Here is a 144179-nt window from a genome sequence, read left to right on the forward strand (position 1 = left end):
GGTGTGCTATGGTGTGTGGTGTGGTGTGCTATGGTGGGGATGGACAGTGGGAGCATGGTATTAGGGGAGGAGTGTTATAGGCCCGCTGGCACCGTGCTGTAATCCTCACTCCGTCATTGCAGAGGACCTCCTTACACTCCTGTATCCATTTCCTTATCTGAAATAAGGAGGAAACTCTCCGTTACTCTCTTTGCCTCATAAGATTGATGTAAGAGCAAATGACATTATAATTGTAGCATTCTGGAAAAATATGTGTTACTGTAGGGCATTTATGGCAGCGTCCTTTGGAGAGGCTGAATCTTAGAACCAGTAAATGGCACCGTCACATATAATTTATGTTTTCAGTCTAGGGTTCACTTCTTGGTTGGTTGATTTCTCCCTCCCTTCCATTTCGAGCCACTGAAATGAAGACTAGAATCATATTTTGAGCTTGACTCGGTCCTAGAATAGCAGCAGTCTTTCCCCGGGACTAACCAAAGCTAGAAATGAGGGTCCTCAGATCAGGTACAGAAAAGTAGTTCTTGTCTGGGCGCAGTGGCTCACACCTGTAATCCCAGCACTTTGGGAGGCTGAGGTAGGTGGATCACTTGAGGTCGGGAGTTTGAGACCAGCCTGGCCAACATGGTGAAACCCCGTCTCTACTAAAAATACAAAAATTAGCCAGGCATGATGATGCTCCCCTGTAGACCCAGCTGCTCAGGAAGCTGAGGCAGGAGAATAGCCTGAACCAGGGAGGCGGAGGTTGCAGTGAGCAGAAATCGCACCACCACACTCCAGCCTGAGCGACGAATAAGACTCTGTCTCAAAAAAGAAAAAGAAAAAAAAAGAAAGAAAAAAGAGAAAAGAGAAATAGTTCTCCCTCAGTAGTCCTCCCTCAAACTGAGCTGGAATGATAATAACATGTAGTATGACTTGTTGAATGGTAAACATGGTTGGAGAACTCCCAAAAAGGTAGTATTTCTTTCAATATTCATATTAGTCATTCCAGCATTCAACTGAGGAATATCTAAGGTGGTTTCAGGGCCCTCTTTTCCCCTGAATTGTTTTAAAAAAAAAAAAGAACTGGGGAGAGCTCAGCCCAAAATGGCTAAAATGCCTCTTACCTAAAGAACTGGAAAACGTGGTCAGTTCACCGGGAGTCCCCAGTTCCCCACGGTGGTTGTTTCTAACATTGCCACTTAGAGCGCCTGCTGAAACACAGACAGTTACATCCCTACCAGCAATTGCAGAGACTCCCTTCCCACCCTTCCAGAAGCTGCAGCCGTACCGGGGAGCCCATGGCTACAGCTGTTAATTTATACATGGGTGCAATGACAGCCACTGTTTCCTGAACAAGCCCCAGCCCCAGCACTATCTCCCCAAACTCAGTCCTTCTTCCTTCATAGTGAGCTCCTGTCTGGGATCCTCACCTGTCAACAGACCTTACAGCCAATCCATCCACACCAGAGACGATGGGCAAGGCTGCCTTTGTCAGGCTACCATATTTCCTGCCCCCTTAGGGGACTAGGTGCTTGACAACCTTCATTTATAAAACTAAGAGGGGCCACTAGAAGTCAGCCTTCCTGAAACTAAGAATGTCTATTCCCAGGTGACTTGTCACTAATGATGAAGGTAAGATGCTGCTCCAAGTGCTTTACATATATTAATTCATTTAACCCACACAACAGTTGCAGCAAAGTAGGTGATGTTATGGCCATACTTTCCAGATGTGAAAACTGAGCTACAGAGATGCAAAGTCCTCTCTCCAGCATCACATAGTAAGTGGGAGTGGAGGATAAGCTAGGATTTGAACCCATTGGTTCTTTCATGAGTGGCTAAGTTTTAACCACTGGACCAACTACCTCTTAGTTGTCCCCAAACATAGAAATGGTTGGCACCTGTTTAAAGGCCCTTTTTATTTTGTTTTGTTTCTGTTTTTGTTTTTGGAGACAAGAGTCTTGCTCTATCCCCCTGGCTGGAGTGCAGTGGCGCAGTCTCAGCTCACTGCAACCTCCTGGGTTCAAGCGATTCTCCTGCCTCAGCCTCCCCCAAGCAGCTGGGATTATAGGCGCCTGCCACTACGCCCGGCCAATTTTTGTATTTTTAGTAGAGATGGGGTTTCACCATGTTGGCCAGGCTGGTCTTGAACTCCTTACCTCAGGTGATCAGCCCGCCTCGGCCTCCTAAAGTGCTGGGATTACAGGTGTGAACCACCACACCCAGCCTAAAGGCTCTTCTTATCAGACACCCTGGTATAAAAAGCACAACAAATTGTTTATTGAGTGGTTATCATGTGCTGGGCTCTCTGCAAACATCATATTGCTTTGTTTTATTTAATACTCACCACAACACTCTCTGAGACTTAAATACTCTTACTGGCTCCATTTTTCAGGTGAGGAAAACACAACTTAGGAAAGTTACCTAACTGTTCAGGATCAACCAGCTATCTTGATAGAGATCGGATTCAAACACATCAAACACATGTCCTAGTAACTTCAAGCCCACAGTCCTAACCATCAGGCCAGGGACCGTGAATTTTAATATCCAATAAGCCTGCTTTAAGGCATAATTGGAGCTGGCATAATTTAGGCAAATACAACCTGGCTCACCAAAAGCATCTTTTTTTTTTTCTTGAGACTGAGTTTCACTCTTGTCAGCCAGGCTGGAGTGCCATGGTGAGATCTTGGCTCACTGCAACCTCTGCCTCCCAGGTTCAAGCAGTTCTCCTGCCTCAGCTTCCCAAGTAACTGGTATTACAAACGTGTGCCACCACACCCAGCTAATTTTTGTACTTTTAGTAGAGATGGGGTTTCACCATGTTGGCCAGGCTGGTCTCAAACTCCTGACCTCAGGTGATCTGCCTGCCTCGGTCTCCCAAAGTGCTGGGATTACAGGTGTGAACCATCACGCCTGGCTCAAAAGCATCTTTTCCTTCATTCATTTATTTGTTTTTAAATCCAATCAAATTTAGCAGTGGAGAGTTGTCTTAAGTGTCTTCCTTTCCACTGAACACATTATTTTCCTCAGTTTATCATCTCTGATGACTTACACACTGTGTTCTACACCAGTCCATCCTTTCAGCTCATGCAGACATTTTGTATACATTTTCATTTTAATTACCACCCCCTCACTCTGCCTCATTTTCATATGGAAATAGAGGAGCCAGGTGTTGGATACGTGAGCCAGTAAGTAAGGCAGGATGCATACCTGGACTTAGTAGAGTCCCCCAGGGAGCATGGACTCAATATGAAATGCAGGTCACTAGACCCCAAGTTACAAACACCCATCAATATGACATGGTGTGAGAAAGAGAGAACCAAGTCCAGAGAGAAACAAGACAGTCACGACCAGGGGAGGCAGAGAGGCCTCACAGTTCTCATCACATGCACTGCTATAAAAAGTAAGATGGGATACCTACAGCCAATTGGGTGACATGAGCAGAGATTGGATTTATTTGTATTTTTCATTGCCTTTCTTTGCAAGGTTGTCAGATTCTGAATATTAATACCTTAATGTAGATTTGGTGGTTAAGTAAGATATATTTTATGGATTTTTTTATACTTTTTCCCCTTTGTAGTTTATAGTACATTGTGAAGTTTGAAAGTAAAATTCTTTTCCTTGACTTCTACACTTGGAAAATATTTATTCCTCCCTGTGTCTCAATAGTATGCATCATAAACTAATCCAGTTCAGCTTATTTACTTCCCTCTTGTTGCAGAGCCATGATCAATTGTAGCAACATGGGCATATAATGGCAGAGGTTTTTGCTTCACAGCAGTACGAGCATGAGCTACTGCATATTCCTTTCGGAGTGATAAGGAAGGAAGCTTCCATTTTCAGAATCTCCCATTCAGAAGGGGTGGGGGGGGGCACTGAGCAGAGGAATCGGGGGCCACCTGACGTTGACTAGCCCCGAATCGCTAAGGAAGATAACCCGATCCATAGTTTAAAATGAATCAGCCTACACAGGAGAAATCCCTAGGAACCAGAAAAGAGTTTTAATCTCCTGGGCTGAACAGCTTGGAAGGCAGAATATTAGGAATTAGCAGAGGTGACAAGTAGGACAACCTCGGCCTGCCTCCCAGTGGCAAGCGACCTGTTGACTCCAGTTCTCCATCCTAGGACCCTTGCTTGACTGCCATGAGTAAGAGCAGTGGGCACCTGAGTCAAAATGCAGATCCCTCCAGGCTTCTCAGTAGCTGTTGTCTGCCCTGAATGTTCTCCCAACCTTATCAGTTACCCAGACACTTGTTGGGAGCCCTCAGACTAACTAGCATGCTGGGACAATTTCCACCGTGTCTTCATTCTCTCTCATCATGGGTTTGTTGAGCAAGGCCTCCTAACTCTGTGCTAGGTACAAATTCCAAGATGTGGACAAATTCTAAGATGTGAATTCTATCCACAAGAAACCACGTGAGTTCAGAAGGCATGGCTCAGGGCATACAGGAGGATTTATCATCACAAACAGATAATAAAGTGTTGTCTCCAGACACACATCTGTTATTTATATCGCTGCTGTGGCATGGACAAAGACAAGCAAGACACAGTCCTTATATAGTCAAATTTAAAGCCAAATTGAGGTGGTGGGTCCTCCATACAGCGAAAATAAACAAAAAAACAAACCATGGCCAGGTGCAGTGGCTCATGCCTCTATTCCCAGCACTTTGGAAGGCCAAGGTGGGAGGATTGCTTGAGGCCAGGAGTCTGAGATCAGCCTGAGCAAAATAACAAGACCCTGTCTCTACAAAATTAAAAATTAGCCCAGCGCGGTGACGCATGCCTGTGGTCATAGCTACTCAGGAGGCTGTGGCAAGATGATCCCATGAGCCTGGTAGTTGGAGGCTGCAGTGAGCTCTGATTGCGCCACTGCACTCTAGCCTGGGCAACAGAGCAAGACAGCATCTCAACAAAACAGAAATGCTTCTGCACCAGTAAGACATCATTTTTATAGCCATAGGCAAAACAGTAGTACTCTTAAAACTGGAAATTACAATTTAACGTGTCAAAATGACATAATTGGGATGCCTGCTATTTTATATTTTAAGAAATTGAAGCCCTCACTGTTAAGAGTTTGATCACATCTTAAGGCCTGGCAAGCTCTTACAACGTTTTGCTGGATTCAGGGTTGACTTTATAATCTACCAAGAAGATCCATGTGGCTGGGTGCAGTGGCTCACGCCTATAATCCCAGCACTTTGAGAGACAGAGACAGGAGGATCACTTGAGGCCAGGAGTTCAAGACCAGCCTGGAAAACATGGCACAACACCATCTCTAGAAAAAAAAATTTTTTAATTAGCCAGACGTGGTGGTGCACACCTGTGGTCCCAACTACTCCCAGCTACTCCCAACTACTGGAGGGGCTGAGGTAGGAGGATCACTTGAGCCCAGCAGCTGTAGTGAGCTGTGACGTCACCACTGCACTCCAGCCTGGGTGATAGAGCAAGACCCTATCTCAGGGAAAAGAAACACCCTTATTAGGAGACCCAAGCTATCCACTGTCCAGGTTCTGACCCTATCTGGAGAGATTCTTTGCAGCAGGTCCTCTGTAAAGATGTCGCTCCATATTAGAGATGGTACAAACCACTGTCCCCATCTTATGGGACTGGTGTCATTTTGCTGTTCATGTGGTTATTTTCATTATTGTGGTGATCCCCACTGGGAGAACCCAGTAGTAGGCAAGGCTATGGCCATTGTGGCCCTAACAAAATACACTTCTATTTTGTTGGTCTCCACGGTAATCAAACGAAGTGTGCCATCTGTAATCATAATAGACAACAAATATATCCTCCTTACTAAGTGCCAGGCGCGGTTACTGAGAGGTGTGGCTCCTGTTAGCTTGCTTTATAGATAAGGAAACTGAGGCAGAGAGAGTGAAGACATTTATCCAAGTTGTCCTGGCTCAGAAATGGCAGAGCCATGATTATAAACCTGATGCTGGCTCTGGGGCCCAGCTCCAAACCTCTACCCTGAAGAACAAGTAGAAACTGGGATTTTCAAAGCTTACAGAACCTTTAGAACTTGAAAAGAATGGAGCCTTCCATAGTTGCAGAAATAAACCAGGCATGGTGACATCCTTCCCAAGGCTGGTTGGAGTTATCACCCTCCTTCAGTGATCTTTTCAAACGACATCATCCATAACGAAAGGCTCGAGGAAATTCTTGTAAATACTTCCTCTTCCTTTAAACCACCTCAAGAAGCACACAGCACATGCTCTGTTAGAGGATGCCTGAACTTCTTTATATTTAGTAGGGGGAGCACAATGAAATTAATGAACTTTCTCTGTGTAAAATGCTTAACAGAAGACTAGAATTTGTAAGAAATATTTTGCTAAAATATATTTAGCTTAAATCTGATAATTTGTGATATAAATTGAATCCCATCTCAGATTATAATCTTTAAGGATTTGCAAGTATAGGCCAGAGAGAGTGGTTCATGCCTATAATCCCAGTACTTTGGGAGACCAAGGTAGGAGAATCACTTGAGGCCAGGAGTTTAGGACCAGCCTGGTCAGTATAACGAGACCTTGTCTGTACAAAAAAATAAAAATTAGTTGGGCGTGGTAGCACTCACCTGTAGTCCCAGCTACTTGCAAGGCTGAGGCGGAACTTTAGCCCAGGAGTTCCAGGTTATAGTGAGCTATGATTATGCCACTGCACTCCAGCTTGGGTGACAAAGTGAGACCTTGTCTCTTAAGTAAATTAATAAATTAATAAGAAATTGAAAGTATAGATTGACTTACAAGAATTTTCCTTTGTTTTTAAACCTAGTTTAAATCTTTAGATGTATTTTTGAGATTTGAGGAAGAAGGCTCCATATTTTAATTTAGCTTTACAATTTTTTTTAACTGATTAATCATAAACTTGGCTAAGATCTTTGGGCATATATTAAAAATTATTTCTGAAATCATTAATCTAACACCAGAGTGGAAATTGAGTCCACATTCTTGCTCTCTGCTTTCTAATAGGAAGGGTTGCCACTTTCTAAGACTTGTTCTCCTTAGATTGGGTTCAGAGGCTAAAAGTGATGGTAAGAAGCCATTAGCATTTAGTATGTTAATTCACCTCCATGTAAGAGAAAGGATGGCTTCCAGCCTTTCACTTGGAATCTTTATATTACAATTCCAATAAAAGGAAGTTAAATTTCTCAAGGAAAAAAACAAAACAAAACAAAACCATTTTCCTGATTGTTGAAAGTCAGCCCTCTGACCTGGATTCAGTCACCTAATACATGGATTCTCGAATTTCGTTTTCTTTCTTCTTTCTGCCTACTTCTGATGCTGTTGTGTACCTGTTCCTCTCCAATTTTGACATTCATTCCCATCCCCGCTTCCAGAAAGCATGGGGAATAGAGCAGTTTGGAAACCAGTCAGAATGGGCTCATGCATGGGTCTGGAGAGAGGTTGAGAAATGAAGCAGGGTCCCAGTGGGTAGTGCTCTGCAACTGGGCCAGCCAGGGGACCCTGGGGAGCAGGATGGAGGTGGTCACGGTGTCAGAGGCTTGGCTTTTGGCATTCCCAGGTTCCTCTTGATGAGAGATCATCAGAAGATCAGGACACATGCAGATCTGGTTGAGTCCGTCATCTGAGGCCTAATCCCTGATAACTATTGATGATTCTTTTTTTTATTTCTTTCCTTTTTTTTTTTTTTTTTTTGAGACAGAGTCTTACTCTGTTGCTCAGGTTGAAGTGCAGTAGCGTGGTGTGATCTTGGCTCAGTGAAACCCCCACCTCCCAGGTACAAGCGATTCTCCTGCCTCAGCCTCCCAAGTAGCTGGGGTTACAGGTGTGTACCACTACACATTTTATTAGTAGAGACAGGGTTTCGCCATGTTGGCCAGGCTGGTCTCGAACTCCTGACCTCAAGTGATCCACCTGCCTTGGCCTTCCAAAGTGCCGGGATTACAGGCATGAGCCACTGCGCCCAGACTGATGACAATCTAATGCAAAGCATGATAAGAGTCATAAGTGCCACGTGATGAAGGCACCCCTGAGGGCCAAGTGGTTTCAGCTGGTCAGCTAAGCTGCCATGCCATCGTGCTCTCAGTTTACCCTGTACGGGATTGAGCAGGAGCACAGGCAGGACCTCATGCAGTTTCTTCCCTGTAACACTGATTTTGCTAGAACAAGATAAGAAAACTTCCATTTTGATTGTTCCAAAAGAAACAACCATTTAATGTCTTCTCTTGAACATTTCATGTCCACCTTTGACCTATCCTGATACTGTATAAACAGCTTCAGAATGAATGTCACGTCACTGGAGGACCACAGCTGGTTTTCGTGACATCTTGTAAGCAACTGGAAAAATCCATCTCCAGACCTATACCTTCTGAGATGCCTTTTCTTCTGACTTCTCAGGAGGTAGTGATAGAGAAAAATCACTGTTACCTGTCTTTTTAAAAAGATTTGTATAACAGCACATCGTGCTACCGGTTTGGGGGAGGGGGTGATGAAGCTAGAGAGAGAGGGCTTCTTATTTCCAAACTTAGAGGGTAGAGGAGGGGGAAGTATGCCATACAGCAAGCACCCCCCCCTTTTTTTTTTTAACTTGAGAGGCTTTTCAAGAGTGCCATGAAATCAAATAGTGATAGATATGCAGCTTCAAAGAGGCAAGGAATGGCCATCATTATCTTTAAACCACTCTGCTTGTCGTTCGTATGTGGTGTGCATCTCTCCCAACCCCAGTTCCCTTCCTCTCTTCCTCAACCACACTCCAGGTAACGGTGGCACTGGGAGGGGACTCGGAACTGGAGTTTTCCTCTCACCCCACCCTGGTGTGCCCACTGCACCCCACAACCCTACCAGATGCAACCTAGGCCTTGCTTGCCCTTTTTCTCATACTGGGAAAATTGCAGCAGCTTTTCCTCTGCACCAAGGGGGGACCTTGTCAAGCTGCAGGTGTGGAATTAAAACTCCAGATGTTTTCAGAGGGTTTCCTCGCCCCGAGTGTGTTCTGGTGGGAGTGGGTTGCTCGGGAATCTGCTCAGTGCTTCATTTCTGGCCATTCAGTCCCCCACACCCTCTAGGGGCACTGCACTGTGCTCTAGGGGATACAGACGGGATACATGTTAGGATGATAGGCATAGCTGCTGCCTATGTAGCGAGGCTTTGCCATTGCTTTGATTCTTTCCCTACATTCGGTGAATGCCAGGGAAAGCAACAGGCTCCACTGTTGTGGATGCAGTGTGCACGTGTCAGAGGGTATGAGGAGTTGGGAGGAGAGGATTTGTAAGTGGCCAGTTCATGCTCTCAGTTATTCATCAAACCGAACACACTGCGATCAGTTGGCTGTGGTGGGGAAGGAGGTCAGGTGAAGACCTTTGTGTTCTGAGACCCAGACCGTGATCCCCGTCTCCATTATCCCCAATGCAATGATTATTTTGCATTGAGCGCCTACTATGTGCCAGGCCTTTTACATACATGACTTTCCCACTGATCCCTCACAACCGCCCAGACAGCCTGCTTTTTGCAGATGTGACTGGCCTGGTGGCAATTCAACCCCAGACTGCGGGCCTAGTGGCCTTTCCCTGCCATGGCGCAATCGTGGAAGCGGCAACTGCGGGGAGGGTGAGGAGCGGTGCAGTTTCCGCCGCGCCTGCCCGCGGGGAAGGCAGCCGGGGGTACCCGAGGGCTCGAGCCGCGGGGGGAGCAACAGCTGTCGATGTCGCGCCCGGGGACCGCACCTCCGCTGGGCCGACCCGGCGCCGGGGCCGAGAGGAGGGGCGGCGAGGGGCGGGGCGCGCGGGGCGGGACGGAGGAGGGGCGGTGGCACCGGCGGCTCGGGCTCGGCGCGCCGAGGAAGTCCCGCTCCGAGAGCTGCGAGCGTCTGGAGGAGGCGCGCTCGGCGCAGTCGGGGAGTGAAGTCCGGAGAAAGGGACCCCCGTGCTGCCGCCGCCCCCTCCTGCCACCGTCCAGCTAGGGAGCCCGCGGCGGCCGCCGATGGAGTTCACTTGAGCTGTGATCCGGCGGGAGAGGCAGGCGCCCGCGAGCCGAGCGCGGGCCGGAGCCCAGCCAGCCCTGGGCGCTCACCCGCCAGCCCGCAAGCTCCGGCCAGAGGCGCCGCCGCCCCGCGCTCCGCCGTTGTTGCGCCTCCCGGGCCGCGCGCCGGCGAGATCCGCACAAAATCGACTCCTGGAGCGGCTCCCTCCAGCACCGCGGCGGGCCCAGGACCAGGCAGCCCGCGGCGCGGCTGGAGAGGCGGGACCGGCTGTCGGGGAGCCCCGGGCGGCCGCCGGGGAGAAGCCGCCGCGCGCCCTCCTCCTCCCTCTCCCTCCTCCCTCCCTCCGCACATGGTCTCCTTTGTCCTGTCGCCGCCGCCGCCGCCTCGCTCTTAGCTCCGCGCGCCGCGGCGGCGGCTCGGGCCGCTCCTGTCTGCCTCACCCACCCGCCGGCCGGCCCGGGACGCGCCTCGCTAGCCCCCGCCGCGCCAGCCCGGCCCCGCGCGCCGCAGGAGCGGCCGCGAGACAGTGGCGAGCGCGGGCCGGGAGATCTCGGCGGGCGCGCTCCTCCAGCCGCCCGGGGCCTCGGCCGCGCTGGATGTGTGCGCGCGGCGCCGGCTCTCCGCCGCGCCGAAGCTGTTGCCCGGTTCGGATCTGGTTCGGCGCCTCCGCTCTCGGACTTTGGCGAAGAAGGAGCCCAGAGACTTGTGGACGGAGCCCGGTCGGGAGTTGGGCGTTTTCTCTTCGTGTGTTTTGGTGGTTTCCCCCCTGGTCCTTGACGATCGCCCTTCGGGAGCCCTGCTAAGGAACCAAACCATGAACTTGGGGCTGACTGGACCGCTTAACCCTTTGCGACCAGGTAATGCAGCCCCCGGGGCGCGGCTCACTCGCCTACCGCCTGCGGTCGGAAGGGAGGCGGCCGGGTCGGGGGTCTTTTGTTGCGGCGGCCGGGCCGGCGGGCAGGGGTAGCAGGGGCGGGCTTCTCGCATCTGGCGCGCCCAAGCGCCCCTTCGCCACCCCTCCTCCCTCCTTTCCTCCCCCCTCTGTGGCCCTGTCGCCCGCCTTTGTACTTTCCTCCTTTGGCCGGCCGAGCTCGGCCGGAGCTGCGCGGTCGTGCCCGGGAGGGCCTGGCGTTCGCCGCCGAGCTCCGATGTGGGGAGGGTGCCGGGGCCTGCGTCCGCTTGAGCAGGGGGCCCTAGCGTGGCTCTGCCCGCTCCTGGGGTCGCGCTTCCCCCGCGCGGAGGTCGGGATCCCGGCCCACACGCCGGGATCCCTCTCCAAAGGAAGCGAAAGGAGAGCTGGGCTCGGGTTCGGCAGCAGGAGAAATAACTCGCGCTTAAGTTTTCAGGAGGTTTCTGTTCTCTTGTTCGAAAGCCCCCCTTCCCGCCTGTGCGGGTGCGGAGGGCGGCCCCCGGGGTCTGCGTCCGAAGGGGGTGAGGGTGGACCTGGAGCAGGAACCGCTGCGTCCCACCCTGTCTGCACGCACAGCTTTTATAAGTTTTCCTCATTCTCCGCGTTCCCGCCTCCAATCTGTTTCACTTACTTAACTTTCCTTTAAACGCCAACAACGGCTTCTAGCAATATTTTTTTACATTCAAAAAAAAAAAAACAAAAACGAAAACGTATTCCCCCTCCCCTTAAATAAAAAGCAGCCAAAAGAGAGCTTTGGTTTTCTGTCAGTTTTAGATTCAACCACTTCATGCCTCTACCCTCCAAAACCGAGCGAGGGGATGAAAGGAAGTGAGTAAAATCTTCAAGTCTGTAGTGGGTGGAGGTGCCCCCTGTTAGAGAGAAGGAAGAGCTCAATTCGTCGGTTCATTCTGGGCTCTCCGCTTTTCCATTTGAATAATAATTAAAGAAAACAAAAGCCAGGAAAATGGTCCAGGTAATAGAAGGAAATGCAGACTATTTTCTGAAAGCAAGGAAAATAATGAACATCCCCAAGATTAAGACCCAAGGAACGAAATCATTTGTACAAATGCTCTAAAACCCTAAGTAAAAAGAAAGTTCATTGAGGAAAAGGAAAGGGTACTCGTGTCGTTTCCCCTGAAGATTTTGGCTAAGAAGCTCTTTTCTGACTTATTAGGACAGTGGTCGGCCATAGTTGTAACCACCTGGATAGGAGAGAGAAGGGATCCAGAATGTTTTCACGATCAACCAGAGCCCCTTTGCAGTGGTCATCTTTCGGGTGTTTTTCTGTGGAGGCCTTTCTGAAGCACCCCGTTTCCCAGTTGCAAGAGGCATGGTGGTCCAGCCTTGTGACTTGTATCAGCCAAGTAAGGGCTCAGAAAGCTTTTAGTCGAAGATACACTCCTAAGCCTCTCTGAATATCCGGTCAGACTTACTTCCTTAATAACTTACTGGTCGGCGTCATAATAATGACATCCTTAAGTTTGGTTCAGACATTAGGATCACGTAAGTGTCTCTTTGTGAATCCCATGTGGAGCTGACAAAGGTGGCAGAAGCAAAAGGCCTGTTCACCCACAGCTTCTGTCCTTTTCACTCGAACATACACGCACACACACACCAAGTGCAAATAAAAACTTGGTCAGGAACCATTTCCTTTCCCTGTTTATGCTTTTTGCATTCAGACAGTAATTTGTTTTTATATTTCTTGGGGCCAATTAGACTCACTTTAATAGGTAATCCCAGAATTTTCAAAGGTTATGTCAGTTTGGTAAAACACTTTAATACACAGACTTGTTTTTTCCCTTATATCAATTCATTAATTTTGTAAGCCATGAATTTAACGTGAATTTACATTCAAAAGGAATTCCAACCCGTTCTAAGAAACACTTTTTCATGAAAGGATGGTAAAATACACATATCTTGAGTTTTTAGCTGGGAAACTCACATTGCTAGAAATCTCACTTAATATTTCAGTATAGCATCATCATGTAATTTTTGTCTTTATAACTCGTTATTCTTGATCTAGGTATAACTTGTTTCTCCCCCATTAACTTTTTTTTTTTTTTTTGACAGTTTGTTTTTATGTAAAGGTACTGTTATGTGTAGTTTAAGATATCAGGAAGGCCCTCTGTATTTTTCATTATTCCTGCAAAATAGGAAAAAATCTATCTAGGGTTTATGGTAAACTGCATGTATAAATGTGTGCACTTCAATATTTGTTTTGCACATACATTCATTTGTGTCTGGATTTGTTAATCATATGAACACCCCCATAAAAGAAATGTTAGAATTAAAGCGAAAAACAGTCTTAATAAAAATATTTTATCTTTCTGTATCACTTGCATTGAGAACTAGAACATGTCCCCCAGATGTACACAGGAATATTTCATCTTTGTCAGTATTACATGGAAGGACTAAATTGAATATCCTCTTTGTCCGTAAAAGCTAGCCCCAGAGTCCAAATATGCTGTGCTTCAGAATTCCCACTCCCCCTATTTCCTATATTTCCTTTTCCATAGTTATTCAACATTCTAGGCTTTTGCTTTCTCAGAATATGCATCTCTGTTTATCAAGTGTGAAAGATGAGTGATTTCTCACAAGGGTTATGTAGCAAAAACCACAAATATAGCTTGGCCATTATAACTTTAAATGCAGATATATCCTCACATTATGTAGTGGAGATGCTTAATTTTTAATTTTCAAGTTCTAGAAATACTCAGTGCTTCTGAAACATTACAGCATTTTCCTTCAAAGCGACTTCCATGTTTATTTTCCAGAACATTAGTGTATGATTTAAATTGGCTTTAGTTTTACTGTTTAAACAGGCTTATTTCACCTTCCTCGAGCCACTGTAATAATTAGCAGACATGTTCTCTAGAAACTGGAAAGGAAATAATGCTGGTGGCACGCATAGTGGTCGGGTTTTTGGGCAGGACGGCTTGCGTCTTTTTGAACACCAAGGTCGTTTGGTTACTGGAAGGGACAGGGATCTTGGAGTCATCAGATGAATCTTTTAAAAAAATTAATTTCTGGCAGTGTTGGCTTACACTTTTTAGTGAGGAAAAGCTTAGTGTTAAATAATAGGCATTTCTGATTTGTGAAAGAAAATTGAAAAATAGGCATGTCTGCAAATACCATGAAAAGCATACCATTTCCAAAATAATGATCTGTCAACGAAATTGCAAAATCATGTGAATGAGCTGAATTGCTTTGTGTACCATCTCATAGAAATATGTTTTGCACAGATAATGTGTCTAATAAGGACACATTTTTAAAATCTGATTTTTTCCCCCCAGCAAGTAGCTGCACTGCAGGTCTCTCTCAGGCAGTCAACTAGCACCACCTTATGGATGATTTGGGGACATTGCTGCTTCCCTGCTAGGCTTTTGTAAAATGTAGTAAATTGATTTAAAATAATGGGAATGTTGATGGTGATGACAATATTAATGACAATAATAATGCGTTTTTTCCCCTTCTTGTTTTTCAGGCATCGGATGCCAGCTCTGAAAAACTCTTCAACACTGTTATTGTAAACAAAGGTAAGACCCATTCGTTCTCCTGAGTAATGGTTTATTTTTATGTTACTTTCATTGTCATTGCCTAGGAAGAAAGAAGAGCCAGAGTGATCTTTCTCTTTTAATTCTGAAGCTACTGTTGATGTTTTGTGTTTTTGCTTGAGATGAAAGTCTGCATACTTTGTGATGCATTAACAACCAGTTTATTTTAAAAGAATACATTGAGTCCCTATTTAAATAGATTTGACTAATCACTACTACTGTGTGACTTTAATATAGAAAGCTGTACTAGAGAAGAATAGTTCTCAAAATGCCTGAACTTTATTGTTACTTATCAACTACCCAGCAGTAGGAGAAATATAAATAGCTGATGTGCGATGCAGACTCTAGTAATCAGTGGATGTTTAGAATTCACAGTATTATGGTCATAAACCAAGCCTTACTCTGCTGTGGGCTTTCTGTAAAGTTAATAAACGAGCAAGAGGGCAGAACTGAAATATGCACTATCCCATTAATTTCTTCCAAACCACAATCTAGAGTAAGAGAGGCTAATGATACAGCAGTACATTAAGGGAAAACTAACCTTAAATCATTGCCAATAGGTTTCTGCGCAGTTTTCATTTGTTAGCAGTATTGTTGGAAATAATGAAATTTAGGGGAGTCTCTAATCACGGGCTCTGAAAGGTGTATAATTTGAAAGGTACAAACCATATAAAGTATTTAATCTTCCCCTTTCCACTATCGAGCCTGATTTAGGGGCTGGCATGATAATTGCTCAGTAAAGATGTGCTTTCTATGATAATCTCTTTCTGTGTTACATAGACGACACTTGGTAACACTTGAACAGACTTGGGCCTTCACAAAGTGAAATTTGAGACCATTTCAGCCTTCTGTAGTTGCCTTGGCTAGCATTTTTGCTAGCTGGTTAGTAAGACATTTCCAAGTGCAGTTATTTTGAGCTCCCAGATTATTTTAGAATTTGAACCAATTGCAATTTTAAATAGTACATTATGTTTAGAGTTCCCTTGAGGTGTATGTGATTGCTGTTACTCCCAGAATTACTGTCATATTGAATTTTATCTTTTTTTATTGCCTAATGGGGTATTCCAGTTTTATATTTCATCATATTTTTTGATGGACTGAAAGTTTGTGTAAATGTGTTATCCATAATGCTAAAAGCCCAATAAAAGAAGATGTGCCATTCATAGCATACAGTGCTCGTGGGTAAAAATGCACCATTGTCTACCACTTGGTGTTTCCTTGTGAGAAAGGAGGGTGATGGGAGAGGGAGATTGGGGTAGAGGGCAGGTCACCAAAGGCAGGGCTTCTTCGTTTCTGCGGCCCCCCAGGACCTCTGCCACTCCCCAGGACCTCTGCCACTCCCCAGGACCTCTGCCACATGTGACTGTGTCTGTCTTCTGCTGATTCGCTACTAAAAGCTTTGGAATGTATTTCCCCTTTCTGGGATCTGGCCCTAAAATAAGAGTCGGCTCCAGGACCTGCACTTTGGCCACCATTGCCCTGAAAGACTCTCTTCAGGGCGGATGAACAGCTCGCCTTTGCCTCTTCCCTCTGGTTCTTTCCCCCCTTTCTTTCCTTTTCCAATCAAACGTTTCCCACATTCTTATTTTTGTTTACTTACAGAGTGTGATTTGTGGCATCTATTTGGTTGTGAATAGCCCTCCCCCAACAGGGTGCCTTTCTTCTGAGCTGCTTTTCTGGGGGTGATTTAGTTGCCTTGAAAGGATTAAGGTTTCTTTGTGTACACTAAAATCAACATAGGCTTTTTCTAAGCTTTGCTTGGGAAACCATACACAAATAAGCATTTTAGTTGATGGCAGATTATTCCTTTGCCCCTTATTTCCATCAGAATGGCCTTTCTTTTCTCCTCCAGAGTTTCCCCTTAATGCCTTATGCTATTCCTGTTGGTAACATGAATGACAAGAGACAGAATCAGTGTGAATCCAGGTGGTGCAAAGTAGACTTACTGGTATCCAGCACCCCCTTCCTCCCTGGGGAGAAAGAGATTAAGGGGGGTGCGGAGGGGGAAAGCATCGGGGACAGTTTTGTTAAGGGGATTAGTATTCAGACTGCTAAATATCAGGAAAACAACTTCAAAAAGGGATTCATTGTGTAGTGATAATGTCAATAATTGCTTCAGGACAGGTGCAGAGTCTTGTTATAGGCTTGTGGTTTTGGGTCTGTTTTTACTCCGGGTAGTCGCAGTGTTTACAGGATGGATGGCTGACAAGGCCTTCAAGGAACTGTCAGCTTCATGCACATCAAGTTCAAGTTTTCCTGTAAGGCGGCTTGCGTGCCTGAAAGTCAGGTCTCCTGTCTTTGTCCAGTAACTTTAGCCAAGAGCAATAAAAAGCATCGTAAGAAAGGGCAAATTTACACCAGGTAACAAACACAACTGGGGAAGTCTTCAAAGCCCCAGCTTATGGGACAATCTAACCGGAGTACTGGGGAGCTGACATGTGTATCCCTCCACCTCCAGATGTTTAAAGTTACACATCACCTCTCCCTCTCAAGAGGCTGGCAGTATTCTGGCCTCACAGGAGCGTGGCTTTAAGCTGCTGGTAAGATTATGCTGCTGAGCCTGGTGGCAGGCAGATTTGGTCCATAAAATTTCACTGTGGGAGGGCAGTGCTAATCTCACAAGCTGATTGTGGTGGGGATTGGGGGGGCACAGCCTTGATGTTGGGCTGCACAGTGTGGAGATGAAGCTCAGGCAGAGGCAACAGGGGCCATGGCTGGAGGCCCATCAGTCAGCTCGTGAGCTTGAATAAGTCATTTACTATCTTTAGGTCAAGATTTTCAATCATAACGAAACCTGTTCCTGGGCCAGCATCTCTGGTGGGGATAAAACAATTAATTGGGAAGGGGCAGGAGTTGAAACAGAGTGGGTACAGTGAGTATATTTTGTATCACTTTTGTTCATTGATTTTATTTTGACTTTCCCTATGTTGTAGACGCCATCCAGTTTAATAGAGATATTTGTGTTTAGGTGTTCCAAATGGTCGCTTTCTTCTGATGCCTTTTATTCCCTGCTTTAAAACAAGTTAATCAAACAGCACGTGCTTGCATGTACACACAACTTGCCCAATGAGGCCTGAGCATTTCGAAAGGGGTGTGGCATTCAGCAGGGCTTAGCATTGTAGACACAAAAAACAGTTTAACTTTAATCAAGGTCATGGTTGCTGTATTTAATCTTTATGTGTTTAAATGTTTACAGGATGTTCATGTGAATTTTATGAATCCTTCTGTCCTTGTGACTCAACCATCTGCCAAAGAAAAAATTAATTTTCCCAGTGAGACAGAGGCACAGAGAGAGACTTAGTGTCCCTGTTTAGTTGATTGAAATGCTGTAGGAGCAACAGGACCGGTACCCCAAAATCTGGGGTATTTATTCTAAAAAGGAACGTTCAGTCTATTCAACATGGCCAGTATTTATTATCCTCTCTTGCCTACTATAGATCCTTGGTGGTGTCACCAGTTTGGTCTGTAGACAAAAGTGCAGAAAATGAGTTCTTCTTTGCTGCACACAATTATCCTGCCAACATAATGAATCTTTCCTAAAACTCTTGGATTGCTCCAGAGCAGAGCTGCTTGAGGAGGAAAGAAAAAAAGGGAAGCCTGTCTGGGAGGAAAGAGAACACTAGTAGGGTGTCAGGAGTTCTGTGCAGCCCTCTGTTTCTAGGATGCCAGTCCTGGCGTGTGGCCATGGGCTAGGTTAGGGGAAGAGAAAAATCCCTGAATCGCTGCCTCCTTGGTTCAGAGCCCTCCTTCCCAGGATTTAGCCGGTAACCAAGATAAGTCATAGATAGACGATGACGAGTCAAGTCATGGATAGACAGTGAGAGGGGCACCATGGTGTATTTTACCCCGTGACTTTCTCACCCCTTCTTCTTCCTTCAACTTTGTCTCAAGTTGAAGAACTGGGTCCTCCTGGGGAAAAGCCCCCTGAGTTAGCCATCAGGGAGCTGTGCCCAGCTAAATGGGCATTTCTGAATGACTTGAGGGCATGGATTTCCTCCAGCGGGGAATGAGGCCCCTCATTCTGCTTCTTTCTACTGTGAGCACCCAGTGTCTCCTGAAATGTGAACAGCAGCAGAGCAGCTGCTCACCCTCATAGGCAGGACCCCACCTCACCTCCATCAGCCTGGGAGATTCTAGTGGACACTCACCAAGAAGAGCACCAGATGCAACAGTCTGGCCACCTGGAGCCCTCTCTGACCAGGACTGCTTTTCCTCTCCCAGTCTCTCCCAGGCCTGTTAGTGGAACACACCCGGCCTCTTCTTGGGGTTGGTTTTGCACTGAGAATTTCCAGTGGAATACAGATGAGATTGGAGCCTTTAGGTTAGTGGAGCCTTTGGATATTTTTGGCGGTACGGTTCTATCAGCATTGTAGAAAGAAGACCTAGCTTAAAAATTGCCTGAAATCTGAGGAGATGAGGTAAGAAACAAGTTACCCAGCGACACTGCTGGCTTAGTAACCAGGTACCTAATTCTTCAATGGCAACCATAGGACCTTATTCTTTAGGTTTAGACACAAGGGATTTTCTTGGTTTGGTGACAGGTAAAAGTCATATTGCCATCAAGGTCACCGTTGACTTTTAAGAAAAACGCATTCCCGCTGAGCATGGTCGCTCACACATGTAATCCCACAACTTTTGGGAGGCTGAGGCAGGAGGATTGCTTCAGCTCAGGAGTTCAAAACCAGCCTGGGCAATATAGCAAGACCTCATCTCTACTGAAATTCCAAAAATCCAGCTGGGGTTGGTAGCATGTATTTGTAGTCTCAGCTACTTGGGAGGGTGAGGTGAGAGGATCACTTGAGCCCAGGAGCTGCAGTGAGCCCTGATTGTGCCACTATAGCCGGGGTGATGGTGTGAGACACCATTTCAAAAAAAAAGAAAGAAAGGAAAGAAAGCCCTTTCCATGAAATAATTCTGAGCATGAAAATAATGCAGTTGACTGTGGAATAGCTTTCTTAAGAAAAAAATTTCGTTTAGAGTTTAAAATCCCTTCATAATGAACATATGGAGACCATTTTACAATTCCTCCTAGGGTCTCGGGTTTAGTCGTAGGGAGGACATGATGTAAAGTGCATTCCGGATGTGCACAAGAGCAAACTGTGCCAGTTTCAGCCTCTGTAAATTAGTTTTGTTTTTATCATGCCTTAAATTCCACATAAGGGAAAGTTAGACCATCACTCATTTAGTTTTCTCCCTCTGGACCTTCTTTGTACTATTTCAGAGCTTTTTCTTGAGTTTTTAGGAGATAGAGATGTCTGGAGAGTTAAGTAGTATTTAAGGGTAATTGGTGCTTGATGCAAGAGACAAAGGAGTTGTGAGTAGTTCAGTCCCTCCTCCTACTCCATACTGCAAATAGCATGCAATCAGCTCCTTTTGTTATGGAAATTGACCTTCCTATAGAAGCAGAGAATTTGTTGTATAGAATCATCCCTTGAGCCTTCTTGGAAACAGATGCCTTGTACTGTTAGTGTGAAACCACCAGTAAAGTCAAAAAATATTCCATGTTGCAGGAAAGTGTCTCCCACCATTTTTCCAATAGTTGCTTTTGCCGAACTGATCTTTTGCCGAGAATGCATGTGGTGGTGTATCCTGGGATACTGGATCCCATCACTGGAATTGTGAACTGGGTGAAAAATCCCAGGCATTCAAAGTGATCTTGATGATGCCTTTTGGGTAGAACTTTGACAGCTGCCACTTTTCCGTCCTGAGTGCCCCTGTGATGGAGGAGGCATAGATTACAGTGTAACCCATTCCATTCTTTTAGTCAGATGTTCAAACATCACTCTGGTTACTTTTGAGCTCAGTGGAAAGCCCTTGACTTATACTGGGCGATTACTGCTGTCCTTTGAAAGAGTTTTCTCTATCCTTGGCAATATTGACCAAAAAGCTTGAATGTTCATCAGCCTCTCTTCAATCCATTCATAGTTAGTGTTTTGTGTAGTTAATGATGTAGTTAGTATTTGGTTGTCTCAGAAAGTAATACGCATTCATGATAGACAATTGGAAGTGAAAAATATCAGATCGGTTCTGTAGAGTCTAATGACAGTTGAGTGACAAAGGGCTCAGTCACGTGGGCCAACCCCAGACAGGAGGGTTCCTGAATGGAGGAAGCCCGTGGCTAGCCCGTGGCCTCTGGATTATTTCTAGTTTCTGACAACTGCAGAAAAATGTTGTTTTCTCTGAAAATGTATGTTTATTTAACTAGGTTTCTTTTTGCTTCACAATCTGGATTCCATTCAGTCAGTTACCACTCCAATTAACTAACAATTATTTAACATTAACAGTAATTACAGACGCCAGTTAAGCGCCTACAGATGTCAACTGTTAGCTTTGTACCTAATCACTCAATGAAATGGAGAAAGTTCAACAAACATCAATTAGCCAAGCAATTAGTATGAGTTAGGAAAGAGCATGTTATCATGTGTGAGCTGATTCAATTTATTTTATTTTGGCAGTAAAATACACACAGGCAAGCAGCAATACGTTCCTCAGATAAGATAAAACTCTATTGTTTTGCAGCTTACATAAGAATTCTTTTCCTTTCCTGTGCATAAGTCAAATACACTCTCGTCTGGAATTTATTTAACAGAATTTGTCTCAATTACTCCGAAAGCTCAGTCTCAGGAAGCACCTTTGGTGAATTATGAATCCAGTGACTGTACCGTATAAGGAAATGCCAGAATACTTCAGTGGAGAAAATGATTGGTTTCCACTCGAGTAATCCACTCCGTGCATTGCGGATTTTTACCACTTTCTTCCCGAACCTCTGGTGGAACGAGTGCAACAGTGATTTTATTAATTTCATGGTGCCTGAACTTTTACTCAGCTGTCTTTTATTTAGCCTGGAGCTAACATCAAAGTATTTTACCTACTTGCCTAGTCTGTGCTTTTAAAAAGTAGAAACAGCTGTCTATTGAAGATCCATGTCGTGAATTCACCAAGGAGATTCCAGACTCTCCTGAACTCAGAAGTGCTGTTCCACTTTCTTTTTCCCCCCCTCCGCCTCCTCCACCCACAGAACTTGACTCCTGCCATGAGCTGAGCTTGCCTGGACTTACTGGGAGAGTGCATTCTGAGGCCTGCTGTGATTCTGTGAAGTGGCCCAGAAAGTGGAGATTCATTTTACCTCCAAGAGGAAAGTTGGGCATAGGAGCTGGGCCTCTGGTTCTCCTCCTACAAATGATTTCTCATCAACCCTTAAAGCCCTTGGTTGGGAGTGGAAGAAGCCAATCCCTCATGGGGTGCTCTGCCAATCCCTCATGGGGTGCTCTGTCAGGTCTGTGTGCATCTTATGTGCAGAATTTTCCATCCGAACGAGCCTCTCAGCATGAACTGAATGCGAGAGTTGGGAAAAAGTATTCTGCCACTGGTATGGCTTGGGGTGAAGGGCCACCTTGTCCCATGTGCAGTTTCTGTTATAAAGCATTTCCTGGTATACACTACCACACCAGTACATGCTGGATCCTGACAGATGTCTTTGCTCTTCTGCATCAAGTCATCAGGTCTCTGTGAGTCTGCTTTGTCACATTTTGCTGCAGTAACAAAATAGCTCAGAGTCCTACAATAACTAAAGTCTCATGTTAGGTGTCATCTGCCAATCAGCCGCAGCTTTCCTTGTCTTTGTTCTAGGATCCAGGCCAAAGGAGCAGTCCCCATCGTGGTTATTCTTCGAGTAAAGGGGAAAAGAGCAAAGACAGAAGCAGGGAATGCCTCCACTTGGATGTGGGTGTGGCATTTCTAACAATCTCATTGGCCAGAACAAGTCACATGACCGAGCCTGCCATCAGTGGAGTAGAAAGTAAACTCCCACAGGGAGGAGCACAAGAGAAGAGGAATCCACAGGGGTGGGCCTTGGAAGGAAGAGAAAGCAAACACTGCACTGGTGATGCTATCTGCTACAGGCCCATTCCAGAAATCTGACAAATCAGGAGCTGTTGTCTCTTACTGTGTTAATGCAGACGGAATGGAGGGTGGCTTACATAGCTCTGATGATGATCTCAGTAGGCTTTTCTGTTAGAGACCTGGTAGCCTAATAGCCATTTGGTAGGAGTTTATATTAAGTTAGATCTGATACGTTGTCAAGAAATTAATTGCTTTCTTATTGTTTACTTGGTTAACTTATTGCTGGCTTTGAGTGACTTATGGAGAAGTTGCCCCAGAGTGCAGAAATGACTTCAATGATTTGCAAAGAATAATTGTTGGACCGGCCAGCTGTTTAGACTCTGCATAATTAACCCGAGGAAGCATGATGGCTATACAACTTTACTGCAAAATAGTATGCATTGTCATGGTTACTTTGAACATGGGCTTTGGATTTAATATTCTCACAGACACTGCTTTGAATCCCACTGCTTTGAAGACACTAGCTGTGGAACTTTGGGCTACTTAAAACACCTTAGAACCAATTTTTCCTTCTGTAAAGTGGGAATAACCAAACCCATCTCATGGAGCTCTTGTGAGGATGAAGTGAGGCAATGTATAGAAAGTGCTTAGCCTACCTTGTACCATATTTTGATCTAATTATACAGTGGGCTAAGTATTTTACATACGTTCTATCCCCTAATCTTCATAGCAGCTCTTATTTAGAAGAGAATTTTAGAAATAGCATCTCCATTTTATAGGCAGGGAAACTGAAGTTAGTTATGAATAGCTAGCATTTATTGAGGACTTTTCTTTTTGCTAGGTATTGTTCACTTTATATGTAATTCACTCATTTTTTAAATGAGTAAACTGAGGCTCAGAAATTAGGCAACTTGTCCAAGGTCATGCAGCTAGTAAGTGGTGGAGCTCGGTCCAGCTGACTCCCAGACATGTGCTCATAGCAGTCATACTGTGCTGGGCTCTGGGGATATGGCAGAGAATAGAAAGGAAGAGGATCTCTGTCCTTCCTGAGGGAGATACACAACAGGATGGTAAAAATTCGGATTGGGGGAAACTGGGTTCTATGGGAAGACACTGGCAGGAACCCCCAACAAGGACTTCCCTAGGGCTTTTCCTCCCATACCTTCCCAAAGTATTTCATCGTCTCATAAAACATAAGGTCCTGGAGGTTCTCATTCAGGACTTCTCCAGGATGTCAACCATTATCCCATCACCTGTGGCCAAAGGCGCCATAGTTACTGCAGCGCAGCGGGGCTCAGCTTAAGGCATCTCCAGTTTCCTCACTCTTCCATGCCCATTCTTGTGCCTTTGTGTGAACTGATCTTTAGTTTTCAGCTAGATTTTATTAGAAATGATTTAGGAATTTCAAGCAGGGGCATTTCCCTAGCAACCGATGACATAAGCACAAAGCCCAAATCTGTGCTGGGGAGGATGCTGTTAACAGGGAATGGCGTTCTGTGGGCTCCGATCTGCGTCTCTGACCCTCGTAAACCTTGTCTTCTAAAGAAGGAGGCTGAGAGCACATCATTGCTTTTCTAAGAGTCCTTTTGAAGAGGGAAATGTCTCAAGTGTGCCCGTTAATAGACTGATGTGGGAGGCAGTTATATTTGGATGCCTTTAAAAGCCACTTGGAAAACATTTTCCCCCTCTTATCTATCACCTTTCACATCTCTCAGCAGAGTAACACTAAAACCTAATTTTAGCCAAGATTACATCATTTTCTCATTCTCTCTTTATAGCAGGGAAAGGAGTTTCCGTAGTAAAGCTCCTCTCCCCGAAAACCCAGCTCCTCCGCAGGACCTCTTGGGCTTCTGTGAAGGCTGCTTTATCCATAAAGTTTAGTTTGACAAGGAGTCTTCTTCTGAAAGCAGATTGGTCAGCTGGTAAATAAATGACATCAGCGGTGATTCCATTTATATTCCTTCAATTGGCTTAAGGTAGAAGCCATATTGAAACTAATTCTTTTCCTTCACATGTTACTGAGCCCCAACCATGGAACAGGCTCTGGAGGTAACAACACTGAATAATAGATGACACGCATCTGACTGGAAGAGTAAAATAGTTTAAATGTATTTTGAAATGTAAAAGTAGACTTTTCAAGTGCTATAATAGCAAAGTCACTAATTTAAAAAAAAAAAAAAAATAGCCTTAAGACTTTCTTAGGTGGAAAAGCTGATCTGAGGTGAGCCCTGAAGGGTCAGCAGACCAAAAATAGACCAACCCTCAAACTGCAGAATTATGTCTCCCATTTAGAGAGCCCCAGAATCTGCCAGCTTATGCTCGTCATTAGACTAAAACCTGCCCCTTCGAGTTTTCCATTTTAAAAATTGATGCTATTGTCAAATGTGTTAATTAAGCTATTGCAAAGGTTTTTGGCAGTGCCATAAAGATCTGTACGTCACCTATCAATAGAGTCCACTTTTTAAATGTTTCTTCAGTTAGATTTTGTTTAAACCCTTTTTTTGAGACCCAGTCTCTCCTTGTTGCCCAGGCTGGAGTGCAGTGGCACCGTCTTGGCTCACTGCAACCTCCGCCTCCCAGGTTCAAGCGATTCTCCTGCCTCAGCCTCCCGAGTAGCTGGGATTACAGGTGCCCGCCACCACGCCTGGCTAATTTTTTGTATTTTTAGTAGAGATGGGGTTTCACCACGTTGACCAGGCTGGTCTTGAACGCCTGACCTCGTGATCTGCTCGCCTCGGCCTCCCAAAGCGCTGGGATTACAGGCGTGAGCCACCGCGCCTGGCCTTGTTGTTTAAATTCTTACCAGGTTGGCCTGCCGCAAGGAGGTGGCAGGAGGGAAGCCCCATAACTCAAGCCTGAGCAAGACTATTTGTAAAGTTGAGATCACTCCATTTGACTTGCTTTTCTCATGGGTATCATGAGAAACTAGGGAGTGGCCTCCAAGACTCCTTGTGAATCTAAAGACCAAAGTTTGTGTTAGAAGTATTCTAGGGCCAGCCAGCACGGTGGCTCACGCCTGTAATCCCAGCACTTTGGGAGGCCGAGGCGGGCAAATCACTTGAGGTCAGGAGTTGGAGACCAGCCTGGCCAACATGGCAAAACCCTGTCTCTACTAAAAATACAAAAGTGAGGTGGGCATGGTGGCACACGCCTGTAATCCCAGCTGCTCGGGAGACTGAGGCACGAGAATGGCTTGAGCCCAGGAGGTGGAGGTTGCAGTGAGTGGAGATAGCGCTACCACACTCCAGCCTGGGCAACAGAGCAAGATTCTGTCTGGAAAAATATTTACATATATCTTTTAGGGCCTCTGAGAACCTGACGCTTCTGCAGAGGGCACACATTTTCCCTGCTAACTGTGAATGAGATTCTGAACACTTAGCATTCGAAAGCAGTAGTGCCTTGTAGCCGATACCAGGACTTCAGTCCTGAACTTGTGAACAGAAATATAAGCCTCTCTCTTCAAGAGATTGCACCTGTGTAAGCAAGCTCTTAAAGGTAAGAGGGGATTGAGTCCCGGTGCCAGAGAGGAGTAGAAAAGACAGTGGCCACAATTTGAATACCAGCTGTTAAGGTATTATGGTATTAACCTCCAGAATAAGAGTAACAATACAGAGTTCTCCTTCTCCGCTTGCCTGCATCTTGGGTGCTGTTAAAAGAGATGATTTATCTGCTCAGTAAATGTTTATAAAACCCCACTGTATATATAAGTACTTAGGGTTCCTTTGTACTTGACTTCTCAAGTGGAATGACTGTCATTTGGACCACTTCCTAGGCAGGGATTGCTGCAGGTTAGATGAGGGTGGGGGCAGGGGTGAGATACCAGAGAAAGTGCTCAGGAGCACCCCAGGGGCAACTGCCAGGCAGCTTCTTTTTCTGTGAGATGACTCATTTTACCACCGCGAATTGAAACGAGGCTTGCATGGGCCATTGTAGATAATCGAAAGAATGTCACCACCCTCCCATCTGTCTTCAGCTGTCACAGACTCACACGCCAGGCATTTCATCAGAGTTCTGGTACTTCAAGTTCATCTAGGTCTTTTTGACCGAAGCAATCTGACTTCCTACGTTTCTTTTGCTAGAAGGTGATAATAATGGCAGCTTCATTCACTCAGTGCTTCATTTGCTGTTTGTTGGTTTGTGACTTGATTCGCAGTCTTTTTGTGTCTTTGGGGGGAAGTTGGGTTTTAGAGGTGGCACACACCAAAATCATGAATGGATTTAAGGAGGGAGGGGCTGAGCTAATTTAATTGTTACCAAGTCCATAATGTGTTCCTTGGGAGAATTCCACTTGTCTGGACTGTGCTCCTCACTCTCTGAGATTGAGAACTGGAGAAAGGAGGAACGTCACAGACGAGACGGCAAGAAGCTTAGAAAAACAAATTCCTGGATTTGGAGCAGTGTGCTCTGGTGGAATATTAGATGACAAACTACATTTTGTGGTTTTGTTTTGTGCAGTTGGCTGTAGGGGCCACATGGCCCTATGTAATGACCTCTTCCCAAGATGTTAGACATCAAATCAGTTTGGTTTCTACCCCCACGGGAAGAGGAACTCCGGTCGCAAAGAGGCAGCTTGAGAATAACTGGTAAAGGATGACTTGCCATTTCCTCACTGGTCTCGCCTGCCAGGAATAACTGATATTTGACCACATGACCCCGTTACAACCTGTTACCCCTGTTTGGCCACGGCCTCACCCCCCTAGAGCACACCTTCAGGTCAGGCTCATGCCTGATTTGTGCCTTTTTTCCTTCTCAGGACCCTCCAGGTTGAGGGAAGACAGCTTTACACCTCCACCTTCTGTATTAGCTCCAGGATAAACTTGAAAACTGCCTACTGCGAATGTTCTTTTTTTTTTTTTTTTTTTTTTTTTTTTTTTTTTTTTGGCATTTTAAAAGTTAAGGCCGACTTTGCGATCCCTCTCAGCATCCCGCCAGGTATCTTATCTTATTCAAATATCCTAATTGCTTCTAGGGCTGCACATCATCCTAGCACCTAACTGACAAAATAGACCTTCACCTGAGGGCCTCATTATGCTTTCTGCTTCTGCCAAAAATACCTCCACAATACCTGCTCGACATCCTGGGCTTCCAAGTGACAAACAAATAATTGGGTGAAACAAACCCTGGGCGCCAAGCAGCTGCCATCGGTGTCGAAGCACAGAAGAGTCCACGGCAATAACAGTCACGGCGCTGCCTGGTTCATGTCAGAGCAAATCTTTGAACAGTGAGTTGTGCTGACACCAGAGAATGACAGCTTTGGAAATGGCATGCTAGTTACTGCTGCAAGTGAGGCCTCTCATGTAGACCATGACAAGCGGCTGTCATTTCCATACAGGTGAACAACTGACATCCTACAGGGGGGAGGACAGGAGCCATGCAGGAGGCTGTGTTTGGCAGTAGGTGGGGCCAGATTTCAGAGAGGAGTCCCAAGTACCGGCGACCCTCGCAAAAACTGGCCTAAGAACACACTCTCTTGGCGTGCCCCTTTACTCACTCCCCACTCATCTTCTCTGTTACCTCTTTAGGGTTCATCTGAGAGAGGGCTACAGAAATACAACCCAACATGCTTAAAGGATGTTTGCGTTTTCACTCTGTTCCCTCCACATCTTTTCTTTTTCTTTTTCTTTCCTTTTTTTTGAGACAGGGTCTCACTCTGTCGCCCAGGCTGGAGTGCAGTGGTGCAATCTCCGCTCACTGCAACCCATCCTCCAGCCTCAGCCTGCCAAGTAAGCTAGGACTACAGGCACAAGTCACCATGCCTGGCTCACTTTTGTATTTTTTTGCAGAGACAGGGTTTCACCATGTTGCCCAGGCTGGGCTTGAACTCCTGAGCTCAAAATGACCTGCCCACCTCGGCCTCCCAAAGTACTAGGATCACAGGCGTGAGCCACCATGCCCAGCCTCCTCCACATCTTGATATGTCAGGGATTGGGTTTCTGGGCACAATGCTTATTATAGAGTATGGAAAAGGCAAGGTTTCTGCCGATAAGGAACTCACCGTGAAATGGAATGGGTTAGATGAAATTCAGTGCAGAACTGGGTCTAGACCAGTGGTTCTCAAAGTCTGCATCAGCAATATCTGCATCCTCCGAGTGGTTGTTAGCCATGCAGGATCCCTGCCCCACCCCAAACCTACAGAAATGGAAACTCTGGGGGTAGAGTCAGAACTCTGTTTTTACAAGCCTTCCAGTTAGTTCTAATGCAGACAACTCTGGTCTAGAAACAAGGAAGAACATTTTGGCAGTGAGGTTTTGTAAATGCTCAGATGATTCACAGAATCGCTGGGTGAAATCATGCTCTATCACAGGGTCTGTTCTTAGTTGGGCGGTCTTTTTTTTTTTTTTTTTTTTTTTTTTTTTTGAGGCAGAGTCTCACTCTGTCGGCCAGACTGGAGTGCAGTGGCAGGATCTCGGTTCACTGCAACCTCTGTCTCCCGGGCTCAGGCACTTCTCCTGCTTCAGCCTCCTGGGTTTTTTGTTTTGTTTTGTTTTGTGTGTTTGTTTTTAAATATAAACTTCACCTGATCTGTTCAAAGTGACCCTGCACCTACCATTTCCAATCCTTCCACTCTCTATAGCCTTGTGAACAGGCCTCCTGGTGTTTAGCGTGGTTGTGACAGATGCTAGGCCTGTGCTTAGGGCTCTGCTCATCTGACTAGAGTTTGAAACCGTGACCTTGGGCCAATGTTATGCTGTAACCAGCTGAGCTAACTTGCTCAACCGCTTCTCAAAGACAAACTGTTCCATCGAGTTCCTTCTTGGCAGGTGCTGCATCACCAGTGCTGGCCTGCCATCTGTGTGAAGGGCTATCACAGCACAGAACATACACACGTACTGGGCAAATGTGCCGTGATTCCCACTAACTCTTTTGTAAACAAAGTACTGTGTGAATTCTGTTTTAAACTGCATCATCCAGGATTGTAGAACATTGGGCAGCAGGGTTTTGAAATCTTTTTTTCTTCCGTATTGAATATTACAGTTTTAAGGCCATAAAACTAACACGTAAATTGAGGTTTCCCCAAAAATGTAAAACTGTAAGAAGTTTCAGTAAGTTACCTAAATAGTAAAGCTTTTTCAGTTGTTCTTCAGGAATAGGCATCTTCCAAAACTAGTTGTGTTAAAGTAGTGGTTCTCAAACTTTAGCCTGCAGCAAAATTAGCTAGAGGACTTGTTAAGGTACAGCTTGCCGGCTGGGCGCGGGGGCTCACGCCTGTAATCCCAGCACTTTGGGAGGCCGAGGCAGGCGGATCACGAGGTCAGGAGATGGAGACCATCCTGGCTAACATGGTGAAACCACGTCTCTACTAAAAATACAAAAAAATTAGCCGGGCGTGGTGGCGGGCGCCTGTAGTCCCAGCTACTCGGGAGGCTGAGGCAGGAGAATGGCGTGAACTCGGGAGGGAGAGCTTGCAGTGAGCCAAGACTGTGTCACTGCACTCCAGCCTGGGCAACAGAGCAAGACTCTGTCTCAAAAAAAAAAAAAGATACAGCTTGCCGGGGCCCCACCTCCAGTGATTTATGATTCAGTGTGTCTGGGCTAGGGCTCCAGAACTTACATTTCAAGTAAGCAGGTGATACTGATGTTTCCAGTCCCTTAAGAGCACTGTGTGATTTACATGGGTTAAATTTAAATGCCTTTTTCAATAGGGAATATCATACCACTCAAAGGTGTGAAATGTATCTTTACATGTTAGATGAAATTGACACATGAAAGTGAATTCAGTTTTATCATCAATCAGGAGCTTTTTACAAAATGAAAATTTTCAACCCAAATTTAATATAGAAAATGTAGAAATGAACCCCCAGATATACCCATTACCTAGATTCATATTTATCAAGACTTTTCCACAATTATTTTTAGGTGATAGACTGGATAGGATGATGTCCACCTTTTTTTTTTCTTTATTGCTGAAATATTTTAAAGCATGTCTCCGACAACATACCATTTTACCACTACGTACTTTAGTGCACAGCTATAAAAAAGAACATTTCCAGGCCGGGCGTGGTGGCTCAAGCCTGTAATCCCAGGACTTTGGGAGGCCGAGGTGGGCAGATCACGAGGTCAGGAGATCAAGACCATCCTGGCTAACACGGTGAAACCCGGTCTCTACTAAAAATACAAAAAATTAGCTGGGCGTGGTGGCGGGCGCCTGTAGTCCCAGCTACTTGGGAGGCTGAGGCAGGAGAATGGCGTGAACCCAGGAGACGGAGGTTGTAGTGAGCCAAGATCATGCTGCTGCACTCCAGCCTGGGTGACAGAGCAAGACTCCATCTCCAAAAAAAAAAAAAATAGAACATTTCTTTAAAAATAACATGCTGTTATCACAGTAACTAAATATGCAATAATTCCTCAGTGTCATCTGAGGAATATACCTATCCATGATCTCATCTCCATGATTGTCCCACAAGGGGTCATTTTACATGATCTGTTCACATCAGGATACAAGCAGGCACACATACTGTGTTTCTTAAATCTAGAGTGCTCCACCCTCCCCAGCTTCCCATTCTTTTCAAGTCATTGACTTGTTGCAGAAACCAGGTCAGCTGTCCTGAAGACTGCCCCACATTCTGGAGTCCTTGCGGTGTCATTTAGCTTGTTCCTCTGTTCCTTGTATTTCCTGTAAATAGAAGTTGGCCCTAGAGCTTTGATTAGATTCAGGTTAGACTTTTTGGAAAGAAAACTTCATAGGCATTTTAATGAACCTCATGTTGCCTCACATCTGGGAACACACAGTGTCTGGGTGTCCCAGTTGTAGTGATGTCAAAATTATTCAGTAAGTTTAGATTGTGGCAACCTGATACTTACATTGGCATGTTCCCCATCAAGCTTTTATCTGATGGTCTCATCTGTTGATGATGCTTGCCTGATGCAGTAATTCATTAGAGATGGCAGAGGGTGACTCTTGCAACATTATTCCACATTTATTGGCTGAAATTATTCGGTACAATGGCTCTTTTCCTCATCAACTAGAGCTCTTTGGTTACACTCAAATATAATACAAGGAAAAGAAAATTCTCAATTCTCTCCTTTTAATTGCACATTTTCAGAGCAAAAAGTTGGTGCTCTACCAGGAGTTTATTAATAAGTCTGAACATTTCTCTGCATTTTTCTTACAATAAATCTAACCTATGCTTGCAGTGTGTTGAGCTTTTCTTACATGCATTGTGTTTATCAATTGGAGGGACAAAATATCTTAAAATTAGAAAGCTACTGCAAGAACAACATCGTCAAATGAGCTCATACAAGCTTAAGTGTGTGTGAATTTAGTCATGCCTGCCCTTCATAGCTCTGTTCAAATGCCACATCCTCCAGGAAGCCCTCCTAGCTTCCCAAGGTTTGAACCTTTCCTGTGGTACTTCCTGCATTATGGCTTTTTTTTTTTTTTTTTTTAAAGATGGTATCTCCCTCTGTCACCCAGGCTGTAGCACTGGCATGATCTCAGCTCACTGCAACCTTCGCCGCCTGGGCTCAAGCGATTCTTCTGCTTCGGCCTCCCAAGTAGCTGGGATTACAGGCGCACACCACCACACCCAGCTAATTTTTGTATTTTTAGTAGAGATGAGGTTTCACCATGTCAGCCAGGCTGGTCTCTAACCCCTGACCTCAAGCGATCCACCTGCCCTGCCCTCCCAAAGTGCTGCGATTACAGGCATGACCACCATGCCCACTGCCTGCCTGTCTTTTATTGAAGTTGTAGATGTCCTCTTCCCCTTTTCTCTGAACTCAACCCCTACCCTACCCATGGTGACCCACAGGGTGCTTTGTAATGTCTGTTGAACCTAAATGAATTAAAACATAACATCCTAAAAGTGATTCCAAGCTTTGGAATTTAGGTTATCACCTGAGAATCTAAGTGACTTGATTCAAGAAAGTAGGCAAAAGCCTGAATCATGCTTGGTCTGATAAACCCATTTGGCATTATTCGAAAATCTGATGATCTCAACTGGGTATTTTTCAAGGAAGGAGTGGGAGGCTGCCCACATATATTGAGTGCCTACAGCGTGCCACGGATTTTCACCTGCTGATTTATTTGATTCATAAAGCAGCCTAGCCAGGTTGGTCAGTCACCTGTGAGAACACTGGTGACTGGTAAGTGACAGTGAGTTCTTGTCATCTCCTGTCATTTGCCCTTTCTCTTACACCAGCCCAGCATAAAGAGGATCGGGGGCTTCGGTTTGGTGAATTTAAAAATGTCTCTTGTTAAAGGCCGGGCGCGGGTGGCTCACGCCTCTAATCCCAGCACTTTGGGAGGCCGAGGCTGGTGGATCACGAGGTCAGGAGATTGAGACCATCCTGACTAATATGGTGAAACCCCGTCCCTACTAAAAAGAAGCTGAGGCAGGAGAATGGTATGAACCCAGGAGGCGGAGCTTACAGTGAGCAGAGATTGTGCCGCTGCACTCCAGTCTGGGCGACAGAGCGAGACTTCGTCTCAAAAAAAAAAAAAAAAAACTCTCTTATTGACAACACAGCTTCTCATTCAGCCTGACCTGTTTGAAGTATATCTGGGGTGGAAGATCCTGGCGATGCAGTTCCAGCCTGGGAAAACTCGAGGAGCGGTTCGGTACAGCACCATGGGTAGCAGGCTGACAGTGTGTGCTACATGTATTCAGTTACTTCGTTTTATGGGAGATTTCATGTGATACTGAGATGTAACCTCCCACCAAATGAGATTTATAGAATTGGAAAGGTATATTTCTAATCAATAAACATCAAACTGGAAAATCTGTAAAGGCATTTTAAGTGATAGTAGTTATGGCTGGAAATCTCCGTGGAGTTCATTTTTTTTTTTTTTTTTTTTTTGGACTGTTTAAGTCTTGACACTTGTATTTATTTAGAAACTGGGTTTCGCTCTGTCACCCAGACTGGAGTACAGTGGCACAATCATAGCTTACTGCAGTCTTGAACTCCTGGGCTCCAGTGATCCTCCTGCCCTAGCCTTGTGAGTAGCTAGGACTATAAGGTACGTGCCATCACACCTGGCAAATGTTTTAATTTTTTGTGGAGACACAGTCTTGCTGTGTTGCCCAGGCTAGTCTGGAACTCCTGGCCTCAAGTGATCCTCCTATCTCAGCCTCTGAAGTAGCTGGAACTACAGCCCTGTACCACCATACCTGGCTAACTTTCTTAAATATTTTTGTAAAGATGGGGTCTTGCTGTGTTGCCCAGGCTGGTCTGGAACTCCTGGCCTCAGGCAATCCTCTTGCCCCTGCCTCTCAGAGCATCAAGCTCCTGGTGCACTTTGTAAAGTACCCTTTGAGGATGTGTATATTTGTATGTGTCAGTGAGAGGAAATTGATCTCCAGAGGGGTGGGTGGAAGAGCACTTGTCCCTAGTTAATCCTTTTTTGCCTGTTCTTTAAAAAGAGTGATAGATAGGCCAAGCCACTTAGAGTTTTCTGGTGGCAAAAGTACAAGAAATTCCTTCTATTTATGCACTATCTGTGTAGCTTCCTCTTTGAAGTGCCTCAAGCCCTCACCAGCCTCTTCTTGTCCGTTGCTGGTCTTTGGCTCTGGGTGCCAGTCAGCCTCAAGGGCGGTGCTGCCTTTTTTGGCAGAGTATCACTGTTAAGCCACTTTTCGTCTTTAAAAAATGCTACACAGAGGTTTTTGAACCTGAAGTGCAATTATTTTAAAGGCATCCTCACCACTCACTTCCCGAGTGCTCTGTTATACCCAGTGCCACCTGCCAACCGCAGTGAACATCCAGCCATGTTATTTCTTCCATTCCTGCCCTGGAGTAAAGTAGATTCACTGAGGTGATGACTCGTGTGCATTTGTACATTGCAGCCTTAGCTTCCCTCTTGAAGCATATACAGCATTCATCACCCACCATTCATTCATTCACTGCCCACTCCCACCACAGCTGTTTTGTGGTCTGTCTGCTGTCTGTGCCACCCCCAGCCCATCAGGTGGGCCTTTTGGTAGTGATGAGGTCACCTGTGGGGGAAGAGCTTTAGTTTCCTCTCCTCAACTCGGAAAGGCCTCTTCCTCTTGCTCAAGAGGGTGCTGCTGCTTCTGCCTCCTTCCCCAGCCAACCTCCATAGTTAGTCCAGCATTTCCATCCCAGCTCACCTTTTCAGACATGGACCCTCAGTCAACTATTCCCTTTTCTCCTGGCTTTCTGTTTCTCCCCGTCTCCTTAGCTGGGAGACTCCTTAAAAGAGTATCCTTAGCTTTAAAAACAGTGACACAGGCTGGGCGCAGTGGCTCACGTCTGTAATCCCAGCACTTTGAGAGCCTGGGGCGGGTGGATCACTTGAGGTAAGGAGTTCGAGACCAGCCTGGCCAACATGGCAAAACACCGTCTCTACGAAAATACAAAATATTAGCCAGGTGTGGTTGCACACACCTGTGATCACAGCTACTCAGGTGGCTGAGGCACAAGAATCACTTGAAACTGGGAGGCCGTGGTTGCGTGAACTGAGATTGTGCCCATGCACTCCAGCCTGGGCGACAGGGTAAGATTCCGTCAAAAACAAAACAAGACAAAAAAGCAAGAACACAGAGATGCAAACAATAGATCTAGCCCTGTTGCTTCTTCTTGTACTTCAAATAAACAAGCCTTTTTTGATATCTTTTTCTCATTCCCCCTTTGTATAAAATACCTTGCATTGGTGTATCTTTTTGGTGATAATTAAGGTGACTATATAACTTACTCTCCAGGCCTGTACACTTTTGAGAGTGAAATTGACTGTTTCTTAATCATTGTCCTGGGACAACATGCCTCACCCTGGACTGTCCATTTAAACCAGGGCGTGTAATCACCCAAGTGATCATCCAAGGTTTTTCAGTTTCTCAGAGTGGTTCAGTCCACTCGTGATGATACTGCCATTTGTTGAGTACTTACTATGAGACAAGCTTTGCTCTGATCACTTGGATTAACCCATGGAACCCTCACAATGCCCTTGTGAGGTAGATGGTATGAACACCATTTTGACTGTGAGGAAACTAAGGCTGAACAAGTTGCCCAAGGTTACACACTTAGTTTCGTCCTCCATACTCACCCGATGCTACATCAGCCCCCAAGGTCAACATCTGTATCTCCCCCGAGCTGTTAGCAGAGATTTCTAAATGTCTCCTCAATTAAAAGGAGTATACACTGTAAACAAGAGTGTCGCCTTCCAAAGTAAGTGTTTAGGGTTGCCTGACTGTCAAGGGCTCACTAACAGGAGTGAAGTACTTAATTCTTCTCTCAAATAGCACGTGGAGCTGGCTTGGAACAAGCAGGGCTTCCCCATCACTAATATTCTCTAAAACACACTTTTGTTTCTCCCCCGAGATGGAGTCTCACTCTGTCGCTCAGGCTGGAGTGCAGTGGCTCAATCTCCACTCATTGCAACCTCTGCTGCCCTGATTCAAGTGATTCTCCTGCCTCAGCCTCCCGAGTAGCTGGGATTACAGGCTCCTGCCACCATGCCCGGTTAATTTTTGTATTTTTAGTAGAGACGGGGTTTCACCATATTGGCCAAGCTGGTCCTGAACTCCTGACCTCGTGATCTATTTGGAGGCCTCAGCCTCCAAAGTGCTAGGATTACAGGCGTGAACCACCACGCCTTGCCAAGACACACATTTTTAAAACAAAGAAATGGAAAAAGTCTAGACTCTAAGCTGGTTACACCCAACACAGTGAAATTCTGGTTATTTGTTTCTGCTGATTTTTCTCGTCTCACCAGTTTCTCATTCCCGAAGATAATTGAGGATTATTTTACTTAAGAACTGGAGTTAACTTAGTGACCAGATATTAAGCCATGAATTGTTTGGTCTTCCTAGGAATGGGAATTTTATACAAGTACAAGCATCTCTTTTGAGAGCTTAGGCCTCTCGCAGATCTCTAGCCTGATGTCTCATTTCTCTTTTCTTTCCCTTGCTGTTGCTATTCTTCTTCCCCTACTTAAAAAGCCTTTCCTGCCCAAATCTGAATCATTACTCCATGGAGTTTATTATTTAGGCAGATCCGAAGATCAACATGAAGTTTTTTGTTTGTTTTGTTTTGTTTTTTAATGCCACCAGAGTGACAGGAAGATTTATTGAAAGCTGAACTTACTTTGTTTGCTCTAATATTCACACGTCTCAAGAGTTTAAGGAAGTGGTAAGTATACCTGCTGCCTCAGGGAATACTGTTAGGGTATGAGCATAAAGTCATCCACACTGGTCTCCAAATCACAGGCATCAATCTGTAGGGATTATGCAGCGGGAGGGAAGAAGGTGGCTATTACCCAGAAGAGAGCTGCTTGAGAGCTTTTCAGCATGCTTCCCTATGGGCAGAGTATCTTCTCCTCATGTTCCTACGAAGTGTTATGGAGAGGAAAGTAGTTGGTAGGGATCTTTTTATTGTATATATTTTTTAACACACACACCCCTTTCTTTCAGCTCTGTTTCCCTCTAAAAAGGTCCTGTTCTCATCCTGGCCACCAAACTTCTTCCACGAGGGGTCCCTTCTCTTTTTCTTTGTCACCAGACCAAGTTTGTTAACCATCTTCAGAATTACAGGACTTTAGTACCTGAAGAATTCCCTTTAAAGTGGTTCCAAACTCAGCACCTTTAGGCAACACAGCTCATTGTTTGCTTTGTTGAGAGAAGCTTGTTTTGAAGAGCTAGGAAAATGAGTTCAAGCTCAGATTTCTCTGGGTAGAAAGGGTATCCCATATCAGATGATGATGTGAAGAAACAGTTTGTGAGCCGTAAAGTGAAAAGGTCTTAAACATGAGAGAGAAGCCAAGGGGTGTATATTTCAGGTAACATACATACACAAGGGAAACAGATCTCTGGCATCTCACCACATCTGTAAATCTGGAAGATTTCAGGTGAAAATGAAAAACATTTGCTTTTTTCAATCTTGGGGATTTCTAAAACATTCAGTTCTTTAATAATAACAGTAATAGCACCATTTGCTGAGCCCCAAATATACTCAATCTCCACTCATTGCAACCTCTGCTGCCCTGATTCAAGTGATTCTCCTGCCTCAGCCTCCCGAGTAGCTGGGATTACAGGCTCCTACCACCATGCCCGGCTAATTTTTGTATTTTTAATAGAGACGGGGTCTGCTGCTCTGCTGGGCTCCTGATATGCGTTCTCTCTAGTGGGCCCAGGACCTGCACAGCTGGTATTGTTACTGCTTTATAGAGGTTCAAGGAGATGGCATGCCAAAGGCCATAAGAGTGATGTGTGTGAGAGCCAGAATTTCATTTTTGTGTCAACTTTTTTTTTTTTTTTTTGAGTTCTAGTTTCACTCTTGTTGCCCAGGCTGGAGTGCAGTGGCGCAATCTCAGCACACTGCAACCTCTGCCTCCTGGGTTCAAGCTGTTCTCCTGCCTCAGCCTCCTGAGTAGCTGGGATTACAGGCGCCCGCCACAATGCCTGGCTACTTTTTTGTATTTTTGGTAGAAACCAGGTTTCACTATGTTGGCCAGGCTGGTCTCAAACTCCTGACCTCATGTGATCCACCCACCTTCTTGTGTGAATTTATCCTGTGATCAGGTATTTGAGTGCCTACCTGACATTGTCTGAGAGACAGTGAACACTGAGATGTTGTACACAGCTTTGCTTGTAGCAGTTCATGATCTACTACTAGGCTAGTCAGATATTGACCCCGAGTCTATTGGACCGTAGCTCACTTTCTTTTTATGTTGCACAATTGCAAACCTGGAGAAATGTTGGAAGAACAGTATGACAAACACCCATATACCCTTCACCTACATCCACCATTCTTAACATTTTTCTACATTTGCTTTAGTTCTGTTTTCAGCTAAGTCATTTCAACGTTAAAAGTATCATGATGCTTCAGTATTCGTCTGCTGCACTTTCTGCATAATCTCAATACCATTATCAACCTCCAAAAGTTAGCTGTGATTCTGTAATGTTATCTAGTATATAATTCATATTGAACTTTCCTTGCTTGTTTCCAAAGTGTGCTTTTGAACAAAATAGTGAGCTTTTTTTTTATCCTTTCATTTTTGAATCCAGGATCCAATCAAGACCACACGTTTTTGGTTGATATGTCTCTTTGACCTCTTGAAATTAAATATAGCCCTCAATCCCACCCCCCAACCCCTTTTAAAATCTTGAAATGGCATCAGAAGTTAAAAGAGCCCAGGCTGGTTGTCTTTTAGGAAATCCTACTTTGTGAATTTCCTCATGGTGGCATTTGTTACCCGATTATTTTTTAATTAAAAAAAAAATCCATTTTCAGTCTGTGTTCACACTGCTTTATGAGTCCAGTTTACTTAGATTTTTTGTGGGTGTACTTAGATGTAGCTGCTTTGGGAAGAGGGACACATGGAAAATAACTATAAGGGGAGACAAGGGAGACAGGGAATGTTTTGTACAGCATTTTATATGCTATAAATAATTATGGCTCTATAGTCAAATGAGCTTTTAGAGCTCTGGATTCCATTGGAATTTAAGGATTCTTCTCTTCCCCTCTTTTCTTGCAGAGATTAGTTTGTAGTTGTCAACAACCGTGGAACTGGTGAACTGCTTAAATCATGATCTTTTCATTAAAAAAGGATTTAATTAATTAGACTTGACTAGCAAGCTGACATGTTAATCGATAAGGGAAGTGGGGCTCAGCGCCCCTTAAGTTGGGAGTCCCCATTAAGTCATCATGATGTCTGCTGAAACATTCTTCTTCACAATGATTCTTAAGAATTTTTACATAAATCCCTCTAATGTTAGAAAATCCTGTCCCTTTCAAATTCCAGAAAGATCTGAATTGTGTTCATGTATTTCAGATTCAAACTGTTGAGGATTTTAGGGAGCCTCACAGTGTCGGACAGGCCCTTAAATACTGTCTTATTTTTACTTTTGAAGACCCAGTGGGCCTGGGCATCCTTTGTCATGTAACTTCAGCTTTTACAAACGAACTTCATTGCAGTTTATGAATTAAATTTAATTTGTTCCCAGATAAACCTGAATGTTGATTAAAAGCAGTAATTTGGTTAAGTGTCAGAATTAGAAGAAGGATGTGGAAAGTGAGGAGTCAGGGCTAGCAGGAGAGAACTCAGCTTTGTGAATCACCTGCAATGGGTGGTGCTTTATAAGGCTTTTTTCCCTAATCCTGTTAATCAGGAGATTTTCCTTTTGGAACTCTTGACTGAAAGCTTCTTAGTTTACCCACATGTTTCTCCGGGATGAATGTTGAAAAGAACTTTTTTTTAATTTATTTTTTTATTTTTTTATTTTTTCCTCTATACAACCCCTTTGCAATTGCTTTGGTTTCTAAGTTTCGTGGTTGCTCTGGGAGACATCACATTCACCCTCTCAACCCATGATCTTGAAGATGGGAGGTTTTTGGGACCTCATCATAGACCTCCAAGGGCACTAGGAAGCTCAGAGAGGCCAAACTGCCCCAGGACCAGTGGGCTGGCAAATGGCACACCTGGGTTTGGCAGAAAGCCCCTAGAGCCTGCACTCTTAGCCACTCTGTTAAAGGAGCTCTTCTTTTTGAGTCAGACAGCAAGAAGCGCCCGCTGTATAGATCGTCAAGTGCATAATGCTTGGAGGCATTTGAAGGTAGTAAAAGGCTCTATTTTTTTTTCCCCAGAGAAACTGTTTTAATTTACCTTTCTGAGTTGTAGAGAAAAATACTCACGTAGTTCTGCTCTTATTTATGTATTTTCAATAAAACAAACTTGTGCATTTGGGTTTTAGTGTACAGGTCATCGGCCATATGTAAAACTGATTTGTTAGGAGTCATTACCTAGAAAATAAAATTCCGAAATAAAGATCAAGTATTCCTGAAAGTAACGTTTTATTTATAGACCTTTGCAAGTATACATGTAGAAGACTTTTTGAGAATTTGAGAAGGGTTTTTGAGACGGAGTCTAGGTCTGTCACCCAGGCTGGAGTGCAGTGGTGTGATCTCTGCTCACTGCAACCTCTACCTCCCAGGGTCAAGCAATTCTCCTGCCTCAGCCTCCCGAGTAGCTGGGATTACAGGCGCCTGCCACCACGCCTGGCTAATTTTTGTATTTTTAGTAGAGATGGGGTTTCACCATGTTGGCTAGGCTGGTCTGAAACTCCTGGCCTTAGATGATCCGCCCGCCTCGGCCTCTCAAAGTGTTGGGATTACAGGCATGAGCCACCACATTTGGCCGAGGACTTCTTTTATAAATGAAAATGTGGCTGCCATTTTGCAGGAGCATATATACCTTTAGGTGTTTTCAGTTACTTTCATATTTGATTCCATATTTGATTTACGATTTATTTATTTTCTACCCTGCAGGGGTAGAAAATTAATATTATAACTGGATTCTCTGTTTTATAGTAAGCTTATCAAAAATCAAGGCATAGTGAGAATTAAAACATCAGTTTATTTTTGGAAGAATGATTTTATTTTTCATCCTGATATTCTTTTTTTTTTTTTTGAGACGGAGTCTCGCTCTGTCACCCAGGCTGGAGTGCTGTGGCGCGATTTCGGCTCACTGCAAGCTCTGCCTTCCGGGTTCACGCCATTCTCCTGCCTCAGCCTCCCAAGTAGCTGAGACTACAGGGCCCGCCACCACGCCCGGCTAATTTTTTGTATTTTTTAGTACAGACAGGGTTTCACCATGTTAGCTAGGATAGTTTCGATCTCCTGACCTCATGAACCACCCTTCTCAGCCTCCCAAAGTGCTGGGATTACAGGCGTGAGCCACTGCGCCTGGCCTCATCCTGACATTTTTTATCTGGTAGGTGCTAAGGTGATAGCATGCTGCTAAAACTAGATTAGTAGTACTTAATCTAGATGGATCATTTTCAATAATTCCATGCATTAAACAATTTACTGCCTCCATTATAAGGTGTACCATTGACTTAATACTGGTTTTTTGGGGAGGGAGTGAGTTTGAGAAATACTAGGACGTTAAAAACTGCTATGTTGATTGCAGGGACATCTGGATTTCAGGAACATTAGCACGTACTTGTACAGGGGTGTGTCTTAGAAATGAAGAACTATGGTACATGTATGTAGCATATGATGTCACATTTTATAATTTGTCTACTTAAATAATGATTTACAGATCTTTTGAGAAAGAGAGCAAGGAGGTTGGGCCTTTTAGTAAGACAGAAAAATTACCTTCCCTTCAAGACTTGGACAAATTAAATTGGACTTTGAAAGTGGTTTAGACTTTTCCTCTCGGGTAAATCTCAGAAGTGAGTGCCCTGGCTGAACATGAGGGAACGTCTGTTGTCAGCACCCTGAAAGCCTATTTGAAATGTCATCAACTTGGAGCATTCATTGGCAGCGACTATCAACAGTCCGTTTTAAAAGGATGCCTTGGGTAGAATGTAAATTACAGTGGCAGGCCATTAGTCCTTTCTAATAAGGGCAACTGTTTAGAAGAATTACGTTGTAAGAATGAATGAAATTTGGAAACAACTCTAGTCCCCATGTTCTGTCGTGACTGTCAACACCAAATGTATTTTCATTTTTGCAACTGCCTAAGGATTTTCCGTTTAACAAACTTACATGGCAAATGGGAACGCAGTGGCATTCCCTGAGAGTCCGAAATCTGGTTCGGCTCTGCTGTTAGCACATTTGCCTGCAGGGATTGATGTATCTGATTGAAAAATGTTGAGTTCAGCCAAGACTTGAGGTTAAGGTCCTTCTATTTGTTTTGAGTCAGTTCCTACAGGTAGAGAAATTGAAAGCCCAGAAGTGGTTTCATTGCCCCCAGTAGAGATAAATGGCCAAATGTAATAAAAAACAGACAGTGCTGTCCTTAATTGTCCTCCCCTTTATCTAAAGGACCTGGGAGGTGGATCACCTGAGGTCAGGAGTTTGAGACTAGCGTGGGTGGCAGGCGCCTGTAGTCCCAGCTACTCGGGAGGCTGAGGCAGGAGAATTGCTTGAACCTGGGACACAGAGGTTGCAGTGAGCAGAGATCGTGCCACGGCACTCCAGCCTGGGGCACAGAGTGAGACTCCATTTAAAAAAAAAAAGGACCTAGGAGAGAGGAAGGCTAGAGGGTCTAGAGCCAGGTTGTATTTTATTAAGGGTCAGGATTTACTATGTTAAGTTTTAAGATGTGAATTTAGAATTTGTTTTCATATTTTTAAGAAGAGAATAGAAAGATAATGGAATATATTTGACACCTGAAATGCCAACTCTCAACACATTAGAAGTTTTTATATAGAGACAATGGATGTGTTTATTAGAAACCTTTATTTACTCATAAAGAAAATCTCCCAGGGAATATTTTGCTATCATACCATACATATATTTGAATGAGACATGTCATTTCTGTAAAAAAAAAAATTACCTCATTGAGTCATTCCCACCACATATTTGAGCTAATGAATTGCTGTATGGAAATATAGTAAACAACTCATGGAGATCCTATCGTCGTATATGTGATATAAATGTCCACATTTCCTATCAAAATGGCATCTGATGTTGGCCCTTTAAAAGTTCTGTGGCTTAAAATACTAACAGTAGGAGGAAAATAAAGAGACCAAAATGCAAACTCAACAATGAGTAAAAATACCACAGTACAAGTGGACCCTTCTATAATTCTGTATCCCAGAATTTTTGAGAAGAGAAGATAACATCTTAAGCATTAAGAAATCCTGAGGCCCTGTCCAGCTTATTGCTGTTGGAGCACCCAAGACCCTTTAATCCTCCAGTTTAGAGGATCATATTGTCAAGTCAGAGAAGCTTAAACACAATAGCATCTTCTGGAACCTGAATGACCTGTATTGAGAGTGGATCTCGTGTTTTTGTTCTTTTGAGAGGCAGGTGTAAAGGATAACACGTGGGATTATCTTATTTTAAAGCATGTAAAAGCCAATCCCCACCTTCCTCATTGTCTTTCCTCTCAGCTTTTGATCAGGTAAATTCTAAAGGCAGATGCTAGTGAAGAGTAGGTAGTTTGGCTTGTGTTTTCACTTCTCCGTGCCAGCTTTCTGTCCTCACCCTCCTCGTCAGTTAGCACTGATGAATGTGTAGAATTCGTGAAGGCTGGGTATTAACATCGGTAATGTAACTTTCAGAACCTCCACAGTGTCTAAGGGGAGGAAGCTTATTTCCACCCCACCTCGTGGGAATTCAAAGGTAGCTTTCCAATTGTGATCAGATTAAACGATTCCCTCCAGGCCAGCGTGTGGGAACCTGCACATTCCTACCAAAGCAACGGTAATTGTACCCAAGTGTGTTTTCAGATTTATGTCATAGCAAGCAAAAGGGACCACAGCCGTGTTTGTTAGAGCCTCAAATGCCTGTTTGCCACAGGGCTGTTTGTTGTTTGTTTGTTTTCTGCTTGTTTGTTTTGAGATGGAGTTTCGCTCTTGTTGCCCAGGCTGGAGTGCAATGGTGCAGTCTTGGCTCACTGCAACCTCTACCTCCCGGGTTCAAGCAATTCTCCTGTCTTAGCCTCTCAAATAGCTAGGATTACAGGCATGTGTCACCACACCCAGCTAATTTTTGTATTTAGTAGACTATTTAGTAGGTCAGGCTGGTCTCGAACTCCTAATCTCAGGCGATCTGCACGCCTTGGCCTCCCAAAGTGCTACAGGCATGAGCCACCGTGCCAGGTCGGGCAGTTTTTAAAAGTTATGTTTCAGAGGTTAAAAATTTATGTCTTAAGATAAAAAGACTTTCTTAACTACATAATGTATCCCAGGATCTATGTCTTGGTTTTATAAGACAGGCTGGCAGTAAATTTCAGACCTGACCTAACAAGTTAAAATCCTACTCCTGGGCAGAAGTCTTCTGTGTTAGTGACAATACGGAATTGAAGGAAGGCTTCCATTTGTGGATAAGTGTGATTGGATGAAGGCCAGGATCTACAGGTAATACAGTGGAGGAAACTTAGCAGGTCAGGACCTGATTGTTCAGATTCTTCTATGTTCCCCTCCTCCGGGAATAGGGAGGGCACCTCTCGAATGATGGTTTTACGGTGTATTTCAGGGGAAGGTTAGAAAATCCTTTCTAAATTTTATGACCTGCTTTGGGGAAAGAAGGGTGGGAAGGTGAGAGTGACCTTCCTGCTACTGCTGTTTTCTCAAATCCCAACAGACCGTGTTTTGGGGTGGTATGTCCTGAAGCACATCGTTTATAGAAACAAATAAAAAATTGTTTGCTTTGTGATGCTGTCCTGATCTGTGGATCTTAACTGCTATTACTCTGAGATTTTCTTAAAGCAGATAATTCTTTTTAAATGCTTTATGCCAGCCAAAGTTAGAAGAGAATCCTAAACGTATCCTTATTTTAAAGTGCAGGATTATCATGGTTTTTGTGGTGCAGCATTATCTGTTTGGAAAACTAGGTCTGAAAGACCTTTATCAGGTGGAGTTCCTCTAGGCAATTTCAAAGTCCATCTGGAGGCTGGCTATGGTGACTCACGCCTGTAATCCCAGCATTTTGGGAGGCCGACATGGGTGGATCCCTTGAGATCAGGAGTTCAAGACCAACGTGGCAAAACCCCTCACTTCTAAAAATACAAAAATTAGCTGGGCATGGTGGCGGGTACCTGTAGTCCCAGCTACTTGGGAGGCTGAGGCAGGAGAATCACTTGAACCTGGGAGGGTAGAGGCTGCAGTGAGCCGTGATTGTGCCACTGCACTCCAGCCTGGGAGACAGAGCAAGACTCTGTCTCAAAAAAAAAAAAAAAAAAAAAAAAAAAAAAAAAAAAAAAAAAAAAAAAGTTCATCTGGAAGCAGCACCGTGCAAGTTGTGCCTTTGACCATTTTCCCAACTGGTGATTGTACCAGTGAGAGAGAAATTCACATCTTGTATTTTTGTGTGTGTAGCCTGAGTAAGAGTGCCAGGGCAGTCTACATTCTTAACTGATCCATTAACTTTCTTCCTCCACAGATCGTTTCCTTAACAATGCTCCTTGATTAGAAGAAATGTCTCCTCTCCTCCCAGTTACTCAGTGAACAGCCCTCTCTCCCAAGGGGCCACATGAAAGGGAAACCCAAGCACAACCTCCGGGCAGGACTAGCAGCCTGGGAGGAGTCACTTACTGTTCTTTGGGAAAGCTGGGGCTGCTCTGCACTGGAGAACAGCGATTTATAAAATGGGGTGAAAACGACGGCCCCACCCTCCATCACTCTTTGTCTCTTGGTGCTTTCTGGAGACTTTGGAGACCTGCGCCAGGGGTGGGGCTTGGAGCTCCTGTGCCGATGGTTAAGGATACCATGGCTGGGCCAGTGCGGACCCCAGTGCTGTTCCCCACTCCTCCTCTGCCTCTCTCTACTTCTCAGTTCCGTCCTGGTCAGGAGCCCAGCGGCCCCAAAGACTGGTAATAGCCTGGCCTGTACCAGATGCCCCGTTACTCCCCCAGGGGCCTCCTTCTTCCCACACTTCATGATGCCCAGTTTCTGTTCTGTTTTCTTTCCGGGAAACGTGTCCTACCAAGTAGCTGGGATTACAGGCACCTTCAGGGTAGGACCCAGCTCTTACTCTTCAGTAAACCCCTAGTTTCAGGTGTTGAAATTTGGCAGTCAGTCAGGTGTTGTTGAAATGACCAGTAATTGTTTCTGTACTGTAGATAATAAAGCTGCGGAAATTATTCTCTTCCTGAAACCCTGAAGACTTCAGAAATGTGAGGAAGCCAGGCCTCAAGTGCCCTCCGCTTTCAGATGTTAGGATAAAAGGTTGAGAAGTTGTTATAATTGAATGAACTGTGTAAGCACAATGCCATGAACTTCTAATTTCCTCTTGCAGAAGATCATGACACTATTTGCCCATTGTATGTATGTATGTATTTATTTAGAGACAGAGTCTGGCCCTGTCACCCAGGCTGGAATGCAATGGCGCGATCTCAGCTCACTGCAACCTCCGCCTCCTGGGTTCAAGTGATTCTCTTGCCTCAGCCTACCAAGTAGCTGGGATTACAGGCACCTGCCACCATGCCCGGCTAATTTTTTGTATCTTTAGTAGACACGGAGTTTCACCATGTTCACTGGGCTGGTCTCGAACTCCTGACCTCATGATCCGCCCACCTCGGCCTCCCAAAGTGCTGGGATTACAGGTGTGAGCCACTGTACCCAGCCTATTTGCCCATTATTAAGCAGTAAAAGGACAACCATTTTTTTTTAATTGAGTTAGACTTCACAGACCATGAAATTCACTCTTTTAAGGGGTACATTTCAGTGACTTTTAGTATGTTCCAAGAGTTATGCAGCTATCAGTACAATTAATTTTAGAACATTTTCATTCCCCCAAAGGAAACTCTGTACCCTTAACTTCCGTACCCCTCATCCTCCCAACCCCTCAGCCCAGGCAGCCAGTAATCTGCTTTCTGTCTCTGGCTTTGCCTGTTCCTGGGCACTTCATATACATGGTGTCGTACAACATGTGGTCTTTTGTGTCTGGCTTTTTTCACTTAGCATAATGTTTTCAAAGTTCATGTTGTGGAATATATCAGCATTTCATGTTTAATTGCCAAATAATATTCCATTGTATGGATATGCCACATTTTGTTTATTGATTCATCAGTTGATGGACATTCAGGTTGCTTCTATTTTTTGGCTACTCTGAATAATGCTGCTGTGAACATTGACGCACAGGTTTTTGTGTGGATGTAAGTTTTCATTTCAGGTATGTACCTAAGAGTGGAATTGCTGGGTCATGTGTTAGCTCTATGGTTAGCCTTTTGAGGAACTGCCAGACAGTTCTCCAAAGTGACTACACAGTTTTTCATTCCCACCAACAGTGTATGAGGGTTCCAGTTTCTCCATATACTTGCCAACACTTGCTATTGTCTGCCTTTCTGTTTATAGTGGGTGTGAACTAATATTTCATTGTGGGTTGGATTGGATTTGCATTTCCCTAAATGACTAATGATGTTGAGCATCTTTTCATGTGCTTATGGCCATTTGTATATCTTCCTTGGAGAAATGTCTGCTCCAACCATTTGCCCATTGTTAATTGGGCTATTTGGTTTTTTTATTGTTGAGTTGTAATAGTTCTTTATATATTCTGGATCCTCAGCCTTTACTATATAAATGATATGCAAATATTTTCTCGCATTTTGTGAGTTGTTTTTTCACTTTCTTGATAGTGTCTTTTGAAAGACTTCTTTTTAAAATAAAACTAAAGACTGATCATTCATTTTGTTTAACTTTTTAGTGAGTATTCATTCCAAATGACTGTCAAGAAGACACTCTTCTTTTTTTTTTTGAAATAATTTTAAACTTATAGGAAGGTTGCAAGAATAAGAATAGCACAAAGCTCGTATATCCCCTTTACCCAGATCTAACTCTTAATTTCTTGCTCCATTTGGTTTCTATTTCTATTTCTCCCTCCCTTTCCACTCCCCCAGCCCCCACACACAAATAGACAATTTTTTTCTGAAACACTTGAGGGTAAGATACATATATCACAACCTTTTATGTCTAAGTAATTCACTGAGTATTTCCAAGGAATAAGGGTAATGTCTTACATAACCACAGTACAGCTACCAGTTGCAATAAATTTAACACTGATGTGATACCTTTATCTAATCAGCTCATCAGATTCCAGTTGACAAAATGTCCTTTATGGCAATACTTTCCCCTCCAGTATAGGATCTAGTCTAGTGTTGGGTGTTGCATCTGAGTGAAAAAAATTAATGTCTATAAGAGTATTTCCTAAACATGTGATTAATAATCGTACTAAAGTGTATTATGCATTATAGTTTTCAAGGTATTTTCTTGTTTCTTTATTATTAAATATATTTATTTTTCTTCATAGCAGATACTTAGAATAGTGCTTAGATTAGCGTGGTAACTACTACTTAGATTGGTTCGTGCCTCAGAATTTCTAGCAGGTCTCATCTGACCCATCTGCCCTTTAGGACTCCTCACATGGAGAGGAGGCTTCCATGTCCTGAGCACTTCCCTAGAGAAGAGGGGGTGAAGGAGATAGGGATGGACCAGTCTACCTGTTGAGAAAGAGAGAAGTAGGTGTCTAGGTTGACCTACAGACATCACAGGGCCAGGTCCCTTCCTTCCTAGCAGTGCTGTTTGTCAAGACCCCTGTCTGTCTCCCCTGACAGAAACCTTGCGGCGGTGCGGGTTGGCGGGGGGTGCATCCAGCGTGCATTCTCCTTATCGTTTGGACTCTTGCTGTTCCTGCCTGGCTCTCATTGAATCCACTTAGTCTTCTTCCTGATGAGTTGGCACAGGCAGGCCCAGCTTTCCCTTCAACATTTTGTCATCTTACACATAACCAGATTCCAAACCCTCTCAATTCTAGCAATTCTGCTTTAGGATAAGAAAAAAGTATGTATTATTTTTGCAAACAGGTGCAAAGTAAATTGGTAATTGTACTGAAGTACATTATGCATTGCAGTTTTTCAAAGCGTCTTCTTGTTTCTTTATTATAGTTATCTGGCCTCATAACACACACTTGAGGTAGACGTGGCACATGTGATCTCCATTTTGTCCACAGAGGAACTGTGGTTTAGGAGGCAGCCCCTCACCAAAGCTCACACCTGTCTTCTCTGATTTTGCATCTTACGCTATTTCCGCAGGGCTGTGCTTCCTAATCAGTTTGTTAATAGAACTCAGTATTGTGCCTTTGGTAGGAATTGGTTTATACACCATTCAAGAATAATAAACATTTACACTCTCGATTTTTAATGATCTGAGACAGCACCGAAGTATATAAAAAGGTTAGGCTCCTGAGCATTTAATTCTTCAAGGAAGGGGATGGAGGAAAATCTCTATCTGCAGAGATAATAGCAGCTTAAGGGTATCTTAAATAGGATGTTTCTCAGGACTCTTGGAGACTTAGAGCTAGTGGTGTTTAATAACCACAGTTTACATCACTCAGAGTCATGGAATAGTTCTGTTGCATAAACAGAGCATTTTATAGAAACTTGGAAATCCTCACCGCTGCAGGACAAATGCTCTACAAAATCGAAGATGCCAGTTGTCTAGTTTTCCCCTAACAATTTTGTATGAAAAATTTCAAATATATAGAAAAGTGAAGATCGTTGTACAGTGAACACCTTTATTCCGACTTCTTCCACTCCCACCTCTACTCTAACCGCCCCCCCATCTAGATTATGCAGTTGTAACATTTTTCTACATTAGTTTTTTGGGTTTTTCTGAGATGGAATCTCACTCTGTCATCCAGGCTGGAGTGCAGTGGTGTGATCTCAATGCACTGCAACCTCCGCCTCCAGGGTTCAAGTGATTCTCCTGCCTCAGCCTCCCAAGTAGCTGGGAGTACAGGTGCCCACCGCCATGCCTTGATAATTTTTGCATTTTTAGTAGAGACAAGGTTTCACCATTTTCACCAGGCTGGTCTCAAACTCCTGACCTCAAGTGATCCTCCTGCCTTGGCCTCCCAAAGTGCTGGGATTACAGGCGTGAGCCACCACACCTGGCCTCTACATTAGTTTTATCACAGAAATCCAGGCTATTTTTGATATACTTTGTTAATATAATCATTAAGCATCTTTGATGTTTTGGATGGAAGAGACCCTACAGTCTCTTGGTGGGTGAGTTTCCTTTTATTTTTCAGAATCCCTTTGAACTGCGGCAACGTGAGACAGAGCTGAGAGCAAGGGCCTTGATCCTCATACTCAAGGCTCCCCACAGCCCGCTGCATGCTCCAAGCTTCATGTTGGACCCCTTTGTCCAGATACCATGAAAACCCTGGCCGGGCGCGGTGGCTCACGCCTGTAATCCCAGCAGTTTGGGAGGCCGAGGCAGGCAGATCACGAGGTCAGGAGATCGAGACCATCCTGGCTAACACAGTGAAACCCCGTCTCTACTAAAAATACAGAAAAAGCAGCCGGACGCGGTGGCGGGTGCCTGTAGTCCCAGCTCCTCCGGGCGCTGAGGCAGGAGAATGGCGGGAACCCGGGAGGCGGAGCTTGCAGTGAGTCGAGATCGCGCCACTGCACCCCAGCCTGGGCGACAGAGCGAGACTCCGTCTCAGAGAAAAAAAAAGAAAAATTAAAAAAAAAGAAAACCTTGATAAATATCAGTATGGAGATACATTGTCCCCCTTCCCCCTTTTTCACTCAGTTAAAACTCTGTCCCAGAATGAGGTGTGGCGAGACATATGGTTTGACATGCTTGTGGGGGCTGGCAGGGTGAGGTAGGAATGGTGGTGTAGTTACCTGGCATCTTATCTGCTCACTGGAAATGTTGGGCACTCAATAGATTAGTCAGAGTTTCCAGAAATAGAATATAAAGCCATATAATAAATGCAGAAGTCCCTTAGTTAATGTCAGCTGTTGTATGATATCTGCCCTAAGTCGTTTTATTGCCTTTGTAAGATTTTTAAACTGTTGATATCATTATCCCTGCCTCTTTTAAAAATGGAAGCAGCGACTTCCTAAAGAGGTTGTTATAAGACATTAGAAGACCTGCTTTCATGCCTAATAGTTATCTAAACTGAAATTCAGTATAGCAGTGTTGAAGGTGAAAGAAGTTTTGGGTACTTTTAGGTAGCAGAAGAGATAATTATAAGCTTTCAACCCAAGGTCAAGATAAATATAAATCTGGAGGAGGAAAAAAACGAAGTCTAGCTTCTCATTAGTAGGACAGCGTTCTCATTTTATAAGACCTTAATACCCAATAGGAAATGGCTGTCAATTCTGTTCATTTTATATTCTCACAGCCTGTCTCTCAGGTGGGAGAGCACAGCTAATTCTTAGGGTAAGTGTTCTCTTCTTTTAGAATAAAACCTTACCAAAGGAGAGCTGAAATGGGTTGTCCCCGAGATGAGAAGGCTGGGAGATGTGTTTGGTTCCCTCTGCCTCCCTTCGACCTTTCTAAATCAAGAAACAAACAAAATGAAATCGACTTGTGAAAGGATGTCAAAACGACATGGCAAATTCAGTTGGTTTCTGCAGAATTTTCTTCCTCCATTTCCTTTTTGAAGTTACAACAGTCATTCAGGAGCAGCATGTCCAGAGGAGAGGAGCTGGGAGGGAGGACGGGTGGCTTCTAGAGTCAAGGCTGGGTTTGCCTAACCCTGACCCTCACGGGGGTGAAGCGGATGTTCCGAAGAATGCATTAGCCTTTGACTCTAAGGACCGCAAGGAGAGGTTTCTTCTGAATCAAGTGAATGCGGGTGCATCACCCTGTCTTCCTCATTCCCTGTGTCAGGGAATGCATCGGTAGCCTAAATGACTTTCCCTGGAACTGAAGCATGTGTTGGCTCTACTGTGGTACCTTAATGTTTTCCTGAAATCCTCCATTTGAAGGATAGAATGCTCAGGAGTGAGAGAATACTATGTTATTAGAATGCTTGTTAAGAGGGAAAAAGAAAATAGAGCATTAACAGACAGGCCATGTTCCATTCTCCCTGAGGAAGATTTATGTGACCTAGATGAAGAAAACTACAAATCTTGGAGAGACAAGAGACTTCAGAAATGGCAAGTTCTTAATTTAGAAGGCAAAGTATTGAAGTTTATCCAAATTAATTTGGAAGTTTGGATCAGCTGCAATCAAAATCCTTATTTGATTGACAGTGGGGATGGACAAAATGGAGTTTGGATTTGAAAATCTACATAGGAGGAAGTGATAGTGTATCTGTTTTATTATACGTGTGTGTGTGTGTGTATAACAATAAGAATATCATGACACTGTTAATAGACCATAAAGTGACAAATTACCCCAAAACAAATCCCATTTTCACATAAAAATTTAATATATTATAAAAAAGCCTTCACAAATCAAAGGGGAATGAAAGGCAGGATTATTCATCAGATAGTTAGGTCTTCATCTCACACCAGAATAAATTCAAATGAACTGAAGAGTTAAATATGTGTTACCAAAAAAAAAAAAAAAAAAAGCCAGCAGAAAAATCAATAGATCGTATCAATCACTCCTCAAAGTAGATGTCAGTATGGAAAAATACTTTCACTACCAAGTGATATAAAATGTGGATTGAAGAAAAAGATGAAATGACTGGCATGCTTTATTGCCGATTGGTTTAGGGGGTCAGGTGTAGATATGTTTGTTACTGTTTTCCAAGATTTGTGACGTGGTTGGAGTAATTAAAGAGAAATGTATTTGTAATATGCATGCTTTAAGGTACATCTATTCCTACTTTTAAAAGTGGCAGATTAGTGTTTTTAATGCATAAATTAGTTGAATGTTAATCCATCCAAAGAGGGATTTCTTCTGACTGATTGGGGTGATTAGCTGAAAGACTGTTCCTGGAGAAGAGAACGCTGGTGGAAAATGCCCAACTGTTAGGGGAATGAGGAACGACAGTGTTGTTCGCTGCATTCCTAACGCTGGCTTATTGGAGCTGTGTTTTCTGTTTCATATACTTTGTAAAAGTATTGTTGCCACAAAGTGCATCTCTGCCTGTCAGAAAGATCCAGACATAACCCAGATGGATCGTGCAGTAGAGTCACAAATAGGCTGTCCTGCTCCCAGTGAGCGACTTCCCTACCCCTTCATCCTCCTTGTGAATCACCAGCATTCCTGATCACTTTCCGTGATTCCAGCTAGGTTAACAAAGAGAAGAGATCATTTCCCTCGTTGCAGTCTCCCCGTTAGTCAAAAGTTTTACTCTCAAGTGACTAAAACGTTAGTCATAACTGCTTACAAGGAGAAAAGATTATTTTCCTTTTACTTCTTTAATGCACATCTGATGGAGACGCTGATAAGCAGTAAGAAATGGAAACAGCAAGGACCTAGAAGGTGAAAGTAGACAGATTTGGGTGGTGCATGCAGGCTACTTAATGATCCCAGGTGGCCTGGAGTGTTCTGGTTGCATTTTCCATGGGTCTAGCCCTAGAACAGAGACCATGGGCATCAGCCTGCCCCTTGCCATGATGTGGCTCAAGCACCCGTGTGCCAAAGGACTGGAACATGAGATTTCTCCACCGCTGTGACATCTATAAATTCCACATAGTCCACAGAATCAAAATGGAAGAGAACCTCACATTTCTGATTGCCAGTCAGAAGGAATGTATTTTTGAAACTCAGTGTGCTCTGTTATTTGTAGTGCAAGATAGAAATATTTTAACCAATTTTATCCAGTTCTTATTTAATGTCTGTGATTTTTGGAGGAAGAGACTATTGTGTCATAGGTATTTGAAATTCACAGGCCCCTCTCCAACCTAATTTTTCCTAAATGTGTTGGTTTCCCTTTCCTTAAATTCACAACCCACAGTTACTAAATAGTTTCCAGAGTAGACTGATGTGCATTTTTCTTTACAGCTCTGTCATTACTTTCTTTATTATCAGAGAGTACACAGGATATTGAAATAACCTAAAATCCAGAGAGAAGGAGGAGCCAGGGGGGTGAAGAGAAGCCCTGACCTATTTTAGAGCCCTGGGACTTCATAGGTAACGTTGAAAATGGAAACACATCATTGCCCATTTTATTAAGGTTGTGATTAGCAGTAAAATATAATGCAGAGAAATTATTATGTTGCAACCAATTAGCAATAAAGAGAATCATTTTAATATACAAATTAATTCGATTTTAAATTTTTGGCATTGGGAATTTACAAAGCCCTCTATTTGAAGGCTTGTATGGAAGACATTCTTAAACCAACTTTTGGTCAAAGTCCGTAAAGCTGAAACCTGACATGAGGAGGTATGGCCAGGTTTTCCTGCATCTCACGGTGCAGTTAGGGGGCTTTGAGACTTCATGGGCCTCTCTGCAAACTTTCCTTAGTATAGTACTAAGTACTCACTTAGTACTTAGTTCTCACTGCGGTTTTCTCCTGGTGCTGGAACCTTTAACTCCTGAGTTGGTTCTCTCTGATTGGCCAGAGAAATGGGTGTTGCTGCTGGAGCAGATGAAAAGGCCCTTAAGGCTTCCTGAAGCACTTAGATTAACTAGCATTTTTTTTTCTTGGAGCAAAAAGTTGGAACAAGTTTTTTTTTGTTTTTTTTTGTTTTTTAATGTTTTGGACATGTGACAAACGGGTATAAAGTTATGTGTTGTGCCTGAGGAGCTGGTGAATGGAGTTGATCTTTTGAGAGTTGCTTTTAGATGATTGTTAGCTGTGAGGTACACGGCGGGCATGAAGAGAACCAGTGTCTGTCCCTCTGCAGAACCAGTGACTGTGAGCTCCACCATGAGCTGCCAAGGCCGATACTGCTGGAGGATCTTTAATGCATGGTGCAGGGCTGCAGTGCCCCAATCCCCAGAGGAGCGGCGACAGTCCAGGGAAGAGAGGGGACCACGTGTGTGTTACATGTTATTGATCACATTTCTCTCTATTGGAAAGGAGGATGTTGAAAGCCAATCACGTGGTTTTTCTAGTCACGTAAGTCCTTAACACACTGGATATACATAGTTCAAATACAAGGAAATTAACCTGGTTTCAAATACCTTTTCCTCATTTTATGGCATATGGAATATAGAGCATATTCAAAACCCTCCCATCCCCTACCTTGTGGATGACACATCTACTCAGAAGGTTTTAACTTACTTTCTGTATTCTGGTGGTGTCCATGAGACCTTTGAGGCCTTTTTTTTAGAGAGATAGGGTCTTGCTGTGTTCCCAGGCTGGAGCACAGTAGTGCTGTCATAGCTCACTTACAGCCTCCAGCTCTAGGGTTCAAACAATCCTCCTGCTTCAGCCTCCTGGTTAGCTGGGACCACAGGTGTATGCCACTATGCCTGGCTAATGCTTTTTATATTTTGAAGAGACAGGGTCTCACCATGTTACCCAGGCTGGTCTTAAACTCCTGGGCTCAAGCAATCCTCCTGCCTCGGTCTCCTAAGTAGCTTGGACTACAGTGCTCAATACCACACCCCGCTAATTTTACTTTTTTTTTTTTTTTGTAGAGATGATCTCACACTATGTTGCCCAGACCTGTCTCAAACTATTGGCCTCAAAGCGATCTTCCCACCTTGGCCTCCCAAAATGCTGAGATTACAGGCGTGAGCCACTGTGCCCAGCCACATTCTTTATCTGTTAAAAAAAAAAGAAAAAAAAAAAGTTTGGATGTTATGATGTTAGTAGTGTGTCTGATTCTGAAGTAATAGGATAGGAGATAGAGAAAAACTGTGACCTGCCCAAAGTCTCAAAGCTAATTCTAAATAACTAGAGTTGTAGAATCTTTTGTTTGGAGGACGATCTTAAAGGTGATCTGTACTCAGCCATTTGTCTGATGTGTAAAGCCTCAGTCTGTAGCTTCCCAGCCACGTGGTCACCAAGGCTGTGTCTGAACACCCCTGAGACGCCTTTCAAGGAGCACCGTTCTGTCTTTGGGCAGCTCTAACTGTTAAAAAACAAAGTCTTCCTTACATTAGGCTGACGTCTGTTCCCCATGTAGCTGTTCCCCTTGGGGCCATGTAATACAAGTCTACTTCCTCTTACAAAAGACAGCCCTTCAAATGTTGGACAACAGCAGTACTCCCGGCCCTCCTGCCTCCCCTACCCTCATGCACTACCAAGGAAGCATGGCTGTGAGTTTGTTCATCATCCTTTGAATGTGCTCCAGCTCATGCACAGCCCCTTTAAAAGGAGGTACGCAGAACCTGATTCTCCCAGTAGAGTTTAATCAGTACCTGTCATCCCCATTTTTCCAGTGACAGATTTTTATTGAGACAGCCAACACTTGGATCAGTGTTGCTTTTGACGAATTTCAGGTTACTGCAGAGTGAATCCAAAAACCAACTATTTTCAAATAAAAGAAAGGAGAGGCAAGACTTAGTAGCGGCAGGCTTTTTACAGTCCTTCGGGTTTCAAGTGTCAGACCTTACACGTGGTGCTATTGTAGCTCCAATTTTGTTGTTTTCTTTTAACCCATCATTTCAGCCTGTTAAACTTTGGGGATTCATATTCTGTCATTGAGAGCTGTCCTTCCTTCCTTTGCTGTTTTGGACGACTTAGTGATGCCTTTATTAGAGCTTTTACTACATTGTATTATGGCTGTTTATATCTTTCCTCCTGAGTTCTGCTAGGATCATAATCATGTCTCATATTCCTCTTCTCTTTTTAACACTTACAGCTCATAGTAAGTGCTAAGTCAAAAGTATTTGCTCTCCCAAATTCTGCATATTGATAAATTGTTTATTAATAAATATATATTATTCATGCTGTTGTTTAAATATTTATCATACTTATTTGAATATGTACATTCAATTTATATAAAGTAATAAATGTAGGTATTTTATTCATAAATAAGTTACTTATTGGCCGGGCAAGGTGGCTGAAGCCTGTAATCCCAGCACTTTGGGAGGCCAAGACAGGCGGATCACAAGGTCAGGAGATCGAGACCATCCTGGCTAACCCGGTGAAACCCCGTCTCTACTGAAAAATTCAAAAAACTAGCCGGGCGAGGTGGCGGGCGCCTGTAGTCCCAGCTACTCGGGAGGCTGAGGCAGGAGACTGGCATGAACCCGAAAGGCGGAGCTTGCAGTGAGCTGAGATCTGGCCACTGCACTCCAGTTTGGGCGACAGAGCGAGACTCCGTCTCAAAAAAAAAAAAAAAAATATATATATATATATATGTTACTTATTAAGTACATTGAAGAGGACAATGGCTAGATGCTGTTTTGCACCCACTGGAAACTTTCCCCTGGGCGGGCACAGTGGCTCATGCCTGTAATCCTAGCACTTGGGGAGGCCAAGGCAGATGGTCAGGAGTTTGAGACCAGCCTGAGCAACGTGGTAAAACCCTGTCTCTACTAAAAATACAAAAGTTAGCCGGGTATGGTGGCAGGTGCCAGTAATTCCAGGTACTTGGGAGGGTGAGGCAAGAGAATCGCTTGAACCTAGGAGGTAGAGGTTGCAGTGAGCTGAGATCGCAGCACCACAATCCAGCCTGGGTGACAGAGCGACACTCTGTCTCAGAAAATAAAATAAAATAAAAAAGAAACTTTCCGTTCTTTGTAAGATAAGGTTTATTTTATCATGAATTCCCCTAATTTTATAGTCAATTCTGTTGTAATGCTATGTATACTTACCTAAAAATCACCATGCTGTTCACAGTGGTACAAATGAAGCTGTAAGGCTTGTGGGAAAAATGGGATTAGGGACCAAAAATTTATCACTGACAGACAGAAAAAGAAACAGGAACCCAGTAAAAACAGTAACTTAGTTTTACACGTGCTAAATGGTTAAGAAATAATAGGCCAGGCACGGTGGCTCACGCCTGTAATCGCAGCACTTTGGGAAGCTGAGGTGGGCGGATCACCTGAGGTCAGGAGTTCGAAACCAACCTGACCAACATGGAGAAACCCCGTCTCTACTAAAAATACAAAATTAGGTGGGCTTGGTGGCACTTGCCTGTAATCCCAGCTACTTGGGAGGCTGAGGCAGGAGAATCGCTTGAACCCAGGAGGCAGAGGTTGTGGTGAGCCCAGATCACACCATTGCACTCCAGCCTGGACAACAAGAGCGAAACTCTATCTCAAAAAAAAGAGAGAGAGAGAGAGAGAGAGAGATGCTACAATAAATATGGCATCTGCGTTGTAAAAAGCCTGAAGTAGAGAGAGAGAGAGAGAGAGAGATGCTACAATAAATATGGCATCTGCCTTGTAAAAAGCCTGAAGTTTGCTTATGGGAGCTGACATGAGGAGGGTTGGAGCCAGTGGTTATAGTGGTGTGGTGGAAGGAGGATTATCTGAAAGAAAGTTGTAACAGCAGATCTGAATGTGCTAGACTCATAGCACACACAGTCAGCTGAGGAAGACGAGGAATGCTTGAGGCTGTATGGTTAGTGTATTCCTCTGGGCTCAGGAATGCAGCTCACTTCACTCCATGCACCTTGTACTTTTTGCAGACAAAATTGCACCCAAGCAAACGTTACATTCACATTAGAACAAACTCAAATTTCAAAGCAAGCGTCACAGCAGCTCATGTTTCTTTGTTGTGTTTTTTACTTGATCAGTAAAGCATCTTTTTTGTTCTTATAGTTTCCAGGCACTGGTATATAAGGATATATAAATTATACTACCCACTTACTCTCTAGAAACTCTTGGTCTTAAAGATTGGTTTATTTTTGCTAGAAGGAATGAAAATACACGTTAAAGAGACATACTTGGCTGATCTAGCCATTTTCCAAAGTCTTCCCCAGCCAGAGGAATATCTCATAAGTCTGGTTCCTAATTATATTTAGCAGATTTCTCTAAAATCTAAAAGCTGGAGTTTGAATGCTTCTTACTTTTCAGCTAGTGTCTAAAAGGGGATACAGTTAGGAACAGCATAGAAGAGAAACTTGTATTTCACCTATCAAGTTTCTGATTTAAAAGTGAAATTTCAGCCAGGCACAGTGGCTCACGCCTGTAATCCCAGCACTTTGGGAGGTTGAGGCAGGTGGATCACCTGATGTCAGGAGTTCAAGACCAGCCTGACCAACATGGAGAAACCCCATCTCTACTAAAAATACAAAATCAGCCTGGCGTGGTGGCACATGCCTGTAATCCCAGCTACTCGGGAGGCTAAGGCAGGAGGAGAGCTTGAACCCGGGAGCAGAGGTTGCAGTGAGCTGAGATCGTGCCGTTGCACTCCAGCCTGGGCAACAGGAGCGAAACTCCATCTAAAAAAGTGGAATTTCACCTCATATCATTTACATGTGTGTGATTTGATGATGGCTTTCATCGAAAATAGACTAATGCCAATAAAATCATAGATTCCTAGAACTAGAAAGAACCACAGAAATCAGGAAGCCCAAACTTCTCTGTCTTTCAGATGAAGAAACCAAGGCTCTGGGAAGTGAAATGTTATGTGCTCAATCACCTAGCTAGTGGTAAAGCCAGAACTTGAGTCCAGTTAATTTTGAAACTATAATATGTTGCCTCTCAAAACTGAATCATAGAAGGACATAAAGTCTATACATTTAGGAAGAAATCTAAAGTCTATACATTTAGGAAGAAATCTAAACTCATATTATTTCAGCATTTTAGTCTGTTTAGTAAGGGAGTTTCACCAATTTAGTTACTACTGATAATAAGCTTCCCATTGTTTTATTTTTGTTCCTTTAAGAAATCTGGGTCAGGTGCTGTGGCACACACCTGTAATCCCAGCACTTTGGGAGGCTGAGGTGGGCGGATCATATGAGGCCAGGAGTTAGAGACCAACATGGCCAACATGATGAAACCCCATCTCTACCAAGAAATACAAAAATTAGCCAGATGTGGTGACACGTGCCTGTAGTCCTAGCTACTCGGGAGGCTGAGGCGGGAGAATCACTTGAACTTGGGAGACAGAGGTTGCAGTGAGCCGAGATTGCACCACTGCACTCCAGCCTGGGTGACAGAGGGAGACTCTGTCTCAAAAAAAAAAAAAAAAGCTAGCATTACTCAGACTCACGGAAGTGGCTATTCCTCAGACTGTGTGCTTTATAAATTCACATGTTTGTTAAGGCAGACAGACAGAAAATTGTGTTATTTTGTACCCAAAAAGATTTAAGCATTTGTCGTGCATTCATCTGGGGTTTTGAGGGGAAAACATCCTTGGTTATGTTTGTGGGATTTGTAGTGCCTTCTGGAGGATTAAGACGTCATTGCCTCTAGGCAGGGAATGCCCTCTTTTCCAGTTGGTGGGTCTTATTTTGTTTATATCTGTTTCCTTCCAGCATTGACAGATTTGACATGTGTGCCTGACGTGCACATTCGTGCTAGGCCCATAGTTTTGACTGGGGCCCTCATGACTCATTGTCCATGGTCACTTTGCCTGGGAGCAATCATCATTTCTAGTGTATAGGAACTTGAAGCAAAGAATTTGCTGCATTTTAGAAAAGCAGGAAGGGATGGTTAAAGTGTAGGTGTAGGCTCTCAGCTTTCAGCTTGGAGGGGGCAAAGGTGCAACTTTCTTCGGTCGTCCCGAATCCGGGTTCATCCGACACCAGCCGCCTCCACCATGCCGCCGAAGTTCGACCCCAACGAGATCAAAGTCATATATCTGAGGTGCACCGGAGGTGAAGTCGGTGCCACTTCTGCGCTAGCCCCCAAGATCGGCCCCCTGGGTCTGTCTCCGAAAAAGGTGGGTGATGACATTGCCGACATTGCCAAGGCAACGGGTGACTGGAAGGGCCTGAGGATTACAGTGAAACTGACCATTCAGAACAGACAGACCCAGATTGAGGTGGTGCCTTCTGCCTCTGCCCTGATCATCAAAGCCCTCAAGAACCACCAAGAGACAGAAAGAAACAGAAAAACATTAAACACAGTGGGAATATCACTTTTGATGAGATCATCAACATTGCTCGACAGATGGATGCGGCACCGATCCTTAGCCAGAGAACTCTCTGGAACCATTAAAGAGATCCTGGGGACTGCCCAGTCTGTGGGCGGTAATGTTGATGGCTGCCACCCTCATGACATCATAGATGACATCAACAGTGGTGCTGTGGAATGCCCAGCCAGTTAAGCACAAAGGAAAGTATTTCAATAAAGGATCATTTGACAACTGAAAAAAAAAAAAAAGTATAGATGTAGGGGTAATCTTACCCCGACCCCCGCCCCAGCCCCTTTTTTGTAAGAGAGGTTATCCAACTCATGTATTTCCAGCCCCTCGTGTTGGCAAAAGCATTTTCACATCGTTCTCACTTTTCTGGCTAAGTCCGAAAAGTTCCTGGGAAACAGGTTTTATTTTTCCTCAGGGGATGTTTGGATTTGAAAACACCAAATTTCAACTGGAATCGTTTGTCCAAGTGTGGTGTTGAAAGTGATGTCTAGATCGGAGTAAATCAGGATCTGAAGAAATATAACCAACGTCACTCATTAACAATGGGTTTTCCAAGGGTGAGTGACATGAAGCCATTTGTCTGCAGTGAGGTAGATGTACTCCTCTTTTCAGTGGCCCCCTGAGGCCGCCAAGGTCACGGACAAGCACATCCTCGATTTGGGGCCATTAGCTGAATGCCCTCTGTTTCATCTTGGCTTTTCTAGGCTGCCTTCTCCTGTCTTTAAGGTCAGGGTTTCAGGATGTCCTTCAGTTCTGCTTTAGTCAGGACTAAAAGCCTTCCATGGTGCCTTGATGAGGAGGACATGTAAGGAACAGGCACATTCAAATGAAGTCAGCCTATGTTGATTTTGTGAACACAGGGAACAACAGGCCAGCCTTCAGTGCCGCCTGGCTGCTGGGCGCATGCTGTTGTCAGACCGATGAGCGAGGCTCCGTGCAGACAGGTGACATATTTGAGGTGGCAAGAGCAGCAAGAGCTTCGAGATCCTGTCATTTCACCTCTGACAGTGTCTTTGTGTCTTTGTACAGTTGAAGGGCCTGACGGACACGTGAGCCCCCCTGGGCAGTCATCTCTTCAGAATGCTGCTTTCCTCCCACGGGAGGAGCTTGTACCTCTCCCATGTGTACAGGGTGCTTATGCGCTTATGAGCAGGCAAAGGAGCAGGGGACGGGTTCTTCCACATCACCCTTCCAGGTGCTCTGGAGTTGATGTGCCCTGGCCACCTTTTCATCATCCCCCTCCAGTTCTACTGCAATGATGCTTTGCAGGCTCTCCTTAGGAAAATGGTGATTTCAGTATTATATTAATAATTAGCAATTTTTTTTTGCAGTTTTAAAAACTGACTCTTACCGCCTGCGTTCTAGGAAAGTCCTTATTATACGTTTCTGTATTGTATCATCTCCCAGTTGGGTGTGGATGTATCCCGATTGTATTTCGCTATCATTACAGAGATTTTTATTGTGTCAAGACGGAACCCTGTTTCTCTCTCCCCAGCCCCACGTACTTGGAGCTTAGTCATTCGTGCATCTTTCCTTCCAGCATTCATTGCTCCTCAGTGTTTCATTTTCATTTAATTTTTCCATTTAGTTTTTAGCAGTTCTCGTTGGCTGATGTTAAAAAGATTTGTACTTTGGTTTTCTTATAATGAGTGTTTTAAGTTACCTGCCGACTGCGCAGTTGTTTGACTTTGTATCAGGTTTCCGGATTTAAAGCCAGTGTTCTGTTGAAAATTTAAATACTATAGAAGGCTGAAAATACAAATCCTCTGACAGCTCCTCATAACAATTCCCAGGGTAGCAGCTGTTTATATTTTCTTGTTTTTTTCTTTCTATGCACATAAAAGTATGTTTGTCCTCATAAAGTCTGTTGACTGCTACAGATCGAGTGTGCAGACCACAGGCGTGTACCTAGAGGCTTCGCCCACCTTTGATTATTAACAGAGCTCACCTTTAACATTATTTGCTTTTGATTGCTCTTTTTGTTAAACAGAAATAACCAAGCTATTAAAATCTTTTATGATTTTAAATAGAACATTAGTTTTATTATATATTGAAAATGGATCCTTAAACTTCATAATTGCTTCCAATTATTTCACATTTGCTTGCGTTATATACTATTATTTTATTGCAGTCTAATGTCCATTTATGGAAACAACTCCAAAGAGACATGATTTTTCTGGTGTAATGTGTAATTGTTTATTGAGTATTTTTCTCATTATGATGATTTTTTTTTCCTTTTGAATTGCAGTTATAAAAGAACTTGCTTATATTTTGTAAACTGATTATTATGTGGTTAAAGAAATCAACGATTTATCAAGCGCTCACTCTATGGAAGGCACTGTGCTCAGAATTGAAATAAAGGCAAAGATTTAAAGAAATCCCTCCTCAAAAAAGTTGTGTGTATTAAAATATGAATAGCAGTAAGGTTTTTTTTTGTTGTTGTTGTTGTTATTTTGAGACAGAGCCTCACTCTGTCACTCAGGCTGGAGTATGGTGGCATGATCTCGGCTCACTGCAACTTCCGCCTCTCGGTTCAACCGATTCTCCTGCCACAGCCTCCTGAGTAGCTGGGATGACAGGCACCCGCCACCAGGCTGGGCCAATTTTTGTATTTTTAGTAGAAATGGGGTTTCACCATGTTGGTCAGGCTGGTCTTTTACTCCTGACCTCAGGTGATCTGCCCATCTCAGCCTCCCACAGTGCTGGAATTCCGGGTGTGAGCCACCACGCCTGGCCTGGGATTAAGTTTTATTGTCATTCAAGTATGAACATATTTAATCTTGTATAATAAAACATAATTTCTTTATTATATAAGAAACATAATGTATTGCTTGCTAACACCAGGGACATTAAGTATAGACTAGAAGTTCACCAGAGCAGGTGGCTAGCAGGGGCTGTGAGACTGGATAGGGGTTAACCATGAGCCTGAAAGATGGGATTCATCAGCCATTGGAGAACTTTAAACCGGCTTTTGTGAACACGGGGAGTAGCAGTGTTGTTGTAAGTAGTGATTATTGTCAGCATGATCGATTTACATTTAAGAGCTTAGTCAGGCTGCTGGCGGACAGTGGCTTCTGTAACCATTATTTTGTTTTAAATAGCATCACATAAGCAATAATTTACCCATGAACCACCGGTTAATATTGGGGGAATGAAATCAATGGATGCTGTGATTCTCAGCTTAGATGATGGGGACAGGACAGAGTGGGAGTGGAAGGGGGTGGGCGTGATTTTCGTCCTGTTGAGAGCTGGAGGTAATGGTAGGACAGCCAGGTAGACAAGGCCCTCAGGCAACAAGGCCATGTAGGTTAGTATGTGTAGCTTCTTTTTGAATAAGAAACAAATGAATGCCATATTACCTTCTGCCTTCTTTTTTGAAAACATCTCTGAAGATAAAGTTCAGGTGATTGCAGGAAAGTCATTCTGACATACATTTCCCAAGCATCGACTTGGTTGTCTGAGAGCATTTCCCTTCTGGAATTGTAATTGTGAGTGGTAAGCAGCACTACTGTATTGGCGACTTACTCCAGCTCTGTCCAAGGATAGGTAAAACTTCCCACTGTCTCTTTCTAGAGGCTACTTTGTAGCATTTCAGATGTGAAAGGTGACTCCAGCAGAGAGCTCATTTCTTTTTTTAAAATATTTATTTATTTATTTATTGTTTGTTTGTTTGTTTGAGACGGAGTCTCTCTCTGTCGCCCAGGCTGGAATGCAGTGGCGCAATCTCAGCTCCCTGCAACCTCAGCCTCCTGGGTACAAGTGATTCTCCTGCCTCAGCCTCCTCAGTAGCTGGGATTACAGGAACCCTCCACCACACCCGGCTAATTTTTTTTTTTTTTTTTTAAGTAGAGACAGGGTTTCATTATATTAGCCAGGCTGGTCTTGAACTTATGACCTCAGGTGATCCGCCCGCCTCAGCCTACCCTAGTGCTGGGATTACAGGCATGAGCCACTGCGCCCAGGCCAGAGAGCTTATTTCTTTTTTTTTTCTTTTTTTTTTTTTTTTTTTTGAGACAGAGTCTGGCTCTGCCACCCAGGCTGGAGTACAGTGTCGCAATCTCGGCTCACTGCAAGTTCTGCCTCCCAGGTTCACACCATTCTCCTGCCTCAGCCTCCTGAGTAGCTGGGACTACAGGCACCCGCCACCACCCCCAGCTAATTGTTTTTTTGTATTTTTAGTAGAGATGGGGTTTCACTGTGTTAGCCAGGATGGTCTCAATCTCCTGAACTCATGATCCACCCGTCTCGGAAGTGCTGGGATTACAGGCGTGAGCCACCGCACCCAGCCCAGAGTGTTCATTTCTAACAGGCTTATATTATCACCATCCTCACTGCTTTCTAAACCTTATAGGTATGTAGCTTCAAAGTTTATATTTGAACATTTTTCCTTTATCGATGACAAATTAAGGATAATGAAATGAAATAATGGCAAGCGATGAAATAATGGCAAAAGATTTTATTTTCCTACAAAGTATTTATTACATGGATGTTTTATAGAAAATCAATGTGAAGGTTGATAGGCTTGTCCTTTTAAAAAGATACATTACTTCAAATATAGGGAACAGCAGAACGCTCCCCATCATGCCTTTTGTAAAAACCTCTTTCAGCTTTGCAGCCATCATGCCTGGGGATAAGTAGATTATTTCTTCTATTCCTAAAGATTATTATAGATAAAAATCATTTGGTGTGGAGATTCTTCGTTTATAGCTACGTAGGATGTAGCATTTATCAAAATTTCTGCAAATCAAGGAGATCGTGTTCATGAACCTACAAGTGAGATACTTTAAAAGACCGCGTTCTGGAAAGGTGAAGGAGGATAAAGAAGCAGCGTTCTTTCAAGGGTGCTACCAACATTTGGGACTCTGAGAGGTCCTGCAGCCCAGTCACTGTTCCACTCCACACATAACGCCTCATGGTTCTTTCATGGGCGTTCAGCATTCTCTTTCATGCTTCCCCTAAAGGCAGTTTGTTCGCCTGTAAGGCAGCCTAGTCCATTTCACATGGAAATTTTCTTCTGCAATATGCATCCTTTGGTCCTGGTTCTGTCCATGATACCATTTCCAGTAAATATACTTCCTCTTCATTGTGAGAACCATCAGGTCCTTGAAGGTGCTCACAGTAGTACGTGGGCTCTGGAACTCCCTTTTTCACTTGGTCCAGTGAATCTGTATAGAGCCGTACTGGAAACAGTGCCTCAAACAGGAGCTCACTGTTGCTGGCTTTCATGAATATGTTGTTTTGGGGGTCGCTCCTAATCCAGTGAACGACATCACCACCTCCCACCACCCCATCCTGTGCAACCTATGTATCGGTACAGGACCCACCCTAGGAAGGACTGAAGGAAAGAATTTCCAAGGTTGGGTCTTGGGAAGCAGAGACAGAGAAGGATCGGCAGCCTTATGGACAGCCTCCCTCAGCAGTGGGGCTTCCTGGGGCTCTTTAACCCTCCCAGCAGTGCTGGTGAACAGCGCTGTGCAAACTTGAATGTGCATGGGGCGGGGCGGGATGGGGAGTCCGCAAATATACTGTCCTAACAAGCCCCTGGATGATGCTAGGGTTGCTGGGCCATGGACCACTCTGGGAATAGTGAGGCTGTAGCATACATCAGAGTCATAGTGTGAGCTGGTAGATCGTTTGAAACCAGAAAGATGAAAACTTACTTAGAAACAAATGTCAAAGTCCTCTTTTCCCTGCTCCTCCTCCTCTAACTGAAAGAATTAAGGGCTATGTGATAGCCAAAAAGCTACTTTCATGGATTCATTTTAGCGGCATCTCTGGTGCTCACGCATAAGCTAGTCAGGCAGATTGCAGGGGGTTGGCAGTACCCAGGTCCTCTGGGCCGTAATAGGTTGTGTGAACAGTCTTGAGGAGAAGTTTTGTCTTCTGTCCTCAGGAGTACAGACAGGCATGTCTGAATGCTGATAGAGCAGTCATCACCAAAGGATAGTAGATATTACCCAAAGCAAAGCCTGCTTCTCAGTGAACTGTTGCCTATAGGACAGGAATGATATTGGGAAAACAGTGATTGATTTTAGGATATTTGATGAAGCTCTAAAGGAATAGAAGAGCTTCCACCTGCACTATATTCCGAGTGACAGCTGTGTGAACTTGGTGGAAAACTTGACTGAGGTTGCTGAGACTGCTTGTGGAAATTAATCACCCTCATCCTCTGCAGTGGTATTGGCACAAGATGAGCTTAGGGCCAGAGTGGCTCATATGCCTGGGTGTCTGTGGTTCCTCCCCTCCAGAACAGAATGAAACAGTCACTGCCATAAGATATCACAGACACTTCTTTCTACTAGGGTAACTTGGAGCCCTTCTTTGGCTACCTGGACCCTGATGGGAGGGTAATCTGGAGGAATAGGAAGTGGGCACAGGGATATTGCACGGTACAGGTGACTCTTGGGTGCAGAGAGTATGTGTGTACAGGGCCAGAGCTAAGAAAAAGCCTAGGATAAACTCAACAGATGGAAATTCTTTTTTTTTTTTTTTAAACAGGGTCTCTGTTTTCCATGCTGGCGTGCAGTGGCATGATTACAGCTCACTGCAACCTCTACCTCCTGGGCTCAGGTGATCCTCCCACCTCAGCCTCCTGAGTAGCCGGGACTACAGGCGCATGCCACCACGCCTGGATAGCTTTTGTATTTATTTGTAGAGACAGGGTTTTGCCATGTTGCCTACACTGGTTTCAAACTCCTGGGCTCAAGTGATCCACCCACTTTGGCCTCCCAAAGTGCTGGGATTACAGGCGTGAGCCACCACGCCCGTCCAACAGATGGAAATTCCTACTTTGCCTCTTGGCATGTTCACCCAGCCTCTTTCCTAAATGGGTCTCGGTGATTGTCCAACGTGTGCCCCAAATCAGATGAAATACAATCCTCAGATGCAAAGCAGGAAGGTAGTAGATGACAGACAGTGTGTAAGTCGGTCTTTGCTGCCAGTGTCTTTACTTCATCCTTGAGAAATCATCTTTGGTAAAGTCATAAGTGTTGAAACTCAAATCTAGGGCTTACCCTAGACCCAACCATTGGCCAACCTTAACGGGCACACTGACTTTTTAAGAGTGTGAAAGTGATTAGCTGAATGCCCTGTTCCATAGCCCCATTATATCACAGACATGTTGATGTCTTTGTTATCAAAAGACAAATACAAAAGACATGTGCAAATCACCCCAAAATTGTTATGACATTAACATGTAAAATGATAGGAGCACATTACAACACAGAATGCATGCTCCAGATGGTGACCAGGGCCGGATTAGCCTCATGGTTATGGCCCATTTGGGGTGTGGACATCAGCTTCTCCGGTGAAGGTGTTAGGATTAGCAGAGGGCAGTGGTGGGAAGGACGGTGTCAGATCCATAATGCACCCCATCTGTGAGCCTTGCGGCTGTTCCTTCCTCAATGATATTTAGTATTGGAAATACTGGAAGCAGGGCTGCCTGTATCCTTATTTTATTCTCCTTAATGTGAAAAGCAGGATGATTAATACAGGGAAGACTATCTTCTTATTTTTTACGCGCAACATCTAAAATTATTCATATTCAGTGCCTTGGTCCCACCCTTGGGAAAATTTCCAAAATAAGCAAACATTTTCCCCCTTGTCTTCCAGCCTAAGGAATGTGCGCTGTGGCTTTTAGGTCAATGACAGCCTTGTCCTTCAATTTCATCTTTACTCAATGTAGGTGTGCTGTGTGGTGCAAATCCATACATGTTTGGTTGAAAATCCTTCTAGAACCTTGCCTCGTTAGGACCTCCTGCACCTGTGTCACAGACACAGCAGTACCGTGTTTAAGTATTGAGCATACACTAGTATTTTGACACAGAATCTCGCTGTGTTGCCCAGGCTGGAGTGCAGTGGCACGATGTGGGCTCACTGCAACCTCTGCCTCCTGGGGTCAAGCAATTCTCCTGCCTCAGCCTCCTGAGTAGCTGGGATTGCAGGCGCGTGACACCACACCCACCTAATTTTTGTTTTTTTAGTAGAGACAGAGTTTCACCATGTTGGCCAGGATGGTCTTGAACTCCTGACCTCAAGTGATCCACTCGCCTTGGCCTCCGAAAGTTCTGGGATTACAGGTATGAGCTGCCACACCCGGCCTGCGTACACTGGTTTTAAGGGTGGCTGTGCGTGGGTGTGTCTAAGTGCATAGTACACAGTGTCATATGAGCACTTAGTTCACAGCCAGGCGGGGGTGGACAGGCCAGGACAGCTAAGAATCGCAGAAGGAGTCTGGGGGTAGCAGGAAGGCTGCACTGGGAATGGAAAGCAAGCAGGAGGTGATCTTATCCAGCTAATAAATATTGAGGCTGGCAGGAGGATACGATCAAACAAACAATCAAAAAGTGGGGCCACGTCTTTAAAAGCTTTCACCGAAACCAATATTTGGAGTTTTCCTGTGTTCTTGGAAGTGACTGGAAATTTCATCCTTCATACCTTATGTATCCTGTCAAGTCTCTGCATATCCCGTCACAGGATTCAGTTGATGTCGGCCTAAGACCCTTGGGGTCGGTGCGATGGGAACATGTTATGGATATAAATGCCTTACCATTGATAACTCAGAATAAGATATAGGATATCATTAAGTCTGATTATCTAAGCTTATCTCTGAGCCTTACAGATAACAAAAAACGGAAGATCGGGACCACAGGTTCTTTGACTACCATTTCCCTGTGTTTTTCCTTTGTCTTGAACAAGGCCTAACACAAAGCCTGGCCTATGAGGCAGCATAATACAAATGAGTCTTTTCCCCATATGAAGTGACAATCACATGGATTGTATGTGACCTTGACGTTGTTGAGTTTCTAAAGACTTTAAGGCTGCCATTCCCACCCCCAATAGATCACAACCTATTTCTCTCATTCTCATGTTGGTCATTTGATTACATAGCCCTTTGTGGCTCTGTTTGCTTGACACTGCAAAATAAACAAAATGTTTGCAAGTCCAGGTTGACCCTAAAAGCTCTGCATTCTGTAGGCCAAAGCCATAATTCAGAGAACCTGTGGTTTCTACAGTCAAGACTGTGGTTGATACACCCCCCGTTGAAGGCAGATGTTTTGGTTTTAAGGCATCAGGAACGTGGGCATACGCATCAGGATCAATGTGTTTTGGTGTGGGGTTTAGGAGCAACAAACGTGAAACAAGTTTAGGTACGCTCAGCTGCGGTGTGTTGCGTTTCCTTTAATCCCTAGCAGATTAACCCCCGATAGGGGTTAATCTGCTCAACTAGATGATAGCCAAAGTAGCTTCTCTGATAACAGCAGCCTCTAATCTGCTGGACTTCACACAGCTCTCCCAGTGGGCTGCTGGTGTTTTGGCAGATGCAATGGCTATTTTTTCGTATTTAGGATTTTGCTTGTAATAGGAACCCTGAAGGCCCTCGGAGGTTTGTGATACGGACTTCAGCCCACAGCTCAGCCTCCCAGATGGTAATTAATGTTTACACAACATGACAAGCACAAAATGGAATCTCTTCGAGCCCTGCCAAGCACCCATCATCCCCCTGATCTCCCAGTCTTGCGGTGTTTGAAAATTAATTTGCCTTGAACAAACAGTGGGTTTTCCTCAATTTATTTGTACACAGTTTCAGTGACCGAGAAGAAGAGCTGCAAGACTGAATGTCATCCTTCCATTCGTTCGGGTAATTGAATCTTGTAATGGAACAAACTGGTTTCTGTTTAATGATTTGAAGAAAAGAGGGAGAGGAGGAAAATAAAGTGAAGTGTATGTTAGAGAAAGTGGACGCTTTTCTGCAAAACATCACTGAATGTAGAATTTTGGAGATACAATCACAACTTGGCAGGGGGAATTAAAAGTATTGCTAAATTAACTCAGTAGTGCAGTTTGGGTTTTCAAGCGTATTTACAAAATACACAGTCTTTGCTTAAAAAGATGTTGTTTGAGGCAACAGAATAGACAGGTGAAGGTGATTAAATAATGGACATTGACTGGGCGTGGTGGCGCACACCTGTAATCCCAGCACTTGGAGAGGCCTAGGCGAGAGGATTGCTAGAGCCAAAAGTTCAAGACCAGCCTGTGCAACCTGGTAAGACCTCATTTCTACAAAATATAAAAAATTGGCCAGCATGGTGGCACATGCCTCAGCCTCCCAGCTACTTGGAGACTAAGGTGGGAGGCTCCTTTGAGCCCGGGGAGTCAAGGCCGCAGTCTGCTATGATTGCACCACTGCATCCCAGTCTGGGCAACAGAGTGAGGCTCTGTGTCCAGAAAAATAAAAATAATAAAATAATGTAGACATTGCTTCCAGCTTGAGGTGATTGCACGTTGATTCACAGAAATTCAGTGTTTCCATATGTCTCTGTGATTCCCAGTGTTTGAACATTTCAGTCCTTTGTTAATGTTCCCACTTTAAAGTCTGGGTTATTTTCCTTATTTGACTGTGATCTGTAGTCTTTCTGTGTGGTGTGCTCTTTGTGGCTTTGTCATTTGGACAGTAACAAGAGAGGCTAACTAGAAGATGGAATAATAAAAATAGAACATGTCTAATTCTGAGTCATAAGGATTAGACATTTAAAAAGATACAGATAGGTGGATGGATGGATAGTCCAGGGACTAGTGCCCCCCTCCCCCCCACATAGTTTTCTTGATGCCTTTGGAAGCTCCTTCAGGTTTGCTGCGGTAATGACCTTGTAGTTAGTAAGTCCTCTTAGGAGACTTCATAACAGAGTATGAAGATGTGAAGACCAAAGGTGCAGAAGCTGTACTTTGGGAGAGTTGGTTTTTTTGTGTATTTTTTATTTTGTTTTGTACTCCTCCTCCTCCTTCATCAGTATTTACCATTTCCTTTCTGTCCAAATAATACCCAGTTAGAACCAGTTAGCAATGCTGAAGAAGAGGTGGCAGGTTTAATATGCAGCATGTCCTGCTGTGTGCCTGTAGTCCCATCTCCTCAGGAGACAGTGGGGAGGATCACTTCACCGTATGAGTTTGAGGCTGCCGTGAACTATGATCACTCCATCCTGGGCAACAGAGCGAGACCCTTTTAACTTTAAACACACACACACACACGGAAATGCCCCATATTTTTAAAAATTGAAACCATGCACCATACAGAGAGTGAAATATTTATCTGTCCTCTTGGTGAAGAGATTTGTTAAAAAATCTATTCAATAGTCCAAGCACGGTGGCTCACACCTGTAATCCCAGCACATTGGGAGGCCAAGGGGGCGGATCACTTGAGGTCAGGAGGTCGAGACCAGCCTGGCCAACGTGGTGAAACCCCGTTTCTACTAAAAATACAAAAATTAGCTGGACATGATGGCAGGCCCCTGTAATCCCAGCTACTCGGAAGGTTGTCAGGAGAGTCACTTGAACTCGGGAGGTGAGGTAGAGGCTGCAGTGAGCCAAGATTGCGCCACTACACTCCACCCTGGGCGACAGAGTGAGACTCCATCTCAGAAAAAAAACTCAGTAGTGAGGCAATTTAAAAAGACTTGAATGATCACTTCCTCGGTTGGCTTACTTTAATGGTAGAGGTGTATTGTCCATGAAAATAGTTCATTTTAAAGTGTAGCATCTCTTTTTTTCTTTAGCAATAATAATACTATTATTTACTTTAATAAATAATAATTTAACAAGTATACTTATTACAGTAAATAATACTGTTTACCTTAAATAATAATGTAACAAGTATACTTACTTATTACAGTAAATAATACTATTTACTTTAATACTATTTAATAACTATATATTACTATAATTATTTGCTTTGTTTAATGACAAAGTAAATAAACATTGACTTTAATTTTTATATTGTGCTTTTCTTCACTTTCCAAATTTTCTATAATATTCATTTGTTTTGCACTTTTCCTCCTCCTCCTCCTCCTCCTCCTCCTCCTCCTCCTCCTCCTCCTCAATTTGGAAAGTTAAAAGCACAATATAAGAATTAATGTTTATTTCTGGATCGTGGGACTGCAATTAATGTTTATCTTTCCTGTCTTTTTTCTGTGCGTACATGTATACATTTACACAGATAATTTTCACTATTGAGATCACACTGATAATAGTGCACTTTATTATTTTTTTTTTTTTTTGAGATAGAGTCTTGCTCTGTCACCCGGACTGGAGTACAGTGTCACGATCTCGGCTCACTGCAAGCTCCGCCTCCCGGGTTCACGCCATTCTCCTGCCTCAGCCTCCTGAGTAGCTAGGACTACAGGCACCCACCACCATACCCAGCTAATTTTTTGTATTTTTTAGTGAAGACAGAGTTTCACCATGTTAGCCAGGATGGTCTCGATCTCCTGACCTTGTGATCGGCCTGCCTCAGCCTCCCAAAGTGCTGGGATTACAGACATGAGCCACCACGCCCGGCTAGCCCACTTTTTTTAATGGCAATTTTGTCATGAGATACTTTCTGTAACATTAAATACTTCTTCACAATAGTTTTGGGAACATTGATTGATTACTTATTATGTGCTGTGCATTGTGGAAGGCACTTTACATGGCCTATTTCCACAACCGCCCTGGGAGGTTATTACTGCATTTGTGCATTAAGTCATTCGACTTCTAGAAGTGTAGGAATTCACCAGAATGTACCAAATCTCAATCCTAGCAGACCCAGTGTAATATAAGAAATATTTTATAGCACATTTATTTTTTTACTTTCTGGAATGAAATCTATACCTAATGTACACATCTATATGCTTAATTTAAAAGTATATGTAAAGCCCTAATAAAATATAAAGGAGAAATAAGTAGAAACCAAGTCATTTATAATAACATAGTATACATTTAAGTATGTAAATGCTTATTTATATTAGAAGACAGTGTTTGACTCTATAGAATGGTATCTAAATATTGCTACTACAAATGCAGACTCACAGAAATACGTGGTCATGGAGAGTCAGATACCAGGAGCAGCCTTACCATAGTGTCATGATTTTCCCAAATAGCCATCAACCCTTGGATATGACCCAGATATAACAAAGTACAGTCCCTGCATTCCTGGAAAAATCAGTGTATATTAAAACCATGCAAAAAATTACTTTGTGTTTATATACAGAAACAGAGGTGGTAGGTTCTAGGGTTTTCAGCTGCACAAATGTCGGGTGGGATTTAGGAAAGGCATTGAGATGTTGTCGTGTGTGCTTGCTGCTCACGTTGCAGTAAATCAGCCCTAAGAGCCACCAGTGACCTGAAGTCATAGTGATAGCCACACAATCCCATAAATTTCCATCTCTTCCCATAGGGAGTAGTATCCTCCAATGAGAACTATCTATTACATGACTGACTTAGTGCACCTTTTTTTTTTTTTTTTTTTTTTTTTTCAGTGAAAAATACCTTGAAAAAAGCAATTTTGGGAGGGAAGACATTTCTGAAGGTTTACAAGCCCTGTAATTTTCTTGTTAGGTTCGCTCCCAGGTGTTACGGTGTTTGTTATTATGAAGAGGATCCTTTCTACACTTAATTTTCTGACTGTTGCTGGTGTATAGAAAAGCCGAGGTTACTTGTGGTTTATTTGGATATCTCGTTGCACTCTCTTATTAGTTGTAATATTTTCTCAGCTGGTTGCCTCTGGTTTCCAGCTAGGTAATTATATTTTTTGTAAATAGTTTTTCCTCTTTCTTTTGTTGTGTAATATTTGCTGTTGGTTTTCAATTTAGATGACAGGAATAATTTGTTTCTTGAAGGTTAGGTCAACATTGTCTGTGACACAGATACCTTTTGGAGGGGAGGCGAAGGTTTGGATTATTGAGTATTTTTCCTTTTATTTTGATGATCTGGTCGGGTTTTTAAGTCAGTTTTATTTAGCAATTTATAGTTTTTCATAAAATCCATTTATATTTTCAAATTTGTTACACATTCACAGATTACATTTTCTTATTTTTTATGCATATACACACACACACCCTGCAGTTCCCCGTCTATCCAGTTCTCACTCCTCCCAAGCCCCCAAACAGGTAGCCACTGTTACTGGTTTCTTGAGTATTCTTCCACGGCTACGGCTGCTTCTTTTTTTTTTTTTTTTGAAACAGGGTCTTGCTTTGTCACTCAGGCTTGAGTGTAGTAGTGCAATCTCAGCTCACTGCAACCTCCTCCTGCCGGGTTCAAGAGATTCTCCAAGAAAGAAAAAAATAAAAAAAAACAACGATAAAAAAAAAAAAGAAAAAAAAAAAAGAGATTCTCCAGCCTCAGCTTCCCAAGTAGCTGGGATCACAGGCGGGCACCACCACACCTGGCTAATTTTTGTATTTGTAGTAGAGTTGGAGTTTTACCATGTTGGCCAGGCTGGTGTTGAACTTCTGACCTGAAGCAATCCACCTGCCTCGGCCTCCCAAAGTGCTAGGATTGCAGGTGTGAGCCGCTGCACCCGGCCACACAGGTTCTTTGTATGTAAAATAAAATGAATATATATATATATATTATTTCCCTCCATTTTCCACAAAAGATAGTAAATGCTATATGTTGTACATTCGGCATTCCATTTTACTGCCGCAAGGTGTTCCATTGTATGGATCTGCAAACATCTGTAACCAGTCTCCTAATGATTACATTTGGGTGGCTTCCAAACTTGGTATTCCAAACCACGGTATTGTTTCATAGTGTGTGTAGATAAAATCCTTAACACACCACACCAAGGGAACTCCATTTGTTATTTTGCAAAACGTTGCCAAATTGGCCCCCACAGAGGTTATAGAGTTTGCATTCTACTAGTAAAGTACAGAAAAAGGGTCCATTTTTCCCAGGCAACTTGTATCAAACATGTATCAAAATCAAACCAATTTTTCCTAATCTCTTAAAGTTTGTTTATTGAGGTACAATTTATATGCAATAAATCCACCCTTTGTTCCGTATTCAGTGTAATTTGATTTTGCATGTCTTTCAGTGTAAGTATGATGAACTATTTTTATAATCACAGGAAGAGAGATTTTTAAACCCCAAAATGTAATGAATACAACATTTAAATAAGACTACTCAATTTGTACATTCTTATTTCTTTCAAATTCAGCAAATTTCATTCTTTCCTTTATCCTTTGACAAATTCAGAGTATGCAGTGCAATACCAGCTGATTTCTTAAAATGTGTTCGTACCAATTTTGGAGAAGTACAGTAAGACAAATTGACTGTCAAGATGGAAAAGCTTAACTGGGAAGATTACATTTATTGAATAATTGAAAGGAAGAGGAAATGCATTACCAATTAGCCACAAAAATGCCTGACGCCTAACCTGTGCCTCAAGAGACTCTTGTAAATGGGGAGTCGTAAAACTGTTTCAGCCTCCAAAGTTACCAGGTCAAACTCATCACTGCTTTGTTTATAGGTTGCAGGACCAGAGCATTGAGGGACTGATTGCTTTCAGGGCTAGCTGAACTGCAGTGTTCCAGCAACTCTTTGTAGCTTTACTAACCCTCTACACTTTAAGTCAGATGTACTTAAATATTTTAACTGAATCCTGGATTTATCATTACCTGCTTTGCTTTGCAGCTTTTGCTTTTTAGGAGGCAGCATAGTATAGACTGCAGAAAAGGTAGTTGGTGTTGGCAGAGCTGGGACTGGAACTCAAGCCTTCTGGTTTACAAAACAAGGACGTGACTTCCAGCAAGCAAATTCCTTCCCTTCTCTGGGCATATTCCCTATCTGGTTAGAGAGTGTTAGATTAGATCCTGCTACTCAAAATGTGATCCACGCATCAGCAGCCTCAGCCTTACCTAGAAGATCCTCAGAAAGGCAGAATCTAGAGCCCCATCCCAGAGCTGTGGAATCTGGATGGGAATTCTAATCAGATGTTCAGATTAGAATTCTAATTCTAATGCACGATTTGAACGTGCATTAAAGTTAAAGGGATGCCGTACAGATTTGCAGGGTTCCCTGGAGAGGTTTGGGTCTTCCCTTCATCTCTGGTAATTGTTGGAGGTGATGGTGACGGCCACAGCCTTGGCACCACTCCCTCATGTTCTAGCTGTGGTTAGGTTGAGATTGAGATAGTGAGGCAACAGAGGAGACAAGAAAGTCAACTCCAGGGCTTTGGACAGCAAGCCCAAGCCTGCAGGATGCCATCTGCAAGTTTGGCTGTGTTGTCCAAATTCTTGAGGCTCATTCAAGAACAAGGGGGTAAACAGAGTCAAGCTAGATATCTGTAGTACTTCTTTATGTGTCTCTGATGTGCCTCCTTACCAGCATAAGTGAGTGCAAGTGATATCCTCTGAGTGGTGTCCTTTGGAAAAGGAAGCTTTCTTTCGTTTGAGGGAGAAACTTCGGACAGTGACTTTTTTGCGGGAATTTGAATGTATACGTAACAAGATAGAACGTATTTATTGATTTCTTCACCAGCCCAGTCTGGAGAGAACAGAGTTATACGAAAAGATTTTTAAAAAGTGTTTCTGCCATTGTACCAAGCATAAAAATGCTAAATTAGCTGTCAGCGTGAGAAGAGTCCTGCTCAGATACTTAGAACTTCTCGTTGAGTGAATCCCCTCCTCTGTTTTGTGCTGTTAGGATTTCTGGGCTGTTGTTACTTTCTGTACCAGACCTGACTCACAGGCCTGGATCATACATATGAAGCATGTGATTTTTCAGTGCCTTTGATATTAGCTTGCTATGGGAAAATCCTGTGAAAGAAAAATATGGGAAATTTTGTGAAGACACATGGAGAGACACAGAGCCGGATCCCTAACTGTGACATGGCTGAATAAAGGGCCTTTCTTCCTCATTGGATCCAGGAGCTTTGCTAGCTGGATAGGGCCTGTCCACAGCAAGGGCTTGGGGTGCTCCTTCAGCCCTAAAGTTAGAAACGAAGGTTTTGAGAAGCCTTTCAATTTCAGCGTTATCCTGAGCAAAAATTTTCCCAGAAAGGTTGGTAAGACAGCACTGGACAGAAATGTGTGTCAGAAGTCCAGAGTTCCTTTTCATCAGCGCTTTACCAAGTGCTCAGTCTTTTCATACCTCTGAAGCATGTGAAGAAGGGAGCTTTCTTCCCATCTCGGTGTTATTGTTCCAGGCTGTTTGGAGAGATTTGAAGATAGCCAAGTTCCTGTTAGCCAGAAATGTGCTTTGTTTATAAACCCAAGTTTTGTTTTTGCTTTTGTGCATGTTATCGGTTTGATCTGTGTTACCAAAAGAACATTGAAAATAATGAATTGCTTTGATGAGAATTCCAAGGAATAATGGCAAATAAGTGTGTATATACAACAATACAAAAACAGAAATATGTAAGCTGGGCACAGTGGCAGGCACCTGTAATCCTGGCTACCCAGGAGGCTGAGGCAGGATGAACCCGTGGGCCCAGGAGCTGGAGCTGTAGTGTGCTGTGATCACACATGTGAATGTCCAGTGCAGTCCAGTCTAAACAACCTGGGCGACCCCACCTGTAAAACAAAAAACAGACAGAAAACCCCAGAAATACACAGAACCAACAAGAATACCACATACTTTTCCCGTTTGATACAATGAGGTAAGAGGAGAAAGTTAACGCCCAGGGTAGTTCATTTAAGAATGCCTGAAAAACACTTTCAAAGGATGTTGTCGTCTATTCTTTTTGTCTTTTGAAACTGTGTAGTAATAAAAGGATGCATCTTTTTAGCACAAAAATGTGGGAAGGATAATTTTCCCCTAGTTGTATACAAAAGTACTTACTCCCAAATGGGGCCATTCTTTTCTATTGAATGCCTATTGGTCTTTCGTTATTCTGGTTTGAGATTTTTATGGAGCTTGGCTTATGGAGTAATCAGAGAAGCCATTCTACTAAACATGGCCCTTAGATCTTTTGACCTTTGGAGGGAGTACATCTTTTACATCCATATAGGAGCAGCTATTTTCTGTATTTCTTTCACGAGTATAGAATTTCCCTTAAATTTAATATCCAAGCTTATTCTCAACGTCCAGCACCCCTTTAACTTAGTTGCGTGCGGACCCCCGTGTGGTCCAAGGGGACTTTCTTAAAAGCTCTAGCAAGTGTAGTTGACGGGAAACTTTATTTCAGTTCCCGTTTGCACCTTTGATCGCAGATGTTGCTGGGACCAGGTGATGGGCATTAAGAGACCTGCCTTTTGACTTGGAAGTTCAGCACTTGCTCAACAAAAAATTATCTGTAAATGTAAAGTGTGTCCCTTTGGTCAAAGTGGAAAGTGGGGAGGAAGGGAAGGCCAAGGAAAAACATCTGTGTGATGTTAAATAATGTTTGACTCATTTGCTATTGAAAACACTTTTGTGTATTCAACAAATGTATTTGTTTTAAAAGGGAAAAATCAACTTGTCAACTATTGTTTCTTAATTGTGATGCCATAAAAGACTTCCTGGAGGTTAAGGAAAACATTCATTTTCAGAATGTAGTCTAGGCTGCTGTTTTTTCTTTCATAGACATGGAATCTCGAATCTCGCTACTTTCCCCAGGGTGCTCTTGAACTCCTGGGACCTCAGCCTCCCGAGTAGCTTGGACTGTAGCACACGCCTGGCTAATGGCTAATTTTTTTTTTTTTCTTTTTTTTTTTTTTGGAGAGTCAGGGTCTTGCTATGTTGCCCAAACTGGTCTCGAACTCCTGGGCTCAAGCAATCCTCCCAGCTCGGCCTCTCAAAGTGTTGAGATTACAGATGTGAGCCCCCATGCCTGGCGCTAGGCTGCTTTCTTGAATGCAGTCTCCTCTGGCCGGTTGGCCTTTCTCTCCCCTCCCACATCCCCAGGGGCATTGCTCTCCATGGGCAAAGGCTGTTCCTGCATCTTTCTCTGTCCACCATTGACCCATTGGCTGCGGGCACATACCCCTGCAGGTGGTGGAGACAAGGACCCAAGCGAGGAGGGTTGGTGCCAGGTCCGGTTGCTGGAGCTGTGTGATAGCTTTGGAGTTTGCTTTCCCTCATTACCCCACACTCACATGTCGTTGCCTGTGGTTTTGTCTTTGCTCTCTCCCATGCAGATCCGGAGTTAGGTGTTGGCACGCTACCAGAACATGACAGCCAGGATGCAGGACCGATTGTCCCCAAGATATCGGGTCTAGAGAGAAGCCAGGAGAAGAGCCAGGACTGTTGCAAAGAGCCCATCTTTGAGCCTGTGGTGCTTAAAGACCCCTGCCCTCAGGTCGCACAGCCAATACCCCAGCCCCAGACGGAGCCCCAACTCCGAGCTCCTTCTCCAGACCCTGACTTGGTGCAGCGCACAGAGGCCCCACCTCAGCCCCCACCTCCGATTACACAGCCACCGCAGGGCCCTCCTGAGGCCCAGCTCCAGCCCGCCCCGCAGCCTCAGGTGCAGAGGCCACCCAGGCCACAGTCCCCCACCCAGCTGCTCCATCAGAACCTCCCACCTGTGCAGGCCCACCCCTCCGCTCAGAGCCTCTCCCAGCCATTGTCAGCCTACAACAGCAGTAGCTTAAGCCTCAACAGTTTAAGGTGAGTGGCCTGCTCTTCTTTGGCCTGAGTTTTGCCCTCTCCCTGGGGATCAGGTGGGTGGGACTCGGGGAGGGATCCCTAGGGAGACTGAAGTTTCCTTGTTGGAAACATCATCCCTTTCTCTGAGACTAGAGACAGGGAATGGGGCTGTTGGGTGAGACTCTGGTCTCTTGGGAAAGGACAGGTTGGGATGGGTGGGTGGTGAGGACATTGTAAGGAAGGAAAATATTTATAGGCACTGGAGAGTGGAGGCGGAAGGTGAGGAAGGCTTGGAAAGTCCTGGGCCAGGGAGACCCAGCAGCAGTGGGAGGCAGGGAGTGGAAGCCTGGGGCATATCAGAGGCCAGGCAGTGTGAGCAGATCCTTTCAAGGCGGGCTCTTGCAAACTCTTGACGGAAGAAGTATTAAAGAAAACTTGTCTTCCTGCAGTTCCAAAGGCAGGAAGATTGGGAGCCAATGAGTATTCCAGTTTAAGGGTTTTTTTTTTTTTTTGGTTCTGATTTACTTCCTCCTATGTGGGTCAGAGAAGTAGGGAAGAAAGAAAACAAGCTGCATTTAGAGAAAGTGAGAAATTTCTGTATGGAAATCCAGGCTCTCCTCGGTCTTGTTTTTGCCAAGTTACAAAGAAACGTCTAAAAAGCAGCACAGAGGAACACAGCAAAGAAAAGAGAGGCAGAAACCCAGTGTGCAGCGCCAAGTGGAGCCAACCCTTGGTGCCCCGGGGGCTATAATTCTAACCCGGCACAGCTCCTGAGGCTGTGTCTTTGTTACTGTTTTCCTTTTGAAAACCTGGAGGCTTTGGTGGTTCCGGGCCTTGCTTTTTCCTAAGAGGCGACGGCACAGTCTTTGGGAGGCAGGTTTCTTCCCCAAGGAGCCAGGCCCGGCTTCTGACCCCTCGGCCGTTTCTGTGGTCTCCAGACCATAAAGTGATGTGAGAACCCAGGCACCTGGGTTTTACCTCTTCTTTGTGTGTCTTCATTGAAGAGGTAACAAGACAGATGGGGTGAACTCAGATCATGGCGTTTTTTATTCCTTTGTGTTAACTGTTACTTTATAGGAGATGTAGCTAGTGGAGAATGGAAGGCTGGGGATTTTCTAGGGGCAGAGATGAGAATCTAGCCACAGGAGCGAGAGAGGCCCTGAGGTTTAGGCAGAATGAGCTGTCTCGACATCAAGATGCCCCACAGCCCTGAAGCAGCAGTTTCGGTTTGCTCTGTCTGCAGGAGTGATGGGAAAGTTTGCAGGAGTTGTAATTTCAGAAAGTGTGTGCATACAGGGAGGATCTGTAAAGAGGAAGGGGCAAGAGAGACTGTGGTGAGGGTTTAGGGGAAGGAGATAGGATTCTTTAAAAGCGAATACATTGCTTACCTTTTTTTATGTTTTTCTTTTCTTTTTTTTCTTGCTCCAATAGCAGTAGCAGAAGCAGCACTCCAGCAAAGACTCAGCCCGCCCCTCCTCACATCTCCCACCACCCCTCTGCCTCCCCATTCCCCCTCTCCCTGCCCAACCACAGCCCCCTGCACAGCTTCACACCCACCCTCCAGCCCCCTGCACACTCACATCACCCCAATATGTTTGCCCCTCCCACTGCTCTGCCTCCTCCACCACCACTGACATCAGGAAGTCTGCAGGTGGCCGGACATCCGGCCGGGAGCACTTACTCAGGTAGGACGGAGGGGCCTGTGCTTATGACCCTGACACCCACCACCCCTCGCTGTGACCTCACCCTACCTATGTTGTCCTGATTGCAAGGTTGCATTTGCCTACAATTTTTTCCTTCCTTACTCTAATCTTCCTCAAACACTCTCTGGCCTGAGATCCAGCAAAAATACCTATCAGCACCCATACTAAGCTAGCTCAGCCCCTGTGAACCTGACACTGCCTGAAGAGAGGAGGTTGGTTTGGAGTTAGGAGGCATTTCCAGCTAAATTCAGCCACTGAGTGGTCAGACGCAGGTAGCGTGCGTCCTGTGTCGTCCGGGCTCCCTTGAGAGCGATGGAAGCGTCCCCAAGCCCCTGTCTGTTTCGCTCCAGGACCTTAGATTGTGTCCTGGTTTAAGGGGGTTTCTTTTCACTGGGCAGGGCCTTCTCTGGTATCCTTGGGAGGAGACGACACACTCTTTGTGACAATATATCCCAGAATTTTAAGGGCAGACCTCGTGTTAGACACAGGGTCCTTGTCTCCTCACCTGTGTTAATCACATCAAGTGTCCCAGTTTTGGTCCAGTGTAGCCATGGTATGCTGCTAATACAGAGAGCCATATAGCAGTAATTGACACTTGAAGAGGGCATGCGAGCCCTGCCATGTGAACAGCTGACATTTATTAGTGTGCTGTCACTGTTTCCAAGCACTTAAATGTGCAAATTGCTTTAACCCTCAAAAATCAAACCCATGAGTTTGGCAATATTATTGTCCCCCTCTTGAAGATGGGAAAACTGGCCCTCAGATGGGTTATTTGCCATGCCCAGGGTCACTCAGCTGGTGGTGACAGCTGGAAATCAGACTCTGGCGTTTGGCCTGGAGCTTTTCCCCAAATCGATAGACTGCCTGTCCCTGAAAGCTGGGAGACCAGCTAGAGAACGAGGAGACAGAGTGCAACTGGGCCTTAGTCTCCTCTGCTTCATGGATTGCCCCCTTTTATCTCAGGGCCCAGCCACACCCTGTCACCCCTGCCACTGTGTCATCAGCCCCATATCCCTCCACAGGAAGGCACTCCGATGTCCTGTTCTGAAGGAAAAGGTGTCATTGTCTCCCTCTTCTTCTCTTCCAGAGCAAGACATCTTGCGACAGGAACTGAACACTCGTTTTTTGGCCTCTCAGAGTGCTGACCGTGGGGCTTCGCTGGGCCCTCCGCCCTACCTGCGGACCGAGTTCCATCAGCACCAGCACCAGCACCAGCACACCCACCAGCACACACACCAGCACACCTTCACGCCATTCCCCCACGCCATCCCGCCCACCGCCATCATGCCGACGCCAGCACCTCCCATGGTGCGTACCCCAGGCAGAAATGTGAGGATAAGTAGAGCACGACTCTTTTCTTTATGCAGCACGTGGGACCGGGCTGGGCAGCGGGGCCACCACAGATCGAACGGGGATTGACGGCTGTTTGCTGGAGAGAAGGGAATGTGTCCTAGTGCCCTGCCTCAGGCAGCTCTCACTTCAGGGGCCTAACGTAGGAACTTCTTTCTAGGCAGTTGTGTCCAGCACTGCCGGTGGAAATGATTCCATCTGCCCTCAAACAGTCGTGCCCAGTGTTGACGGCTAACTTCTTAAAGGGTTGTTTTGTTTTTTTGAGCATCCCGGGGGACTGTCACCAGACAGAAAATGCACCTGTTTGTGCTTTGCACCAAGTGCTAGCACATACATTCTTGCAGGGTAATGGGGGTGAAGAAGAGAAGGGAGAGAGACCTCAGCCAGGAGGCTGGGACTGCGTTGGGTGCCACGTCCACCTGCACATTCCGATGGCTTGCCTAAACCCACTTTGTTGGAGGTGTTATATTTCTTGTGTTTCATAAGACAGTCCCTAATCTGGTATTGTGCTCTGTCAGCAAGTGTTCAGGGTTCCCTGCAGGGACAGAACTCTCTGCCTTGGGGCAAGAGGAACCACTGGCCATGACATGGTCTTGGTCTTCACTGGGGGCTAGCACATGTCCAGAACCAGTTAGGAATTTCTTTTTTTTAAGTGAATAACCATAATTAATAGTGCCATATTAGAATGGTAAATATTCTCAGAGAGAGTCCTGTCTAACAGTGAGTATTAGACTCATTTTTTACTTAATTTTTAATATTTCAGAAAATACTGGATTTTAAGGCCATCACTGTAGGCATTATGAGAATAAATTGCATGATTTTAAAAGGAGTCCACTTCACCCAAGTTTGCTTCCTCTCCTTCCTCTCCCTCCCCCATCTTATTCAACTTACTTTTTAAAAATATGTTTTTAAAGTTTGTTTTATAAATTTCATTTCAAGGAATATTAGCAATGAGGCCTTGTGACCAGAAATATGTTTTTAATAGCAAATCCTGTATCTCTTTTTTGCATGAACTATACTTCTCAACAATTAGATTTTGAAGATCCTAAGATTTTGAGAAAGTTTTCTGCTGGCCTGTGTGAGCTGTTTCACAAATTAATTTAACCAAGGGTAGTTATAGCATCAATATGATGACATTATTTAGAGGGGACAATAGTATACTTTTTCTGTTCAAATGAAAGGCTGTCTGGCCTACCCCAGATCACTTTGTATTTGGGTGTCATACATTTCAGAAGACAGCTGCATGGCAAGACAGTTTTTCTGCCAAAGTGAAGATGAAAATAGGGGGAATTCACTGGGTAAATCAGACCAAATGCTTACCTCTCTCTGATTTATCTGGATAATTGCCTATTCTCTCCTGTTTAGATGTATGGTTCGTGCCAATCTGTAGAAAGAAAATAGCAGGAAGAAAGGCATCCTCGTATGTGCAGAACCCAGACGTACCACTTGGTTTTTCGCTTTGTTCTTCCATTTCTGTTGTCTTCTTGTCAGGGAGACTCAGGAGCTCAGAATGGTTTCGTATGTAATGAGGTTATTGGGTCTGATGACAGCTTAATGACAGGGAAGCTTTGTAGGGCCACCTCCACTGTAGCAGTGAACAAAAATGCAGATTAAGTAACTAGCTTTTGCTTTGATCCCTTTACAGTTTGACAAATACCCTACAAAAGTTGACCCATTCTACCGGCACAGTGTGAGTTTCATTACCATGCTACACATTGAATGTAACTGCTTTGCCATTTTTGTGCTCTTGCCACAGATCAGTCAATGACTAGCAACCTTCCTTAATCATCTTTGCAAGAGTTCCCATTGCTCCTTGCCACTTTGGATGCTTGCTTTTGTGGTGTTTTGCTTTTGGTAAAGATGCAGTATCATCTTCTGAATCAAAAGATCATAAGCACTCCGAAGGCTTGAAAGCAGAGTTGCTCTTTAGTGGCAGTCAGGCATCTGTCCCGCAAAGTGAGGTGTCTGCAGTGGAGTCAGCAGAGTTCCAGGAGAGTCCGAAATCACAGCATTTCAGTCGTCAGTTGAAATGTCACTAACACAGAAGTCCTGGAATGCAACCTGAATTATTTCCTCTAAATAGAAAGTCCCTTGTCTTTTTGACTCATGACTCTTCAACAAGTAGATTTTCATTTCCTCTAGACTAAATGTAGAACCCTCTTCCACATGGCTGCTTTTGTTCTGTTGAGTTTGTTACAATGGAAAGTAAAAATATCACTTAATTAAAATAAACTCCCAAAATTGAAATGAGTGATATTTTCTCTTTAAACTCATTCTCCTTTATTAAAAAAAAAAAACAAAAAAAAAACTTGTTTCATGCAATTTTAAGAGTACGTTCTGGAACTTCAATTGATAACACCCTAGGTTATATGTTCAGTTAACTTGCAAAGCAAGAGCTTATTTTTATTCAAAGACCTTGAATATTTCCATGATATTTTGATGATGGGGTGAATACTGCATCATTTTTATCTGAAAATTTGCAAGTTTCTTTGCCAGTGATTTCTTTTTTTTTTTTTTAATGAAACCAGAAAAAAGAGAAGGTTAATCATTGCTTGTAGCCATGTTGATTCACCACACTCAACTAATCTTGCTTAGGTTTGTAGATAATGTTACCTTAACCATGTGAGTAGAAGTGCTACTTTAATACGTCAGCAAAGACTGATTTCATTCATACTCTGAACCAGATAATTAGATACCATGTTAGTCAAGAGTGCAGCTGAGAAGTCAAGACTAGTAAATATTAGAAATCAATTGAGAATTATGTACTCTAGGGGCATTCAGAAATAACATAAGATGAAAGACCTCTTTAAAAAGAAGCTAGAAAAGTGTATTTGATGACTCCTCCCCATCCCTCCCAACATGGTCCCCTCCCGTTCTGCTCAGTACTGGGATACAAAAACATATTTCACGGGGACACCCAAAGCCCAGTAGACCTATGAATTTCCTCTTTGGGTCTGGCCCATGGATGGCACCATTATGCCCCTAGTCTATACTTTGCTGATTTAAAGTAAGGACCAGCTAACACAATAATTCATATAGAAAGTTCAGCGTGCCCAACAAGTGGCTCAGATTTACTTTCTAGGACCCACTGCAGTACCTTCTCATATGCATATTCTACAGTCCTAGGCCGAAGATGGAGAATAAGCCTGGAGGCCTGGATTTTTGGAAAGTGTATGTATTATTAGGTGCTTCAGGTTTTTAGTCAGGGGGAGGAATGGTCAGCTATATTTATGTTCTAAGAGGTCAGTAATGGAATAAAACAAAAAGAAAGTGGTAAGAACATCGAATTTTTAAATTGTAAACTTAAAGGGAAAATGCCCACCTGGAGGCAGAGTACTAGAGATCTGAGTGTGTTTTACTGTGGCATGTATTTAATTACTCAGCTTTATTCAGTGTATTGTGGGACAGTTATTTCATATTAGGAGTTATAGTGGATAATATATGAAGTACTCAGTCTCCCCTGCTTTGGGGATTAGGACATTATAAGGGGAATTAAGATGCAATGCACTCAAGTATCTAAAACACAATTTTAGACTTAAAAGTAGTTTTAAATGAGGGTACTTGGCTTGCAATCACTATTTAAGTGGATTTAGTTCAATATCAATTAGTCTGAAAATCTTTGCTGCATCATTGAAGGGAGCAAAATGAAATAAAGACCAACAGAAAAAGGACGTGCTCTGAAAATGGGATTGCAAAATGTGAATTACCAAAAATAACTGACACAAATACTTTACGAAGAAGAGCTTCAATTACTGTTGTAATTTTGACATAATAAACAACCACGAGGGTGGGGCATTATTTAAAGTATTTGTATGGTGGCTTGATCACAGTAAATGGAACCAGACCAATAGGACCTCAAAAAGATTCAATTTTTAGAAGGAGGGAAAGATGTGTTTGCATTGCCTTCAGATTCTCTGTATGTCTTTCCTCAATTGTGTCCTTTTATAGACTGTGGATTGAGGAAAATTCATAGTCTTCATTCAGACTCATTCTGTTACCATCATCGAGTGGACTCCTACATGAAGGGCTTGGCTTGAGTATCCTCCTAAGAGCTTGTTCATTTAATAGCAGAAACCATTCAGAAGTGGCCATAAAAATTCAGATTTCATATGTTCATACAGAAGTGCTTTGAGCACCTGAGACTGAAACAAGAGCAAGTGAAAGCTCGATAGTGATATTCCAGGCTCGGGTTATTTCTGTGCAACCAGAATCCATCTTCTAGGCCAATTGGCAGCTCCGTTTAAAGTATACATCGAGTCGTTTTCTTTTACCCTTTCACACATATTTGTCATTATTTTAGATGAAAGAATTAAATTGTCCTCTGGAACTGCCACTTCTACAACAGCCTAATGAAGCAAGGATTGTGAATATGTTCTCATTTCCTCACACTATTAAAAGTCTAAAAGTACTAATCGAGTTTTAATGGTATAAAATCCTGGCACTCATGAAGACTTCTTTTTCTTCCCTTTTTTTTTTTCTTTTTTCTGCCTTTTTATCCCCCCCTAATTAACTTGTAATTTTCTGGGCATCTTATTTGGCTCAGAGTCCCTCCTGTTTTTGAAATGCCTTAAAATCTCCAATCATTTAGGACTTCTGATTTAACAATTAATAATTAGAAAAGCTCCCTTTCTGATGATGCCCTCACCCGGGACGTCATTTGCTGACTGATTGATCCTGAACTACTTTTAACTTTTTAAGTTACACATTCATGGCACATCTGTGTGATCATCCCATCATGGCTTCTTGACTAATAGCATCAAACTGAGATTACTTGGCTTGCTCATGTCGGTGTCTTTCTATGGGACGGGAATTTGAATATGTCACTTGCCTCCTACTAAAATCTTTTTTCCCCCTCTCCGTCTTTGGCCACAGCTCTTCCATTCCTATCCTCCTGCAGTGTCGGGCATCCCCCCTATGATCCCACCCACTGGCCCTTTTGGTTCACTACAAGGAGCATTTCAGCCGAAGGTAAGAAACCTCACAGTGAAAACACACAGGCATGTGTCTAAGTGGCGTCCCGGGGCCGGGCGTGCAGGAAGTTCTGCGTCCTCTTGCCTGCGCAGTGACTCATTAATCAGGTCCTAAGTGACCAATGGGATTAGAGTGAGCCTTTTTTTTTTCCCCCGAGTCCATCTGGTTTTAAATGGCCGTGAAAATTTAATATTCAAACTGTACTACCCACGTAATCTCAGTTAAGCTAAGATTTCTTGTGCTTTTCAAAATATACATTATATTTATTTTTTTTTACTACCAATATCGTGGACATAGCTTCTGGTCAGGAATTCTATGATATATCAGACACATGTGTGCCAGGTTGTTCTTCAGATATATGTAATCAGTAAAGACACAAAGCTGGGTCCTTATTGATTTTAGTAGAAGTGGGGATAAAGGCTTCAGGTATATGTAATTAGTAAAGACAAAGCTGAGTCCTTATTTACTTCAGTAGAAGTGGTGGGGATAAAGGTCCCACAACTAAAATTGTATCCTATGAATTCTTCTCTCATTCTCCCTCATTTCCCTCGCCAACCCCATCGGCTGCTAACAGGGTCTGCCCGCAGGTGGGGTGGTCGCCTACCATTTTGGTCCTTCTTTCTTTCTCCCTCTCTCTCTCTCAGCCATCCCACCCCTGCCATGGTTACAGTGGCCAAGGCCAAGACTTTGTCATCAGTTACTAACATCCTAGTGTGAAATTAACCTTTCATCCTTGATAACAATTAAATTCTATTCTACCTAGTCAATGAGAATGCTGTCCAACGTTGGCTACAGCTGTCTGTAAAGGTCTATATTGAAGAGTCATTCTGGAAACACTATCTTTTTAAATATACTTATAGTTTCTATTTTACTTTCACACAAAAATAAAAAGAGTCATACTTTCATGTGGGTAACCATTCTCAGACTTGAAGATATTTTGCTGTGTGTCGTTGAGTTTTCCTTTTTCATTTCCCCCCATCTCATTTCTAAGGTAAAACACAGTTTTGGGCCAGAGTCTTCCAGGATAAGCACGCAACTGCATTTCCAAAGAGGTGTTGCATTAAAACTAGGGACAGGAAAAGAATTAAAAGGCATTAGAGGTGGGGTCCCCCCCTTCAAAATCACCTGCATTGAACTGCATTGAATTCAGTTCATCTATTGAATTTGCCTTCATTGAATTGCAGCCTATATGCAAGGTTACAGATACACAGGGCTTTTATGACTGCCTCGTTAAACACTTCCTATCTGGAGATAAAATGATGATGATTTTAAACTCCTTCCCCCAGTCTGCACTTTACTACTCCCTCAGACCCTGGCCTATCCCCTCTAGGTTGCACCAAATCTCTGGGGCCTCCCCAAGCAGACTGGTAGGTCATTTAATAAATTAGACTATGTCCCTCACTCACAATTATCCAATCACACAGAAAACTACATCTGGGCAAGAAAGTGTCTCTCCTGGTGTTGAAATAGGCCTTTCCAGGCCATCGTCCTGATTGAATATGTAGATTGCAGTTCATTAGTGGAGTTCTTCATATGTATGCAAATCAGGCTGTTAACAACTTCAGCTTAATTGTTAGTTGTACTGCAGCTGATTGCTTTTCTTTCTTTCATTCTTTATTCCCCCCTTCTCCTTGTAGGCAAGCTTCGTGCCTAAACTTGAGCTCTTTTTCCTGACAAGTTTAACATCCTGGCGTGGGGGGTGTTCATAGAAGTTGTGATTTCTTCAATAAAATAACTGGTGGTGTCTCCTGAATCCTTTCCCACTAGAAAGTAGTGATTGTGCCCAAAGTAGGCTTTGTATTGTTGCTAATTCAAAGGACAGAAGCTCACAGATAAGGTTAATATTAGCAATATTTGAGAATGTTGGTGGGAATAGGTAAGAGCAAGCAGAATTGCTTTAGAAATCATCGGAGAACAGATCCTCAAGGTCCCTAAATTAGGTTCTCTTGTCCCATTTCCACCACTGCTAATGAGTAATTACTGAGTGTAATTCCTTGTTATTGTCTACCAGTTAAAACTGAGAGCTTAATGTCTGTACTTTCAGTTATTCTGATGAGAAACACCTGATCCTGCCAATTAAAATAATGTTCACTTAAGCATTTCTTGGAATGTTTGGTGATTAAGCCAAAAAAAAAAAAAAAAAAAAACCAATGGCAGTCCCTGCCATGGGTTCATTCAGAGGAAGAGGAGTTCCGGGACAGCATTTACGCTTGTGGCTTCTCTTTTTTGGTCCTGTGCTTTTTATTGCAGTGAAATGTTCTGGGGACCTCTCTGCTTTTAGATGCCATTGCTGGAGAGAGCAAGCTGTGGTCAGGCCCCCTTGAGAAAGAGCATGTGTGGTCCTTGAGAAAAATGAATCTTGCGTTTCAGAAGGAAACAAACAAATGAAGTTTGGCTTCTCTCCTTTAGGAGGAGGGAAGGATCTTGCTTTCGTGTCACCTGTTTTGTGCTTCCTAAGTAAGCTGTGGTCTAATTAATTTGTAGACATCCAACCCTATCGATGTCGCTGCTCGGCCTGGGACAGTCCCACACACTTTACTACAAAAGGACCCGAGGGTACGTGCAAAGTCAGGCTTGGTCTCAGGTAACACCAGGGGGTGTGTGTTTGCACGGGACGGCCAGCCCAGTGCTCGCATCTTCCTTAGCTCCTTTGAGCGAGCTGCTGTTTCAGCTGTTCTTCCAGTTTGTGGAAGAAAATGCCAATGGCTCTTAGAAAACAGTCTCTCCTGCTCACTGCGAGTGTAGGACACAAAGAGACCGACTTGCCAGTGGGAGAAAAGAGGAATGAATTATGGTCTGAGCCCAGAAATTGGACAGTGTCAGCTTGTATAGTTTTTACTTAACCAATCTTCTCTTTGTATGGTCTCCTTAAATTGTCTTACACACATGAAGTAGCTACAGAATATTCTGAATGGAAAAGCACTAAGGCGCTTTTCTTCCTGGAAGTCAGGCTACACATCCCCCCCTTGCCTGGGGTCAGGAAGTTATTGTACTGCACGGCTCTTTGGCCCTCTATTTTTAATGTGCTAGGGATCCTTTTGTACTGTAGAGCTAAATAAAATATCCATTATGCTTTGGTTATGTTGTTTATTCATAATTTATTACCACTGCCTGCTTCCAAAAAAGGAATTTGAAGTTGTACGATAGATATAATCTTGCCTCATTGTTACTTATAGTCATCTTTATACGAAATATGAAAACATCTTTAACAATATTGTCTTTTTACCTACATAAGGGCAGTCAGAAATTGATAACCAGAGTTAGATAGAAGTTTAAAATGACTCAACTATGTAAGTATGTCATGATGTGTAGTGAACTTCTGGAAAATGTCTAATAGCTGTAAAGAATGTAAAGTCATCAATGTAAGGGTATTGGTAAAGACAGCCTAATTCTCCTGGATGGATGGAAAGGACACCTCTCCCCAGATACCAGTTAGCAGACAGCTTTAAAAGCCTGGGGTCTGAAGGCCATTCTGCCTCAGACCTACCCCGTGTGGTTTGGAGCTCAAAACAGTGAAACTCCTGGTGTGTGATGTGAGCAAATCACATTGCCAGAGGGCACATTGCTATTGATTAAACTTGTACAGGGGCTTGTCAGCGTAGATGTACCAAGGCTTGTGAAGTGGGGGAGGGGACACTTGGCACTTTTGATAGTATGAAAATGGGTTAATTATTCTCTAAAAGGACTTCATTTAAAAGTAAAATTCTAACATTTTAATTTCCCCTCCTAATGAAGCACTACAAATTTGTTAATTAGAGCAATTGTTTGAGTGACAGGCATGTAACCAAGTTGTCATTTTCTCTTCACAGTTGACAGATCCTTTCAGACCTATGTTAAGGGTAAGAAAGCTTCTTATAGAACTGTTTTGCAACCTCTATTTGACTCCCTGTGGGTTAAAAATACAAGTCTATTACAAGGAAATAAGCCATAGAAATGTTGGAATAAGACATCGGAACGACTGTGATTGGGTTTTTCAGGTAGTGTGATTGAAAATGGCCTAAATTGTTTTGCTTTGACCGTTGGAGGCCATTGGCTTTTTTCTCTCTACAACAGAGAAAAGTCAACTGAGTCTGATCTCTTCTTAGCAGTTCTGGAAAAAGGTTTGACTAGTTGGAACTTAAGAGGAAAGGCTTAAGCTGTAGGCTGAAGTTAGTCTCTCTCGCACTTAGAAAATATATAGCTGGGGCCGGGCGCGGTGGCTCAAGCCTGTAATCCCAGCATTTTGGGAGGCTGAGACGTGCAGATCACAAGGTCAGGAGATCGAGACCATCCTGGCTAACCCGGTGAAACCCCATCTCTACTAAAAAATACAAAGAACTAGCCAGGCGAGGTGGCCGGCGCCTGTAATCCCAGCCACTCGGGAGGCTGAGGCAGGAGAATGGCGTAAACCCGGGAGGCGGAGCTTGCAGTGAGCTGAGATCCGGCCACTGCACTCCAGCCTGGGCGACAGAGCGAGACTCCATCTCAAAAAAAAAAAAAAAAGAAAATATGTAGCTGGGTCTATTTATTTTGGCTGGTGGCTCCCTCTTTCTGTACTAAGTGACATTGACTTGCCATAGCCGTTTGACCTCCTTTTAAGGTGCAGGAAGGAGATACTATAAGCATTTGGTTTCTTAACATCTTGCTTAAAGCAAATTGTTCTTGAGGTCTGCAGAGTGGCCAGTGTGATGACCTCTAAATGAATCCTGGTGTTTGGGGGTAAGACAGACATGATGAATTGTTGGACGGAAGATGTATGGACAGCAGATTTCTTACTATACATAACTCATTTCTAGGGGATATAATCAGATAATTTGATTTCTCCAGGGGAAAAAGGAGAATTGTGTCATCACTTAGGTGAGGCAGTATATTATTTGTGATTTCAAACTACCCATAATTTCATTGCAAGAGAAAAGAACTGACCCAGACTTGCATTTAAGTATATATTTTCGGCAATAACTCCATACTGTAGAAACCAGAAGCTTCTGTTCTTCGCCGATGTAGAATGAGGCTGTGTTTTCTTCTCATGTATCCAGTAGTTACTGAGCGCGCACCCCAAACTTATGGGTAGATAACTTAGCAGAAATGAAGTGAAGAGGTGGTCCCTGCCGGCTGACTGGTAGAAGAGAATACACTCACAGTACTCCACTCCTTATAAAGCAAGACATGAAATAATTGGAGAGATAATTGATTCAAATTCAACCCCAGAGGGTGGAGGATGGACTTGAGGTCTGCAGAGGCCTAGAGAATAGGAAGGAAGGAATTCTTCTCTTTGTTTCTTTTCTTTTTTTAAACGTAGGAACAATGCCCACCAACATGAATGAGTAGTTGACTCTTAGCATTTATGGTAACTGGGCTTCAATCAAAATGTGAAATTCTTTGTACCACTTTGGGGGTTAAAAACAACCACAGTTTGGGGGGAGGTTAGGACAGGTTCTGTACCCTCTCTTATTTTGATTTGACTCACATTCACTAATGAGCTCTTCTGAACAGCTGATTTGCATTATAGCATGGCAGCATTTGTTAAGTAGGGCTTCCCACTCTACCAGGTCTGCCAGCTGGCACCAGAAAAGAAAGAGAAGAGACACAGAGTGGGATTCAGGCTTTTGCCATCTTGTCCTTGCTAACCGGGGAGGTCCTTGTCAATGTGGTTTTCTGAGTAGCAAGCCCACGTGGGGAGAGGGGGGAGCTGGCTGTGACTCCCTTATGACTGGGCGCTGGAGAGCTGCTGACGGAAAAGCACTTGGAGAGTACAAAGCACTCTTGTTTCATGAAAAAAGCCTCTGCAGCCAAAATCTGCTGAAAGCTTTGGGGAAATTGAAGGTGGTTTTCTCTGAAATGTCTTCCTCCTAACCACATTGCTCTTTCTTGTTCCAGAAACCAGGGAAATGGTGTGCTATGCATGTTCACATCGCCTGGCAGATTTACCACCACCAACAGAAAGTCAAGGTCAGTCCGACCTTCCTGGTATAGGAAGAATGGGATGGGCATGTGAGTGTGTGATGTGCTCAGGAGAACCTGATTAAGGAGGCATTTAAAATATATATTACAGACCCATAGTTAGGAAGGATCAAGCCCCTCTTGGAAAAGCTACTCAGAAGTCTTAACTTTTTTTTTTTTTTTTTTCCCCAGAGTCAGGGTCTCATTCTGTTGCCCAGGCTGGAGTATAGGGGCACAGTCATAGCTCACCACAGCCTTGAATTCCTGGGCTCATGTGATCCTCCCACCTCAGTCTCCCAAGCAACTGGGACTTTAGGCATTTACCACCATACTTGGCTAATTTCTTGATTGTTTTTGTAGAGATGGGGGTCTCACTGTGTTGCCCAGGCTGGTCTCAGACTCCTGGCCACAAGCAATTCTCCCGCCTCAGCCTCCCAAGTAGCTGGGATTACAGTGCAAGCCACAGCAACCAGCTCAGAAATCTATTAATTAGGGAAACCACCAGTGAAATTACAAAACAAAAGCAAACTGATAATGCCCTGGGGTTCCCCCTTTTTAAATTTTGTCATTTTATTGATCCAAAGGGATTGAATATGGATTAAATGCTAAAATAAAGCTTTTGGAAATAAAATTATAGTGACCAAAAATTAGAATACAGAAAATACTTTGCATCTGGGAAGAGCTACAAATGAATGTTGGGTTTGGGTTTTTGTAAAAATAGTGACTGCTGCATTCTTTTCATTTTTTTGGCTGTGGGAAAACGGTACAGTCATGTATGCCCTATATGAAGATGATGCGACTGAACTGTCATTGGTCCTGTTGATGGTCAGTGCCGGGGGCTGGAATACAGTCAGTACTTGCAGGAGCTGCGTTCTGGCCATTACCTCGCTGTCCAAAGATGGTTTTTCCTTTTTGTCTATATTTTCATCATAGGGATGAATATATTCCATGTTCTGCTGAGCCTTTATGACTCAGTAGGGGAGAGATCAAGAACTTCTGCAAGTCCCTGGATACAGCATCAGTGCTTGGCTTAGGGAACACAGTAACTGACAAGTCGGTATTTTACAGTCTGGGTATTTACAGGCTATGTTACGATGCCCGTAAAAACAGGAGCAAACAAGCAATCAGATAACTCCAATAAGCTTCACTTAATCCATTTCTTCATGAACAAGCTTTTAGTCCTACCAGCATTTGGGAGCTCTCATGAAAGAAATACAGGAGACCAGTGAGCTAGAAGACAGAGCTCTTCATCACAGAAGAGAAATCTTTTTAAAAGGGTGATGTGATTTTTAAAATAAAACAGCCCAAGTTCCAGCCACTCCAGAGGCTGAGGCAGGAGAACCCCTTGAGCCTGGGAGTTTCGTCCAGCCTGGGCAACATAGCAAGATCTCATTTCTTTAAAAAAAAATGAATATATAAAAAATAAAACAACCCAGTTAAAAGTTAAGATGCAAACCTCAATCAATGAGGTCGCTAAGATACTTTGCTTTGGTTGTCAGATACCTGCTCTTTCTTAGAACATGCCATCAGTGAGTTTGGCTCACTTGCACTTTATCGTTTGGGGAAGTTTAATTGGAAGCCTTGTGGTCTATCCTAGAAAATGTGTGTGCTTTGAAGAGCTAACTAGATTTTGATGATTAGTTCAATTCAGTTTTTGTTCTGGTTGATGTGGTTAGTGGAACGGTAGGTAAAGCACATCTTCCTTGTAACTTCTTTGGTTAAAAGCGAGGAGGGATGTTGCACGTGCCACTTTAGCAACTTCTTTCCCATAAAAGTGTCCCCAGTGACTTAAACTTTCATTATCCCAATTCAATTAGAAAGACCTCTTGAACATGAGATAACTTCGTTCATCTTCCCTTTTCAGCAAACTGCTTGTAATCCCCAAGCTCCATTTTGCTTCATGGCCCTAAGTTGTGGTTAATGGAACTGTGCTATGTACCATGCAATATTAGCACTAAATAATTTGGCCACCAAATTAAAGGAGGTCCTCAAAAGAATTGTATAGATTCATAGTGAATTAGAAGCTTGGTTTTGAGGCTTGGCTATGACTTGATAGTGGGACTTTCATTATAGCATTCCCTGTAGATTTGAGCAGAGCTTGCATCTTCCCTTTCTCTGTAACGTTCCTTTACGCATTCTTTTTGTTGCTTACCCAGTATTTATCGAAAGAGCCTACGCCTGCAAGTTCCTTACTGCGCCGGGCTGGGGGCACGCGTCCTTCCTGGCGTCTAGTTGCTTAGAGTTCAGTAATGAGGATCAGTGTGTGTGTAAAAAGTGAGGAAACTGTGTGTGCTCTCTTAATGGGTGGTGTCAGTTTCAGCTGGAGGTGCACAGGTAGTTTTCGCTTTCAGTGGGGGTGATGGATGAGTGGGACGTTGCCTTCAGCAGTAAGGGAATAGCAGACTTCCCTGTCTCAGACCCTCACGCCACGTTCTGTCAATATAGATGCCCCCTAATGGGGCTTTGCTGTTGTACAGCCGGGCAGGGATCCCTCAGGACATGAGGGAGATTGAGCTGAGGCTAGAATGGGGCTAAAGAGGCTGAAAACCCAGGAGACTAGATGGGGAAGAGTTCATAGCAAGGGAAAGTCAAGGTCATAGCAAGGGAACGTCAACTGGAAGCTTCAAGTCCCAGGACCCCAGGCCTTGGGAGCAGTGCTTATCCGAGGAGGCGTGAAGCCAGTTCAAAGAGAAAGCTATCAAGAAACAAGGAGGTGGGGCAGCTTTGAAACCATGCTGGTGTGAGGACCTCCAGCCTAGAGAATGATGCCAGGGGAAGTTTGAGATGAAGATTATGAACCAATTTCTGCTGCCTAAGAGGATGGTAGGCAGAAAGATTAGCCTGAGGATGCATAAAGAAGAGGAAACAGAGTGATTTCTGTCCATGATAAGGACTTCACACGAGTCTTTTTTTTTTTTTTTTTTGGAGACAGCCTCGGTCACAGCAACCTCTGCCTGCCTCCCAGGTTCAAGCAATTTTCGTGCCTCAGCCTCCCCAGTAGCTGGGACTACAGGCACTCACCACCAGGCCCAGCTGATTTTTTGTATTTTAGTAGAGACAGGGTTTTACCATGTTGCCCAGGCTGCTCTTCAACTCCTGAGCTCAGGCAGTCAGCCCACCTTGGCCTCCCAAAGTGCTGGGATTATGGTTTACTTGTCTGGACGGACCCCCCCCCCACAACCTTCCTCAGGTAATTACAGGTAGAAGGAAGAGATAGGGCCTCTATTAGTTAAATTAATACTCTTACTTTTTCTTTTTTTATTTATTATATAACAATGATCATTTGAAAGCTTATAGACATGCAAATATTTCTGCATAACTTTCAGTTACTAATGAACTGTGATCTATTAGAGTATGGCAAAGAGTCATTAAACAATTAATTTATACAGCAGATTATTCATGCAGAATTCCTAATAAAATGAGCTTTAAGACACCATTATTTTAAATCTTACTAAAATGGGCCTTTACAGCAAAACACTGAACTACTTTGGGAGTGGTGGCAGTCTCCATAAATAGGATATGGTTTTATTTCTCAAGCCATTAACCTTAAAGACCAAACATAGCTGGGTGCGGTGGCTCACACCTGTAATCCTAGCACTTTGGGAGACCAAGGTGGGCGGATCACTTGAGTTTGAGACCAGTCTGGCCATCATGGTGAAACCCCATATCCACAAAAAATACAAAAATTAACTGGGCATGCTGGGAGGCACCTGTAATCCCAGCTACTTGGGAGGCTGAGGCAGGAGAATCGTTTGAACCTGGGAGGCAGAGGTTGCAGTGAGCTGAGATCACACCAGTGCACTTCAGCCTGGGCGGCAGAGTGAGGGAGACTCCGTCTCAAAAAACAAAAAAAAAAAACAGACCAAACACTAGTGTTGTCACTAGACATTTCTGGTGTAACAGGCACTACCGGCCTGCAGATCTGACATTTGAGGGTGAAATGGTTTTTGGGTAGCTGCTTTCTCTCACAGTGTTTGTAAACTTGAACCCGAGTGCACCGTTCACAGTCTCCAGCTCCAGCTCTTCACTAACACCTTTCTTCCTTACTGTTGGCCTTGGGACCCTTACTGTCCCCCTTGCTGTGTAGAAACAGATGCAGTCAGACCCACATAAGCTGGACTTCGGACTGAAACCTGAGTTCCTGAGCCGCCCTCCAGGCCCCAGTCTCTTTGGAGCCATCCACCACCCCCATGACCTGGCACGGCCTTCAACTTTGTTCTCTGCCGCTGGTGAGTGTGGGTTTGGGTGGGGGAGCAGAGCTGAGAAATGTGGTTCTCAGGTAACTAAATAAATGAGGTTTGGGCTCTGAGCCGCCGCTCAGTCACCACCTACAAAAATACAATTTATGCCAGCTTGCAAGGCAACATCGCAGCACATCCAGCGGGTTGGGAATCTTCGTTGATACACTCTTTCATTAAAGGAGGAAGCAGAGATCATCTTTCCCTTACAGGGATTCACATCGCTTCGGTTCATTATTTGCTTCTATATTAAACCAGTATAACTCACAAGCATGTCAATTGCTATTGAGAAAGATCAGAAGGCTTACAAGGGCAGATGGGAAGGAAACAATGCCAGGAGTTATAGAAGGATGCGGTCGCCCTTAATATGGTGCCCGCAGCGCACTGTAATTTTGCACCAGGATGCTCAGTCATGCTGTGTTTTAAAGTCCTGAGGATAACGAATGATGATTAAGGCAGTTGCCAGGAGTGTGGTCTGTGATAAGGGAGGGTGGGCCACTCAGTTGCTGGTTTTCTCTGCTACAAAACATAATACTATTGGCTGGTTGGTTAAAGCGATGGAAGAAATTTAGGAAACGGCATAAACACACAAGTGACCTGTTCATCAGATCTGTAATTGATTTAACCTCTGAGAATACACACTGTCAAGTGTGTGTGTGGAAGGGGTGAGGTAGAGAGTGACCATTATGCTCATTCCTGCTCCTGCTACAAACAAAAGGCAGCGGCTGTAAGGACTGTGTGGTGGATGAGAACAGCCCTCTTGGTATCAAGGGTTTCTTGTCATTCTGTCTTCTTTAAAGCTTTTTTAAGTGTAACTTCTGGCACACAGAGCTCTGCTCAGTTAACACTTAAAAATGATGGCATTGAGCTCATTCTGCTAATCACTTCATACCCACTGTGCTAAGTAGAATTTATTCTTTTGGTCGTAAGCGGTCAAGGGGCTCCCCATTTCTGATCCTTGCGGGACAAGTCTCACAGCCATCCTGCCAGCTGCCACCCCAGGCTTTTATCCAAGACTCACTGTGGGTGGACCTCTGGCTCTTCAGTGCAGGAAGAGAGACGCACCCACATTGCAAGAAATCTTCATTATAATAATAGGCCTTGCTACCAAAGCAAGTGAATCCCCCTGGAGGGTCGATGGAATTTGCTAAGGTCTCAGGTTCTTCTCTGTCAGTGCTGTCTAGGGACATATTTGAAGGCTCTGTTACCATGGCACCTAGGCTCTGAGACAGGGCTACATTAAGAGCGATTTTTGGAGAGAAATAGATTTCTCTCTGGTTTCCATTTGAGCCAAGTGGATGAACTGGCTTCTTTTGCTTCAATAATTCTGAAACTGCAAGGCACCCCTGGGGGCCCTGGGCTTAGCAAAGCTCTGGTCTTCATTGAAGCATTAATTAGCTTGCACTACACAGACAGTATGTGGCCAAAATTTTATTTAGCCGACAACACTGCCAACGCCTGATGAATATCCTGGAATATATTCACTTTGTGGAGGCGGGGTATCATTCTTACACTTCCCAGGTGGAAAATAAGCCAGCATGCAGGACTGGATAGATAGCCCTCAGGTGTCTTCCAATTCTGAGCTACCGTGACTGGGATGATGTTCCAGAACGAACATACTGTGTGGCTTCCTCTCCAAACCCAGGCCACAAGACTTTTGCAGCCCAGGGAACAGCAGTCCAAAACATGAATTGAGTTAACAGAGTGCAGACAGCAATGACCCCTACATTTAATCCATCTTCCTAAGGGAATTTATATTTGTTTATAGGAACTTAGAAAAAATGCAAAGGATTATGGAACAGTTATTCCTAAATTCTTTATCCAGGCCCTGTTTATACTTCCATTCTAGAATGTAACCTTCTTTAGCATAAGCAGTATGGGATTCTGCCCAAAATGGTTATTTGGCGAACCTTGTAACTGATGTGTATAACTTGTACATACTTAAGAAATCCAGCCATTTTCATCTTGCTTTTGGGTGCTAATCCCATGAATATAAACTAGAGACTTCTTCAGATGACCTTGGCAAATCTCTCATCTAGGACAAGGCCTGCCTTCCAGGGAGCTAGCCTCCTTAGCTAGTAAGTGGCCTCATATTAACAAGCCCATTTGGCACCCTAAGCCTTTAGAAATGCCCTTCCCTAATTCGCATTTGCACACTCTCTCTCTCTCTCTCCTTCCTTCCTTTCCCAGCTTCCTTCAAGAACAGGAATAGAGGCATCTTCAAGAAATACACATTAGGCAAAATACAGAGTAAAGGAGGAAATGTGGATCAAGGGAAAACTGAAGGAAACCACTAAATTAGACCTGAGCTCCCTGACAGGCAAAGCAAAAACCTATGAGTCGGTTATAAGATTTTTAGTGCCCCAAAACAGAAGAATCAACCGGCTTCTCCTGGCATTGAAAGTTGAGAGACATCAGAGGACTTCATCTCCTAAAACCTAATGTAACTCACAACAATGAGTTTTATAGAGTTGGACCTTATAGTATCCTTCGAAGTGGCTGCATGCGAACTAACATATTCTTCAGGAGAAGGGATTCTGCAAGGCCCCGGAGTAGCGTAGCTGAGAACCACGGCTTCAGGACCACCCCTCCTGAGCCAGGGATGATAAACGGGCTGGGTGTCTGGAACAGTGTTTCTCAAAGTGAAAACTTGCCCCTCCGAGATACTCACTCTATGAGGAAAGGATTCCGTGACGAAATGTTCCCCTCTTAGAGAATGAAGGAGCCTATAAGCTTATTAGCGGCTCTAACAAGTCTTCAGTAAAGAAACTTGGCTTAGCTCTTTCTAATCCAGTATTTCTCCAAATTTACTTGGTTATAAAACCTCCCCTCCTCCCATGATGCAGGGGAGTTATTGCTGTCTTTGTAATACTGTGTGTCATCGGCTTTAAAAACAAATACCTCGGCCGGGCGCGGTGGCTCAAGCCTGTAATCCCAGCACTTTGGGAGGCCGAGACGGGCGGATCACGAGGTCAGGAGATCGAGACCATCCTGGCTAACACGGTGAAACCCATCTCTACTAAAAAATACAAAAAACTAGCCGGGCGAGGTGGCGGGCGCCTGTAGTCCCAGCTACTCAGGAGGCTGAGGCAGGAGAATGGCGTAAACCCGGGAGGCAGAGCTTGCAGTGAGCTGAGATCCGGCCACTGCACTCCAGCCCGGGCGACAGAGCGAGACTCCGTCTCAAAAAAAAAAATAAATAAATAAATAAATAATAAAAATAAAAAGAAATACCTCTTTTAGGTGGTGGCCAGCCATGCTGGGAAAGTGAAAAAGGGATGATTGATTTTCTGCTTCCCAAAAAAACATTTTCTTTTACCCCGTGTCTTGCCTGCAGGGGCCTGGGTGGACTTTAGCCATGACCTCCCTTGAGCATTTTTTCTCATGGGGCCGTTAAGCAAGTAGAAGCCGGTTGCATCTTCAAAGTTGGCTTTTTGTAAACTCTGGTTTTGTTATGTTTGACTTAACAGGTGCTGCACACCCAACTGGGACCCCTTTTGGGCCACCTCCTCATCACAGCAACTTCCTCAACCCTGCTGCCCACCTAGGTGAGTCACCCAAAATCATGGGAACTGAGGTGTGTGCTTCAGGCAACCCTGCTGTGTTTACCATGCTTCCGCTGCACCTCCAGGCAAACTGGTGGGAGTCCCAGATACCTCGCTTACCACTTAGGCAGGAGATGGTACTCTCTTAGGGGTTTCAATACATGCCATCCAGCTTCCAGATTTCATCTCTCACACCACATTCTTTCGGTAGTGGAGCTGTGCTCAGCAGTGGTTCTGCCTGAGCTTACCATGGTGCAGTGGGTGAGAGCCATCCCTTGGTATCTCAGGGAATCCGAGTTTACAACAGCCTGTTCCTGCCCATTGGAAGAAGATGGTGAGCTCTTGCCCCGTAGCAAAGGTCACCTCTAGGAAGCGGAAAGAAACACAAGCTGATGTTATGGAGAGGTGCTATTCCACATGTCACTGCCTCGATGAATGAGTCTCTTCCTAGTGAAGGTGCATGCTTTGTGTGGCCTTTGCATATTCGATCCCATCTGCAAAGTGTACAGGCAGATGCAGGCATTGCCTTGCACAACATCAGGGCATATCATAGGCGTGCCTTCAGAGTTTCATCATGGATTCAGATGTCACCTCTTTCTGTTCTGTTAGAACCTGCAGAGCGCACTCCTGGCAGAGGCGAGACTGGGCAGGAAGGCAAGTTGTACACCCTGGCTTGAGTAGTGTCCCCACTGGGCAAAGGAAGAGTAATGCAAAATGCACAGTTGTGGAATTAGAGCCCTCAGATAGATTTTGCTAACCCAGTGCCTAAATCCAAGTGTAATGAAAACCTTTTACACCATCCAGTAGGAGAAGTGGGACAGGCCAGGTGGGGGTGTAGAGAGGGCAGGGATCCCGCATCACCCTGCTCCCAGGAAGTTCTGGGTTCCTCTCTCAGCAGAGCCCCTGACCATTTCCTTCTTCCCCATCTTGTTTGCAGAGCCTTTTAATCGGCCGTCTACATTCACAGGCCTAGCAGCCGTTGGTGGCAATGCCTTCGGGGGACTTGGAAATCCTTCCGTTAGTGAGTACCTCTAACTTTTAAAAATCTGCCTTGGACTTTTTATCTCCTGTGATCCGCATATGGCTCAAGACCTTTCTAGAGAAAAGGAAAACTATGCTCTGGGGGGGACCAGTGTAGGTTATATCACTGCAAAAGCAGGCCTTCACAGTGGGGTGAGGTGGAAGCGTGCAGAGCCACCACTGTGAGGGCAGCCGCCACTGTGAGGGCGGCCCCCTGTGGCTATCCAGTTCTGAGGGGCAGGAACGGCAGTGTAATTGATGACCACAGAGAGTTTACTCAAGTTCAGAGTTTCATCCACATCCCATCTCTGCTCTCCAAGATTTTGGCTGCAACTCACATTAGAAATGAAAGCAGTAGTTACATTTCATCTTGCCCGTGGCATTCGTGGAGTTGAAAAAAGCACAATGAAAAATAGCAGGAAGACAGCACCAGGCTCGGGATAATCAAGATTTGGCAACATTTTATTCTCCATCATCTAGGAAGACTTTGCAGTTTTCTACTATTAAAAAAGCTCATCTCGATTAGGAGAAGAGTTAGAAGCCCATCTCACGTTCTAAACATTAGTATTTAGTTGCTGGATATGCAAATTATTTTCTTTCATGCCACATACCATATACTCTGGGTACAGGAAGAGCTAAAACGTGTCTCTGAGCATACCGTCACAGGTCAGTCTTTATTTAAAATACATCAAGGAGACCGGTGTGTCTGTTGAGGGCAAGGTCCTGTCTGGTCTCTGGTGACACTTGAGAGGGCCGCGATGGGTAGAGGAGACGGTGACTTCTGCGAATTAATTTAGAGTTATTAATCCAAATCCCACCATCATAACACACCCTTCTGCATGCCTGGAACTTATGCATGCACCAGATACGTTGAATTAGGTTATCTCAATACCCATTTGGTCCCTTTTCCTTTTTAATTTCCCCTGTCCCCACCTTTGCTTTTGGTTTTAAAAAGAAAAAGAAAGCTGTGAGCTACCTCTCCAGTGTAGGACAAGACTTCCTCTAATGAATTTGTTAATCTCCTTTCCTTTTCCAGCTCCCAATAATATGTATTCATTTTAACTCTGAATGCTGTTAAAAGTTTTTTGGTAAGTACCTTCATTACAGCAGATTATATAATTTCTCTTAAACCTTTTTGTTCTCCACTTCACCATTTCAGCACCCAACTCAATGTTCGGCCACAAGGATGGCCCCAGTGTGCAGAACTTTAGCAACCCTCACGAACCCTGGAACCGGCTGCACCGAACGCCTCCGTCGTTCCCGACCCCTCCGCCCTGGCTGAAGCCAGGGGAGCTGGAGCGCAGCGCGTCCGCTGCAGCTCATGACAGAGATAGAGATGTAGATAAACGAGACTCATCTGTTAGTAAAGATGACAAAGAAAGGTACGGAAAGAAACCGCTCTCGAGTCCCCACTCTGTGCCAAGTACCAGTGGAACCGGCCGCCCACCCTCCCTGTCCCAGCCTCGTGCTTTAGCCACCCCGCTAGCCTCAGCTCATCCCCACAGCCAGTGCCCGCAGCCCCTCGCAGTCCCCATGGCCCGTAGCATATGGTGACGGTAGGAGATAGCAGAGCTAGCAACAGATTCCTGTCTCAGTCGCAGTTACACATCAGCACGTCCTAAGACCCCGTTAGTGTGTCCAAACAGAAGTCTTTCTCTAGAAGACAGGGAGTTGGAGCTTTGGGCCAGACACACACAGCATGAATCAATTCCATATTTGCTTTCAAGTCCGTGCAGTCCATTAAACCATCCATAGGTTTTTCCCGCTCTTTTCTTCTTTTTGTTTTCTTTTAGAAAGCCATGTTTGCATTGCCTCATCATATTTTTCTCAAGTTTTGTTCAAACTCAAAGCCTGGGGCTCACAGATGACTAATACGATTTTACTCACCTAGATGTAGAGAAACGTCGACAAGCAGTTTTGGTCTGGTTTTGGTTTCACTAGTGGATAATTTTGTTAACCGTTGTCTCTGCACTTGGTAACCCATGCCTAGAAAAAAAAGTAGTATTAAAGAGGGAATGTCTTGCAGTATTTTTTCCAAAGAATATCATACACATTCTTGACAAAATGTCTCCTTTTTTCTTTCTTTAGGCTATTTTCAGTTTAAATGAACTGATAAGGAATGCACAAATATGCCTGACAGAAAATACCTAATCCCAATTTCCTTGCAGTACTTAAGATTTAAATTTGATCGAAATCTTTAATGTTTCTTTTCTTTGTGTACCGTGTATGTATGTCTGTGTGTATCTCCTAGTAATTTCAAAGAATTCAACTTTGCAGGCTCTGAATGCGGCAGATTAGTAGATACTCATCAGAGGCCATTATGCTGACTGATAAAAGAAAAAGACAAAGTTTCCTTCAAGGCAGTATGATAACAATCTCTTAACCACTGGGAGGAACGTTTCTGACATTCAGCTCTGAGCTGTGAACTGCCGAAATGAGGCACGCCTAGCAACCTAATGTGGCCGACCTTAGGCCGCCAGCTTTCCGTACACAGCCTGTCACTAGGTGCAATGCAGGATGTGGCCACCAGCCCTTTGCGCGTTTCTCTGGATGGCGTCAAAATGGCCTCTTGGATTCAAGTCAGGAAGCTTAATAAATAAAATGTACTCTTCTTCCATACTTCGCTTAAAAGTTACTCCTCTTCTCTGCATGTGGGCAGGAAACAGCCCTTATACGGGAGCCTCCTGAACTCTCTCACTGTGGTCCTCTGATCCTTGCACACCAGCACCGAGCCAGTGTGGCAGGCTGCCACTCTCCTCAACTTTGCCATATCTGTCTTGGCGCCATCTATAAGATTTGCCTGGTCTTAGTTTTAACTCAAGTTTTACCTTATTGTCATTCCATTTGTTTTTGCATTTTCTGCCCAATACTCTTGAGCCCCCATCCAAGACAGGTCTCTAAAATTCTTGTCTTGCATTTTCACTCACAGCTGTTCTCTAAAATTGTTTTCAATGTCCTCATGAGGTTTTATGTTTAGGGACCTGCTTTTCCTACTGCCTTCCCTCCGTCTTCTCATCAGACTTTGGCTTTCTTATCCCATCTGGTGCACAAGTGCTCTTTGCAACTCAAAAGTCCTCCAGTTGTGGCTTCCTTTTGAGCCTCTCTCACATGCTGTGTCTTGGAGATGGCTCCATATCCACGTTCTTTGCTCTGAAACTGGTCACTTGTCCTTGTAAGGAGCAAGAGACTTCTGTAGCACTGGTTGAACCCTTCCTTCCACTGGCTCTGTGTTGCACAGTTGGAAGAAAAGTGATACTTGGCGGGCGTTGGCCTCTTAAAACGGGATTCTTAACACTAGACAATCCGGAGAGTCCACACAGTGGGGCTGGATTGCCGCATCACTTTATTGACCACATGCAGCCATCTTGGCTTCCTGGAAGCTCTTCTGTGCTCTTGGTTGAGGCTCTTACAGTGCAGAGAGATTCTTGCTCCCGCAGACTCCCCCTCACCCTCATCCCTGGTCCGTCTCCCCCATTAAGCTTCCTCTAAAATCTAGGTAAGTAGGATGAGGGTGGCTGGCTCTGCCCTGCCCAGGGCATGGCTGCTGCCTTGGTGACCATGGGAAGCAGCCCCCAGCCTGTCCTCGTCACACCACCATTTCACCCGCAGCCCCTGGCCCGGCCGACTCGCCGGTTTCATTTCATCTGCGTCCTTGTCTTCCCCTCTCTGCCCCAGGGAAAGCGTCGAGAAGAGACACTCCAGCCACCCTTCACCAGCACCTATCCTCCCGGTGAATGCCCTGGGACATACCCGCAGCTCCACTGACCAGATCCGGGCTCATCTGAACACTGAGGCTCGGGAGAAGGACAAACCCAAAGAGAGGGAGAGAGACCACTCGGAATCCCGCAAGGACCTGGCCGCCGACGAGCACAAGGCGAAAGAGGGCCACCTGCCCGAGAAGGACGGGCACGGCCACGAGGGGCGCGCCGCGGGCGAAGAGGCCAAGCAGCTGGCCCGGGTGCCGTCTCCCTACGTGCGGACCCCGGTGGTGGAGAGTGCCAGGCCCAACAGCACCTCGAGCCGGGAGGCCGAGCCGCGCAAGGGTGAGCCGGCCTACGAGAACCCCAAGAAGAGCTCCGAGGTCAAGGTGAAGGAGGAGCGGAAGGAAGACCACGACCTGCCTCCAGAGGCCCCGCAGACCCACCGGGCCTCGGAGCCGCCGCCTCCCAACTCCTCGTCCAGCGTGCACCCGGGGCCCCTGGCCTCGATGCCCATGACGGTGGGGGTGACGGGCATTCACCCCATGAACAGCATCAGCAGCCTGGACAGGACTCGCATGATGACCCCCTTCATGGGCATCAGCCCCCTCCCGGGCGGAGAGCGCTTTCCGTACCCTTCTTTCCACTGGGACCCCATCCGGGACCCCTTGAGGGATCCTTACCGAGAACTTGACATTCACCGGAGAGACCCGCTGGGCAGGGACTTTCTGCTAAGGAACGACCCGCTCCACCGGCTCTCGACTCCCCGGCTGTACGAAGCCGACCGCTCCTTCAGGGACCGGGAGCCTCACGACTACAGCCACCACCACCACCACCACCACCACCCGCTGTCTGTGGACCCTCGGCGGGAGCACGAGCGGGGAGGTCACCTGGACGAGCGGGAGCGCTTGCACATGCTCAGAGAAGACTACGAGCACACGCGGCTCCACTCCGTGCACCCCGCCTCCCTCGACGGACACCTCCCCCACCCCAGCCTCATCACCCCGGGACTCCCCAGCATGCACTATCCCCGCATCAGCCCCACCGCGGGCCACCAGAACGGACTCCTCAACAAGACCCCTCCGACAGCAGCGCTGAGCGCACCTCCCCCGCTCATCTCCACGCTGGGGGGCCGCCCGGTCTCTCCCAGAAGGACGACTCCTCTGTCCGCAGAGATAAGGGAGAGGCCCCCTTCCCACACGCTGAAGGATATCGAGGCCCGATAAGCCGAGAACAGGAGCACGAATGAGGAAGAAACCCTAGGCAGACACCAGGCCAGACTTGAGAGACAGAACTCCTGCATGGCTCACATAGACTGCGGGGGCGGGAAGCCCCACCTCTTCCCCTTGTAAAAAATGTATAGACTCTGCACATTTTGAAATGTTTTGTATATTGTATGTTGAGATTTTTCAGATCTTTTAGCCCAGTCATATGTTCTCACGTCTCCTACTTTTTCTTTCTCGTATAAAACTTTTTGATTTGAACCAAAACAGTGAAGATGACAACACACACCAATTAGATGATAATTTTGGGGGGGCGGGGGGAGAAGTCCACGCCATCCATCATGCAAAATTCTTTCAGATGAGGTGGGAAGACAGACAGTGTACATAGTTATGTAAAAAGAGATTGCTTCATGAGCTAATGGTTCATATATGCAAAAGGGTAAGATGAAAGCTTTACTTTGTACAAATGTAAATAGGTAAAGATTAAGTAACATAATACATTAATACTTCTTAAAATGTGCTACTTGCAAACTTACTTAATATCACTGAACACAGTCGGCTAAGGCTGTGTTCCCATATATTGTTATAGACAGCTAAACCCTTCAACTATGCAATGAATGTTCGGGCTTTTCACAAAAGCCCGCCTAACTCAAAGGAGCCTTTTCAAATCCATTTACAACATACTTAAGGTCATATTTTCCCTGAACAAGCGCTTACGTGATATGACTCTGTTTTCCTTGCTTGTTTTTTTTCAAACGGAGAAACATCCTATTTTGCAAATTGGACCCCAGGCTGGAACTTAGCATCTGAAGTTGCCGCTTGTGGGCTCTGGGGAAAAGTGCAGCCCCGGAGAGGTAACTGAGGACATGAGCAACCGGTGCCAGGGAGGGTGGGATTCGCCAGATGCCAAAATCAGGGGACGGGTGGTGGTGTCTGTCAGACACACACAGGTCGCCAGTGACTTCACACACACCTCATGTGAGAACCATGCCTTTTTTAGTGTGTCCTATTTCATACCTGTACACACTTCGTTTTGTAATGAGATTTACTTACACCCAAACAGATCCTGAAAGAAAGCTTCAAGTTTTCTCAGATGATGGATATGTTTTCACTGTATTCAATAACTGACCGATGTAAGGTGCACGTTTCCCGATGTGACGCACTGTATTCCAGCTGGTGATCAAGTCTGGGAATAGCCGTAACAGGTCAACCTTGTGGAGCCATCGCGAGTTAGAGGGTGAAAGATGGCAGAAAAAAAGTCTTGTGTGTGAGTGTGTTTTTTGAGTTTGCATCAATCTTAATGTCTCTTCATAATACTTTTATAATACATTAAGCCTCTTGTCTACATATTTGGAGAGAATATGACTTTACTAGCAGAGAAATACAATATATCTTGTCTACTGGACTGTAAAATATATGTATGAAATAAAATTAGTTCCATTTGGTCTTCTAGTATATTAAAGTGCTATCTGACGTTGTTATCCTGTTTTTGCAAAAAAAAAAAAAAAAAAGTTAACTACAGACCATTGTTTCTAATAAGCAGAGAGATCTATTTTAGTAGTAAACTGAAGGTTTAGTTGTGAGCTTCAGATTTTGTGAACTCCAGATGTTGTGCGGTGTTTTTTTTTTTTTTTTTTTTGTTATTTTGTTTTTTTTTGTTTTTGTTTTTTTTTTAAAGACAACAACTAAAAAAAAAAAATCCAAGGAATATGTACACTGGAACTGTAGTGGTAGCTTTCAGTATTGTAAAGAGATTGTTCTATACGGACCTTTTTGCTGTTTATCCTGTATGTAATAAAGTCCTTTCTAGATCCTATGTGAAAAGAAAAGTGAAGCAACTGAATCTTCAGCATGTTCTCATCGGCGGAGCCTTCTTGTGTAATGTAAACTGTGCCATGTTATTAAAAAATGTGAACTAAGCTTCCAGCTGCTTGTTTGTGTGAGGTGACCATCATTACCTTAGGGAAGAAGCCATACCTGTACAAGACCGGGCTCGTGAAAAGAAACACCTCGAACCCAGCCTGCGTGAGAACAGAAGGCTCACCTGCCGTGGCTGACCACCCTACCCAACTCGGTTAGCGTCTCACCAATTCGTTACTGTAAACATTTGCACCCCACACAGTTGCTTGTGGTTTTTTTTTTTTTTTTTTTTTTTGCGGGGGGGGGGGGTGTTCTGTTCATTTTTTGTATGTCCAAAATACTGTAAAAGTCAGGTACTTCTGGATTTTATAGACGTTTGTACCGTGTGGGCCACGTTAGCCAGTTCTGTTTGTGCCTCTGAGCTACTTCAAAAGTGAGCAAAAGTGTTTGCTTTTCCAGCAGTGATGAGAAATCTGACCCAGGGCCTGTGACAACAGTTTTTGCTTGCTCATTCCATTGTATTTCAATATCTGTGGACTCAGTCTTATGTAATACTAAAGACCTTCCAGATTTTTTTTTTTTTTTTCCTGTCCTGGCTTTTTCTCTCTTTTAATTATGTGGTGTAGTCCTCATCAGTTTGCAGTCTCCCTGTCCTCTAAAATCTAGTTTGTTTTGTTTTTTTTTTTTTTTTGATGTAAAAAAAAAAAAAAATTGTTAAATTTTCTTGTATCGACCTGATGAAATTGCTATTTGGATGAGATTGTTTGCATGGGTGTTTGTATGTTACTAGGGAAAAAGCAAAAGTAGTTCCAGTTAGCAAGATCTGGGTAGCTGCTGAATGGGAATCAGATAGAAATGTTCAGAAATTGTGGAGCGGGGGCAGGTCTGTGGCTGGCAAGTGCTGTGGACTCCTGTGGTTTCACAGGGGCATCTGAGAAGTGCATCCAAAGCTCTGGAAAAGTCAGTCCGGGGTGAGAAAAGGGCACTGAGAAAGCAGTCCAGTTGCTGACATCCGCTAATCTGGGCAGAGCAGGGACTTCTTGAATAAAAGCCCATTTCACTCAGCCTTGTTTTCCTATGTTAATACCTGACTCCAAACTGGACAAAATAAGGAAGAAAAACCCAGTGGATTGGAAAACAAGATAAACACTGTGTTTTTCCAATTTAGGCACTTCTCAGGACCCTGCAGACAGTAGCAGTGGCGCCTTGTTTTGCTATTTTCCCTGCTGCAATTGTACACGTATTTTGACGTCGCCATCTGCCATGTCAGAACATAGGAGAGTCAAACTCTCAAATCAGCCACGGTATTTAATCCCCAGGGCTTCATTCATCTCACCCTTTGCATATTTTCCCCCTAATTACGTCCAGCTCCTCGGCACTGATGGGGACCAGCACCAATTTGATTTCCTGCTAACCTATAGATACTCTAATTATCTCCCCCATCTTTGACTGACAGTGATCTTGTTACCTTCTAATGGCACATGACAGGTAAAATAGCGAATATAATGATGCAATAATTACCACTTTGGATGGATATTTGCCACAGCATTTGCTGTTTATCCATTTTTCTGCCTCAATCAAGGTAGATGAGGGGAAATAAGACGCATTCTTTACATATGTAGCATAGAAAGAAGTTGAAGCATCAGATCAGTTGAAGGAAAGAGGACAACAAATGTAACCTGGGCTTTTTCACATGTTTGTAAAATTCTGCCATCTTTTCTGTGCATTAGTTTTTTTTTTTTTTTTTTTTTTTGAGACTGAGTCTTGTTCTGTTACCTAGGCTGGAGTGCAGTGGCACGATCACGACTCACTGCAGCCTCCACCTCCCGGGTTCAAGTGATTCTCGTGCCTCAGTCTCCCGCGTAGCTGGGACTACAAGGCGCCCGCCACCACGCCCAGCTAATTACACACACTTGTAATTAGCACCCAGGCTGGAGAGCACTGGCACAATCATAGCTCAATGCAACCTCAAACTTGAACAAGGAGACCGAAAACTAAATTTAGAAAAACCTTTGAGGGCCAGGGAATAAGAGTCTTCCTTGCAAGGACTTCAAACTTTGTCCTGTGAGCAATTGGGAACTTCTCAAATTTCTGCAAGTAAAGTTTTAGTGAGATTTGGAGATTTTGAGATTTATCTATTTTGGAGCTCTGTCGCCCAGGCTAGAGTGCAGTGGCACAATCTTGGTTCCCTGCAACCACCGCCTCCCAGATTCAAGCAAATCTCCTGCCTCAGCCTGCCGAGTAGCTGGGATTACAGGCATGCGCCACCATGCCCAGCTAATTTTTTTGTATTTTTAGTAGAGACAGGGTTTCACCATGTTGGCCAGGCTGGTCTCGAACTCCTGACCTCAAGTGATCCACCCGCCTCAGCCTCCCAAAGTGCTGGGATTACAGGCATGAGCCACCATGCTCAGCCTCTAATTCATTTTTTTAAATGCTGGTTGCAACCCACTACCTCATCGCATGGTCCCTGTGAATCATAAGTGTCAATGCCTAGTTTGAAAAACAGTGTCATGGAAAAAATCCTCCAGGCCTTAAAGGAGGGTGAGGCTCAAGGATGATGGTCAAGGCTATTTTCTACTCTCAACCTAAAGTGCCTACTCTGTTCTTACTGGCTATCCCAGCAGCCTCTGACCTGGTCTCTCCCCTGCACCACCCTCTACACTTCTGCCCGTTCTCATCACATCTCTTCCAGGTCCCCAAACCATCCCCTACTCCAAGAGGTCGCCTCAGTGGAGCCCAGACTTCTCACCTGGGCTCAACACCTCTAGTACCCAGAGACCTGTTGGCTTCATTTCCCACACGCCATTCCTAGTAAACACTCTACCTCTTCTCCATCTGGCAAACTCATTCATGCTTTGAGGTTTACCTCAAAGGCATCTACCTTGGGATCATTTGAGACTTGGAAGTCGAGGCTACAAAGAGCCATGATCTCAACACTGTACTCCAGCCTGGGCGACAAAGTGGGACCTCGTCTCAGGAAAAAAACATAAAAGGCCTTCACTTCCATGATGCCTCTCCTGATTGCCCCTTAGACCAGTGCTTTTTGTTTTTTTGTTTTTTTGTTTTTTGTTGTTGTTGTTGTTGCTTTTTTTTAGACAAGGTTTCACTCCTGTTGCCCACGCTGGAGTTCAATGGTGCGATCTTGGCTCACAACAATCTCCATCTCACAGGCTCAAGTGATCCTCCCACCTCAGCCTCCCGAGTAACAAGGACTACAGGTACGCACCACTGCACTAGCTATTTTTTGTAGAGACAGGGTTTTGCCATGTTGTCCAGGCTGGTTTTGAACTCCTGAGCTCAAGCAATCTGCCCGCCTTGGCCTCCCAAAGTGCCGGGATTACAGGCATGAGCCACTGTGCCTGGCCAGACCACTGGTTCTTAAAGTGTGGTCCCCAGACCACCAGCAGCTACAGCACTGGGAAATATTAGAAGTGCAGGCCGGGTGCGGTGGCTCAAGCCTGTAATCCCAGCACTTTGGGAGGCCGAGACGGGCGGATCACGAGGTCAGGAGATCGAGACCATCCTGGCTAACACGGTGAAACCCCGTCTCTACTAAAAAAATACAAAAAACTAGCCAGGCGAGGTGGCAGGCACCTGTAGTCCCAGCTACTCGGGAGGCTGAGGCAGGAGAATGGCGTGAGCCCGGGAAGCAGAGCTTGCAGTGAGCTGAGATCCGGCCACTGCACTCCAGCCTGGGCGACAGAGCGAGACTCCGTCTCAAAAAAAAAAAAAAAAAAAGAAGTGCAAACCCTCAGCACCCAACCCCCAACCCCCACCCAACCTCCTACATTCGAAACTCTGAGAGTGGGGCCCAGTGATCTGTGGTTTAAGCTTCCTGGTATTTCTGGTGCACAATCAACTTTGAGACCCACTGGATTAGACCACAGAAGAAAGTCAAGAGAAAGTTCTGGCAAAAAGCTGCACCACGAAATGCCAGGTAACAGCAAATGATCATGGAAGAAAACCGGTATTCTGTTGAGGACCTTCCAGCCTGACCCTTGATCCTCCTAGATTGTGAAGAGGTTGTAACCTTGTTTGAGCCAGAATAATGCTTTTGGATTCTGGGTCTATCCCAGCTCCTTTCTAGTGTATGTTCACTAATTCCTGCATCACTAGCAGGATGGAATGGATGGAGAAACTGGCCTGTCCCCAGCAACAATGATAGTAGCCAATGTTAACTGAGTGCTTTTGGCTTCTCGGGCACTGTTTTGTGTGCTTCTAACTAGATTATCTCCCTTAATGCTCTCAACGACCTTGCAAGGTAGGTATAGGTGCAAGTTCAACTGGACAAATAAGAAAAATGAGGCACAAAGAGTTGAAGTCATTTGCCCATGTCCAAGTGCATAACCTAAATACACACCCAGGCAGTTCCCCTCTGGAGCCTGCACCATAACCATGGCCCTGTGCTACCACAGAGAAAAGGATTGCTTAGTTAATTCACCATATAAACAGCCATTGTTTACGTGCCAAACACACACTTGTAATTAGCACCCAGGCTGGAGTGCAATGGCACAATCATAGCCTCAAACTTGAACAAGGAGACTGAAAACTAAATTTAGAAAAACCTTTGAGGGCCAGGGAATAAGAGTCTTCCTTGCAAGGACTTCAAACTTTGTCCTGTGAGCAATTGGGAACTTCTCAAATGTCTGCGAGTAAAGTTTTAGGGAGATAAATTTGGTGACAATGAGGGTAGAGTCCACTGACAAATGAAACCAACCACTGATGCTGCTACACCCCATAGTCCCAGGTAGCCCACAGGCCCACGTGAATTCCTCCTGCTTTTTGTTTAGCGTCATTTCCAACCTCAGCCCCACTCAGACATCCTAGGACTTGACCCAAGCCAGTGTCTATATGCTGTGGCCTGCATTCACCTCTCTAGACAGTCAGAGGGGGTTCCCATCTAGGCTTCATGACACCCCGTGCATTGTGACCCCATCTTCATGTAATTGCCTGATCGGTTTCTTGTGTGCTGCCCAGAAAAGCCAAACACCAAGAACAACAGGAGTTGCAGCAATGAAAGAGTTTAATAATCACTGGGCCAGGCAAGCAGAAGAATGGGAGAGGTTTCTTAAATCCACCTCCCTGAGAATTTGGAGACTAGAGTTTTTCAAGGATAATTTGGCTGGTGGGGAGGTTAGAGAATGGGGAATGGTGATTGGTTGGGTCGCGGATGAAATCACAAGGGGTGGAAGCTGTCTTCTTGCACTGGATCAGTTTCTGGCGAGGGGTCACAGATCTGGTTGAGCCCGTTTCTTGGTATGGCTCATTGGTCCAAGTGGTGCCAGTTTATCAGAATGCAAGGTCTGAAATATGCCTTGAACACCAGTCTTAGGTTTTACAATAGTAATGTTATCTATAGGAACAATTGGGAAGGTTACAAATCTTATGACCTCTGGCTACATGACTCCTGAGCCATAATTCTAATCTTGTGGCAAATTTGCTAGTTTTAGACAAAGGTGGTTTCGGTCCCCCAAGCAAGAAGGGGTTAGTTTTAGGGAGATACTATTATCATCTTTGTTTTAAAGTTAAACTGTAAATGAAATTCCTCCCATAGTTAATTTTGCCTACACCCAGAAATGAGCAAAGATAGTTTACTTGTGAAGTTAGAAGCAAGATGGAGTTAGGTATGTCAGACTTCTCTTGTTATCATAACTTGTGCAAAGGTCGTTCGCTTAGGCTCCCAGTGAGATGCTCATATATTTATCCCTCTCCTCACCTCCTTCCTCCACCCACAAGGGTCAGGAGACAGCATCAAACTGCACCCCATGACACTGCCCCATGTCAGAGCCCCACCAGCAGCCCGTTGCCTTGGGACCTCAGGGCTAATTTCCTCATGCCTTATCCCCAGTCTCAAGTCCTAATGATTCCATCTCCCACCCTCCTCATATCCTGAACCCTCATTATCTATCTCTCTGGACCATCCTTTCACCATCCTACTGTCCTGGGAGGACACAGGCTCCTCTGCAGCTCTCTAGAATGGGGGCATCTTCTCTCCGTCATCCTCCTCACTATGGCCTGATGTGGGCAGGGGTCATCCTGCTCTGGCTGCTGCTTTCAGAGCATCTTCCCAGCTCCTGTTACCCTGGGAGCAAATCAGCTGCTGACCACTCCCTGCTCAGTCCTCCAAGATGTTTCCCCAGATCACTGACAGCACTTCGATCACCATTTTCATATCCTCAGGGAGCCTCTGCTCTCTCTTGTTGTCACTCCCTGGGCTCTTGCTCAATCAGTAACTGCAGCTCCTCCCTCATCTCATCTCCAGTACTGCACTCTGACCCTGCCCCTTGCTGCCTCCTCCCCTACAACCTCCCAACTCAACAATCCTTTGGAGCTACCATGGCCCTATCCCTGGCTTCCCTCTTTGCTCACTTTCCTCAGTCCTCAATTGGAGAATTATTATAATCACTTCCTTGCTTATATCCTCAATGCTATTGTTGCTCTCTTGCTCTGTTGAGCCACATACTGCAGTAGCTACATCCCAAACTTGGTTAAATAAATGTCTTCCCTCCCCATGATTGGGTGAGAGAAAAGCACAAAATTGTGCTGTGATCATGAGCTTTTTAAAAAAATGCAATAGTTTTTGGGGTACACGTGATGTGTTACGTTACATGGTTATATGGATAAGTTATTTAGTGGTGACTTCTGAGATTTTAGTGCACCTGTCACTGGAGCAGTGTATGTTGTACCCAACATGTAGTTGTTTTTCCCCCAACCCCCTCCCAGTCTTCCCCACTGAGTCCCCAGAGTCCATTATATGTGATCATGACTTTAAGTGGGGCTTTAATGCTTCCTGGAAATCACATTTGTTTTCTAGTCTCCTGGGTGGCTGTCATGCCAGAGGGTTGGCTTGTCCAAGACTGATTTCCTTCAGGCTGGCCTGTGAAACTCTCTGAAAACCAGCTATAATACAAAGCTTAAAGCCATCAATCCTGGAAAACTGGAAGGCTCAGATACCAGCCCTCATCCCACCCAGCGAAGGACTATGGCCTCTCTCCCCAAACCACGAACACTTAGCTGGCAGGACAGCACCAGAGCAAAGGTGCCCAGACATTGCATTGCTCTTATGTCCTGGCCCCAGTTGATACCACAGAAGGAGCCAGCACTTTCCTACTTATGCAAGTTAAAGACCCCACGGACCAAAGATTTTTTTTTTTTTTTTTGTTTTTTTTTTTTTTTTGAGACGGAGTCTCGCTCTGTCGCCCAGGCTGGAGTGCAGTGGCCGGATCTCAGCTCACTGCAAGCTCCGCCTCCCGGGTTCGCGCCATTCTCCTGCCTCAGCCTCCCGAGTAGCTGGGACTACAGGCGCCCGCCAGGTCGCCCGGCTAGTTTTTTTTTTTTTAGTAGAGACGGGGTTTCACCATGTTAGCCAGGATGGTCTCGATCTCCTGACCTCGTGATCCGCCCGTCTCGGCCTCCCAAAGTGCTGGGATTACAGGCTTGAGCCACCGCGCCCGGCCAACCCACGGACCAAAGATTAAAGTGTCTATGCTGGAGTCTGACCTTGTGCTACTGTTAGACTTGGGCAAGAGGGACCTTTTGCCTGGACACACATACATTTAGTAAAGAGCACATAGCCACCTGTGTCACTTGGGACTCACTGTGTAGAGTATTGCAGTTTAACAGCTGCCACTCCCCTAAACACTCTCTCTTCTGGCTACCACCACCCACCTAGACCCCAGGGACCTGCTTCATCTCTTGCCTGGTGTCCTCAAGATAAGAGGCAGCTGCTTCCAGGATCCTAAATCAACATATCCAGGATCAAAATAAACAAAATCAACATTCGATCCAGGATCAAAAATCAGTAGTAGTAGTTTTTATACACCAACAATGAACTGTACAAAAAATAAATAAAACAATCTCAGAAACTTGGGAAGCTGAGGCAGAAGAATTGCTTGAACCTGGGAGGCAGAGGTTGTAGCGAGCTGAGATCACACTACTGCACTCCAGTCTGGGTAACAGAGCAAGACTCCATCTCATTTTTTTAAAGAGTCTCATTTATGATAGCATTGAAAAATATTTAATACTTAGAAATAAATTTAACCAAGAAGGTAAAAGACCTGTATACTGAAAACTATAAAATACAGATAAGTTGAAGAAGACACAAATAAATGGAAAGATATCCTATGTTCATGGATTGGATAATTAATATTGTTAAAATGACCATACTACCCAATCTACAGATTCAATGCAATCCCTATCAAAATTCCAATGACATTTTTCACAGGAAGAGAAAAAAAAATCTTAAATTTTGTATGAAGCTGCAAAAGACCCCAAATAGCCAAAACAATGCTGAAAAAAAAAAGAACAAAGCTCAAGGCATCACGCTACCTGATTCCAGAACATACTACAATGCTACAGTAACCAAAACAGCATGGTACTGCCAGGTGCCATGGCACCCACCTGTAGTCCCATTTACTTGGGAGGCTGAGGAGGGAAGATGGATTGAGCAGAGGAGTTCAAGAATGCTGCAGTGCACTATAATTGCCAGAACCCATCTCTCAAAAGCAAACAAACAAACAAACACAATATAACCCCTGCCAGGACAGCATGGTATGGCATGAAAACAGACACACAGACCAATGGGACAGAATACAGAGCCCAGAAATAAATCCACACATTTACAAGTCAATTGATCTTTGACAAAGACGACAAGTCTCTTCAATAAATGGTATTGAGAAAACTGGATTTCTACATGCACAGAATGAAAGAATTCTGTTGTCTTACACCATACACAAAAAACTCTAAATGGATTAAAGGCTTAAATATAAGACCTGAAACTGTAAAACTCCTGGAAGAAAAAAATGGGGGAGAATTTCCTTGACATTGGTCTGGGCAATGACATTTTTGGATATGACCCCAATAGCACAGGCAACAGAAGCAAAAAAATAAAATAAGACAATTGGGATAGCATTAAGCTAGAAAGCTTCTACACAGCAAGGAATAATCAACAGAGTAAAGAGACATTCTATAGAATGATTCTATAGAAGAAAATATTTGCAAACCATACGTCTGATAAGGGGTTAATATTCAAAATACAACTGAATAACAAAAATATAACCAGATTTTAAGATGGGCAAAAGGGGGGCTTGCAGGGAGGTGGGGATGGTTTATGGGCACAAAAAATAGAAAGAATGAATAAGACCTACGAGTTGATAGCACAACAGGGTGACGATAGTCATTAATAATTTAATTGTACATTTAAAAATAAATAAAAGTGTAGTTGGATTGTTTGTAACACAAAGGATAAATGCTTGAGGGGATGGATGCTCCATTCTCCAAGATGGGATTATTACACACTACATGCCGGTATCAAAACATCTCAGGTACCCCGTAAATATCTACACCTACTATGTATCTGCAATAAAAAATAAATAATGTGCAAAGGACCTCAATAGACATTTCTCAAAAGAAGGCATACAAGGCCGGGCGCAGTGGCTCATGCTTGTAATCCCAGCACTTTGGGAGGCCGAGGTGGGCAGATCACCTGAGGTCAGGAGTTCGAGTCCAGCCTGACCAACATAGAGAAACCCTGTCTCTACTAAAAATACAAAATTAGCCAGGTGTGGTAGTGCGTACCTGTAGTCCCAGCTACTCAGGAAGCTAAGGCAGGAGAACTGCTTGAACCCTGGAGGCAGTGGTTGTGGTGAGCCGAGATCGCACCATTGCACTCCAGTCTGTACAACTTGAGCAAAACTCCATCTCCAAAAAAAAAAGGGAGGGGAGGGCAACAGGTATTTTTTTTTTTTTTTTTAATGCTCAATAGCACTAATCATATAGGTAAATGCAAATTCAAACCTCAATGAGATATCACCCCACACCTGTTAGAATGAGCATTATGAAAAAGACAAAAATAAGGGCTGGCAACGCTGTGAGGAAGAGGAAGCCTTACATGCTGTTGGTAGGAATGTAAATTGGTACAACTGTTATGGAAAACAGTTTGGAGGTTCCTCCAAAAACTGAAAATACAACCACCGTATCATCCAACCATCCCATTTCTAGGTATACATCTGAAGACATTGAAGTCAGTAAGTCAAAGAGACATCTGCACTTCCATGCTGGTTGCAGTGCTATTCACCATAGCCAAGATAGGAAGTCAGCCTTAGTGTCCATCCACAGATGAATGGATGAAGAGAAAGTGGTACAGGCACCCAGTGGAGTACAATTCAGCCTCAACAAAAAAAGAAATCCTGTTACTTGCAACAACACGGATGAACCTGGAGGATATACTAATGAAATCAGCCAAGCACAGAAAGACAAATACTGAATGATCTCACTTATATATGGAATCTAAACAAAGTTGAACTTGTAGAAGCAGAGAATGGTGGTTGCCAGGGATTTGTGGGGCCAAGGGTGTGTGGGAAATGGAGAGCTGCTGGTCAAAGGGTAATAAAATTGAAGGAAAAAAAAAAAAAAGGCAGCTGCTTCCAAATGCTGTAAGGTTGTTTATGTCAACACTGGAGAGAGTCGGCTGCAGAGGGGGGTGGCAACACTTCACGTAGGAAAAGCCTATTTAATTCACACATCAAACTCTTCTTCTCAAGATAGTGTTACTACGAAAAGGAATGGCAGAAACCACAATTACTTTTGCACCAACCTAATATGCTAGATTTTTGCATAATATAGTGTTGTTTCCCAGGGTAGAGCTTCCAGTTTCTCACTTTTGTGCTATTCCAGTGTGTGCTTCTTTTTTTTTTTTTTTTTTTTTTTGCCACAGCGTCTCCCTCTGTCGCCCAGGCTGGAGTGCAGTGGCTGGATCTCGGGTCACTGCAAGCTCCGCCTCCCGGGTTCACACCATTCTCCTGCCTCAGCCTCCCGAGTAGCTGGTACTACAGGTGCCCACCACCACTCCCGGCTAAGTTTTGTATTTTTGGTAGAGACGGGGTTTCACCATGTTAGTCAGGATGGTCTCGATCTCCTGACCTCGTGATCCACCCGCCTCGGCCTCCCAAATTGCTGGGATTACAGGCATGAGCCACTGTGCCCGGCCTGTGGTTGATATACGCATGAATGAGCACAACATTCACAACATCTGCATGTGGCAACTGAGGAAATTTCCTAATAATGAACAACTGGTATGACTCTTACATTCTATCTACATGGAGTCTGGCTGTGTCGCCCAGGCTGGAGTGCAGTGGAGCAGTCTCGGCTCACTGCAACCTCCACTTTCCGGGCTCAAGCAATTCTCCTGCCTCAGCCTCCCAAGTAGCTGGGACTACAGGCATGTGCCATCACACCCAGTTAATTGTTGTATTTTTAGTAGAGACGGGGTTTCACCATGTTGGCCAGGCTGTTCTCAAACTCCTGACCTCAAGTGATCTGCCTGCCTCGGCCCCCCAAAGTGTAGGGATTACAGGCGTGAGCCACTGCACTTAGCTGATACTAATTCTTTACACTGCAAACACACACTAGAATTCTAGAATTGCTCATAGGTATATTTTTATAAATTATTTGCTAAAATTTAAAATATGTTCAAATCTCAAGATAGTATTATTGAATCAAATGGCATCATTTAAATAATTTTAATATAAAAACTCTGTTCTCCATTAGTTATAATTTATAGTTTGACTTTAATTTGGAGATATTTTTGAATATCTAAAAGTCACTAAAAGTAGGCAAAATGGCCAGGTGCGGTGGCTCAAATCTGTAATCCCAGCACTTTGGGAGGCCAAGGCAGGCAGATCACGAGGTCAGGAGATCGAGACCATTCTGGCTAACACGGTGAAACCCCGCCTGTACTAAAAATACAAAAAATTAGCCAGGCATGGTGGCAGGTGTCTGTAGTCCCAGCTACTTGGGAGACTGAGGCAGGAGAATGGCATGAACCCGGGAGGCGGAGCTTGCAGTGAGCCGAGATTGTGCCACTGCACTCCAGCCTGGGAGACAGAGTGAGACTCTGTCTCAAAAAAAAAAAAAAAAGAAAAAGAAAAAGAAAAAACAAAGTAGGCAAAATAATTTTAATTTTTAAATACTTTCTCAATGGAAACTTATTCAAATTTTGGGCAACTTGAATAAAATATTTTTAATCTTTTTTTTTTTTTGAGACAGGGTCTCACTGTGTCAATTGGGCTGGAGTGCAGTGTCACAATCATAGCTCACTGCAGCCTCCAACTCCTGGGCTGAAGTGATCCTATCTCAGCCTCACAAGTAACTGGTACTACAGGCACACACCACCACACTGGGCTAATTTTTTAATTTTTAGGAGGGATGGGGGGTCTCACTGTGCTGCCCAGGCTGGTTTCGAACTCTTGGGCTCAAATGATCCTCCCGCTGCAGCTTTGCAACATGCTGGGATTACAAGCAAACATGAGCCACCACTCTTGGCCCATCAATGAACTTTTTAGTGATAATGGTTTCCATTTCCCCAGCTCATTCCTTATTGCCTTGGAGAATCCTGGATCCCTGGGCTTCTTGTAGAACATCCTAATTTAGTGGATCTTCTGGCTGTGCATCCACTTGAGCTCCCATTTCCCTGCATTTTTAAATCTGTTCCTCCCACCATCTATGGCAGCAACTCAGGATCATGGAGGGCATTGTCCTTTTCCTCGCTATTAGGGGCAGGATGTTCCTCACTGAGTCTTCCTGTAGGCTCACCTGACAAGAGGTGCTATCGGGGCAGGTCCTGGGTACATGGGCAATGTTGTTTTGTGGGGGACACATTATCCCCAAAAAGGAGGGAGTGATTTTTGTTTATTTATTTTTTGAGACAGAGTCTCGCTCTGTCGCCAGGCTGAAGTGCAATGGCGCAATCTCAGCTCACTGCAACCTCCACCTCCCCGGTTCAAGCAATTCTCCTGCCTCAGCCTCCTGAGTAGCTGGGACTACAGGCAAGTGCCACCATGCCCAGCTAAATTTTGTATTTTTAGCAGAGATGGGGTTTCACCATGTTGGCCAGGATGGTCTCGATCTCTTGACCTCATGATCCACCCACCTCGGCCTCCCAAAGTGCTGGGATTACAGGCGTGAGCCACCATGGCTGGCCGTGACTATTCTTAATAAGGAGTGGTGGGCACTTCTGTAGGCTCAAAAGTTTCAGCAGACCAGGAGCGGTAGCTCATGCCTGTAATCCCAGCACTTTGGGAAGCTGAGGTGGACAGATCACAAGGTCAAGAGATCGAGACCATCCTGGCAGACATGGTGAAACTCCCGTCTCTACTAAAAATACAAAAATTAGCTGGGCAAGGTGGCACGTGCCTGTATTCCAGGCTACTCAGGAGGCTGAAGCAGGAGAATCGCTTGAACCCAGGAGGCAGTGGTTGCAGTGAGCCGAGATCGTGCCACTGCACTCCAGCCTGGGCGACAGAGCGAGACTCCGTAAATAAATAAATAAATAAGAGCTGGGCACGTTTGTAGGCTAAGAAGGTTCAGCAGAATCTGATAGTTCTAAATATTTGGGGGAATCTTATGTATGAAGGTCCCATATACCCTGACCTAGACACCTTAGACCTGGAGTGTTTAAGCCCCTCTGGAGTTCAGCCATGGTGACGTCAAGGCTTGAGCCTGGTCTAAAGCTTCTGGAGCCCTCTTGCCTCAGCATGTGATAACCTCTTTGTAAGCTCCCCAGGGGACCCTGGGAATTTCATGCACCGCTTTTGATTGTCGGTTCTTCACCCACAGCTCTTTGATCTATTTTCCTAGGATATCAATGACACTTAGTAATAATTACCTAATTGTTTGTTACTGTTTTTTCTCTTCTCTTTCCTTTCACAGATAATAACTATAAATTCTGGGCAAAATCAAAAGAAAGCAAACAAGAGGAAGAAGAGGGCTGGGTGCGGCAGCTCACACCTGTAATCCCAGCACTTCGGGAGGCTGAGGCAGAAGGATTGCTAAGGACCACAAGTTGGAGACGAGCCTGGGGAATGTAGCGACCTCAACTTTACAAAAAACTTTTTAAAAAATAGTCAGGTGTTGTGGTGCCTGCCTGTAGTCCCAGCTACTCAGGAGGCTGAGGTGGGAAGATTGCTCCATCCCAAGAGTCCGTGGTTACGGTGAGCTGTGATTGTGCCACTGAATTCTAGTCTGGGCAACAGAGACCTGACTCCAAGGAAGGGAGGAAGGGAGGAAGGAAGGGAGGTAGGGAGGGAGGGAGGGAAGAGAGAGAAAGAGAGAAAGAGAGAGAGAGAGAGGAAAAAACCCTTAAAACGTAGACAGTGGAGCATGAAGAAGGCAAATTCTAAGGAGTGTTCAAAACTTGGGTTTCCTGGTTTATAGCTTTTAGTTGTAAGGAAGGTTTAGTTGTTAACAAAAAATCTAAAGGAAAATCACAGTTTTTCTGTTCTTGAGAGCTGAAGACAGGGCTTGTATTGCTGGCTAAGAGAGAATCAAAGGGAAGGGACTTGGAAGGCAGAGGAGAGGAGGTGGTGGCCTCAGGGAGTCACTGCTTCTCGGGAGAAAGAGGAAGCAAGATAGGGAGGGGTCCCTTAGAGACTTGGTGGCAAAGCTAAAAAATGAAACAAGAAATGAAATGAAAGGTCCACAGAAACAAAGGCAAATCACAAAACCAGAGGCCATGAAAACACTTCCCCCTACAAAAATAACAGCACTGTTGTTTTTCAAAAGTGAACTTTACCAATAGAAGAGAGCTTTTTTTTTGAACCAAGAAACACAGTTGCCATTCCAAACCTTCACCCATTTGCACACCACTGTCACTGCATTGTTACAAACAAAACAGCAGATCCTAATGTATGCAGGTGACTAGAAGTAAACTGAAGCAATAAATAAAACATTTCAGCTGATGGAAAAACATTCCCCCCAAAATTGTCTAGATGTGCCAGGCACAGTGGCTCACACCTGTAATCCCGGCACTTTGGGAGACTGAGGGAGGCAGGCAGATCCCCTGAGGTCAGTGTTTGGACGAACGGAGGCAAGATGGCGCACTTCCAGGTTCTTCACCATCAGCTTTCCCACGCCCGGGAAAGACACAGGTAGACTGCACAAGCGCAACCCGACCTCCAACGGAGAAAAACCGGAACCCGCCTAGCCACGCCTACCGCCCGGCCCGACCCGCCTATGTCCCGCCCACTGCCCGCCCACTCCCAGGCCCAGGACATAAAAGCCGCTCCCGGCGGGCGCGCTGCAGCGCACTTCATCAGCCCTCACTCCTGTCGGTACTGTGGGAACTCCGCCCGAGAGCTCCACCGGGTGACTCCCCCGGCCTCCCCTGCCGGAGACCGGAGACCGACGGACCTCACCTCTCCCCCACACCTTCTTTCCTGAAGCTGGGGGACCAAAAATAAATGTGCAGTTTTGCTCCTAGCCTTGCCTACTCGCTGGTTATTTAATACTCGCCCTGCTTTCCTGGAAAGCAAATCAGCTTCCTGGAAAGCAAATCAGCTTCCTGGTAAGCCTAGAAAGCAAATCAGCTTCCTGGTGAGCCTAGAAAGCAAATCAGTCAGGAGTTTGAGACCAGCCTGGCCAACATGGCGAAACCCCGTCTCTACTAAAATTACAAAAATTAGCCGGGTGTTTCCTGTTTACCCAGGAAATTCAAATGGATTTAGGAGCTCTGTGTTAGGATGTTACTATCACCTCCATCACACAGGAAATTATGAGGGTTTTAGGAGCTCTGTGTCAGGAACCACATCAAAGAACAAATGTTTGAACAAAAGATGCCCCTGGCACCACTATTACTCAGGAAATTACAAGGAGCTCTGTGTCAGAAACCAGAGGCAGAGATCAAATATATATATTTTATTATGCCACACGTGGTAAAGTGTCATGTTGTCCACAAGTTATTCTCAAATGGTAAAGAAAAAAAGTCTATATGTGTACACACAAATACACAGAAAGATAAAAGACTAATGTCTCAAAATCTTAATGAGTGACAAATCTAGGTGAAGAGTATATGGGTGAATTACATGACTCCTACAAATATATTGCAAGAAATTTCTGGGTTGAAATTCTTCCAAGAGACTACAAGCATACCAGGAAAAGATAAACAAAGCCGACTATTTTTTCTTTGCTGACACTAATTAAATTGACAGCGCTCCCAGGTGACAGTAATTGAGAAAGAGACTGAGAGAGAACAAATTATCAATATCAGGAATGAAAAGAGGTACACCACCTCAGATAATAAAAGGATATTATATTTGCTTTCTGCAGATTTGAAAATGTAGATGAAATGGAAAGATCTGAGATGCAGCTTGGTAACTCCTATTGAAAAGAAGAAGAAGAAGAAGAAAAGAGAACAGCCCACTGGGATTTTGATTGAAATTTCATTGAATCTATAAATTTATTTAGGGAGAATCAACATCTTTACAATGTCGAGCTTTTTATTATTTTTTTCTTAAGACAAAGTCTCACTCTGTTGCCCAGGCTGGAGTGCAGTGGTGTGATCACAGCTCACTGCAGCCTCAACTTCCTGGGCTCAGGTGATTCTCCCACCTCAGCCTCCTGAGTGGCTGAGACCACAGGTGCATGCCGCAATGCCTGGCTAACATTTTGTATTTTTTTTTTTTTTTTTTTGATAGAGATGGGGTTTTGCCATGTTGCCCAGGCTGGTCTTGAACTCCTGGGCTCAAGCAATCCTTCCACCTCGGCTTCCCAAAGTGCTGGGATACATGCATGAGCCACCATGCCCAGCCTATGTTGAGCTGTTTAATTCATAAACAAGATATTCATTTATTTAGATCTCCTGTGATATTTCTCAATGGCATTGTGGAGTTTTCTTAGAATTCTTGCACACAATGGTCAGATGTGTTGTAAGGCCCAGAGGTGAGATTTCAGCAAGAGACCCAGTAAACAGAAGGTCCCTAGAGCCAAAACACATATTTAGTCTGGAGATTCAGAAGCACGTGTCTCACCAATTAGTCTTCTGAACAACATGGCTTTGTTTCTTTGTTTTGAGGCAGGGTCTTGCTGTGTTGCCCAGGCTGGGGAGCAGTGGTGCAGCTGTAGCTCACTGCAGCCTCAAACTCCTGGGCTCAAGTGATCCTCCCACCCCAGCCTCATGAGTAGCTGGGACCACAGCACATACCACTATGCCCATCTTATTTTTTTAAAATTGTTTTTATGTGTCCTCTTTTATTTCGTTGAGCAGTGGTTTGTAGTTCTCCTTGAAGAGGTTCTTCACATCCCTTGTAAGTTGGATTCCTAGGTATTTTATTCTCTTTGAAGCAATTGTGAATGGGAGATCACTCATGATTTGGCTCTCTGTCTGTTACTGGTGTATAAGAATGCTTATAATTTTGGCACATTGATTTTGTATCCTGAGACTTTGCTGAAGTTGCTTATCAGCCTAAGGAGATTTTGAGCTAAGACGATGGGGTTTTCTAAATATACAATCATGTCATCGGCAAATAGGGACAATTTCACTTCCTCTTTTCCTAATTGAATACCCTTTATTTCTTTCTCCTGCCTGATTGCCCTGGCCAGAACTTCCAACACTATGTTAAATAGGAGTGATGAGAAAGGGCATCCCTGTCTTGTGCCAGTTTTCAAAGGGAACGTTTCCAGTTTTTGCCCATTCAGTATGATATTGGCTGTGTGTTTGTCATAAATAGCTCTTATTATTTTGAGATATGTCCCATCAATACCTAGTTTATTGAGAGTTTTTAGCATGAAGGACTGTTGAATTTTGTCAAAGGCCTTTTCTGCATCAAGATAATTATGTGGTTTTTGTCTTTGGTTCTGTTTATATGCTGGACTACATTTATTGATTTGCGTATGTTGAACCAGCCTTGCATCCCAGGGATGAAGCCCACTTGATCATGGTGGATAAGCTTTTAGATGTGCTGCTGGATTCAGTTTGCCAGTATTTTACTGAGGATTTTTACATCGATGTTCATCAGGAATATTGGTCTAAAATTCTCTTTTTTTGTTGTGTCTCTGCCAGGCTTTGGTATCAGGATGATGTTGGATTAAGAAAATGTGGCACATATTCACCATGGAATACCATGCAGCCATAAAAAAGGATGAGTGCATGTCTTTGCAGGGACATAGATGAAGCTGGAAACCATCATTCTGAGCAAACTATCGCAAGAACAGCAAACCAAACACCGCATGTTCTCAGTCATAGGTGGGAATTGAACAATGAGAACACTTGGACCCAGGAAGGGGAACATCACACACCAGGGCCTGTCGTGGGGTGGGGGGAGGGGGGAGGGGGGAGGGATAGCATTAGAAGATATACCTAATGTAAATGATGAGTTAACGGGTGCAGCACACCAACATGGCACATGTATACATATGTAACAAACCTGCACATTGTGGACATGTACCCTACAACTTAAAGTATATTAAAAAAAATTGTTTGTAGAGATGAGGGTCTCACTATGTTGTGAATGGTTGGTCTTGAATGCCTGGCTTCAATTGGGAATATAGGCATGAGTCACCACTCCTGGCCCAACATGGTTAGTATCTGCATTTCTGAAGCAGAGTATACGTGGGACCAGATGGGATCATAAAGTGTTCCAAAGGGTAACCAATTTAGGGATGTTATAGCTGTCGTCCTAGAAGTAGCATGATCCATACTACATTTATAGCCTATCTGTGAAAAGCAAAACCTTGAAGCCTTTAGAATACACATAGGAGAGGGTTTTCTTAACCTTGGTACTATTGACATTTTGGGTCAGATAATCCTTTTTTTGTGGAAGGCTCTCGTGTGCATGGTAGGATGGTTTAGCAGCATAACTGGCCACCAGATGTTGATCTGTTACTCTAGATGTGTGTAACAACCAGTTTTGACAACTGAAAATGTTTCCAGATATTGCTAAATGTACCCTGGGGCAAAAGCTCCCCCTAGTTGAGAACCACTAGAATATCTTCATGATTTCAGTGTAGGAGGAAAATATTTAAATATGTCACAGATAACCATAAAGGAAAAGATTGATAAAGCTGCTAATATTGAAATTAATAATTTCTTCCTGCAATAGATATACAAAGAATATATCATGACCAAATAGAGCTTGTCTCTAGAATGCAAGGCTTGATCAACATTTAAAATAAATCAATATTACTTATCAAATCAACTGACTTAAGAAGGAAAACCACATTGTCATCTCAGTAGATTTAAAAAATTTAATGAAATTCAGCACCCATTCATGATAAAAATTCCCTATGGATGAGGAATAGAAGTCAACTTTCTCAATAGAAGTTTTCTACAAAGAAACAAATTAAAAAACAAACGTTTCACAATTAACATCATACTTAATGGTGAAAATAGAATAGTTTTCTCTTCAGATGAGGAACAAATCAAAGATAGTCACTCTTACTACTTCTATTTAACACCGTACTGGAGGTTCTAGCCAGAACAATAAGGCAGGAAAAAAAGAAAGTCATATAGATTGAAAAAGAGGAAATAAGTCTTTATTGACATGTCACATGATTATGTAGAATATTTCAAAACGTGAATCTGCAAAATATGCTATTAAAACTAAAAGTGAGTTTAGCAAAGTGATGGGATACAAGCTCAATATACAAGAATCCAATTATTTCTATATACTAGCAGTGAACAATCAGAAATAAAAAAATTTTTAAAACATAATTTGAAAAGGAACTACAAAATAGTAAGAAAACAACAAAATAGTAAGAAAACAACAAAATAGCAATAATAAGTCCTTACTTATCAATAATTATTTTAAATGTAAGTGGATTAAACTCTCCAATCAAAAGACAGAATGGCTGAATGGATAAATAAAAACAAGATCCAACAATATACTGCCTATGGGAAACTCACTTTAGACTTAAGGACGCACATAGGTTGAAAATGATGGGATGCAAAAAATTCCAAACAAACAGTAACCAAAAGAGAGCAGGGGTGGTTATATTTACATTAGACAAAATAGATTTTCAGTCAAAATCTGTTACAAGAGACAAAGAAGGGCACTATATAATGGAAAAGGGTCAGTTCATCAAGAAGATATAACAACTGTAAATATGTATGCACCTAACATTGTAGCAACTGAAGCCAATATTTAAAGACAATGCAATGGTAGAGAACTTTGAAACTCCACTTCCAACAACAGATCAATCATTTAGATAGAAAATCAATAAGGAAACAGTGGACTTGAATAACACCATAGACCAAATAAAACTTACAGACATAGACATAGCATTCCACCCAACAGCAGCAGAATATACATTCTTCTCAAGTGCACACTTTCTCCAGGGGACACAAAAGAAGCCATACAAATTTAAGAATATTGAAATCATTTCAAGTATCTTTTATGACTACAATGGTATAAAACTAGAAATCAATAATAGGAAGAATTTTGGCAAATTTACAAGTTTGTATAAATTAAACGACACACTCCTGAATGACAGGTAAATCAAAAAAATCAAAATTGTAATAAAAAAGTATCTTGAGATATAAAAAAATGGAAACACAACATACTAAAACTTATGACATGCAGCAAAGGCTGTTCTAAGAGGGAAATTTAGAGCAATAAATGCCTACCTTTAGAAAAAAAGAAAAATATCAAAATAAACAGCCTAACTTCCCACCTCAAAGAACAAGAAAAAGAAAAACGAGCTCAAATTCAGCAGATGTAAGGAAATAATATTAGAGCAGAAATAAATCAGAGACTAGAAAAAAATATAAAAGATCAACAAAACTAAGAGTTAGTTTTTTGAAAAGATAAGCAAAAGTGACAAACCTTTAGCTAGACTAACCAAGAAAAAACGGCATAGGACTTGAATAAAATTTAAGTGAAAGAGGAGTTATTACAAATAATGACACAGGAATATGAAGGATCCTGAGACTGCTATGAACAATGATGTGCCAGCAAATTGGAAAATCTAGAAGAAATGGATGAATTCCTAGAAACATACAACCTTACTTATCTGTAATTACTTTACATGTAACTGAATTTAACTCTACTAAGAGTAAATCATGAAGAAATAGAAAATTTGAACAATAATGAATAAAGAGATTGAACCCATAATCAAAAACCTCCCAGGACAAGATGGCTTCACTAGAGAATTCTACCAAACATTTAAGGAAGAATTCACCCCAATCCTTCTCACTCTCGCAAAAAATTGAAGTGGAAGGAACACCTTCAACTTCATTTGATGAGGCCAGCATTACCCTGATACCAAAGTCAGACAAGAACAATAAAAGAAAATAAAATTATAGGCCAATATCCCTGATGAACATAGATGCAAATATCCTCAAGAAAACACTAGTAAATTGAATCCAACAGTCCACCAAAAAGATCATTCACCATAATCAATGATAGTTTCTTCCTGGGAAATGCAAGGATGTTTCCACATATGCAAATCTATAAATGTGATACGCCATATTAACAGAATGAAAGACAAAAACATTATGATCGTCTCAAAAGATGAAGAAACAGAATTTGATAAAATCAACATCCTTTCATGATAAAAACTCTCAAACAAATTAAGCATAGGAGAAATGTACCTCAAATAAAGTTCATATGTGACAAGCCCACAGCTAACATCATTCTCAACAGTGAAAAGTTAAAAGCTTTTCTTATCATATCAGGGACAAGGGTGCCATATCTCAGCACTTCCACTCAACATAGTACTGCAAGTCTTAGACAGAGCAATTTGTAAGAAAAAGAAATAAAAGCCACCCAAATTGGAAAAAAAGAGGTTAAATTTTCTCTCTCTCTTTCTCTCTTTCTCTATGTGTGTGTATATATATATCTATCTTTGGAAATATATATATTCTTTGGAAATATACATCTAATTTGGATATATATATATATAAAATATATGTTTATTCTTTGGAAATACATTTCCAAATAAATTGTTGGATAACCTAGAAGAAACAGATAAATTCCTGGAAACATACAACCTACCAAGATTAAATTGTGAAGAAGCAGAAAATGTGAACCAATAATGAATGAAGAAGTTGAACCCATAATCAAAAACCTCCCAGGACAAGATGCCATCATTAGAGAATTCTACCAAATATTTAAAGAATTAATGACCAAGTAGTATTCCTTATTGTGTGTGTATATATATATATGTACATGCACTTGTATGTTTATCGCAGCAGTATCCTTAATAGCAAAGTCATGGAATCAACCTAAGTGTTCATCAACACAGGACTGGATAAGGAATATATATGTATTATCTGATGATTATGATGTTGAACTTTTTTTATGTTTGTTGGCTAAACGCATGTCTTCTTTTGAAAAAAAAAAAAAATATACTCAGCCATAAAAAAGAATAAAATCATGTCTTTTGCAGCAACATTGTCCTAAATGAAATACTTAGAAAGTCAAATACTCCATGCTTTCACTTATCAGTGGGAGCTAAACAGTGGGTACGTATGGACATGCAGAGGGAAGAATCGACATTGGAGACTCCAAAGAATGGGAAAATGGGAGGGGAGTGTGGGTTGAAAACTTACCTACTGGGTGCAGTGCTCACAATTTGGGTGATGGGTGCACTGAAATCCTAAACTTCACCGCTACACAATAATGCACGTAGGAAAGCTGCATGCACTTGTCTCCCTAAAAATAAAAATAAAAAATTAAATTAAAGAAAATAAAATCAGGTGGGTTTCTCAATGCTAACAATGAACTGTCCAAAAAAGAAATTTTTAAAAATCCCATTTACAATAGCATGTAAAAGAATAAAACACTTAGAAATAAATTTAACCTAGAAGGTAAAAGATCTATACACTGAAAACTGTAAAACATTGATGAAAGAAATGAAATATGCAAATCAGTGAAAAGATATCTGGTGTGTGTGGATTGGAAGAACTAATACTATCAAGGCTGGGTGTGGTGGCTCATGCCTGTAATCTCAGCACTTTGGGAGGCTGAGGTGGACAGATCACTTGAGGTCAGGAGTTTGAGACCAGCCTGCCAACATGGTGAAACCCCATCTCTACTAAAAATATAAAAGATAGCTGGGCGTGGTGGCACATGCCTTTAGTTCCGGCTACTTGGGAGGCCAAGGTGGGAGAATCGCTTTAACTTGGGAGGTAGAGGTTGCAGTGAGCTGAGTTTTTGCCACTGGACTCCAGCCTGGATGATAGAGCAAGACTGTCTCAAAAAACAAAACAAAACAAAACAACGAACAAAAAACTAATACTGTCAAAATGTTCATACTACCCAAAGCAATCTACAGTTTCAATGCAATCCTTATTAAAATTCTAATGGCATTTTTTACAAAGATAGAAAAAACAATTCTAGAAAATATATGGAACCACAGTAGACCCCAAGTAGTCAAAGCAAACTTGAGAAAGAAGAACAAAGTTGGAGATATCACATGCTCCAATTTCAAACTATATTATAAAGCCATAGTAATCAAAACAGTAAGGTATTTGTGTAAAAACACATACATAGACCAGTGGACCACAAGAGAGATGGCTGGACATGGTGGCTTATGCTTGTAATCCCAGCACTTTGGGAGGCCGAGGAGAGTGGATCATTTGAGTGCAGGAGTTTGAGACCAGCCTGGGTAACATGGCAAAACCCCATCTCTACAAAGAAAATTCAAAAATTATCTGGAAGTGGTGGTGCATGCCTGTAGTCCCAGCTACTCAGGAGGCTGAGGTGGGGGGATTGCTTAAACCCAGGAGGTAGAGATTGCAATGAGTTGAGGTTGTAGCACCACTGCACTCCAGCCTGTGTGACAGACAGACAGAGACCCTGTCTCAAAAGAGGGGTGTGGTGGGGGAGAGAAAGAGAGAGACCGACCAGAAATAAATCCACATGTACGTGGTCAACTAACCTTTGGGAAAGGTGCCAAGATATTCAATGGGGAAAGGATAGTCTCTTTCATAAATGGTATTGGAAAAACTCGATATTCACATGCAAAAGGATGAAATTGGATCATTTTCTTACACCACAGACAAAAATTAACTCTAAATTGATTAAAGACTTAAATATAAGACTTGAAACCATAAAACTCCTAGAAGAAAACATAGGAAAAAACTTCTTGACATTAGCCTTTGCAAGGATTGTTTTGGATTTGATACCAAAAGCATAGGCAGCAAAAGTGAAAATAGACAAATGGGATTGCATGAAACTAAAAAGCTTTTGCACAGCAAAGGAAGCAGTCAACCAAATGAAAAGGCAATCTATGGAATAGGAGACAGTTTTTGCAAACCGCACATCTGATAAGGGATTAATATCCAAAATTTATTAATATAAGGAACTCATACAACTAACTCAATAGGAAAAAACTGAATAACCTGATCCAAAAATGGGCAAAAGGCCTGAATATACATTTTTCCAAAAGAGGCATCCAAATATCCAGCAGGTGTATGAAGAGGTTCTTAACACCGTTAATCATCAGGGAAATGCAAATCAAAACCATGGTGAGATAACACCTCACAGCTATTAGGATGGCTGTTATCGGCCGGGCGTAGTGGCTCATGCCTGTAATCCCAGCACTTTGGGAGGCTGAGGTGAGTGGATCACCTGAGGTCAGGGGTTCAAGACCAGCCTGGCCAACATGATGAAACCCTGTCTCTACCAAAAATACAAAAAATTAGCTGGGCATGGTGGTGGGCGCCTGTAATCCCAGCTACTCGGAAGGCTGAGGCAGGAGAATGGCATGAACCCGGGTGGAGGAGCTTGCAGTGAGCTGAGATCACATCACTGTACTCCAGCCTGGGCAACAGAGCAAGACTCCATCTCAAAAAAAAAAAAAAAAGATGACTGTTACCAAAAAGACAAGAGATAACAAGCATCTCTCGGGGTGAGAGGTGTGGAGAAAAGGGTACCCTTGTAAATTAGTGCAGCCATCATGGAAAACAGTATGGAAAATCCTCCAAAAATTAAATATAGAACTACCATATGATCCAGCAAACCCACTTCTGCATATATATTCAAAGGAAAGGAAGTCAGTATCTAGAAGAGATATTTGAACTATGTTCATTACTGCATTATTCACTATTGCCAAGATATGGAGACAACCTTAGTATCTATCAGTGGATGAATGGATAAAGAAAATGCGGCTCATATACACAATGGAACAGTATTCAGCCTTAAAAAAGGGAATCCTGACATTTGCAACACGGGTAAACCTAGAGACATTAAGCCAGACACAGTAAAACAAATATTGCATGATCTTACTTATACGTGGAATCTAAAAAAGTGGAATTTACAGAAGCAGAGAGTAGAATGGTGGTTCCTAGGGTCTGGGGGTGGGTAAATGGGGAGATACTGATCAAAAGGTATAAGCTTTCAGTTACAAGATAAATTCTGGGGGTCTAATATACAACATAATGACTACAGTTAATTATACTATGTTTTTAAAAATTTAATAAGAGAGCAGATTTTAAGTGTTCTTACCCTCTCTCCCCCATTAATGGCAACTATGGATGGGGATGGATGTATTAATCTGATTGTGGTATTCATTATGCAATATACACATATATCAAATAATCACATTGTACACCTTGAGTGTATACAGTTTTATTTGTCAAGTATATCTCAAAGTATCTGGAAAATAAAAGTACCTTTTGCAATAGTATCAAAAAAAAAAAAAAGGTGCAAACTTTATATGCTTAAAATTACAAAATGCTGGCGAAAGTAATCAAAGAGACCTAACTGGAGAGATATCCTATGTTCATGGATTTGAAAAGTCAATATGAAGATGTCAATTCCAGCCCCCCACCGCAAACAGATCTATAGATCCAACGCAATTCCAATCAAAATTCCAGAAGACAGTTTTTGCAGGAATTGAGAAACAAATTCTACGATTTAAAGGGAAAGGCAAAAGACTTAGAATAGTCAAGGAAATTGAAAAACTAAAACAGTTGGGAAGAGTCATGCTACCTGATTCCAGGAGTTATTCTCAAGCTATAGGAATCAAGACTGTACAATGGTGAAAAGACAGACACATGGACCAATGGGACAGAACAGAGTCCAGAAATAGACTCACATATAGTGAATTGATTATTGACAAAGGTCGAAAAGCAATTCAATAGAGACAGGATTTCTTAGATTCAACACTAAAAGCACAATCTATAAGTAATGAATTAGTAAATAATACTTTATTAAGAAAGCCAAATTTCTGCTTTTTGGAAGACACTATTAAGAGTCTAAATCATATATATATATATATATGATTTGAAATTTATATTAAAATATATTTATATTTTGAAATATATATATATGTCTAGCAAAGAAGGACACTGGTCGTTAGGAAAATGTAAATTATAATGACAATCACTATGTATGCCAAGTGCTGGCAGGGGTGTGGAGCAACTGGCTCTTTCTTATGCTCCTGTGGGAATGTAAAAGGGTTCAGCCATTCTGGAAACAGTTTGGCCATTTCTTAGAAAATTAAACATGCACTCACCATATAATCCAGCCATTTCACTCCTTAAAGGAAAATTTAAGGTTGCACAAAGGTCTTTAAACTAAAGTGTTTATAAAGGCATTATCCAAAATCAACAAAAAGCCTGGAAAACAACCCACATGCCCTTCAACGGGTGAGTGGACAAACTGTGGTGCATTCCAAAGAATGGAATACTACTCAGCAATGAAGACTGAATGATTGACACGTGCAGCGTTGATAGATCTCAGATGCATGATTCTAAGCGAAGGAAGCCAGACTCAAAAGGCTTCAAACAGTATATGTCCATTTACATGGAATCCTGGAAAGGGCAAAAGTTTCCTTGACAGAGACAAATCAGTGGTTGCTCGGGGCTGTAGATCAGGAGTGGTGGCTCCAAAGGAGTAACAAGAGGGAATTTTGGAGAGTGGTGCAATTCTGTGTTTTAATTGTGGTAGTGGTGATGCCATGAGGTGTATTTGTCAAAACCCACAGACTTGTTTACTAAAAAAGGTAAATTTTAGCTGAAAAATTAAAAATCAACACCTGTTCATTAAAAGATACTGTAATGACAGGACAAGCCATGAAGATCTCTGCTCTATATAACAAAGAAGAGATATCCAGAAAACGTAAAAGGTTTTATCAGTTAAAAACTGAAGAGCAAAATTGGCAAAAACTGGAACAATCACCCTACAGAGACAGATAGAAAGATCCATTAAATATGAAACGGTGCAAAATCACCTAAAAATGGCTTAGAAACTCCTATAAAAAAAAAACTTCTAGAAAAAAAAAGGGGGAAATGCTCCAAGACATTGATTTGAGCAAGGATTTCTTGGAAATGACCCCAAAAACACATGTAACAAAAGCAAAAATAAACAAATGGAATTGCATTAAGTGAAAAAACATCCGCAGAGCAAAGGAAACAAGTAATAGAGTAACAAAACCACCACAGACCGGGAGAAAATATCTGCAAACCACACATCTGATAAAAAATCAACACCCCAAGTATATAAAGGGCTTAAATGACTCAACAGCAAAAAACCAAAGAACTCAGTTTTAAAATGGGTAAAGGGCCCACATAGACATTGTCCTGTAATCCCAGCACTTTTGGAGGCTGAGGCAGGCAGATAACTTGAGGTCAGGAGTTCTAGACCAGCCTAGTCAACATGGTGAAATCCTGTCTCCGCAAAAAATACAAAAAATTAGCTGAGTGTGGTGGTGGGCACCTGTAATCCCAGCTACTTGGGAGGCTGAGGCAGGAGAATCGCTTGAACCCTGGACAGGTGGAGGTTGCAGTGAGCTGAGATTGTGCCACTGCACTCCAGCCTGGGTGATGGAGTGACACTCTGTCTTAAAAGATAACAACAAAGAGGAAAATACTCCCATAAGAATGGCCATTATCGCAAAATCAAAAAGTAATAGATGTTGGCGTGGATGCAGTGAACAGGGAACACCTCTACACTGTTGGCAGGAATGAAAACTAGTACAACCACTATGGAAAACAGTGTGGAGATTCCTTAAAGAACTAAAAGTAGAATTGCCATTTGATCCAGCAATCCCACTACTGGATATCTACCCAGAGAAAGAGAAGTCGTTATACGAAAAAGATACGTGCACACGCATGTGTATAGCAGCACAATTCGCAATTGCAAAAACGCGGAACTAGCCCAAATGCTCATCAATCAGTGAGTAGATAAAGAAACTGTGATATGGCCAGGTGCGATGGCTCACACCTATAATCCCAGCACTCTGGGAGGCTGAGGCAGGCGGATTACCTGAGGTCAGGAGTTCAAGACCAGCCTGGCCAACATGGTGAAACCCTGTCTCTACTAAAAGTGCAAAAATTAGCCAGGCATGGTGGCACATGCCCGTAATCCCAGCTACTTGGGAGGCTGAGGCAGGAGAATTGCTTGAGCCCGTGAGGCAGAGGTTGCAGTGAGCCGAGATCATGCCATTGCACTCCAGCCTGACAGAGTGAGACTCTGTCTCAAAAAAATAACACACACACACACAAAGAAACTGTGATATACATACACGTATATATATATGTATACACACACATATATACACACACATATATATACACATGTACACACATATATATGTATATACACACACACCAACAATGGAATACTACTCAGCCATAAAAAGGAATGAATTAATGGCATTCACAGTAACCTGGATGAGATTGGAGACTATTATTCTAAGTGAAGTAACTCAGGACTGGAAAATCAAACATCATATATTCTCACTCATAAGTGGGGGCTAAGCTATGAGGATACAAAGGAATAACACAATGGATTTTAAGGCTTCCATGGGAAAGGGTGGGAATGGAGTGAAGGATAAAAAATTACAAATTGGGTTCAGTGCATGCTGCTTGGGTGATGGGTGCACCAAAATCTCACAAATCACCATTAAGAACTTACTCATGTAACCAAACACCATCTGTTTGCCAAAAGCCTATGGAAATACTTTTTTTAAATGTGGTATATATACACAGTGGAATACCATTCAGCCTTTAAAAAGAAGGAAATTCTGTCATTTGTAACAACATGGATAAACATGAAAAACTTACTAGATGCAATAAGTCAGGCACAGAAAGACAAATATTGCATGATCTCACGTGTGGAATCTCAAAAAGTCAAATTCATAGAAGTAGAGCGTAAAACGGTAGTTATCAGAGACTGGGAATAGGGGTGGATGATGTCTTAGTGCATTTTGGTTTGCTATAAAGGAATACCTGAGGGTGCGTCATTTATAAAGAAAAGAGGTTTATTTGGCTCACAGTTCTGCAGGCTATACAAGAAGTATGGAGCAACATCTGCTTCTGGTGAGGACCTCAGGAAGCTTCCACTCACTGTGGAAGGCAAAGTGAAGCTGGCACCACATTGTGAGAGAGGGAACAAGAGAGAGGAGAGGAGGTGCTAAGCTCTTCTAAACAACCAGCTCTTGTGTGAACTAACAAATGAAAACTCACTCATTACCACGAGGATGAGACCAAACCATTCATGAGGGATCTGTCCCCATGACCAAAACACCTCCCACGAGACCCCCACCTCCAACACTGAGGACCACATTTCAACATGAGATTTGGAGGGGATGAAAATCCAAACAATATCAGATGGGGAAAAGGGAGATGTTGATCAAAGGGTACAAACTTTCAGTTAGACAAAAGGAGGATGCTTTAGTGGTCTATTGCACTGCATGGCTGTAATAAATAATAATGTACTGTATATTTCCAAGGAAATGAAATGGCACAAGCCTCATTAGTCAACAGAAAAATGCACACTCACCCAACAGACAAATTAAAACATCTGACAATATCAAGAAATTGGTCTGGGCACGGTGGCTCATGCCTGTAATCCCAGCACTTTGGGAGGCCGAGGCAGGTGGATCACTTGAGGTCAGGCATTCAAGACCAGCCTGGCCAACACGATGAAATGCTGTCTCTACTAAAAATACAAAAATTAGCCAGACATGGTGGCATGCACCTGTAATCCCAGCTACTCAGGAGGCTGAGGCAGGAGAATTGCTTGAACCCGGGAGGTGGAGGCTGCAGTGAGCCAAGATGGTGCCACTGTACTCTGGCCTGGGTGACAGAGTGAGACTCCATCTCAATAAAAAAAAAAAAAAAAAAAAAAAAAGAAAAAAGAAAGAAAGAAAGAAAGAAATCGGCTGGTGAAGGTTCAAATTATTATGGGATTGGGAATCAGTCTGGCTTTATCCAGGATAAAGGTCTGCATTCCCTATGAGCCAGCAACTCCACTCCTAGGTTCAGATCCTGAGGATCAACATGGAGGCCACTTGGCCCAGAATGGGTATAGCAGCAGCATCACTAACAGCCCCAAACTGGAAACAACCCATGAATCCATCCACAGTAGAGTTTTGGGTAATTATGAACAAATGACAGAATATTATACAACAGCTAAAATGAACGAAACTGCCTTTGTGCAACCACATCGATCAACCTTAGGAAAATCATGTTTAGTCAAAGAGACCAGGCATAGAAAGCTCAAGTAGCATTACCGCATGTACAGAAATTTCAAAAACAGTGGTTGGGCGCGGTGGCTCACGCCTGTAATCCCAGCACTTTGGGAGGCTGAGGTGGGTGGATCACCTGAGGTCAGGAGTTCGAGACCAGCCTGGCCAACACGGTGAAATCCCGTCTCTACTAAAAATACAAAAATTAGCTGGGCGTGGTGGCGGGTACCTGTAATCCCAGCTCCTTGGAGGCTGAGGCAGGAGAATCACGTGAATCTAGGAGGTGGAGGTTGCAGTGAGCTGAGATTGTACCACTGTACTCCAGCCTGGGCAACAGAGTGAGATGCTGTCTCGAAAAAAGAAATTTCAAAAATAGGCGACATAAAACCAGACTTTTCTAGAGATGAGTACAGAGGTGATGAACTACAAAGAGAAAGAAGTGGTGTAGAAAGTATGGTCTCTTGTGGAGGAGTGGGGGGTTTAAAGTTGGGAGGGTGATGTGTGGGGCTGCCAGGATGCCAGCTGTGGTCTTTTACTCGACTTTAATGGTGGTTGTGTAAGTGTCTGTTTGTATCCAACAACAAAAAATATCAAGTCACGTCATTCCTCTGCTCAAAACCTTCCAGAGATTCCATCTCAGCCAGAAGGCAAAGCTCTTTTGACCCTGTGACCTGTACTGTCCACCCACCACCCGCAACTTTTTTCACACACACAGATCCAGCCCCATTGGCCTCCAGACATGCTCCTACCTCAGGGCCTTTGCACGTGCTTTTCTCTCTGCCAGACCAATCCTACCCTCAGATATTTTCACGATTCTCTCTGCTTAATTCAGATCTTTGCTAAAAACATGTCCTCCTTAGTGGGGCCTTCCTTGGCCACCTGATATGGTTTGGATGTTCTGTCCTCTCCAAATCTCATGTTAAAATGTGACCCCCAGTGTTGGAGGTGGGGCCTGGTGGGAGGTGTTGGGATTGTGAGGGCAGATCCCTCATGAATGGCTTGGTGCCTTCCCCTTGATAATGAGTGGGTTCTCAGATATGAGTTCACGAGAGAGCTGGTTGTTTAAAAAGAGTCTGGGCTGGGCATGGTGGCTCACGCCTGTAATCTCAGCACTTTGGGAAGCCAAGGCAAGTGGATCACCTGAGGTCAGGAGTTTAAGACCAGCCTGGACAACATGGTGAAACCTCATCTCCGATAAAAATGCAAAAGTTAGCCAGGCATGGTGGTGCGCACCTGTAATCCCAGCTCCTTGGGAGGCTGAGACAGGAGAATTGCTTGAACCCAGGAGGTGGAGGTTGCAGCAAGCTGGGATCACGTCACTGCACTCCAGCCTGGGCAACAAGAGTGAAACTCCATCTCAAAAAAAAAAAAAAAAAAAAAAGAGTCTGGAATCCCCTCCTCTCTCTCTGGCCATGTGACACACCTACTCCCACTTTGCCTTCCACTATGAGTAAAACCTTCTTCCCTAGAAGCTGAGCAGGTGCTGGTACCATGTTTGTACAGTCTGCAGACCCACGAGCCAAACAAACCTTTTCTTTATAAGTTACCCAGTCTCAGGTATTCCTTTAGAGCAATGCAAAATGGACTAATACACCACCCTAACTAAATGGCCTGCTCCTTCCCCCAAACACACAGCCACTTCCTTTCTCCTTCCCTGCTGTCTCTTCCCTTTAGCACAATTACCACTTAGTACACTACATGTTTTGTCTAACATCATCTTGTTCATCGACTGATTTTCTTCTCTAAATCTAAGCTCTCCAAGGACAGAAGTTTGGCCTCCCCCTTCCCACCGTTGTGTCCTCAACACTTACATCAGTGCTTGGCGCATAATAGGGGCTCAGAAAAAAAATGGTCAAATTCATCATCATAAGGATGATTTTGAAACTATTGAAAATTTTGATCTGATATGTGAAACTCCTTTCTTCTTCTCAATAATAATTTTTTTTTCTTTTTTTTTTTTAGATTGGGTCTTGATCTGTCGCCCAGGCTGGAATGCAGCGGCACAATCTCAGCTCACTGCAACCTCCACCTCCCGGATTCAAGCGATTCTCTTGCCTCAGCCTCCCAAGTAGCTGAGATTACAGGCGCGCAACCACCATGTGTGGTTAATTTTTGTATTTTTTGTAGAGAAGGCATTCAACATGTTACCAGGCTGGTCTTGAACTCCTGGGCTCAAGCAATCCTCCCACTCAGCCTCTCAAAGTGCTGGGATTACAGGCATGAGCCTCCGCACCCAGCCTCAATAAGAAGTTTTGAAATGAAATTTACATAACATTAATGAACCATTTGAAAGTGTACAGTTCAGTGGCATTCAGTACATTCACAACTTTGTGCAGCCACCACCTCTATGATTCCAAAATATTTCATCACCCTAAAAGGGGACCCTGTCCCCATTAAGCAGTTACTGCAAATCCCCTGTCTCCAGCCCCCAGCAACCATTAATCTGCTTTGCACCTATGTGGGTTTGCCAATTCTGGATATTTCATATAAATATTATACATTTCACAGATAATCTGTGACCTTCTTGTCTGGCTTATTTCACTTAGCATGTTTTCTTTTTCTTTTCTTAAAATAATTTCAACTGTTATTTCAAATTCAGAGGATGCATGTGCAGGTTTGTTGCCTGAGTATATTGCCTGATGTTGAGATTGGGGTATGAATGATCCCAACACTGAGGTAGTGAGCAGGGTACCCAATAGACAGTTTTTCAACGCTTGCCCCCATCTTCCTTCCACCCTCTAGTAATCCCCAGTGTCTATTGTTGCCATCTTTATGTCCATGTGAACCCAATGTTTACATCCCACTTACAAGTAAGAACATGCACTATTTGGTTTTCTGCTGCGTTAATTCACTTAGGTTGATGATCTCCAGGTACACCCATGTTGCTGTCAAGAACATGATTTCACTCTTTTTTATGGCTGCATGGTATTCCATGGTGTACCATAAATATATATACCATATTCATCGTGGTATATATATATGTGTGTATGTATGTGTATATATACATGTGTACATACATACATGTATCTGTATGTATATATACACATACACACACGTATATATCTGCATATATACACACACACATATATACACATATATACATAAACATGTATGTATGTCTATATATACACATGCACACACATATATCTATATGCATGTGTGTATATATACACATATATACACACACACACCATGGTATGCTATACAAAAAGAATGAAATCATGGTGTGTGTGTGTGTGTGTATATATATATATATATATATATATATATATCACATTTTCTTTATCCAGTCTACCATTGATGGGCACTTAAATTGATTCCATGTCTTTGCTATTGTGAAGTGTCACTTAACATGTTTCAAGGTTCATCCACATTGTAGCACATATCAAAACTCCATTCCCTTTTATGGCTTGAATGGTACCCACTGTGTGTGCAAAACATTTTATCGATTCATCAGTTGCCGGGCAGACATGTGGTTGCTTCCATCTTTTGGCTGCTATGGAAAACACAGTTATGAATATTCGGGTACAAACATTTCTTTGAATACTTGTTTTCAATACTTTTGGGGGAATTTTTTTTTTTTTTGAGTCTCACTCTGTTGCCCAGGCTGGAGTACAGTGGTGCGATCTCGGCTCACAGCAACCTCTGCCTCCCAGGTTCAAGCAATTCTCCTGCTTCAGCCTCCTGAGTAGCTGGGATTACAGTTGCCCACCACGACACCCAGCTAATTTTTGTATATTTTTAGTAGAGATGGGTTTCACCATGTTGGCCAGGCTGGCCTCAAACTCCTGACCTCAGGTGATCTGCCCACCTTGGCCTCCCAAAGTGCTGGGATTACAGGTGTGAGCCAGCTCACATGGCCAAAGGCATCTCTTCTTAATACTGATGTCAGGAGCCTGCACCAGCTCCTTAACAAACATTTCACTAGGAGTTAGCATTATGTGGCTGAGGGATGTGGGAGAAAACTAGCATTGGCCTCAAATTCCAGCTCTGTGCTTATAACTTGTTACCAGAGCCTGTTCTCGAAGTCTGCCATTCCTCGGCTGTCCAGTGCAAAGAGGAAAGGTGTAAGGATTAGGGTTCCTGTACAAAGTGTCTGCAGCATTTACCCTACGTGTGTGTGTGTGTGCATGTTTCTGTGTATGTTTTAAAGAGACAGGGTCTTGTTCTGTTGCCCAAACTGGAGTTAAGTACAGTGGCATAGCTCACTGCAGCCTCGAATTCCTGGGCTTAGGCAATCCTCTGGTTTCAGCCTCCCAAGTAGCTGGAATTCTAGGCACGTGACACCATGCTAGACAATTTTAAAAAGTTTTTTGTAGAGACAGAGTCTCCATATATGGGCGAGGCTGCTCTCAAACTCACGGCCTCAAGCAATCCTCCTGCCTCGGCCTCCCAAAGCGCTGGGATTACAAGCATGTGCCACCGCGCTCAGCCAGATTTTTCCTTCTATTATTATAATTTGAAGGATGACGATCTAATAAAAATCTTCCCTGACCTGACACCGGTGATGTATCCCTGGATAAGGCATCTCTGGTCCCATTTGCACAACTAGGACCTCAGCCCTACATCATCTCATCTCATCGCAGCTGGGATCTGAGAACGTATGTAAAGGTTAGCGAGGCTGAGGCACTCCTCGCAAGGCTTGGGCAATGGTGGTGACTGCTGTGTCCCTCCAGCAGGGAAGCTCCTTTGCAGAGGAACCATCCAGGCTTCCTGCTATTGAACGGTCTGGACACCAGAGGGCGCCATGAGAACAGATTTTTTTTTTTTTTTTTTTTTTTTTTTTTTTTTTTTTTTTTTTTTTTTTTTTTAGCGGGACCCGCCGTGTGCGCTCCAGCGCAAGTCTGTTTGGATGGGAACGTGGTTTTGGGCAAAACC

The 144179-nt window shown here is 43.8% G+C and overlaps 1 protein-coding gene, 1 long non-coding RNA gene and 1 pseudogene across 5 annotated transcripts; 2 read left to right on the forward strand and 1 right to left on the reverse strand.

Moving 5' to 3' along the window:
* The first annotated feature begins 9736 nt into the window (after positions 1–9736).
* On the forward strand, positions 9737–109174 carry AUTS2 (activator of transcription and developmental regulator AUTS2). Of its 3 annotated transcripts, XM_030932354.1 has the most exons (16): positions 9737–10772; positions 14310–14361; positions 79132–79603; positions 81014–81267; positions 82373–82614; positions 84281–84325; positions 87508–87603; positions 90091–90162; positions 91416–91445; positions 93463–93534; positions 97613–97754; positions 101234–101311; positions 101918–101962; positions 102246–102329; positions 103488–103710; positions 106004–109174. In XM_030932354.1, exons 4-16 carry the CDS (start codon positions 81174–81176, stop codon positions 107250–107252), a joined length of 2472 nt encoding a protein of 823 aa, XP_030788214.1. In that variant the 5' UTR covers positions 9737–10772; positions 14310–14361; positions 79132–79603; positions 81014–81173; the 3' UTR covers positions 107253–109174. The 3 variants fall into 3 exon arrangements, with proteins under 3 accessions (XP_030788214.1, XP_030788213.1, XP_030788215.1); XM_030932353.1 differs by lacking the exons at positions 9737–10772; positions 101918–101962 and having other exon boundaries at positions 14312–14361; XM_030932355.1 differs by lacking the exons at positions 9737–10772; positions 90091–90162; positions 101918–101962 and having other exon boundaries at positions 14312–14361; positions 82373–82593.
* LOC104672937 lies at positions 59852–60498 on the forward strand (annotated as a pseudogene). Its single transcript, XR_749462.2, has one exon. The product of XR_749462.2 is annotated as a 60S ribosomal protein L12 pseudogene (transcript).
* LOC115898253 lies at positions 102875–104648 on the reverse strand. The gene is made up of 3 exons (XR_004057942.1): positions 104550–104648; positions 104216–104314; positions 102875–103109 (listed from the first exon to the last, which is right to left on the reverse strand). It is a non-coding gene; the product is annotated as an uncharacterized LOC115898253 (long non-coding RNA).
* Positions 109175–144179: the final 35005 nt, after the last annotated feature.

The sequence above is a fragment of the Rhinopithecus roxellana genome, chromosome 6, assembly GCF_007565055.1.
Source record: "Rhinopithecus roxellana isolate Shanxi Qingling chromosome 6, ASM756505v1, whole genome shotgun sequence".
Classification (NCBI taxonomy): domain Eukaryota; kingdom Metazoa; phylum Chordata; class Mammalia; order Primates; family Cercopithecidae; genus Rhinopithecus; species Rhinopithecus roxellana.

Coding starts and splice junctions, on each gene's coding strand:
- AUTS2 (XM_030932354.1), top strand. CDS start 81,174: ATGTTTGCCCCTCCCACTGCTCTGCCTCCTCCACCACCACTGACATCA. Junction 102,330..103,487: donor ACTTGGAAATCCTTCCGTTA/GTGAGTACCTCT, acceptor TCACCATTTCAG/CACCCAACTCAATGTTCGGC. Junction 103,711..106,003: donor AGTAAAGATGACAAAGAAAG/GTACGGAAAGAA, acceptor TCTCTGCCCCAG/GGAAAGCGTCGAGAAGAGAC.